At 49.6% G+C, this 140,576-nt stretch overlaps 4 protein-coding genes across 5 annotated transcripts; 1 reads left to right on the top strand and 3 right to left on the bottom strand.

Moving 5' to 3' along the window:
• Window positions 1-33,786: 33,786 nt before the first annotated feature.
• RIMS4 (regulating synaptic membrane exocytosis 4) lies at window positions 33,787-89,083 on the top strand. Its single transcript, XM_039728183.1, has 6 exons — window positions 33,787-34,079; window positions 64,774-64,915; window positions 78,350-78,462; window positions 79,089-79,190; window positions 79,441-79,580; window positions 81,449-89,083. Exons 1-6 carry the CDS (start codon window positions 33,983-33,985, stop codon window positions 81,665-81,667), a joined length of 813 nt encoding a protein of 270 aa, XP_039584117.1. The 5' UTR covers window positions 33,787-33,982; the 3' UTR covers window positions 81,668-89,083.
• Window positions 89,084-92,215: 3,132 nt separating this feature from the next.
• Window positions 92,216-96,947, bottom strand: KCNK15 (potassium two pore domain channel subfamily K member 15). The gene is made up of 2 exons (XM_039728142.1): window positions 96,609-96,947; window positions 92,216-93,144 (listed from the first exon to the last, which is right to left on the bottom strand). Exons 1-2 carry the CDS (start codon window positions 96,889-96,891, stop codon window positions 92,231-92,233), a joined length of 1,197 nt encoding a protein of 398 aa, XP_039584076.1. The 5' UTR covers window positions 96,892-96,947; the 3' UTR covers window positions 92,216-92,230.
• A 10,803-nt stretch (window positions 96,948-107,750) lies between these two features.
• On the bottom strand, window positions 107,751-111,055 carry LOC120511335 (P2Y purinoceptor 1-like). Its single transcript, XM_039728188.1, has one exon. It carries the CDS (start codon window positions 110,047-110,049, stop codon window positions 108,991-108,993), a length of 1,059 nt encoding a protein of 352 aa, XP_039584122.1. The 5' UTR covers window positions 110,050-111,055; the 3' UTR covers window positions 107,751-108,990.
• A 3,897-nt stretch (window positions 111,056-114,952) lies between these two features.
• On the bottom strand, window positions 114,953-119,919 carry CCN5 (cellular communication network factor 5). Of its 2 annotated transcripts, none has more exons than XM_039728191.1 (5): window positions 119,759-119,919; window positions 117,126-117,342; window positions 116,275-116,526; window positions 115,555-115,709; window positions 114,953-115,090 (listed from the first exon to the last, which is right to left on the bottom strand). In XM_039728191.1, exons 1-5 carry the CDS (start codon window positions 119,816-119,818, stop codon window positions 115,067-115,069), a joined length of 708 nt encoding a protein of 235 aa, XP_039584125.1. In that variant the 5' UTR covers window positions 119,819-119,919; the 3' UTR covers window positions 114,953-115,066. The 2 variants fall into 2 exon arrangements, with proteins under 2 accessions (XP_039584125.1, XP_039584124.1); XM_039728190.1 differs by having other exon boundaries at window positions 115,555-115,721; window positions 119,759-119,916.
• Between the last annotated feature and the right edge of the window lie 20,657 nt (window positions 119,920-140,576).

Raw genomic sequence — 140,576 nt, 5'->3', positions numbered from 1 at the left:
AGCGCTCGCAATCCTCCTCAGCCGGCGCTTTTGGAACATTCAACCTCCAGCACAGTATCCAGGCAGCACAGTTCCACACTGTGTAGTCACAGAGGTGAAGCATCACCCTCTGCTTTCACAGGGCTCCTGCAGCTGGGTCCCTGCTGGGCCAGAGGCCACCGAGACATATCTGTGTTCATGGTACAGATCATTCCTCCCTGAGCTCTTCCTGCCTGGGGCTTCCCAGCCCTGTGCCTGGTCTGCTGCAAGAGATAAGCAGGGCACCCTGCACTTCCTCCAGGGATGGTGAAGGCTGGAACCAGCACCAAACCTCAACTCTGGAACAGCTTGCACCAGCAAGTGGTTCCATGTGTCACCTTTCAGAGGAGGAAGTGCACATCACTGAAAGGATCTGAGACAGGACATACCAAACTGTGCAAGAGCAGCCTTTCCTCAAGGACAGGCTGGATCCATGAGTAAGCAAGCACAACAGAGAGACCAGCCTGCGTGGCTCTCCGGCAGAAAACGTCTTGCTGTGTGTTTTTCCAAAGAGCCACATTTCAGGTCGATAAGTGTGAGGAATAAATGGAATTTGGCTTTAGCAGCTGGTCGGCATTAGCTCTGTCACTGCCCTGGGGAGCACAGAGCAGCTGCCCTGAGGGAGTGCTCACACTGAGCTACAGCCTCACAGGGTAAACCAGGAGGGAGGAAATCACGGCATTTGCTCTGAAAGAGGAGACAGCTCCTGGCCCAGGCGGAGTCCCTTTGCTGGAGGAGTGGTTCTTTACAAGGACCACCTTGTAAATGGTTCTTACAAGGACCCTTTGAAGGGTGAAGCCTGGACACCTCAGGCTTCATCCTTCAAAGGAGGCTCTGCAGGCAGCCGGGGCTGTGAGGACACTTTGTTCCTGCTTTTTGCAACTGATTCACTACAGAATTTCCATCTCCAAACCACTTCTCCTGCGCTGAGTTAGTACTTAGCATCAAGAGCAGGTAAAAGGAGTGGAACAAGCTCTTTGACAAGGATGTCAGCTGCCAAACAGGGAGGGCTGGCTCTGCCCCTGTGCAGCAGCAGCGTCAGGAGCTGTTCCCAGCAGGTGGCACAAGAGCTGCTCCGGTCCCTGCTCTGGGCAGCCCCTACCTGCCCTCAGGTGTGCAGCTTCTGCTACAGGAAAAATGAACCTGAGATTGGTACTAAAATAAGTGCATAAAGCTTTGGTCAGAAATGCCGTGCTGACGAGTCGCTCCATTTTTGTGATTTTTTTTTGGTTTCGGTCATTTGTATTGAAAGTAGTAGGTCCCAGCTGCTGTGGGTACCAGAAGCAAACAGTTGATGGCACTGCATGATCGCTGTCCCTGCAGCTGATGTCTCCTGCAGCCTGACTGAGAGAAAAACGAGGGTTTCACTTCCGTGCTGTAGGAAAGACACTCACAAATGCAATTGCCACCTATTAAGTATATTTTATTTCTTGATTGTTCTGGTACTCATTTTCCCAAACTTCCGCTCTGTGTATGAGTGTAGCCTAATGTTTCAATTGTTCTAGAGCTGGATCTCACAGCTCACTAAATAGTGGATTAGGTGATGGATCCCACATGGAAGTGGTGTAGTGGTTTATGGCAGCCTTCACAACTGACCTGCTGGAGCTGACAGCTGGGATGTCCACCAGAAGTCTCAGCAGAATATTAAGAATTCCATCATTTGTCAATGCTGGTTGTGGCGTACTTTGAATTGCACATGATGGCCCTAAGAAAGGAGACTTGTAAAGAAGCAACAAGGAACATGAAAGAGCAAAATAGTATTTTTAAAATTAATATTTCTGCAATAGGAAATTTTAGAAAGCTCCGAGGGAAAAATCTCTGCAAAATGTCTTCTATTTTCTCTGTGCGTAAGCTGCTTGACATTAGAGACTACTGTGAGGAAGATAAAACTAGAATTAGGTTAGTTAGAACTAAAATTACAACTAAACTGGGCTCAGGCATAAACTTCTTGCATAGGATACAACTATTAATAAGTTTAATTAAAGCAACATTTAAAGCAAAGAGCAGCAGGTTTTCCTCATGGTCCCTGCCAACTAAATGCTAGACTAAATAATACTTTGTTTGGGCATCTTTCAGTCCTTCCTTCTGTCCAAGGAATGCAAGTGGTTTAGTGCAGCTTCTCTATTAAATGTGATTTGGACAAAAGTCAAATGGCTGTTTTAATTTGAAGGTGTTTAAAGGTCTGAAGGTGACTTTAGAGAACTCAGTTAAGAGCATAATTGCAAAGCAACTTACAAGAAGTAACTGTGGGAGCATGAAAATATAAATGACCTAAATAGTATAAAATAGTATGATGGGAAATGTGGTTGGAACAAATGTCTTGGATGGGATAGGAATTCAGCTCCAGGAATGCAATTTTGGCAGTAGTGCCCCAAACAGAGAATGCTATTTCTGGGGAAATGCAGTGAACTCTGGGTCATGAATTAAACTCAGGTAATTTATGTTCTGCTCATAAAAAGTGGCAGTGCAAAAAACCAAGCAGAAATGGAATGGAATATATTGCTGTAAATTTTGTAGCTGCTGGGACCTGGAGAGTCGTCGTGTACTTCTGATGCCAGGTAATGCCTAAGAAAAATTCAAGCCAAGGAACACATAGCAAACCTTCAAAGCTGCCAACTCAGTGACCCTAAGGAAATCCAGTTTCAAAGCAGCATTTGAAGAGAGGTTTGAAGAGGTGACTTCCCAAACCCTGAACTTTATTTATTAGCTGTTTCTGACAAGCTCTAAAGAAAGGCAAATATCTTCATATTTTGAAATTGCATTGCATGTGTTCATTTTCATAGGAAACTCTGATCTTTAGGAAATACCAATATTATTCCATTTCCCGATTTCTCATTCTTTTCTCTCTTGGTATTTAATACCAGTCTGCTGTATAGAACTTCCAAGCCAGTGTCTCTTCCAAGACTTGGCTGCCTGGGTCCCACAGAGCTCCAGCTTCCTCACAACCAGCTATCTTCCAGGTGCCTTTGAAGTGGGATTTCTGCTAGAAAAGCAGCTATGGGAGAAATAACCCTCCCTGTGGTAATGACAGGTAGGTCTGCGAAGGTTTTGATGTTTCACTCCTCAGCATGTGCAGATCAGCTGGAATTCTTTGTGGGGAGATGCAGCCAGACAAGAAAGCTCCCCTTGGCAGAGGGATGGTCCCTTTGGGATTTGATGAGATCAGCTTGGAGAAGTCCAGGCCCCTTATGGAAAACTGGGAGAAAAATCTCTTTAATTCACAGAGTGGTGGAGCTCCTTCTTTGGTATGATGCATAGGGGAGCCTGGCATGACGTTTTCTCTGGGTGTCTCTGGGGAAAGGCAGCTTCTCTCCCAGCAATATGTATCTGTTTCAGGCCATACTTCAAAGTCCAGCCTGGGTTTTTGGTGTTTGCTTTTCTCCTTTTAAACAGGAACTGTCCAAAGGGCTAAAAATCTGAAGTTTAAAGAACTATACAAGCTGCCTGGAGCTCCAAAGTGTTTCTTTATAATTAGTATAAATGCATTAAATATTTAACCTTCATCCTGTGAAAACCCTGACTTTTAAAAAAGAATTTACAGCACAGGGTGGAGTTTTATCTGCTCTCCTAAATAGGACAGAAATTTCCTTCTTTCCATTTCTGCCCCAAATCTCAAATTCCAGAGTGCAGTGAATCAATTGCAGAGGAGGAGATGACTGTTCATCCACCTCCCCATGCAATTGACTCTCAAAAACTTGATTTTTCTCAGACGAGTCAGGGTAAGAGTTCTGAAGCAGCACGACTCCAGCTGGATTCTTCATTCTGCCTTGTGGTTCAAGGTGTCTTTTTCTTAATAAGAACCTGCCACTAGACCGTTAATAGTTTAACAGTCCACAGCTTCCAAGGAAATGCTTGCCAGCAGTCAGAGCTGGAAAATAACTCAGAGAATGGCACAGGCCTGATAAAAGGATTAATAAATCATAGCCCTGAGAGCTGTGAGTTCAGTTTTGTCTGACACTGGCTCTAAGGATTATGTTGTGCATTCAGTGCTCTTAATTGCTTTTTCTCCCTGGAAGTTTGTGTGCAATCTATCTCTGGGATAGATTTGAGAGTTTTTCCAAACAAACTGAACTAGATTTCTTCCTAAATTATATTTAAACTCTGGTCTTTACAGTAGACACTTGTATTTGAGCTGTACTGAGGGGGCTGAAAAACAGAGAAGGAAAGGAGTGACACGTCTTCTCAGGCAAAAGTAGAATATTTTTGCAGAATAAAACTGCCAACCATTTCAACCTAGCTCTGCTATTCCACTTTTACTGGAATTGTTCCGTCTGTTTCTCTGAAAATGAAAGTCTGTTTCTACTCCTGCCACCTGCTATTTCCATATGAAAAAGCTGTTTGGTTATAATGAAGGTACCATTTCTCCCAAGGGCGAAGTAAGGACATTTCATCACACTGCTCTTCCTGAAATTTCACTAACCAGATTCAATATGTTACTAGATTTGATCTACTTTTCCAGAAAGCTTAAAGCCTTTAGGGAAACCTCAAGTTCTGTGTGAGTATTTACAAAACAAAATGTCATTTCCCTGCTGAACTGTAAGACAGTCTGATCTGGCAAAACAAAAAAGAGAATCCAAAACCAAGATTCACTTTAGCTTTGAGACTTACCCAGTGACAAGCTTTTGGAAATCACAACGATTTCAAAGCACAGAGCATATTTTATCCCAGGCAGAAACCAACAACAGTGTAAACACAAAGTTCCTTCATGCTGACCTTGATGTGAGCAGTGGGGGACAGTTGAGGTGGCCAGAATTTGGGTTCCTGAGCAGGTCAGCATTTAGCAGATTCATTTGTGTTTTTAAGAAGCTGTTTAAACTGTCCCTTGACTCCAGGGGTAACTCTCCAAATGAGTCACTTTTGATATCCACCTTTTAATGAACCCCTGGACATCATGAGCGTTGTTCTCCTGCTTTCCAGGAACAGAGCAAGAAAACAGTCTGAAGGCTGATACTGGGCCACCTGAGTTTCCTCAGCAGGATTCCTGGAAAAGAATCATGGAAAATTGATCCTGCTCTTAACATTTGTACGGCTGACTCAGTATCTAACCCATGACAGATTGTACTCTGGAGTACGTGACACCCAGGAGTTTATAACAAAATTAGTTTGATCTTGCAGGCCTGAATCCACTGCTGGAGATTCCCAAATGGCTGATAAAGGCTTTGGCAAGGGAAAGAGCAGGGGGCCTGCCCTGAGCCATTTGCTGCACTTTCAGTCTCAAGTCACCTTTTCAGAGCAGTGCAGACACAAACACGAATCAGAAAAGATTGCACAGTTACAAAGCTCTTTTCAGCACTGCATCCTTTTTTCCTGGTAGCCCTGGGATGAGATACACTCCTTGCTTTGTCCAGGGCTAATAGGTATCATCAGGGATGGAAAGGTACAGGCTGCAGTGAAGACTGAAGAGAAGGCATAGCTGAATTTTTTCTCAAATCCCCAGAAAGCCATCAACTGTCACTGGAGCTCTGGTCAGGATACTACAGCTCCTTGGAGACTATCCAGGCTTGTAAAAACACAGCAGGGCTCTTGCTGCTTCTTTGACTCCTTTAGGTTCCAGCCTAAGTTGAATCCTGAAGAAATAAGGATTTGGGCCCATAGCAGACTGAGGCTTTCTTGAAAATCCCAATTGACACTTCCCTATTAATATTACAGAAATGTCTGGTTTTTGCAAGTCATCTTTATTTCAGGCCTGATTCGTTTATCAAATACTCACAGATCAGCCAAAGGCCAGGGCAGTACATGGAAATGTTTTAACACGTTCACTCTTGGATTGCCAAAACATTATCCAATTATCTATGCTAATGCCAGCTGCTTGGAACATGGAAAGCCTTTAATACAGAAAAAACTGTGGTAAAGAAACAATGAAATGAGAGTAGCTGAAGATGTCTCCCCAGGCTGGGTGAGACAGAGGTGCAAAGGAATCATCACAAATGCACATCTAAACATTTTGCAACCATGAATATATCAAGGATGAAGTCTTTGTAGCCCCAGGAGTAGAGGCAGAGTGTGTCTTTTAGGTTTAAATCAGTTTTCTGACAGATTTCATGAAGGAAGCACCACAAAACTGCTGTAAGCCCTTAACACAAGTGCTACCAGCCACTAGATGTCCCAGAGCTGCACTCAAACTGCACCCATCAGCTGCAGACAGAGGGAGGGCACACTTGGCAGTGCAGGAGACAAGGTATAATTTAACAGACTAAATGATTTGTCTGGAATCAGCACATGTATGTCCTTCTTTAGGGCTTGTATTGTACCTCTGATGGTGCAAAGAAATAAGGGATCTGAACACATGGATCTGAGGAAGAGTTCCCAGATCCCAAAGCTGGTCTTGCTTCGTTTATTGTCGCCTTAAACAAGGGTACAGCAACGTTGCTACCAGTACAGGAAAGCAAAGAGGGATGGGAAAGCTGACACTTCAGTGTTAATAAGCACCTCAGAACAGCAATATGGGAGAGCAGAAGGCAAATATTTCTGATCTTGTCAAGCTGGTGTAACTGGGATCTGCACGTGCACATGAAGGTGCAATGTCAAGTTGCTTTTCTTTTCCTGTTCCTCATTTGTGGTTCAGCATCTTTGCTCAGCAAGCTGCAATGATGCAAGTTTCTATACACACATGCACTGTTCTGTGCCCACGTTTCTCCCTTCATTTCATTGCTTTGCTATAATATTCAGAAGTGTTGTGATTCTGCATTTGACCCAGGAGAAAGCTGTGAACAGCTCACTCTGAGGAAAAATCCAGAAAATGGCTCAAGCATGGCTTGTGCTCCTTCCACACAGAAGTGGTTTAGAAACATTCACCTTTTTGACATCCTGATGCCCATAGGGCCTCCTTCAGCCTATGTTTAACCTCCCTTCACCTCCACTTCTTGGCTAATTCTTCTCTCGGAACAATCTTTATGATGATCAGCCATATCTCGGTTTGTATGAAGCCTTCTGCAGCACTGGAGTGTTGTGTTAGGGCTCCCCTGTTTCTCTTCTCTGTGCTGCTTTGCAGCTCAATCCATCTGATACAGCCCAAGAAGAATAGCTCTGCCTGACATGCACAGCATACCCTGGCACTGCTCTGAACACACCCTTCACACATGGTTGGGATTTTGGGGTGCTCAGAAACTCTGGGAAAAATCCTCAAAGCCCACTGCTCTGCTTCCTGCTTGAAGTCATCTCCTATACATGATTTTTATCTCATTGTCAGGGAAAACAGAGACTGTGGTCCTGCAATGCTCCCAAATTTGCCTCTTTCCTATGGCACTCACTTGCCACACAATTGTTATTTCTTCTCTGTCAGAGCAGTAATTTAATAACACACGCCAGGATCCAGCCAGCATGTCCAATAAAGGAACAGAAGCAATTTAATGTGATTCACGATCAGGACTAATCATGACAGGACTAATTCTTTGGCATTCATTCCTCAGAGTAAAGAGTCAAGGAAAAAAGATATTCTTGATTAGATTCTAAGAAAGTAGAGGAGTCTACAACCTCTTCACAGGCAAAAAAGGAAGGGAAATGAATCCAGGACTTTTTTTTTTTTTGGTAAGTGACGCCCTGCCCTGCTGGATGAGGAGGGAGAAAGGATTGTGTCAGAGAACTGTGGTGCTGCCACTTGCCTCCTCTAAACCATTCCTGCCAGAGTGTAAAAAATTTCAGGAGACAAGGCTGGATGTGACAGTAAAAGGTTCTTGAGGTACTGTGGTATCTTGCTTGCTTCGCTTTGACACATCAACTACTAAGCAGGGTGAGATAGAAATGGAGTTTCGGATGCAGAAAGGTTGCATGGGGGCATCTGCTCTCCATTCTGGTGCAGAATGGTGGTGTCATTTGTGCTTGGCAGGTCCTGAGGATGAATGAGAGAGAACTAATGAGAACATCAGAAAGAAACCATTTATTAATGCTTCCTTTGCTAGGAAAATCCATTGTGTCAGTCTCCTGTTCCTTCTACCTTACTTTCAACCCAGTGACACTGGGTGACATTTTTAGCTTAGTCATTTTATCAAGGCTGTGAGACAAATCACTGCCCAGTGCGGGAAATGAGCTCAGCAACATTTATAGCAGTGAGGGGTCTCATGAAATCTTAATTTAATGACCTTTGAGTAAGAATAGAGGCAAATATACATCCCTGTCAGGCAACCACATCCTGGACTCAGTCAAATCCTGCCATCTACCTCTCTGGCTGTTCTGATCCTGTGCTGCAAACCAGCCCAGCTCTCACATGATCCTCTCCTTCAGTCTAATGGGAGTGCTCAGAGAGTTCACTTCTGCAGTCAAAGCTGCAGGCAAGAGGGTTAAAACCTTTTCCCAGGATGCAGCAGTGCTGGTGAAAGAGCTGTAGTCACCAGGACTGCCAGGCAGCTGATGGTTAATGCCATCTAAAGGCCGGCACGGAGGGAGCAGCAGAGGCTGCAGCCTTGCTCTTCTGGAGCCTGTCTGTGACCAGAGGAGCCACAATCAAGACCTGTTACAGCATTATCACATCACATTCATCTGACAAAGCTGTCATTTTGCACTTGGGGCCTGGGGAAGCCCCATGATGGGCAGGATGGCAGCCAAGCCTTGATCTATGCATGATGTGACACCCCTGTCACAGTGCCTAGGGACCTACTGTGGCATGTATGGCCCTGTGGTTAATGGCATTAACCTAGGCAATCCTTGTAAAGGATCAGGACAATGTCTGGGGAACTGCACCCCAAAAGCTCAGGATGACAAGTCCACAGTACAGCTGCACAGAGCTTGTGACCAGCAGGCAGCAAGACAAAGCACAGAGTGGGCTCCTGAGCAGGTGAGCTCAGACTGTCCAGGCTGTTACACTCCTCTGGCTGTCAGAGGACTGGTGTTATGGTCCTTCATAACACATCCCTCCAGTGCCTCTTTGTCTGCCCACTTCTCTTTCTGTGGCCAAGCCTCTGTGCTCTTCTCTTCACATATATCTAAATAAAGGAAGAAATCAGAAGAAACAGTGGAGCAGCAGTGATGCCACTACTCCCATGATCATCATTATTTGTCATATCTACCATCAGTTATGGTTTGTTTGTGCTGGGTTTTATCCAAAAGCATGGGAATAAGATATTCCTCACCAGAGGGAACACAGAGTGCAGCTTAGGATGTGATGCAACAGGTGGGGGTGTTTGAGGCTGGCAGGGACCATCGCTCCCTGTTTGGCTGTGTGGCAAATCTCTCTGGCCCTGGGCAGGAGGCAACCAGGGAGCCTCTCACCTGCAAGGAAGCAAAGAGAAAGCGTTTGGTGTCAGCTCGGCCCGGTGACAAGGACAGGAGCGCTCCTCAGAAGTGCAGGAGTGGCTTTGCCAGGAAGCTGAACTCCTGGGTGGTGGGACGCGGCTGTCAGGAAGCCCGGCCAAATGTCTCAGAGAGCCTGTGACGTGGCACTGCTTCGCCACCACACACACACCATCTGCCACCAGCCGTCCCCAAGCACAGCCTCAATGTGTGCCTGCTCTGCAAAGCAAGGCTGCAAATTAGCTCTGGGAGAAGGAGGCTGGTAGCAAATGCCACCCCACGCGGGCTCTGTAGTGATGTGGGGGCACTGCACGGTGTCCTGGCCACCAGTGCCTCCCATGGCTGAAGCCAAGGGCTGCTCAGTCTGCCCAGCTCACACAGCCACCATGTCCATGGGGCAAAACAGCTTCCTCGTCAGTGGCTTCCACACAAAAGTCTGAAGGAACTTCCCTAAAGAGAGAGAGAGGAGACAGCTCACAGTGACAGGCTGACTGTGCTGTATTGGGGTGGTGGAAAATGTGCATGTGCAGCCCCTTGCACCTTGGTTTGTTTGAGTAGATTTGGAGCCCAACTCCCCAGCCAGCACAGAGTCCATCAAACTGCTGATTCCTCTGCCAACCTCATTCCTCCTTTCCTTCTGCAGCTCAGACACCCCTGGTTTCCCCATGAGGTGCTGCAGGGCTGAGTCTGCCTTCCATCCACAGAAGGCCACGCAGTGCACACTGGTCCCTGCCATGGGTGCCCAAGGTAGGCTGAACTGGTGTTTGCTTTCCCTAGGGCCTGTCTCCCACATGTGGTCCTTTGCTTTCTTTACTGGTAAAAGTCTCCCTGAACTAGAAGAATTTGCCTTTTTAAGTGGAAACTATTATTGATGAGCACTAGGGTGTCACAGATTTTACTGTCCTCTACCCTCTCCCTTTCCTCTCTTAATTTTCTTGCTGTTGGAGACAGCCATCTGCTCTGCCTGCCCCAGGGCTCAGCCCTTGGGATTGTAATATCTCCAAGCAGTCCTGAGTACAGGAAAGCTATGAGCTGGTAGACTTTGTGAGGAAGCCTCATGGGAACAGAGTGAGAAAATAGCAGGCCCAGCCTAATCATCATCTTGGAGCACTCCCTTCACTTGGGGAGCTGGGACCGGCGGCAGAGAGAAGCTGCTCTGTGTAATCACTGCTGCACATGGAGCAAACCTGTGCCAGGCATCTTTCTTGGTTCCCAGGCTGCTTGGCACCTGTCTGCCACCCAGCTCAAATCCAGAAACTTTGCAAAGAAAAAAACGCCAATCTTCTGAACTGCTTAGTAGTGAGTTCCCTCCCAAGAAGGAAAATGTGGCTTTCAATGCAGCTCCTGTTCTCCAGGGGTTTGTGGTAATCAGCTGCAGCCTGACAGCACCGTGAGGACTCCAGCAAAGCCCAGATCTGTGACACAGTCAGCAGAGGCTGGACAGAAAGAGCTGGCACCTTAGGATTGTCCCTTGCCTGTCCTTCTGCAGACTGGGGCTGTGGTGCAGCTGCATGGAGCTGATAACCTGCTGCACTGCTTCATGGGCACATCACAGAGCTGGAGGGATTGACCCCCAGGACTCTTCATCAAAAGGGTGGAATACCAAGTCCAGCCTGGCCAGGAAAATCAATTCCTGCCTGCCCAAGGGCAGGGTGAGTTCAGCAGGCTGTGCAGTGGACAGCTAGCACTCTCAGAGTTGTTTCTTGGAGAATAGGGTTGAGCTCCACCATCCAGGGGGTTTTCCCTCCTCCCTCAGGAAACAGAACTGTGCTCCACTTTTTCCTCTAAGAACTTTCTTTTCTCCCTGCAGTCTTTAGTTAACGAGACTTCCCCGCTCCAGAAATTCTGAAAAAAAAAGTAAATTGTTGCCAACTTTCTTCAAGATTCCGTTACAAGGAGTCCAATAAAGCACAGGAATAGATCTGATTTGCTAGAAAGTAGGACTTTTTTCTCCCTAGAGCTTGTTCCTATTGCCACAGAGAAAGCTCCAACACGGTGATCCACCTGCACCTGGGAGTGTGGTAGGAACAAGCCCAGAGGCAGGTGGTGGATCCCGAGCTCAGCAGAGCTCCTGGAGTGCTGACGAAGGGCTCCATGCTGCTGCTCTGTCCATGATCACCTGCTGGGATTTCCAAGTTGGGCAGATGTACATGGACTCTGTCTCTCTGACCCTCCTGTCAGGTATTAGCTGTACGTGCTGGAGATTGCATCTGTAAAGGATTGCTGTAAACACAAAGGAAAGTTTATATCAAACAAGAAGAGGTGACGAGGAATGAGCCACAAAGAGCCTTCCAAAGAGGTGACAAGGAGTGAGCCACAAACAGCCTCCAAAGAGGGAGCTGGGTGTCTGGGAGTTTTCAGGTCCAGGCTGAGTGTTGTCCTACTGAAATGGAAATATGGAAAGTGCCACAGCTCCACACCTGTTCAGGTCACTGTGTCCAGCCCAGGAGGACCTAGAGCCCACCTGGACTCCCTGGGGAGAACATCTACATAATCCCATGTTTACAAAATGCCCACGTAGTCGTGGAGCTGGACACACTGGGATGAGTGCCTTTGCCAGGGAAATACACTCGCTCAGGGTGACAGGCTGCCTGCAGCCCTGCACGGGCCTGTAGGACAGGAAACCAAGGAGAACAAATATCCTCTTCAAATACTGGAAGACAGCGTGTAATTACCTGAGCTGGGAGCTGGCCAGGATTCCAGGAACCATAGAGCTGCCAGAGCAAAATATGAAAAACGTGAGGGAGTGACGGATGGGGGAGGTGGATACCAGAGAACCAGGCACAGGTTTTTACTCTCTTTAGGAAGAGTAAGCAGCATCTCTGCACTGTGCCCATTGCTGGGGCTTTGATCCAGCAAGGCTGGAGAGAGAGATGTGTGTGCCTGCTGCATCCTTCCTGCAGATCTGGGGATCTGCCCAGGGGATGCTCTGGCCCTGGTACCCCTTGTAGCATCCCTCACTGCTGTGTCCCAGCCACAGCCCCTCACACAGAGCCCTCAGCAGCTCCACAGGACTCTGCACTGGGCATGTTATACCCTGTGCCACACCCAAGGTGCAGCCACACCTGGGTGCCCCTGGAATGGGACATAAGCATTTCAGCCCAAAGCAGACCCAGAGACTGGTGAGGAAGATGCAGATGGGTTGGAGCAATGCATCACAAAACACTTTGGGACAGAGCAGGGAGTCACAGCCTTCAGCTGATGGCAGGAAACCCCTGTCACAGGCCTGTGCTGCTTGCAGAGACCAGTCCACAGTTCCCTCTGTAGAGAAGTGTCAGCCTCCACCATCCCTTCCTTCCCATCCACATCGCACATATCCCATCATCACACTTTTCAAGAACCATTTTTCTCCTTAATCACCAGCCCCAAGTTTCAAAGTTAATTGGGGCTGCTGAGGTATAAATAGATGCTGGACCAGATGGAAACTCTGTCGTGATTTATAGCTCACTGAGCCATCACATGTTCCACTTGTACTCTGAGCAAGGGCACCATTAATTATGACACTGCCCAGGCAGATCACAGGGGAGGTTACAACAACGATTTTCAAGCTGAGGTCTTAAATATAACCAGGTTGTGACGTTTTGCTGAGTGTGTGAGATGCAGACAGGACCTGCTTGTTGCAGTGGCACCTTTTCTAGAGCATTTCTCCACTGAGCCCCAGGGGAGCTCATGAAGCAGCTATTTTGGTGACTTGAATGGACAGAGCCAACATAGCCAGTCCTTTTCAGGGTCTTGTCTTTGTCCAGGCAAACTGCAAGAAAGCTGAGGGATATTTTCTAAGCCCTGGGAAGAGAGAACTGTGCAGTCCTGGCCTGAGGAAACAAAAAAAAAGGAAGGAGATGTGGGCATCCCAAGCTACAAGCTCTGAGTCCTTGGCTCCACAGCTCCATGGACCATCATGCCTCACCCCCAGGGGTTGCAGTCCAGGCTGATGAGAGCAGTGGAGAAGGGCATCTCCTCAGCAGCGTTTCCAGGGGGATGCAAGGATCAAAGGACTTGCTGGAGGTCATCTGGGAGGGTCTGCTGCTGCGCCAGGTCTCCTGAGTTTCAGGCCTCTTTTTATCACTGCCTCTTTCTCCTCCTTGTAGCCCACGCTTAAAACTTCTATTGAGCTATCCATTGTGAATTGGGATTTTGCTAATTACTGGAAGAAAGGGAAGCTCAGGGCAAAGGGGGTGACTAGTCCTGCCTTTCCCCAAACGCTTTCTGCCTCAGGAACACACTCCCCATCACTTGTGAAGCGCCCAGTTCAACAACAGTTTGCAGTTGTCCTGATTTTCCTGGGACTTGCTGCTCAGAGGTAAAATGAGAACACAAGCCACAGCCTTCTCTTGCTTTTCAAAAGTATTGACCTCTTGCATTCCCTGCACAGTGCAGCTTCAAAATACAGACATGTGTCACACCCTACTGCCAGATACAGAGAAATCTTTACAAAATCTTCCTTGGGAACTCTTTGCATGACAAACTGAATAAGATGTGCAATTACAGAGCCATGATTTAAGAACTTAAAACCCAGCTAAGCTCAATGGAAGGTATCAGACTTAAAAACAATACGTAGGGAGAATTTAATCTTGCAGGGACTGCAGTTATTTGAGGGGAGAGATTGTGTTTGGGATTAAGAGTCAAATTACTCCACAAGTTTTTATTAAACCTTTATATTTTCAGCTGTACCTTCTTACAGCTGTTTTGGGACAGGAGCTTGATTTTATGATGGGCATAAATCCCCCTGAAATAGTTTGGATTCTCTGAAACAAGCAAAACATGAACAAAATGGATTTGGACTTTATCTGGGCTGCTGACGATTTAGAGCCCACACACAAGCATTTCATTAAGGCATGCAATTTTCCAGAAAGCAAAAAGAGGTCTAAAAAAATATCTAATTTCCCTAGTGTTCCTAAAACCCTAAAGAAGCCTTGAGCACATACACACATCCCTCGCTGGGAGCCCTGCTGTTCTGCATGCCCACTCCTGCTGGGAAGTGCCTGTCTGAGCATCTCTGTTTTGAATGGATCCCAGCACTGACACACCACAGAGACATTCACTTGGGGAGCAACCTCCTGATTATCTCAGAGCTCCAGGCAGCACAGCCCAGCTCCCCTGGTGGGGGGGTGCTGGGTGGGATTGATGCACTAGACAGGACTGTCAGTGCCTGGATGGCCACAGCCCTGGCTGGACACATGGTGTGTATCAAATACAGGCAACCCCAGCGTTTGGGAATGATTGGCATCTGACTCCATTGATCCAGAATACTGAACAATTGCTTTATTACAACTATATCATATTACATTAATACTATATTATAATTATACTATATTAAAGAGATACTATACTATACAAAAGATACTGAAGAAAAACCCATGACTGTCTCCAGACAGTCAGGACACAGCTTGGACCAATTGGCCAAGGAAACAAAACAATCCTCAGCAGCATCCAATTCACAAATCACTTCAGGTAAACAATCTTCCTAACACATTCCACATGTGCAAAAACAACAGGAGCAGAGAATAGAGACAAGAATTGTTTTCTCTTCTCTGAGGTTTCAAGCTGCCTTTCCCAGAAAATGTCCTTGGGAAAAATTGTGCCTGTTTGCTCTCTGTGAAGACAGCTGTGGCTACAGATGTGGATTTATGGTGGTGGGGGACTGGTGGGGGCTCACACCTGTGACTGTATCCACAAATTTCCATCTTCCACCTGAAAAATTAATCCAAGCACACAGATATCATGCCCTGGTGTGCAGTGGATGTATCTGTGCAAGACAAATGTTGGTTTTGAGTGAGCATCATTGCTGCAGCAGAGAGGGCAGGAGCTGGGACAAATGCTTTTCCCCATTGATGTCTCTGATTCAAAGTGATTTTATTCAGCTGGCAGCCAACTCTTGGACTGGGAGCTGAGCTCAGAGCTGAATGGAGCTGGCTGTGCCCAGCTGCAGGGTGGCATCCCTCTCCAGCTGTGTGACAGGTAATGTCATGCTATCAAAGCATCCCTGCCTGCAAAAATACCTGGGAAAGAAAAAGCAAGTGTCTCTGGCCTGACGCAGGCAATGCTGGGCTGGAGGTCCCTGTGCAGCAGCTCCCTGCAGCTCATCCTTGGTGCCATCACCCAGCAGCAAGTGCTCTTCTTGCCAGGTGGTATTGAACAAACCCACTCCTGTCTCTGCCTCTCTGCAAGCGGGGTGACAAATGCAATGTGCTTTAAGGCCCTCTGTGGGAAATAACTCACTCCTGTTGCCAGACCTGAGCGTGTGAACATCATTTTATCTACAGGGAATGCAGGTCCATGCCAGGTGAACATGGGTATAGACCACATGTCATTAAATGAACCACAGAGGCCAGGAGCTGGGAGAAGGAAGGAGCAGTCTGAGACAGGAGCAAAATACTAAACACACACTGAGGTGTTTGGAGGTCAGATCCACGGCACCAGAAACCCTCTCTGCTGTGTCTCTGCAGCAGATCTGTGCCACCTCCCCACAGGCAGGGCTCCTGTGCAGGCTGCTGTGACCCTGCAGAGCCAGGCCCTGTCACAGCTGACATGGCAGGAGGAGGAATTCTCTGCTCCCTGTCCCCTCCTGCTGCCGTGCTGCTTTGCTCTTTCCAGCCCAGCTCAGCTGCTTTATTCCTGTGGGGATTCACACGGTGTCCGAAATTGTCTGAGTCTGGGCAATTCCAGTCAGGTCCCAAGGACCTTTTCACCTTTGCACTTTTCATTTGGAGAGGATGAGGCCAAGTGGGGCAGCATCGTGCACCAGGGTACCTGAGGTGGGTACCAGGGAGATGCACCTCTGAAAGCATCCCAGGTACATGGACGTGGGTACTAAATGTTATTTGAGGAACAGTGTGGTAGCACATTGCTGTGAAAGTGTCCTTGTCACCATGGCTGTGGTCACCTGCCACCACAGACTGATCCAGGCAAAGGCCCCTTTCTGTCCAACAGCTGTGCAAATGCTGGCTGCAGTCCCTGGCCTGCAGCATCCTCCCAGAGCAGTGCCATCCTCCCTGCCCATGCCCGCTTTTCTGCAGGCAGCAGAGAGGCAAAGGGCAGGGAAATATTCACCAGGTTCAGGGTGGCTTTGTACTGGGGAGAAGCCCTGTTCTCCCATCAGGATGAACACTTCTAATTTATGGTGCCAGAGGGAAGTAATTTGATGTTTTCTGGAGGCTGGTTCTCTATCTCTCTATCAGCTCTATCAGCCCTACCCTAACCCTCGTGGTTGAAGCCCTGGCTCTGTGGAGGCAGCTGACAGGAAGGGAACACCAGGGCCCTTCCTTCCAGCACCTTTGCCCAAGCAGCACCATCCCTGGTGCAGGGCTGCTTCCTCCTCCCCAAGCCACCCGCTCCTTCCCAGTGACCCTGGCTCACTCCCACTGCGGTTGCTGCCATTCTGGGTGATTAATTCACTGTGAGTAATTTTGGAGCAGATGATCTCATTCACGTGGTTCCTGCTATTTCTCTGGCAGAGTGGAGAGAAGGGGGAGAGGAGAGGAGAGGAGAGGAGAGGAACATGATGTCCATGGGAGTTGTCCCTCTGTACATGCTCAGGAAGCCCAGCACCAGTTTGATGACCACTTAGTGGTACAGTGCTACAGGCAGAGCAGAAGAAAATTTGCTGGCAAATTGGTTTCTCTCAATAGAGAGCACTTTGATCATTTAGTGAGATAGGAGCTCAATTATGGCTTTGTAACAAGGCCAGCATTTGGGGCAGCAAGTGGCTCCTGTGGCTGAGGAGCAGCCTGGCTTGCTGGGCTCCTGGGGGACTGGGGAAGGCCCTCAATGTGGGATGTGGCACTGGAAGTCTGGGCCCTTGGGGACTGCCAAGTTCTGCCCCTGCCAGGGGCTGGGGAAGCTTTGTGAGGAGCTGCAGGGGCTCGCTGCAGTCCCCAGTTACCAGTAGGAAAGCCCAGTGGATTTAGAAGCCTCCAACTGCCTGCTGAGAGAGTCAGAGATGTTAAAGAAGTCTGTGAGGTTGTGTTTGGAGGGACAGGACCTGCACTGAAGTGGCTGCTCCAGACTGGCAGCATGGGTGGTGGGAGAGCGAGGGCAGCAGCACTGCCCTGTCCCGTGATGCACCATGAGCAAACTGGAATGAACCCCATGAAATGGGATGAGATTAACAAAGCAGCTGAATTATTCTAAGCTAATAAAGTACCAACTCCAGATGGCTCCCACTAGGAATACTATTAAAGAGAAAAACTCAGGGTAAATTAGGAGATTTGAAGCTAAGGCTTTTCTTGTTCAAAAGATGCTCTGTGAGGTGGGCTACGTCCAGGGACAGAAATTTGGTGCTGTTTTTCAGCCCTGGAAAAAAAAGAGTATGTGCTCCTTTTCACTCAATTTCTGCTGTCTTTCCTTTGGAAACCATGCTTGTTGCCTCCTGGCAGTGCCAGGCTTGGAGCCATGGGGGCATTTTCCTGCCACACACATGCCCCAGCTGCCTGGGATCCATGTGCAGAATTATTTCCCATCCCCAGGAGTGGTGTGAGCCCCCAGCCATTTCTGTGTTGGCCTCCTCTCACTGTCTGATGGCATCCCACTCAAAGACTTTCTGCTAAGGGAGTGGAAAACATGAATTTGCTTCTGAATTTTGGTGCCTGAAATAAGCAGCAGCAGCAGCAGCCCTGTGCTGTGTTTGCTGTGGGAAGGGCTGGGCTGTATCCCTGCATGCAGAGGGGCTCAGCAGGAGGCTGCATTTAAGGTCCAGATCCAAACCACAGTGTGCCAAGGGCTGTTTATCCATCCCTCAGCCTGGGAAGTGGATGCAGAGGCAAGGAGTGGCTGCAGAGCTGGGGCAGGGAGTGGGGCAGTGCTTATCAGGGTTCAGAGCCCCGGGGACATCTGTGCCATGCAGAAAGGAGTGACAGCTTATGACATGGGCTTGGCACCAGCCAGAGCAGCTCAGGGCAGGGCAGGACCCAGTGGGTGCTTAGAGGTACAATATTTCCTGCCCACTGTGGTGTCTGGCTGAGGATGGACACTTAAAGCACATCCTTGTTCCAAGAGGGAGGAGAAGAAACCACAGCAGGGAGGGAAAGAGCTGGTTTTGCTCCATCCACAGTGCCTGGGGCAATAGATGGCTGATGTGTTTAGTTTCTGAATTACCCTGATGAGATGTATAAGCTTGTTATTTGTTTTAATTAATGAGAAGGAAACTGTTAGAATGCCAGAAAGTGTGAAGAGAGAGTGAGCAGAGAGGGGAGATGGGGACATTTGGAATGGAAGCATCCTATTAATATCTCTGCTGTTGAATGAAAGGTCATTAATGATCCAAAGAAAAATGAGCGTGGAGAGAAACAAGAGAACCAAATCCCTCTCTGCCTCCCATCACCCACGTTGTTAACAGAACATCTTCCAAGCCCTGCTGCAGTCCTGCTGCCCCTTGTTCTCTGCTTTTTTTAGTCTCTGCTGTCTTTAATCTGCCACCCTCCCCTTGGTGCTGGATGGGGTGGGAGGGTTTCAGGGAGGATGAGAGTTGGTGCCTCACAACACTGACACAAAGCTCCTCAAAACTGCACCCTTCTGCTGAGATCCACAGCAGTGTCTCCTGCCAAGACCTCACCTGGACACAGCAAGTCTTGATCTCTGCTGAAGGCATCGAAATACCGGCCTTGGAGTGATGTTTGACAGGCAGAGGTGCTGCAACAGGCAGAACAACCTTACTTGGTTTATTTCCCTAATTTTTTTCTGCTCTTTTCGAGGTTTCCATGACCAGTGTGTGTTCCCAGCTCTAGGCTGAAACTGTGCTTGCCCAGGAATTGGTTTGTCACGCCTGAGGTGGGAGCAAACACAGATTAGATTTAAGCTATTTGTTCAGTATCTCAGTTACGCAATTGGACATCACAGATTAGAGAAGGTGACCTCCTGTAGCACAGGGGGGATTTACCGAGATGTTTGAGCAAATATTACACTTCCTGGGATCCAGCACAGCTCAGGATAAAGGAGGAAAAGGTACTGGCTGGCTGCCTCCCTGCACAAGCATTTAAACCCCAGTGATCTCTGTCTTCCCTCAGAGCCTCAGGCTGGAGGACCCAGGATCTCCAAAGCAGGGCCAGCCCTGGTTCCTCCTGCAAGGAGGAAAAGGAGAACAGGAAAGAAAGATGAATGGAAGGAGAAGGGGGAAAATGAGCCTCTGTAGGGTCACAACTACCTGCTAAACATGACCAGCCCAGGAGATGCAGGATTTTGTTCCAGTCACCATCACCCTGAGACCCTCATGGCATTGGTAAATCCAGGGCTTGAGGCTCTTGCTTGCTGCAGGGAGGCTCCCAGGGGCAGGGCTGGTCCCAGGGCTGTGGCAGTGGGTGGGGAGCAGGCAGAGGAGAGGACACAGCTCTAGGGACCACGGGAAGGTTCATTTGCTCAAGAGGCCAGCAATGGACTAGCAATTTAAAATTTAAATCCGTGTGCTTAAAAAAGACCAGAAAGGAAAGGAGCCAGCCAGGATTGGTGGTTGCACTGCAAACTGTCAGTGTCTGTTTGTGAAAAGGCTTTTGACTGACAGCAAAGTTGTCAGAGGCATCTGACGTCAGATCTGCACAGCGAGGTGTCGAGGCATCGGAGGGCACAACTTGCCAAAGGCAACACAGCATCAGCTCCTCTGGGTAGCTCTGAGCTCTCCTCCTCCTCCTCCTGCTTTTCCTCCTGGGCTCGATTTTGGAGCAGACAAGCAGGCTGCCCCAGCACTGGTGTGTCTGCTGCCTGTGGAGCTCCCAGGTGGAGGAGGGATGGGAGATGCTCCCTGGATGCTGCATGGCTCTGGAGCCGTGGATGTTTGAGAAAATGACATCCTGGCACAGGCAGGGCAATGCCCAGTGCCACCTCCTTCTCCCTGAGCCCTGACCTCCATGGCTGGGACAGGCTCGGCTCAGGCTGCTCCTGGAAAGGGAGTGGGAAGGGGAGCTGGGATCTCACCCAGCACTGTGCCAGGACAGGTCTGCCTTGCACTTCCCACACCCCTCCCACTCGTCCAAACCTCACCCAGGGCTGTACCCAGCCAAGTGCTCCACAGCCCCTTCTCTGGCTTCAGAAACCTCCCGAACATGCCAAGCGCCAGAGTGTAACACTAACCCTGGGCCTGCCCCTCTCCCGGCCTGCTTCTGTGCCACCTCCCACACGACCTGGACAAAACCAGGGCTCTACCTGATCAAACCGGGCACACCAGATGGAGACCAAACCTGTTTCTGCATGCTTTGGCACTGAAAAAAACGCAGTATCTCTGGCCATGGCAAGAGCAGGGCAGAGCTGGGACAGAGGGGGAGGTTGGGGCGAAGGCAGCGCCGATGGCTCATGTTTGCTCTCTTGATGTGAGGTCCTGAAATGGAAATGATTCTCCAGGAGCATCTGTTCCTCAGGCAGGGGCTGTACCATTGCAGGGTCCTCCAGAGACACCACTGGCACGTTGTGCAGATAAATAAATCAATAAAAGCAGTGGCTACAGGAAGGGATTTGGCCTTCTTGTCTTGGAGACACCTGAGCCACCCAGGATAATCACCCTGTGGCCTTGGATGGGTGGTTTTCAGAGCCCTGAGGCACCTGCTTGCTGCTGAAGTGGTTTAGCCCATCTGTTTAATGCTGTGCTAGCTGCAAAACTGTTTCTCTGCTTTAGCTTTAAATGATGAATTGTTGCCTGAAAGATTATCCTGTGTTTATCTCTGTTCCAGTGACCCCTTTGCTGCCTCTCCTCCCCTCTGCTTGGGCGTTGCAGCAGCGAGGGCAGAAGGAGCAGGAGATGTGATCATTCCCAGCCCTGAGTACCAGGCTGCTGATCTTTCCTCTAAACCACCTCCATTTCCAGATAAAATTCTGCCTCTTGTCCAGTTCGTGGTTTCTCCAGAGCACACAGCAGGGCCTGGCACTCCTGAGACTGGAAAGGAGTGCCTGAAATGTGGAATAGCTGGGAGGAGAGAGGTGGGGAGGAGAAGGACCCTGTGTGGGCACTGCCTGTGTCACTGCAGCACCCCAAGGGCCAGCACCAAGGGCACCTCGTGGCCCAGCTCAGATGATTTCCTGTGTTCTCACAGAATTGTCTCTAGAGCAGGAATTTGTCAGCTTGATTTGCATTTTAGATTAATTCACTTAGAAAAATCCTTGGGCCATAACTCTCTTAGAAGGGCCAAATGTTTTCTCTCTGGAATCTGGCACAGCTTGGTGCTCTGTCAATGCAGGTGTGAAACTGTTAAATATCCAAAGCCAGCTGGGTCTCTGGCCCTAAACTGAAGGGACCAGCAACCCCAAGTCCCAAAACCACCTGGGAGGGCTCCCATTTCATTTGTGTGCTCTGAGAGCTGCAGCCTGAATTCCTCTCTATTTCCTGACAACTTGGACCAACTACTCAGGAACCAGGTTTTCATGCAAATAAATTCAGAGAGGAAATGGAGCCATTACAAAAAGGATTGAATCTCACTGAGGAAGCTTCGTGCAAGAATAAAGAAATGAATGACAGGATGGATTAGTCTTTAATTTGGTTAAAGTTGGGGTGGCAAATCTGCAGAAGGTCACAGTGACACTAAACAAGTGTCTCGTATTAAACCCAGCTCAAGTTTTCATGTCTTGGTAAAAGAGCTGGAGCATCTATAATTAGTAACAGGTTATTTTTGGCATCCCAACCTATTTTGTAGCTCCCAGGAGGACAAAACTGCTTCTCTTTGACTTTGCAAAGCCTGAATTTCTTTTTGTGTCGGCAGGATGCTGGGATCTGCATTTAAATTCTTCTGACACTGCCTTTCTTAACAAAAACTCACAGGTCCAGGCAATTCCTGCTCTTGCTTGCTTTGCTAGTCCAGTCTAGAGGAGGGCTGTGTTCAAAATAACAACACAAAAGCTGCATTGAGTGACCAGCTCTGAGGGGATTTGAAAGACATGTAGATGTGGTGTGTCTTGGGGTTAGTGGTGGTCTGGGCAGTGCTGGGTTAAACTGGGCTCAATGATTTTACAGGTCTCTTGCCACCTGACTGATTCTGTGATTCAATTAAAAGATGCCACAGCTCTAAAAAGCCTCAATCTTTAGTGGACACAGTGGTCCAAGAGGTTATTGCCTCCTCACAGGGCCACAGACATTTGCTCAAGGTTGCTTGGGAATCAGCAGCAGAGGCTGCTGCCAGAGCTGGGCCATCAGTGGTTGCTGGCCCCGTTATCAGCCAGGTTTCCATGACTCTCCCTCTTCCTCTGCTGTCCCTTCCTGTGCCCCAGCTGCACCCACACCATGCTCCCACTCTTCCTGAGGCTGTTTGCCAGATGGGTGCCAGATCTCCAGCTCTGCAGCACGCGGTCTGACATCTGCTCTGCCTTCCCTCCTGCTTCTCCCAAGTGGGGATAGCCAGAAAAATATTTAAGCCAGCACACACAGAACCATCAAAATCAAAGTACTTCACAAAATTTACTGCGATTCACTGGAATTTTGTTGTGAAACAAAACAAACAAACAAAAAATCTGGCAGAATCAAAACATCTTGTTTCAGTGTTTTCAGGAGAAAGAAAACCTTCCTGTTCTATTCTGAAAAGGCTTTTCACTGCTGAGATTGTTTCAGAAAATAGCTAAATCAAGCAGAAAGCAAATTAGAAAATCAAAGTCTCTTGGAGATGGATCCAATTTCCAGATTTTTCCCTAACTGGCAGCCAAGAGGAGCAGTGCCCCTTGGGCATCCCACAGGTGCTGGTACAGCCCTGCTCTCCTCTGGCTCTCTGGGTGTTCATGGAAGGGACAGGGAAGAGCAGGGATGTGACCCAGGGCTAAAACCTGGGAAAACCAGGCAAAATCAGGGAAACCATACTATTGGTGAGGAGCTTGTCCTCCTCTCATCAAGGACAAACCACCAGAATAAAGTCGTGCACTGATGAGAGACAAAGAGGACTCAAGATGTGACGTGAGCAGATGTCCTAGAGGTGTTCAGCCTGCTCCTGCCTCTGCCTGAGGAGGAACTGAGTGGATTTTCCATTGCACCAATGCACAAAACACCCACAGAACACAGGTGGGGACAGGAGTGTTCCCACACTGTTTGAGTCCTGTTCCAGCCAGGTGGGGACAACAGAGCTGGTGCTGCAGCCCCCTGCAGCCCCCAGCAGCCAGGGGATGGGAGCAGACCCTTCAGAGCTGGGGTGCAGCTCAGGCTGCTGCTGAAAAATCCATTATGGGAGAGCTTGCATGGAATTCAGGGCTCTGGCTTAACCCTGGTTTTCAATTATCCAAACACCTCATCTCTTCCTGTGTCAGTATTCCACATTCCCTTCAAATATTTGGATGTGTAGGCCCCTCTAACACTCGCTGGCACTATGGAAAGCAGCCTTGTTAGGAAGCAGAGCCCTGGCACAGGGAAGTTGGGCAGATGCCTGCAGAGCCATCAGCTGGAGATGGGAAAGTGTGTACAGGGGGGGAGCACTCCCTGCTGTCTGCCCAGGGCTCCACATTGCGTGCATTTTGCCTTGAAAAACAAAAATCAGCATCTGCTCCAATAAGTGATTTGCCCAGGGCAGCAATGCATCTGCTGGAGCAAGAGCACATCTGTGCTCAAGGTAAAAGTGGAGCAGTCAGTGGAGCTGGGGTGCTGGGAACAGGGCATCTCCTGGGGTTACACACCCAGGGTACAGCTCTGCAAGAGCTGACACACACAGGTTGAATTTGGCCCTCTGTTCAAGGAAAATGGAAGTGGATTCAAGCCCCTTGACCCCCCCAGTGAGCTGGCACTAATGCTGAGGAGTGTGTCATCAGCCCATTAGGAGCTTGGGCAGGTGCTGCTGGATAAACAAAATCCCCATCTCCTCTGGTGATATGAATTTTAGAGAGATAGGAGAGAAAGAAACTGTCAAGGTGTTTACAAGGTGTTTACAAAATTAAGAAAACAAAACAAAACTAAACCTGGACCTCCAGGGAATGGATTGTGCTGTCCCCCCAGTCCACTGGGGATCCAACGAGGAGCTGGAACAGTCTGTGCTGATGCATTATGAGCGGTGAATCCCCCCTGCCCATATTTCTACATCCCCCACAGTTTTACTGATATAAACTAAAAGCAATCTCAGACCTTGTAAGACAAGGTAGTTATCTCTACAGCCAGCCAGCAGCAGATTTATTGACCTCTAGGATGCATTCAAACCATATTTGCTTTCATACGACAAGTGTCCTGTTTTATTGAAGCAGCTTTTCAGCAGTCCTGAATCACTGCTGCAGCTCCATTTTGTCAGAGGCAAACTGAAGATGTTTTCCACTAGAGTCAAGGCAACTCAGCACAATATCTGTGTGAAATGGGGGACATCAAACCATTAATGATAAGAATTGAAGTAAAAAAGGGCAGATTTTTCAGGCAATGATGATAAACACTTCAATAGCTGAACTCTAAAGTGAGGGAGTCTTTTTGGCAGCAAAAGCAAAATATGGTAAACTGTTTTACAGTACTTTTACTAAGTGCTTGAATGAGTAGGACTAATATTTTGAAGATTGGAAGCAATCTGAATGAACTTGAAAATTTTTCCTTGTGAAAAGTGAGAAACGCAGCCTGAATTGCATTAGGAATGCTGGCAACCATGCTCTCAAACAGGCTGAAAAAAAAAGGTGAATGATTTGATAAGACTGCAAATGTAAAAAAGAGTTGAAATTAAATGTGAAGAGGGGAATAAAAACAAGACGGGTGAGATAAGAAATGGAGTGATATATTCCAGTACTTGGGGTGAAATATAGTGTCTGTAAAAACATGAAAACATTATCTGGATTTTCACTGGTACTACCAGTGTATCTTTATAGGCAGATGATAAGAAATATAATAACTCTGAGAGTACTAAAACAATCAATGTAAAAATATATTTCCAAGACATGCTTGTAGTGAATTTCATGGTGTGCTGCTTTAATTTTAAGCTTTCAGAAGATACACATTCTGCCCAGTACAGAATTCCCTACATTTCCTTCTATATTTCCTTCTATAGTTTTCTATACTTAGAGATTTAAGAGAGGAGTTACAACACTTGAAGGAGCAGTCTGTTGATGGCATATATGGATAAGGCATTTTGAAAGGTAGAGTACTTTTTTCACTTTTTTAAAATTTATTTTGGGGACTGTCAGAAGACAGAACCGAGTTGTGAAGCTAAATGTGAGCTTGCTGGTGATAACTACAACAGGTCATTAAGATCTCTGTTTATTTTCAAGCAGATGCAATGTTTTAGGGTATTATGATCAAACATGTGTTGTCACTTGGTTGATCAGCACTGGCCTTGCTTTCAGTTTGTAGTTCCACAGTTTGAGTCACAGCTTTGAACTATTTGTCTTGTGTAGTGTTCTATAGACAATCTGTTAGGGGCTTCTTATGTAACATTATTGCTCTCAAGTTCAGCAAAAAATGCTGCATCGTGAAGAATGTGCATAATGTATAACAAATTTAGCCCCTCTGCTAACTGCAGACAAGTGAATCTTCCTTTCTTTTGGGGACACAGCTATCACAGCGTGGAGGAAGGAGGGAGGAAAAAGGCAAGGAAACAAGAGAAAGGGTTAAAGCAGCTTCTGTGGCAGAGCCATAAACATGGAAACACATTTCACCAAGCTGTTGTTAGCATTCCAGATGAAGAAAAGGCATTTTCTCCCTTCTCCATTGGCTCCTAGTGCCTTGCCCAGCACTGTGGGGCACAAAAACCCTTTAGGCTGAGACCACTCCCAGCCCAGGTGCAGGCACAAGATGGAAACACATCTGAAATACCCTCAAGTGCTTGCAGGGATTTGTCCCCACAAGTTCCAGCTGTGCTGCACCTGCATCACCTCATTCCATAAATCTGCCAATGTCCATCCAATCCTGGAGCAAATCCATTTGTTACAACTTTTACAGGTACTAAAGCCCATCTGTAGGAAGCCTCACAGAGGATTATTTCTGTCCTCTTCGTATTAGAGACTCAGCAGACTCATTTAAAAGGGCTGTTTCACAAACTGGTTTCCTCCCAGGCTGAGAGCTGTGTGCAAAGGGGCTGCAGTCCAAAAGCCACTGACTCCAGCAGCATCCATGCCTTGGTGGGCCTCTCCTGCAGGGGAGCAGAGATGCTGAGATGAGGCAGGTGGCAGTGAGGAACGCTTTGTCCACATGATGATATGTTCTGGCAACTGAAGGACCCAAATCCTAACATTAAAACTAAATTAAATTACCATTCATTGGGCTGCTGAGAGGTCTCTGCTCTAAGGGACATTTATGGCAGGGATTGCAGCAAGATCAGCAGGTTGGGGGTGGTTCTCTCCCTCTGCTCTGCTGAGACCACACCTGCAGGGCTGCACCCTATCATGTCAAGGTGTCCCCAAACGGGTAATAATTAGCATAAAATCCATGATTCACAGAAGGCTGATCAATAATAATCTTTATTAAGAAACCCATTGCTCTTTTATAGACAGTTACAATACAGGTTGACCTAATTGGTCCTGAATCCAAACACCATCACCACTGGCTAATTAAGAAACCACCCTTTGGCAAACCAATCTCCATAACACATTCCACATGTTCACAATACCAGGTGCAGCGAGTGAAGATAAGAATTGTGTCTCATTCTTTTCTCTGATCTTCTCACAGCCGTTCCCAGCACAATTCCTGGGAAAATTCTGTTTCTCCCTGTGGCCAGAGAGCTGCTGCCACAGCATCCAGCTCTGGGACCACAACACAAGGACATGGAGCTGCTGGAGTGACACCAGAGAAGGTCCCAGAGATGCTCCAAGGGCTGGAGCCCCTTTGCTCTGGAGACAGCCTGGAGGAGAGAAGGCTCTGGGAGCCCTTAAGCCCCTTCCAGTGCCTAAAGGGGCTACAGAGCAGGAGAGGGGCTTTGGACAAGGATTTGCATGGATTGACAGGACAAGGAGAGATGGCTTCAAACAGCCAGAGGGCAGGATCAGACTAGATATTAGGAAGAAAGTCTTACCTGTGAGAGTGGTGAGGCCTTGGCACAAGTTCCCCAAAGAAGCTGTGGCTGCCCCACCGCTGGAAATGCCCAAGGCCAGGTTGGATGGGCCCCTGAGCAGCCGGGTCAAGTGGAAGGTGTCCTTGTGCATAGAAGGGGTTGGAACTAGGTGGTCTCCAGGCTGCCTCCCAACCCAAACTATTCTGTAATTTCATAAAACCCAAACAAACCAGCTCCCAGACAGCCTGAGCCCCAGCCGCACACTGGGCACAGAGCTCATGTGCCCTCATTTGCTGGGTTTCTCCCAATGGGATCTGAGCTGGTTTAGTGCTGGAGAGGCTGTCCAGGGCAGGGGCAGATCCCTGCTATGGAATCTTCCCAGAGTGGTTGGGAGGTGTTCAGCTCTGAGGGTTTCTGAATGCCAGGTGTGGCAGCAGCTCACGAATGCATTCTTAGCTAAAAAGCTAAATTCACAAACTCAGAATACCAGAAAGATGAAATGTCTGTGATGTTATGATTCTATTTTCTGTATTCCTTCCAAGAAATGCTGTAGCTACACAGGTAGCAGAACTTCCCAGTCTTGGCAATGAATATTGTTGCTACAACAGTATTTAAATATTTCCTCTACTTTCCTCTGTGCCTGTGTGAGTGCACAGGAGAATCAGATAGAGACACAGCCCTTCAAAAGTCAGTGAGAGAAGCAAGCCTGAGTCTCTCTAAGCCTGGCCTGGGATGGCTGCCATTCTATTAATATGTAATTTGGCTGGCTAGTTCTGAGCCATCTCAATTCTCCAGCCATCATTACTTTGCTTGGTTATCATTCATATATTTCTATGTGCTAGTTTGCTTGGAGGGAAGAGATTGGACACTTAGAGTGGATGAGTCTATATTTTTGGAATTGGAGCTAAATTACCCACCAGTTGAAGCATCATTGTGTTTTACAATAATTGCTGATTAAAATCCAAGTGCACTAAATTCCACCTGTCATTCCCAGCATTGCCTCTGCTGTGGCAATGCCAACACCACGAGCTGATATGAATGGAAGGACTGAAGGAAATGGTTTGTCTGCAGAATCCCATCCTTTCATTCTGCCACAATCTGCCACACTCCTCTCCCAAATCCTTGGGAAATTTGCCACAAAATGTCTGCTCTGTTGAATTCTTCACAGAATGGTTCAGGTTTCCAAAGCAGCCTCTGTGTTTTTACAGCCATACAGGACAGACACCCTCCTGCCTGAGCTGCACCCCTCTCTCATGTGTGCTCAGTCAGCCAGGTGCTTTAAAACACTGAAGGTCATGACTATTGGTGGAGTTTCCACATGGGCTTCTCTCTTTTTGGAGGAGCTAGATGGGCTGTTCGTGTACAGGAGCTCCTACTTAGTGCCTGTTTTTCTCCCAGCCATGGGACGTGCTCAAGTCCATTTCTTCAGATCTCTTGAACTTGCCTCTGGCTGCAAAACTATTTTGGACTGGCTAAACTCCCCAGTCCTTTCCTTCTCCTCTTGTGCCTCCCACACTTGTGCATTTTCAGCCTCCTTCTTGCTTTTGATCTTCCATTCTCTTTTTCCCAGATCTCAAGCTCTTCCTCACTGTGCCTAGCCATTTCTCAGCCTGGAGAGCTGGGGAATAGCACAGCCCCCGGGGAGATGGTTTGTTTATTATAAATCAGGGAAGTGGATAAGCAATACTTGCTCTTAACAGCACTTTCTACATGCAGGTGGTTCCTCTTCCTTTTCACATGTGAGTGAATATTGCAACAGACAATGTGTCTGCAAATCACCACTACCCTGCACTTCATCAGTCTGGGTCTGCATTTTAGTCATCAGAAGAGAATCAGCCTGATTTAACATACTTCTACTCATCTTGGCTGGCTGAACCAAAAAAAGCCTGACCCAAACCCCAGCACTGAGAAGGACACAGTGGAGCAGAAGATGGTCAGCTGAGTTATACCCCATGGGAGTGTCCAGCCCATCCACACGTCTGCTGTCAGGAGTTGGAAGTCACTGAATGGGCTGAACCCATGCAGTTTTAGAAGATACCAACAGTAAAAACAGAGCACAGCACGTGCTGTGAAGCCTTGAGTTCTCTTGACTCAGGAAAACCCTGGCTAGACAAATGTGAGAAGCAGCAGGGACCCAAGGCTGACGGCTCAGCCTCCCATTACTCATCCTTTGGGCTCTGTCTCACTAGTCATTTAGCACCTTTGTGGGCTTGTTTTTGATAGCTAGAGAGGGCGTGAGAGAGATGTGACTAAAACAACAGGATCTCTGCTTTTAGATGGGGTGTCAGGTTGAAGTAAGTGCAGAGCATTGTGAAAGGCTGCACACAGGTAGCAGCCTGGCTCGCTCTTTAGGGCATTATGTGCTTCAGCTGTGCACAAACCAGAGCACTCCTGGCCTGCCTGGATCCCAGCCAACAAAGGATGTTGTAAAAACCTGTCTGGTTTATAATTTAATTTTGCTAAGGTTAGAACATTGCTTCTATTACTGAAAAACAGAAAGTAGTTTTGAGATTATGGCAGGAAATCTACAGTCAGTTCCTAGCTCCAACAGAGATTTCCTTATGCAGTGTTGGGCAAGCCAACCAAAACTCACATGCTTTGTACCTTGAACTTGTATTAAAAAAAATTATACTTCCTTCTGTTCTTTGTCTTGGCTACCTGGACAGTGAGCACTTGGGGAAGAGAAAGGCTTTCCCTCTATATTTATACTGTGCCTGGTTCTTCAAGCCATCAGCCTGCAGTATTCCCTCTACAAACATAGCAAGAAAGACTAAATAAGTTAAAATGTGTATTGTTATGTACATGTACAGCAACCAAGCCCAGTGAAGCTGTGGTATTTGGTGCGTTGGGCACCTCTGAGCATCACCCTGCACTGATGCCATGCCATGGCACCACAGGCCCTTCTCTGGAGTTTAGTCCCTGGTTCTGGGTATCCATGTTCAGCACATCTCACCTCCTGCCCCCCAGCCTGCCCAGAGGACCAAGAGGAACTTCTAAGTGGAATCAATTGGAGCCCTGAAGAGCAGGGATGATCAAGTCTGTGTTTGTTTTTGGGTGCTGGAGATCATCGTGTGCTGCCAGCCATGAGCTGCCTGGCTCCAGCAGCAGCTTTGCTCAGCACAGGGAAAGGGCAGCATGAGACAGGGAGGAGTCCAACCCTCCTCACCCTTAGGAATGCTGTATTTACTCTGAGCAGATTTATGCACGAGATGTGTTTTCACTAGCAGGGCTTGTTTCTGTGCTGCATTTGAGCTCCCAGCATGTGGACTATTTTTTGAGCAAGCAGTGGGCAGAGAGAGCAGAAAGAGCAAACATACACAAATCAAAGAGTTTGGTTTTATTTCCAAACAGAACCATAGGGAGTACAAGAGGGAGAGGGCAGCATATCCTCTTTCTCCAGTATAAAAATGAACTTCCTAGGCTGACCTAGACACCTAAGAGTAAAGGCAAAAATATAAGCTACGTGACTAGTGGGAAGAGAAAGAGGCAGCAGGAAAAATCTATCAGAGCTTTCCATGGTTCAATCAGTCAGAGCCTGCTTCACTGGGGAAACAATCAATTAACCACTTCCACTGGGGCAGCCACAGACCTGCTGTTCTGGAGGTAGTAAATCTTTGAGTTTATTTGTTCTCGCCTGCACTCTCAGCTTATTTACAACATCACAGGAATCTTCCTCCTTGTTTATCCTCACTTCTGCAAGTCCCTCCCAAGGATCTGTCTGTCCATGTCAATCAATGAAGAAGAACTCTTAGAGATTAACAATTTCCAGCTTCATTGCAAATCCCTATTTCCCTTAAACAGGCAGCCAAAACAAACAGTTTCCTCCAGGCATCCGAGGGCATTACGCCTTTAATGGTCCATCCGATTTCCAGCTGTCAGTGCATTTTGTCTCACTTTAAGGCAGATGGTTTTGGTTTAGGAAGTTTTGGCCCAGCCAATAATCAAAGAGCCCTGCAGGACACATATTTGCCCTGGCCCTGAGGAGCAAAATGTAGCAGTCAAATGAGAAGCAGATGACACCAAAGCTAAGGGATGATGCTTAGAGCACTCAGCCCAAGCTGCTCTGTGGCAGATGGGAGAGGGAAGGACTCGGGCATGGCTGGTTCCACAAATATAGTAAAGAGGGAGGTAGAAGACAGCCTGGAAAAATGCACAAAAGGAGCATTTAGAGAGTGTGACCAAGTGGTGCTGAGTTGTGCAGGTGCAAGGGGTTCAGACTGTGTCTCTGGAGGAAGCTGGCAGATGGACGAGCATGGAGAAAGGTGCACAGAGGTGGGTGGGGATGATGATGGTCCTCCTCAGCACCTCAAAAGAAGGTCTCAAAGCACTAAAAACAGAAGGGTCTTCAATCCCAGTATGCTGGTGAAGAAAACAGAGTGTTGGAGACAGAGATTTGCTCTCCAAACCACAGGCCTGGGTCTGCCATCACTGTGCTTTCAAGATGCAGTGAAATGAGCAATTTAGATGGACACAGCATAAAGCTGAGATTAAGCTTCTATTCCCCATTTAATTTTTTTTTATTGCAGTCTTTAGATGAAAATAAAGCAGTTGTCAGCACTTTAGGTAACTTCCATGCTTGGCAACCTGGAAACAAATTTTGATTCACAGATGCCTCTTGCTCCTCTGATCAAATGTGCTGGCAGGACCGGTAGACAGGAGATGTCTTAACAGTTTTAATGCACCTAAATTTGTGCCTGTAGCTGCTGTTAATGCCTTGATTGGTGCTATTGAAATCTCTTCTTAAACATATGGTAATACATTCCTCACTGATTCCTTTGCCTTTCAAAACTCAGACCTGGAGATATCATTGTCTGTAATAAGTTCATTCTGTTCCTTCTGCTTTACTGCCTGCCTAGCCTAGCTTTGATGAAGTAATTCATATAACTCACTAACTTCAGAGCAAGTTTTGATTAGTTTTTGAATTAAATAACATATTTTCTTTTAGGAAGTCCTGCAAACTCATCTTGGCATCTGATATTCATATGACCTCTGCCATTCTGGATGCATCACCAGTAATGAAGAACCTGGATGTCAGGGCTGAGTGCACTAATTGGCCGTAATTGCCCCCAAAACCTTCATTTGGGCCTCACATTTACCCTCTCTGTCAGGAGCTCCATTTGACCTCCAAGCTGGGGGGCTTCTAGCTCTTGCCTGGGCTGTAGATGAGACTGTCTCAGACCTGTTCCTGAGCTTTCCATGGCTTTCCATGGGTGACTTTGGAGCTGGTGTGTTGCTAGGAGCCACTGCCATCACCTGCCATGGCAGGGGACTGTGCCTGCCCATAGTTTTGTCCCTGCCCTGTGTAGAGGCTGCTCCTGGCACCCCTTCCCTGGGAGCAGCTCCTGCTGCTTCTTGGCACTGGCAGCCACAAATACAATACAGATCTGGCAGGACTTTCTGTAGATAGAAAACTTTTAATGGATTGGTTTATAAACTGTTTGAGAATGTACAATACAGGCTGTTTAGCCACACTTTTCCCAAGGGAGATATTGCATTCAATGTGCATTTTTGGATCAGCACAAGCAGGCCTGCCATGTCTGTGGGACGACATTTAGTTATCAGGATGGGGGGACAGACCAAGTACAAGGAACCTCTTCCTTTGCTCCCTGAGGGAACAGCAACCTTTCTGTGCAGACCACATCACTAGTGCAAAACACTCTAATACCATCCCAGGGTTTTGTTGCACTGAACAAATAAGGCTAGACTGCGTTTCCTCCCCAAAGCAGGACTGGGAGATGCTGTGATGTCTCTGCCATAGGCAGCACCTGTGGACAGGTGCTCCACTTTATGGAGTGGCAGTCTTGAGCCACTCCATAAAGCTTGTCAGAAAAAAATGAGACTTGGGGAAGGATCATTCGCCCATTTCACAGAGCACAGCAGCTTCTATCCCACGGTGTGCTGCAGAATGGGCTCAATGCTGAGCCACCACAGGCACCAGCCTTCCTATTAATGTAACACACGAAGGAAAACCTCCCGGTTTGTGCTTTCTCCCTGGGAGCTTGTATACATTCAAATAGTGGCTTTTATATTTTGGGAAGGGGTTTTTTTTGCATGTCTAAAGAGAGGTACGTGGGAGAAGGCTGGGAGCGGGCTGCTCCTCCATTCACACCAGGGTCACTTATATCCCCTCTCTTTCGGAAGAAACCTTCATGGTTCTACTCCCGAAAGCTTCAAGGTTGTTTTCTGCCGTTCTCTCAGTGAGATCAAAGCCAGGACCATGCTCTTCCTCCTGCATCTCCTCCTCTGTCTATTTCACTTTCTCAGTGAATAAAGGAGAAATAAATAAACTTCTATTTCATAAATAAATAAATAAATAAATTTGTCCATTTCAGAAATAAATAAATTTCTGTTTCAGAAATAAATAAATTTATGTCTATTTCAGAAGTAAGTAAATAAGTAAATAAATAAATAAATCTCTGCCTATTTCAGAAGTAAATAAATAAATACATTTCTGCCCATTTCAGAAATAAATAAATTTCCGTCTATTTCAAAAAAAATAAAAAATTTCTGTCTATTTCACTTTCTCAGATCAACTCACGAGCAAACCCCACACCTGCGCTATCCCTATGCTAGGGATGCGAGGGCTCTTTTCCGGCCCGGGGCAGGCGATAACACCGCCGCGTCTCCCGGCACGGCTCGGGGCAGGTCAGAACACCGCCGTGTCCCCCCGGCCAGGGCAGGAAGGGCAGAACACCGCCGTGCTGCGCTCCGCTCCGCGCTCCCGCCTGCCTCGCCCGCCTCGCTTCGCCTCTCCTCTCCTCTCCCCGCCGCCTCAGCGCGGCCCCGCCGCCGCCAAGACGCCGCGGGCCGTGCTCCGAGTGAAGAATGGGGCGGCCAAGCTCGCCAAGCCGCCCGCGGCCGCGGGCGAGACCCCCGGCGGCGCCCCCGGACCCGGGCTCTTCATGGAGCGCTCGCAGAGCCGCCTCAGCCTCTCCGCCTCCTTCGAGGCCCTGGCCATCTACTTCCCCTGCATGAACAGCTTCGACGAGGAGGACGCGGGTACGGGGGGCCGGGGGCGGTGGTTCCCGGGGCTGTGTGTCCGTCCGTCCGTCCGTCCGCCGCGGGCGGTGTGGGCAGGCGGGGGTGGGGGTGAGGTGCCCGCGCCATCCCCGACCCCGCCGGGCTTTGGGGCTCGCGGTTCGTCCCGGCGGGGGTGCGGGGGGCTGGGGACTGCTGGCCGAGCGACGCGTGTGCCTGTGGAGGTTAAAACCGGGATCGTGTTCCAGCGGTGAAGCACGCTCCGGCTGCTGATCGATGGGGAGCACGGGCTATTTGCAAATGGAGCGGCTCACTCTCCATCCTCCTCGGTGAGGATGAAGGGCAGAGCTCAGGGAGAAGGCGTCCATCCTGCCGGGTGGTGTGTCCACTCCGATTTATACACCGTCAACTCTCGGGCTGATTGCTCCCAGGGGTTGTTAGCGCCGTACATCATGCTGCTTTTGGAAAGAAGAATAATGGGATTCCGTTTAAATGAGGGCAGAGTAAATCTCAAAACAAAAGCCTTTCAGAATGGATGCAGGGATTTTTTTTGCCGGCATCAGAAAGACCTTTCTGGCCTCAGACAGTTGATGGTAGTCATAAAATGAGACCAAGCTTAAAAAAGAGAGGCAGTGGTAAGAAAAGGTAGGAAGGGCATTGGGTTGAAGGGGCGAGGAAGGGTGGTGGGTGCTGGGGAAGGTGCTGGGAGTAGAGGGCAGCACAGCCGCTGCCTGGGTAGGGAGGGAGGGCGTGCGCCGGGCTGGATGGAGAGCGGTCAGAGAGCCCTCTGTCCATTCCCGGTGGCTCCCTGGTAATTGAGGGGTGTTTTTCCCAGAGCACACTGTACCAGAGACCGAGTCTTGTGAGTGGCAAATAATAAAAGTTGGTAACTAAAGCGTATTTCAACACCGACTGTCATGGTTGCATCCCTCAAAATGCCGGCGTGCTCCTTTGTCTAGTGGCTCATCCCAAGATGTGCAGATGCCAGCAGGAATACATCAGCCCGCCAGCTGCTACACCTGTAAGGATGTTGTTTTTAAAGGAGCTGACGTAAGAATCAATTCATCATCTGTGTGATTAACCTAGACTTGTCATCAGCATCATGCAGGGGTGGCAGGCAGAGGATTGTCTCCTCCAAGAGGTGTAGTTTTGAAAATTTTTGTCTAAAAATCTTGCTGATTATTTATTTGCACTTCAGATTTGGCTCAAATGCCGAGGAGCGTACAAGGCAATAACGGGAGCTTTGGGAAGTCTCAGCGCTGTTGCTTCAGGAATGATTGATAGTGAGACATGCTCAAGTATGAGAACCCAACACAATGCCTGGGACAGCATTTCCTTCCCTGGTGTCCAACCCCTCCTGCCCTGAGCAAGGTGATGGTTTAGGTGAATGCTTCCTCTTCCAGCGCTTAAAAAAATACGCTTTTGCACTGAATTGTATTTGTTCACACTTAGTGAATGTTCATGCATGAATGTTAATAAGCTGCTCTTAATACAACACAAGTACTTGTCTCTGAATTAAATAAATCCCCAATTAAGACCTCATTCTGCAGCAGCTCATGAGCAGATCCTGCCTGTGTGAGTTGTCTCGTTAGTGAAGCTGCTCAGGGTGGATTCAGTGTGATGGGGATGTTGCAGTGTTGCTCCTGTATTTCGTGCCTGTGAGTGTGTGTTCAGACATGTATGAGCAACCAGCCAGGAGGAACGTGTGCTGCTTTTTATTTTTGGTGTTAAAACTACGAGTGTATAATTTTCTCAAGCAAATAGATTACATGAAAGAGAAATTGTAAGAGAAATGCTGAAATTCTGCCAGATAAGATTCTATATTATTCATCACCATGCATGCTTCTGAAATTGTGAGAGATTCTGACCAGTTTGGGTTGCAGCATGATTTCTGTCAAAAAAACAGATCTTGATAGCTCATTCAGGGAGATGAATACTGCACTTGGCAAGATGTTCTCTATAGGAGGAGGCAGAAAAAAAATGAAATTGATCCCAGGGGCATTGACAAAGTAAACAATCCTATTTCAAACAGACACATCATCCATTTTGTCTGAAGCTGAGAACCACATCTTTAAGAGAATAGCCATCCTAGGGAAAAAGGAGAAGAGCTGATAAATGGCCAGGCTTAAGGGAAATGTGACATTTTCCTCTGAAAGGGGAAAACAGCCTAATCTCTTAAATCTACAAACAAGAAAAATTCTTGAGGTGTTTCATTTAAGTTGTTATGGGTGGGTTATATCAAAGGAGCCTAAAAGGAAATTTACAGATGTGCTGAGAGCCGTGGGCAGTGGTAACAATACCTCTGGCTTCCAGTATTTCACCCTTTTAGTCTGGAAAATGACTCTGCTTTTGCAAAATACAGAATATACTTTAACTTATACAATGTTTCCTTTTCTGCCATGGCTCTTTTGTTCTTCTTTGCTGTCTACCTTGTGGACATAAGATGAGAAGACTCTCCTCATCTTCCACAATTCCTTTGCCTGGCAGACCTGCGGTGTGTCTGGATGGGTTCTGAGCAGTGAACTGGGTGCAGATGATCTCTTCATGTGCAGAAGCAGGCAGCCAGGGGAGGCAGGAAAGCAACAGGGCTTGGAGCAAGAGACAGGATCACATTTGAGTGCTTCAGAGCATGAGGGTGATGGAGTTTTGGATATGTCATGTCCATGTGTCTCTCTGAAGAGGTGGATGTAGACTTCAGGGTTCCAATACCCTTTTCATTCCTCAGCTGCATCTACAAAAGAAGATGCTCTGAGCAGATGCAGAGCTTTTTTCGCCAGGAAGTTGCAGTGGAGCTTTGAAACAGCCAAAATGCACTCAGCGGATCAAGGACTCGGGGTTAATAACTCTTTTGATCTCAGCATGGTAATGTTGCTGGCCTTCCTGCTGGCTGAGTGCCACTGTCTTTGCTCCACTGAGGTCCCCACTGTCAGTGAAGTTTAAGGATTTTTAAGCTGCAGTTATTATCAGAATAATTGTTGGTTTAACTTATGCAAATATCTCTCCTACATTTCAGTTATGGAGCAGTAGAGTAAGAAGAGGTAAAAGTCAGTCATGCACTCTTTGTGGGCACATTTCTAGAATGTCTGTATCTAACACAAATCTTGTGAACACAGATCTGAGCTGTTCTGAGTATCTGCCATACGCTTGGTCTTGGCTGGAATCAGCTGTTTGGAGTGCTGATATTCCTTTGGGAAATGTCAGAGAGAGCCACACTGCTGAGGACTGAGCTGCTGAGTGGCAAGGGCATGTAGGTTAATAACAGGATCCATGATGACTGTGGGCACGTGCCTTGTAGGCAGGTTGTGGTGCAGCTCATAATGGAAGCTGAGGGAATGGTTGTATGAAATCCCTCTTTGACTGACAGTGGCCTTAGCACAGCCCTCCCCAGTTCAGGCTGAAGGTCATCCTTAAGGCTAATGGTGTGGAGGAAACCATCTTGTTCCTTGTGTGGAGCATGAAGTTTGGAAACGTGGCTAAAGCAGAGCAGAAAGTAAGGATTTTGTAGAGAGTACCAACAACTGACTTAGAGCTGCACATGCAGACCAAGCAGGCTTTGAGCAGGAGAGAGAAGCTGGTTTGAGGGGCTGGGGCAGTTGATGTGGCAGTGCTGAACCTGTTGGGAGCTGGGAAGTCAGAAGCAGTGCTCAGCTCTGGAGGGGTGACAGCTTCCAGATGAGGACCCCCGTGTACTGCAGAGAACAAGAACTACACCTAAAGAAAGACAGGTAGGTAAATGCAAAAAACCATATTTTTTTTGCATTTGGAAGGGATGGGGTTTCCTTTCTTTTGCCTAAACTTCAGGACCCAGCAGCAATTCTCTCTGTGTCTGGGTGTGTGCTCCAGCTGTGCTGTGGCCCAAGTGTGTGAGACATTGCAGTGCACCAGCTCCTTTCATCCTACACCCTGGTTTTCTTGGGAAGGACCTGCTTGCACTGGCAGAAGGCATCTGAGGCATGGCCTGACAGGGATGCAGATTTGGATGTGTGGAATTGTAGCCATGGGTCACACTGCACTTGCAGCTACCCTGGAATCCAGATCCAGCTTGAGCATCTGCACCGGGTTCCTTAGACACACATGTGTGAAGAGCAGGGCTGCTCTGGTCAGGAAGCAGGGGAAGGTGCAGAGCAGCTGTGAGGGACTGGTGAGTGTCCCCTCCCTGCTCGGGACCTCAGCACAGGGACTGTCCAGCTTGGCAGACCCCTGTCCTTGCTGCAAGACAGGAGAAGCAAATCGTGTCTCAGCCAGCTGGAACCAAGTGTCTGGCAGAGAGAAAATGGTTTCCAAAGTCAAAATGTCTCCTAGATACTGACAGTAAGCCTTCCTTGTGTCAGCTGCTCATTCAGAAAAGAGTTGAATTAGAGATAAAATTGAGCCAGGCTGCTGCTTTCACACATTATAAAGTACTGGCAGAGGCACTGTGTTACGATCAATTGCTTTGAAGAGAAACTATGTGAAATACTAATTTAATGGATTGATAAAAAACATTTAAACATTTGGGATGTAAGAAGGGGCTGTGGACATTTAGGTTAGTTTAGGATATTCTTTTGTTTGGGTTTTATGTATTGAACTTCCTCATAATTTTAAACATTGACCTACTCTATAATTTCAAACATTAAACGTTACAAAGCTATTAAATAGAGAGAGCCCCTATGTGTGTTTTCATGTTGCCATGGATATATCTCAGTTGCAGCACTGTATTGGGGTACATATGGTTTAAAAGAAAATTATGATTCAAGACTTAACTAGTCCATTTTTACCTTTTTTTTTTAATATAGGCCGAGTGCATTAAGTCCTTTTTGTGCTTACTTTGGTTTTGCTTCATCCAGAGTTAATTTTTGGAGCTCTGGAAGCCTCTAACCAGTTTTGTTAGTTGCTTGTAAGATAGGTAGCCATGCTCATGTGGCAGACATATAGGGAACAGGGGAAATTATTCATCCATCTGGAATGTTAGCTATTTTTTAATCAATCTTTTATAAATGAATGGACAGTTTATCCCTGCAGAGATAGCCCCTAGAGCTCACCTGGCCATGCATTACTCCAGGGATGCCACCTCTCTTGGTTGGTGCAGGAGGCAGAAAAATCCAGGACTTTTCCCTCTTCTTGCACAGTAAGGAGTGTATCTTTGACTGTAGGTTATCCTAGTGATTATAGGAAATTCCTCTCTCCCTGCTGGGCACATTCTAGCTCTAGATAAACATGTTTATTTCATAAATTGATTAAGTTGAAATAAAAAATACAGCAGTTCTGGAAGAGCTGCTGTCAAATCAGTCTTCCATCAGAGGAAAGTTTATGAAAGGGACCAGCAGCCTGGAAGAAGAGGCTGTGGACAAGACCTGCAGAGGCTGGTGATCCCAGTTATGAGTTAATCCAGATCCTAAATACAGCGACTGATTCTTACACCATGTCATGATTCTTACGTGATTCTTCCACCTGGTCAGGCAGAGCTGAGCAATCCTTGCTGTCCCTTAGCTGCCCTGAGCACTGGAGCAGCTTTCTGCTCTCGGGCCCTGCTGCTGCTGCACGTGTGATCAGGGGACCGCAGGTGCAGACAACAGGTTTGGTCTTTGGTGGCCATGGGAGACCGAGAATGAGTCAGCACCAGGAGCAAGCGATTCGAAACCTTGTCCTTGTTTGTGTTGCTCTTGGTGCTGTGGCTGCACGTGAGAGCAGTGGTCCTGGGCCAGGTTCTTGCTGTGCCTGTGGAAAGGCAAAGCAGAATGTCAGCGTCAGTCCCGGGGCGCTCGTGGTCTGTGGCAGAACCCGGCAGATGGGGACGGTGGGACAGATGGGCGAGCGCGGGGAAGGGTGACGTGGCCTCGGTCAGTGCTCGGCGTGCCAGGCTGCCTTCCTGGGCCACCAGCTGCTCCCCACTCCTGTCTCCCACGGGGCGTCCTGCAGAGTCCTGCAGCACCCCCCAGCCGGCAGCATCCGCCTGTGCCACGTTCAGAATTGTTAGAAATGCTGATGTAAGGTGGGAGGAAGGGCTGCCAGCTCAGGGATCTCAAGCACTGTGCCACAAAGTGCTGTGTAGAAGTTTCCTTGGAGGTCATCTGGGTGTGGGTTTACAGGGGAGAGGGATGTGGATGGGGTCATGGGCCATGATGGTGGCTCTGCTGTCCCCTGAGCTTTTGCAGCACGCACTTGAAGCCATGGAGAGCACAGCATTGTGTCTCCTTCCCTTGAAGGTGGCCTGATGTATTTCCAGGTATTCAGAGGATGATGCTGAGTTCCAGCCTGTGTGCAGGAGGGTGGGTTCTATGTGACCCCTGCCAGCGGCAGGAAAAGGATATTTCTTTCTCTTATAATGCTGTCAGCTGGTTTCCACATAGAAGAATCTGTCCCTGGAAAGCTTTCTGTCTAGGAGACACTGTTTTTTTATTGCTTCTATTTCATGTGCAGTTAATTCTAATGCAACATTTATTAATTCAAAAGCACTCTGTTCTCCAGGCAAAAAAAATTATCTTTGCTCTGTCAGATTCTTGCATCAGGACAAGTTGTGAAACGCTGTAACTACTTTGCTTCAACATTTCTGTTTGACAGAATGTGTGGATCTGCTTTGTGTAGGGAAGAATTAAGTTTGATTGGAGTAGTTGTTTTGAGGAATAATTTATCTCTGCAATTGTTTTCTGAAGCACTATTTGCTTATATTTGAAAGCTTTCAGTTAGATTAGAAATGTGAACAATTTAATTTAGGAAATGGTCTGTAAGTCGTCGATGGTTTTGGTGGGGCAGTGAGACCTGACTCACTCAAGACTCTCAGCCCTGCTGTCTCCTCCTCTCTCCCACAGACATCTGTTGAGAAGCACCATTAGCATATTTGAATAAGGATTTCTGCTCCTCTGCGGAAGTGTTCAACACATTTTGACTATCCCATCTATCCAAATGATGTTCCCTGGGGGCTTGGTTTTATTTTCTGGGAGGTTGCTGTACTGTATGGCAACACGTGTCGCTTCTGGGGTTCTGCAGCACAATGATCCATCAGCTGTGCCATTGCTGAAGTCATCTGCTGATGACACACAAATTAGGCACTCTGCTGTCCATCAAACCATGCCTTGAAATCTGCAGTTAAGTTTTCTCTTTGGCTTTGCTTTTGCACAACAGCACAATTGTAAAGGCTGAGTAGCCCTGATACAGCCTCACCACACAGGGGTACAGCAAGCTCTGTAGCCCTACCTTTTAGTCAGATCCAGCCACAGTTAAATCACTGAGATGGATAATGTGCCACCTTCATGCCATCAGGGTGTTCTGTCAGCTTTGTCCAAAACAGAGAGCACTCATACAGCCTTGCAGAAACCAGTCTAAAATGTCTGAGTGCTCAACAATTTGGAGAGTACACCATGTACAGAGGTAAATGGCACATTTTTCTCCAAGCTGTTTTATGACTAAGGGGAGCTTAAACTATTGTCTGTGTCCTTATTCTTGCAAATGTAGAGGTAGACGGGTCAGTTATATCTGTTTCCCAAGTAACTAATCTACTCCTGATCAGAAGGATAGTTTACCCTAAAATGTAGCTTAAATCTGAATAGAAATAGCAGATTGCTGTTGCATTGCTCCCAGCAACATGGCAAGCAATTGATCACTGCTCTTCAAAGCAACTCTTCACATCACAAAACTGTTCCTTCTTGTGCCAGTAATTCCAAGCCAGGAAATGGCTGTAATGATTGCCAGTGCTGCCTGGCACCCCTCTCCCTCCTTTTGCTGTTTGGGCCAAAGAAACCTGATGGATGGTTTTGTTTTCGTCAGGTGTTTTGTTTTTTGTTGGTCGTTGTTGTTGTTGGGTTTTGGTTTTTTTTTTGTTTTGTTTTTTATAAAGCAGTTTTCCAAATGTCCTGTTGGCCTTCTTGCTGTACTTGGGATTGTGCAGGAGGAGCAGTGTGGACAGTGCCCTGGTTGCTGTCTGGCCCCTTGCAGTGAGGAGTATCTGTTTCCCACACTTTGTATGCAGTATTCCTGTAAATACCCACTCTTGCTCCTGGCTAACACTCAGGGTATGATCCATGCTATTTTCTAGATCATTCCCAGCATGAGTGCTGTTGGCTACTCATTCCCTTTTCTGGCATTTGTATGTTAATTTTTTCAGTGCTCTGAAATTACTGGTTTTTACGTGTGCCTTTAGTGATTTTCTTTGTGTTGATTTGGAAGGTTGAGCTATTTTATCCCATGGATATTGGTCGGAAATCAATATCTGTTGTTCAGCGAGACCCGTGGTATTTGTGGGATTGGGAGGTGGGGTAAATGTCTGTAATAAGATGCTTTATCCCCTGGGCTCCAGGAATGCAATGTTTGTGGATGAATTTGGGAGTGGAAGAGATGCTCTGTCACTGAGGAACCATGGGCAAAATGCAGCATCCTTGAAAACCTTTGCTTTCAGAGTGGCCTGTGTTGTCTGTCAGGCACCTTCTCATCACTTCATTCTGTGATGCTCAGGTCAAGGGACTGCCAGGCTGTCCTTCACAGTTAGCAGCTGGAATGAGGAGAGGAGTGGTCCAGACTGTGCTAAACATTGGTGACATCTGATTTGAGAGGCTCCAGTGTCTCTGGCCAAGGAACACATGGTTGTGTCCCTCTCTGGAGCTGACCATCCTCTGGGGAGCAGCAGCTCAGCTCTTGGTGGGCTCAGACTTGCAGAATGACCCACCTTAGCAAGGAAGCAGCAGTGTCACCAAGGGACAGGAGTGTGGGGACAGGCTGCTCCTTCCTCAGCTCCCTGGGCAATATGGATGAGGCTGACAGTTTCCCAGTGGTGACAGTTTCCCAGTGGTGACAGTTTCCCAGTGGTGACAGTTTCCCAGTGGTGTGGGACTTTTGCCAGCTGCCCACCAGCAGTATGCATATTTACAGTTAGCAGGGAATGTATCCTGCCACGTGGATGGAAAACATGTTAATTGTGTTGCAGCCAAGATGTCTAAGAAGATTAAGATTTTTTTTTTTCTGTTGTAAATCCAGCTCCTTGTTTAGCACTTATCAACATCCTAGGAGGATTGTGTGGGTGGGTTTTTCTTTCTTTCTTTCTTTTATTTTTACTATGGACCTTTCTTTTCTTGTATTTTGTGCATGCTCCAGCGGAAAGTTAGGAAACCTTCACTCAAGATTGTAAGGTGGCTGCTTTATATCCACATTTGTGTTTTAATCAGATTGTCAGAAAAAAAGGAGGCTTTTCCTTTCTAATGCCTGTTGGATTTCCAGCTACTGTAGTTGATTAATTCCTGAAAGTATGACAACTCAGACCCAGTAACTCCCTGTCCCTGATGTTTGGGTTGTGCTGCTGTCCCTCTGCTGCAGCTCTGCTACCTCCTGTCCTGAGACCTCTCCAGCAGCCTGTGGGATTAGAGCAACTGCTCTGCACCACTTCTGCAGAGCCCTTCCACTTTTATAGCTGTTTGAATTAAATTCACAGTAAGGGTAGACAGTGCTCCAGACTAACTTCTGAAGCTTGTCAGTATTCTGCTTTCCCCCAGATCCCTCCAAACCAGAAGGAATTGCAGGAATTGCTGTCACAACCCACTATTGCATTTCAATGGTGAATTTGGTATGTTTGCCAAAAACCCAGGCATTTTTGTGTGGGTTGGTCCCCGTACATCTGCCTTTGTGGATCACATAGCCCACAGTACATCCCCTCCAGATACAGGATTTTTGTTGTAATGTAAGTAAAGAGGAAAGGCTTCAATCCATGTACCTTTGAATAAAACCAAGCATTCTGCCGTGAGCATAGTTTCTACAAGAGTCAGTGCTTGTTTTAAATATTAAATGTGCAAAGTTGGGCTTTTTCAAAATGCCTGTGAGTTTTGGTCTCTGGTATTTGTTGAATGTGAATGGGATTTGGGGCCGTGTCTGTTTCTGGCAGTTCAGATCACCCCGCAGCTCTGCGAGTGTGGGGCTGAGGTGCTGCCCTGGTTGTGCCAAGCCAGCTGGAGCAGAGGAGCAGAGCCTCCCTGGGACCCTGCAGTTCAAGAGGTTGAGCGTGGGTGGGGAGTGTTGAAGGCGCTGGTGTGGGAAGCAGGGCAGGCAGCGGCGAGAGCGCGTGCAGGCCAGCGCTCAGCCTGGCAGACAGCGCCTGTTAAATCAGGCTGATTTATGGAGCAGTTTCTGTTAAAAGCTTCCTCGTGCACTTTAGGAAGCGGAGCTGCCAGATTGGTCAAACTCCAATGCCCAGACAGTTTGAATTGGCTGCTGGCTGCAGTAAGGAGCGTGGCGAAACTCGAACAGCCGTTTCCTCCTGCCTTTGCAGGCTGCCACATCGCTGCTGCTGCTCGCCAAACAGACAGTGTCAAAATGTTACGTGGTATGAGGACATTTCCATGGCAACGTTAGCATCCCATGACACCCGTTCTCCTGCTGCGGTGTCAGCGCAGGCTGTCGTCGATGTACTTTCCTCCTCCATCTGGGCCCTTGGGGAGTGCTGTGGTACGGGATCATGTGGATTTCTTCAGTTGTGGGGCTGAGGGTGGAAGAGATGCTCTCACTGGCCTTTTGGGTGTCTTAAGTAAGGCAATGATTCCTTCTTTTAGCATAGCAACACTCTCATGTTCATGGTTGGGCTCGCAAGCACCTGGATTTGCGTTCTGCTGCGCTGAGGAAGCAGCTCTCCCTCCATCAGATGGGCGCAGCAGTAGCTGTGTCCTGCCTGGCATCAGAGCACCCACACTCCTGTCAGGCAGCTCTGAGATCCCTCATTTTGGACAGACACTCTGGTCTTGCTTTGGGACAGTTCTTTCAGCCCAGAGAAAGCCTGATGTCCATCTGCAGCCTGCTGGTCCTGCTCCTTCCTCCCCTTCCTCAGCAGGAGTCATCAGCTGCCCTGGGCACGGCTGGTTTTGGACAGCTGCCTCACACCTTTGGGTGGAGTTTCCTCCATGGCTACCTGGAGGTTTCATCATGTCTTGATCAATGTTTTGGACTTGCCTAAACATATTTTGATTTTTGTTGCTACCTCTGTGTCCCGCCAGGATTTTCAGTATTCCCCAAGGTTTATTTTCCCCTTGTCTTCCTATATTTCTGTATTTCTACCAGGTAATGTGTTCCAAAATTAGCATCATGCTTTTTTTCCACACATGTTTATTGGCTCTTTTCCCTTGACATAGAGAAAGCTGTTCTCAATATAAGCTAGAGCTTTGGCAAGAAATAACCAAGGTGGAGATGTTTCCTGTATGGCAGCCTGTAGACATTCCACCAGTGCCTGTTTCTGACTTCTGCTTGGTATTTTATTAGAGCAGGAGAGAGATCTGGGGTTAGTTATTGTGCATGTGAGGATTCTGCATATGGCAAGGTCGAAGAGATGTTTAATTAAGGATTTGCCTACCCAGTATGTACAGGCTGTGGATGTGCAATTCAGGGAATGTGGGTACACAACAAAGCTGTTTTTCACACAATGGTGCTACAGCACAAAGGGATCACAAATGATAAAACCCAGAGATTGTGATCTTCACATCTGGTCTGAAGGGTCTGAGAGGGTAAATGTGAGGTGTGAGAAATTACCTGTTGAGGCTAGGGGAAGGAACAGAACTTGATTTTTCAATCATTTCTGTTTGTCCAGACCCACTTCTGAACTGTTTCACAACAATAATTCTCAGCTCTCCTGTCTTGCCCAGTGCTCTGTGTTGAGTCGTGCCAGAGTCCCAAGTTAATCATTCTGTAAACTTGTTTTTCATCTGTTTCCACTGAATTCCTGGCATCTGCCTAGTAACAGGAGTAGGTCTGTTCCTGTGACCTGGCTGCTCAGTCTCTGCAGAAACACTTTTACTGCTCCTGCACAGGAGACACTGCTATGTCCTAAACTCAGTTTTTCCCAAGACCTAATCCAAGCCAAGCCTCTAAACCTGGCATCGTGTGGGCCCTATTTCAATTTTTTCTATTTCTGTCTCAGTACTGCCTGGCTTACCTACTAAAACACTCTATGAAATATTGCATGGTTGGTTGAGGCAAAATCTGGCTTGTTGCTCTAGGAATAATACCAGGCAAATTATCCACAGTCCATTTTATTTGGTGAATTCAACTGTTTTCACAGCCTGTTCACTGCAGCTGTCTGCTGCAGAAAGGCAGCAGGCTTGTTGGATACAGTGACTGTAGAAATCGGGAAGTCTTATTTCACGCTGTAATTTTGTTTAATTTCCTGAAATCTGGAAAGCTGTATATTTTCTAAAACATCATTGCTCTGGAGCTCTAAGGCTGGGTTTCCAAAGATTGCCCATACAGGGTGCTACCTGCATGAAAATGTTGGTGAGAGACTTGAATCCTGAAGCAGGGACAACATGATGGTCTGAAAATGCTTCACTGAGCAAAATATTAATAACTTCACAAGCTTGTGCCAGTTTTGTTAAGAATGTGCTTTTATATACAAGCTGACCAAGACAGGAGTGGTCTGTGAATGTCAGTTATGCAGATTAAAGCAGCATTTGGCATCTGATACTCAGTTAATACTCAGTTAATGGTTTGAAAACTGGATTTTGCCTGCTTTAATGCTAAACTACTATGTCAGGAAAGATTATCAGCCTGTTATTTCAGTTTATAAAGAGGGAATAAAAAAGCTTAACTTCTTGATACAAGTACATCTTGGAGGGTTTAGACATCATAAAAGGTTTGGTGACCTGTTGTTTTAACCTCTTACAGTCATCAAATTTGAGAGGAAATTGCAGTCCAAAGTGAACATTTTAAAACCTGCTGATCTGAGTGGTCTAAGAGTCAACCTGTTTTTTCCTCTTGACATTCCTCTCCTTAGTTCTTTAGACCTGTAGTTGTTCAGTCCACTAAGGCTGCAGTGCAGAAAGGGGGGAAAGAGCTGCAGAACTAGGACAGACTTGGAGTATATTTAACAATGTTCTATTTCGATGTGACAACAGCTATCGAACACCTACAAGATTGCAAACTGTGATTCACTCGGAAGCTGATATAACTGATGTCACGTTGTATTAATAGCTACAGAATTGTAGCTGCTTTTAGCAGTGAGATTCATTAACAGCCTCTACAAACACTCTTGACAATCAGTTGAAAACCTGAAAATATTAGGTGTATGTAAAAATGGATTATGCCATAAAGGAACCTCCCTGTGCTGCCAAATGTGTTTACAGCAAGTTCTTGGGGGTGTTGTGCATAATGATTCCTCTTCATCACTTTTGGTAGGTCTTAGTGATAGCAAAAGGTGTTTGAGGACTAATCCACACTCTAAATTAACTAGGAGCTGCTGATCTAATGGGTTGCATGATGTGAGTGTATTTGGGGATTATGGTGTCCATGGCATTTTTTTTGGCACGTGGAAGCTGCACAACCTTCCTGCATAGTGCTGATGATGTCTTGGAAGGTATTTGTTCCTTCACCTGTTTTAGCTGCACATTTTGGCTTCAGTGGGTGTGGCAAACCATGCCTGGACAGAACCATGCGAGGAGTGCCAAGTGCAGGGAGTTCTGCTCCCCTCTGAGCCTTGCCTGCTTTCCTTGCTGTGGGCTGATAGCCGTGTCTGAGGAGAGGGGTGTGGAAGAGAAGGAAATGTTCAGTTCTGCCTATCCTTGAAGAGGCTGAATTAGTAGCTAACAATGATGGTATATAATGGTCCTCTCCAGCCTCTGTTAGCTCTCCTCTGGGCTGTATGAGTTGGCTGCTCTTCCAGGCTCTTCATAAACTCATCTCTTCGTTACACACATGTGGTTTTAAGCTTTGCATCCCCTGCATGACAGGTTGGGACATGGATGTGGAAGTGAAATGAAGACTGAGATTCAAGAGAGGAAGTGTTCAGGGTGACATTTGCTCTGTGTCAAGTTGTGTAGTCAAGCTTGTCACTGGAAGTGAATGTGTGGACGTGTAAAGCTGGGCTGACATTTCCAGTGCTCTGGGTGTTCCTGGGAGTTGTTCCATCATGATGGGCCACCTACTTCCCTCAGTTCCTTCTTTCCCATATATCACAGTACTTCCCTTCCTTTTGGCCATGAATAATTCCCTTTCCTTTAAGTTTTCAGGTGATGTCTGCTCTGTCTTATTCATCTGTCATCAGGTTTTGGCTTCTCTCATTTGGATGTGACCTTACTTTTGGTGGCCTGTGACTCTTAGGCTGTTGTGTGCTGACTTCTGGAGATGGATTCTTCTGAGACTGGTAGGAAAGGTTGGCTCAGGACACAGCAAAATTGCAAATAACAGTACTTTGAAAGCAGTACTGTCTGCCAAGGAAGCAAAGCTCCATATTTTGAGAAGATTGAAACCCTAAGCCCTTTTTTTCCTGTTTCATTGTTCATTTTTACAAGATTGAAAATCTTGGTTTTGAGTACGTTGTTAAATGGTCATTTGCCCTTCCTCCCTGGAGTTACAGGCGGCTGTCCAGATAATTAAGTACAATTGATCATCTTCCAGTAACACTGTTTATATTTTAAATATCTCAATAGCAAAGGATTCATTGGGCACATAAAACAGCAAGTGATCAAACCACGTCTGGCTCAACATGTCTGTTGAAACAGCCTATGACAGTTAAGGAGTGTAATTAACAAGACACATAGAATGGGATTGAAAAAAGATGTGAAAATAAGCAGAAGGATTTGAAAAGGATTAAGAATGTTAATGACAAACCAGTAGTTAAATGGTGCATGATTAATGACTGTAGAAGTAAAAGGTTGACTAAATATTGTGACTCTGTAATGGCTGCCCCAAAGTAATAGAAAAATACTCTGCTCAAAAGAACCCAGACCTGGATTTATATTGACACATGTGCTGACTCTGGATTTAGTCCTGTTTCTGAGATTGGTTTAGGTGAGCATCCCCTGAGATGCCTTTTGTGGTTGACTTGATGACCTGAGATTCCTTTTCCATCTTTAATATTGATGATCAGGACCAAGATATCACCACCCCACTGAAATGCTGAATCCTCTTCTGAGCTGGACTGGCATTTTGCAGTGTGTCAGTCAAGCTGTTCTCAGGAAAATCAGGCTCTGTGTTCAGTAGCTCCCAGCTTACACAGTTTAGTTCTGTCTCTGAGCACTAAGTAGCTTTGATTTCAATAATTCATCTCCCTCCAACGGCTTTATTGTCACTTGATTTATTAATGAGTTAGCTTAAATACTGTCCTAGTGCTTTCTCACAGCTAGGTGAAACCAAGGGTTGTGCTAAGCACGGATTGTGTGAAAAACACAGCATTTCCCTGCAGCTGGCCCCTGAGGGGCAGCGTGGTTAGACTGGATGTGCAAGAGCTGGAACTTCACACTATAACCTTGTTTTCAGTAGCCCTTCCCAGCACTCATTCTCTCTTGTTGTAGAAGAACTTCAGATCATGCTTTCTTTTTTCTAGGAGTGGATTGTGATGGTTAATTAGATAATGTTTGTAGAGCAGTGTACAAAACCTGCCAAGGGTCACTGTCCTCCCTGGTATTATTAGAGCTGGAGGAAGACTGCCAGAAGGTATTGATTACTTGGTAAAAATAAACCCTTCAAACTTCTTTGGGTTTTTCATTGCTGCTTTTTATCTCAGCATCCTGCAAACATTTCAGAGGGTGGATTTGTTTGCCAGAAGATCAAAACAAAATGTTGACAACTACTGGTGCCAATTTGTAGCCTCCCATGTGGGCGGCATCAGAGGATTTTGTGCAGTGCTCTGGAAAGTCTTTCGAGGCTCTGAATCCCCTTGGATCCTGGAACTGCTGTTTGAGCAAAGCTTCCAAGTGTCCAGGTGGGATAGCACATCGAGTACAGAGCACACGAGGATCTTTTGGGGGTTGTGAAACTGTATTGTGTATAGAAGCTTGTATAAACCTCCTGAAGCTGACATTTTGATTTGTTTAGTGAAGTCTGTCAATTAATTGAGTAAAGCTGAGTCTTTCAAGGTGCAGTGGGTGCTGTTGAGAGCGCTGTGTCTGGCTGGTGGGAAGGGCTCAGTGCCCTCTGTGTTTTCTAGTTCATCTCTCAGCCATGGTTTACACTTCTCACACACCTCACCATGGAAAACAAAATGTCACACTTTGAATTCATTAAGCAGCTGTGACTGTTGAAAGGGAAAGCTGTTCCATATGACAGTAAAATACGGGGAAAAGTCATGTATCTGTAGCAGAAAATACATGGGAAAGACAAATATTGTGTAATGTTCAGAAGGGCCAAGTCATGCTTCATAAAGGGAAATTTCTAAGGAGAATGGATACAACAGGAGGACAATTCAATCAGGAATATGGATTGTGTTATAGAAGGAGGATGTATAGTCATTCATGGATCCAGAGGAATAGAATTCACTAGTGACTTCAAATCAAGTGTGGCCTTGTGGTTTCTCTGATGAAAATACGCAGTTGGAGCAGAAGCAAAATGTTACATCCTTCTCCAAAACAGGCCAAGGACAAAGCACAGATCTCCAAACATCTGCAAGTGTTCTGACCTAAAAATTGCTTCAGCAGGGAGACTAAACCAGGCTTTGGTGGAGACTGCAAAGTGCTTTCTGTGCATGTGTCAGACTCGCAAATGGGTTCACTTTGATTATCACAAGTCCCCTTCGTGTTCGTTCTGAGCCATTAAGCTTCTTTGAATGAATATTTGGCTGAATGAGAAGTTTTTAAGTGGACTGTCATCCAGCAATCTTAAGAACTGACTTGTCACGGGGCAAAGGGCATGTCTTGTCAAAGCTGACCACTGGTGCTTGAAGGTCCAGTGCTGGCCTGGCCTGCCAAGCTGCTTCCTCAGGCACAGGGCACCTGCTGGGGCTGCACTGACCACTGATACTTTGGTAATCTTGAACAGGTACCAGCTGCTTTTCTTTTAAAACTCAGCACAATTCATGAGCAAAGGAAGGGCAAAAACCATCCGCAGATGCTGTAAACTCGCTCTCTCCATGCTAGTTGCTCAGATTTGTTCCAGAACTAACTGAGATGTGAGCAAGTCTTCCAGCTGCCTGCTGGAAGCATGCATATGAGTGAAAAGGGTTAAAAAAAAAAGGCAGATGACAGAATTAACATCTAGCTGTTTAGGTACGTGGCTGGTGAAAGGGAAGAATGGTGCTAGTGCTGAGAAGTGGCAGAGAGGTTTCTGTTATTGAGATTTCTGTTATTTCAATATGTCACAACCCATCAGTAACTGAAAGATGGAGAAACAGCTGTGGGAAATGGGACAGTAAATACCTGCCAGCACAATTTTAATGCTCTTTCAGTTGAGCTGTTTAAGTGTAGTTGCCTGTTTGAGGAAACCACTGAATGTAGATTTTAATGCTTTTGCTGCTCGGTAGGTTCTCATGTGGGCGTTGCAAAATCATCCCTGATGGACCAGACACATGTGGAGTGAGACATGAGCATGGGAGGGGAGTGGCAGACACTCTACAGGTGGGACAGGGCATGCACAGACCATGCAGGGCACTCAGTTTGCAGGAACTATAGAGGAGGAGAACCTGGAAGCAGCTTAGGAAATGGATGGGAAGCTGCTGCAGTCTGAGGATGTGATCTCACTTCTCTGTTGTGGCAGAAGGAAAGGAGTAAGATCTTTGTCTGTCAAGGTATCTGGAGAAAGTCAGGGACATGGCAAGGCTTCTTAGGATGCTCCTTCAGGATGCTGGCCCACCTTCCACTGGTTCATGGCTTAGGGACTTTCTCTGCTCTTGAATTTTTTCCTCATTGATTTAATCCAATTTCTTTTTGACCCCTCATAAATATCCATGAGCACCCCAAAGTCCTACAGTGAGGAGATACCCAGCAGTGCCACTGCCCCTGTTGCCTCATGAGGATGTCTGCTGAAGTTGGCATGGTGAGCTCTTGGCTGTGGGTTGCCACAGAGCTGTGGCAGGGCAGACCCTAATTATAGCACATTATGCTGGTTTAATGACAGTAATAGAAAGTCAATTTATAGGCAAGAGCAAATTGCCTTTTTATATGGGGAGGAGGATAATTCCTCCCATGTGTTGCATTATTAAATTTGTAATCTTCATTTCTAATGCTTTTCAAAAGTGAATATTAACAGAATCTAAAATGCAGCTCATAAATTTATGAGCTGCATTTTTTTCCCCAAACTCTTCAAGTTCTATAATTTGTCTTAAAAGGTGAACTTCAGCAAGGTTAGGGTTTTTTTTCTTTCTTTGCTTAACTTAATAAATGAAAATCCCTTACTTGCTGCCTACCTCTGGACAAGCTTAAAGGCTCCAAAGATACTGCATTTTAAATAGCAGTAATGGATATCTATTTTCATTCTTGCTGAGTGGAAAGTTCTGAATTCAGGCTTATTCCCTGGTGATGAAAGACACTGGAGAGAAAAAAAAAATGACACGTTTTCATATGTCATTTGCTAGCAAGGAGGCTGTTATGATGCTCTTTTTTGTTGCCAGGGAAACAGAGCCCTGAACTCCTGTCTCTGCAGGAGGAGGAGGAAAGGATGTTATTTCACTCCTGAGCTCGATTTGTAATTGTGACTTGTGATCAGAGGCTGTGAATGGGTTGGGACTGAGGGTCTCACCTTCAGGCTCATTTTCAAAATTGTGTGTCCTACCTCCTTCTGTGTGTTTCCCTGTTGAAATGAGTGTGAAGGGTGGGGCCTGGTGGGGTGGGGCACAGGTCGCTGGCACAGTTACTGCACAGTGGAGTGAAACAGAGTGCTCGGAGCCCAGGTGGTGATGGAAGGGGATTGTACTTCTCTGACCTTGCCAGTAACGTCTTGAGAAATCCCAAGGCTTCCTTATGTCCGCCCAGTTGTTAAATCTGAGAACAGAAGCATGAAAGCTGCCTGCAGGTATCAGAAGGGAGGAAGGGACAGTGATGCAGGTGCTTTGTAAGCACGGTGTCCTCTCCTGACCTTTTCCATTATTGAGCAGTCGTTGCCTGCACATTTTATAAAGAGATTCCCATCAAACTTTTTTTTTTGTGGTTACATTAAAACTGTTTTTTTCACTCACACGCTGCCCTTCAATCCGTATTTGATCTCGCTGAACTGTCAGTGTTGCCTGCAAGGCTGATGCTGGCTGTATCACAATTGCTTCTTCATCTGTTCTCTTTTCTGCTCTCCTAGTAGAGAGAGATTAGCAGGCACTCTAAAGCATTTTGTTCATCCTTGCTCCTTCTATAAAATTTGTTCAGAAATATTTGGCACAGATCATGGGATTTTGGTGAACTTTCTGCCAGGTACATGTCGTGGGGTAGCCATGCTGCAGACAGGCATTGCTTCTCAGGATGCTGTGCTGGTGTGTGGCTGTTGTTCACTGTGTGTGATTAATGCAAATTCCATTCAATGTGATATTGAACACTGCTGTGCCTCTTCTTCGCTAGGGACTGATTCTTACTACATCTAGTTGCTGATAATTGAGAAAACGAGATTTTGGTATTGCTCCTAAAGTGTATTAATCTCCTGTATTAATTAATCTGTATTAATCTGATGAGTTTTTGCTTCCATCCTCAGTAATCTACATCCAGGCATGATATTTTGGTTGGTTTCCCACATTCTGCAGTATCTTTCAGCAGAGATGAACACATCATGTTTGTTTTCCAGCTCTGGCCAAAAGGCTTTTTCTCCTCTGTTGAAAGCTCAATACTCTGCATAGACAAACAGTGAACTGAATTTCCCAAAGGACTTCAGATAATCTGGGATGTTTTTCTGAGTGCTGCTTTTGTGCATGCAGCAAGCAGATGTAGGAGGCAGTTATGTGTCTGCCATGTTCGTCTGTGGGAGAGTGTGTCACTCGGATGAGAGCTTGCATGTGTCTCTTCAGGGTTTGGGCTGTGAAAATTTTGCTGGAATATTTTTTCTTAAGTGTCTGCTAGTTAAATTCCAGCGCCTCTGTTTTTGGTATTGGATGGTGTTTTCCATGTGTGACGGCCTGACTTGTCCCCATTTGAAGATATCTGTGATGTGTGATTGGCAGGGCTGTTTGCAGTGATACAAACTCACTTTGATTTCTTAGTCACCATGAATGACTTAGCAGCGTAAGGAACCGTGGCTCCTGTCCTGCTTCTGGGCATTGAAGCCTGACCTTCCCTTCCAGCTGTCATGAGATATCTGCAGTGAAATTACTGCAGTCATGAAGGGCTGGGTGCTCTTCTTTCACTCCACCCAAGCAGAACCCAGCACTTGATCCAGAACCTTGATCCTGAAAGGGATCTGTGTGAGAGAAGCACTGAATGCAGTGGATCCATTTGCAGGCTTTTGGGAAATGCATCACTCTCTGAGCTCTCCCTTCAGCACCACAGGTGTGCTGTAAACAGAGGGTTTGTACAGTTCTTGGTACCATTAGGGAAGAAAAGGCTTCCCTTCAGTGCACATGTGGTGGGCTGTGGTACTTGCCTGGCACAACAGACACTCCATAGCCATGGACCTGTCACAGGATGTCCCCGTGTGAGTCAAAGCAATATGCAGAATTAAAGGGGAAGAACATACTGGCTTGCTCCTCTAGCATTTGCTACAGGTATTCCATGAAGGCACCTTTGGTGAAGCCTGACACAGGTAGTTGTAGCATGTCTGGAGTTAGGAACTCAATGCCTGAAATTGTTTAACTTCTCTGGAAACCAGACCATTGGCTCTCCCCTCTCTGCTTCCATAGTGGATCAAATAATTGCTTCCAAATGGACACAAGTTATTAAGCAGTGTGTATAATTAAAGTTTCACTCCTTGTGAATTTGAGCATTCATTTCCTTAAGGAAAATATGATGAAGTAATTATAACCCAAGCTAAACACAAATCAAACGCTGTTCTAAACGCAATTCTGCACGAGGATTCTAGTTTATGAATGACTCCAGGGTTCTGTGTGGCTTTGTGCCTGTTAAGGAAATGGGGCTGTGTTTTTAATTGTATTTATAACGAGTGAACAAAAGGTTGCATGACTCATGCATTCTGCCAAGACTGTTGCTCTCTGCGCTCACACACACGTGGTCTTGACAAAGCTGCTCGCTCCTAAAAGAGCATCAGTGGGACAGAAGAAAAGGGAAGAAATCTCATTAATAAATATGGCCTTGTCAACTGCTTCCTCTGAATTTTGTCTGTCAAAACTAAACTTTACCTGCTGTGTAGTACCTGCGATTTTGAGGGAGGCAAGTATTTCTTCAATGCTTAAGCTGCTGTCTTGACTCTCTTCCCATCATTACTGTGTAGCAGACACTTTCTAGTTTCAGCTTAATTTGGGGGAGATGCCCAAGATGTGCAGACTCTAAAAATGCTGGAAAAGATGGCTCTGGGTAGAGAGAGAGAGAGACATAAGCTAGTGCCCCTGGGAGAAAAGGCCTGATACCTAATCTCAGTTTAAAATTCACCTTGTGGATGGAAGCAGACTGCTGGAATTGAGCATCTGGTGGGACAGAAAGGTGTCAGCACCTCTGGGAGGTTTTGGTGCCTTCAGGAGGCTCATGACCTGAGTCCTGTTCTGCAGCAGGGAAGCACAGCTTGCAAACAGGCTGCTCAAGTTACTCTGCTTCCCAAAAGTGAAGGGGTAGATACTGGGCTCTGCCAGGAGGGGACCGAGTTGATCATCAGGCTGGGAAGGGCACAGCAGCCTCATGCAAAATTTCCTGGCTCAGTGAAGTGTAGGCAGGGCAGCTCTTTCATCTCGTGCCATCTTTCTCTACTATGGCTCTTTCTAGTAGCTTTATTTTTGTGAATTCACCTCATTTTTGTGATCCTTTTCTAAATCAAGAGGTTTTCTACAGCTCAGGCTCATTCATATTTCAGAACCTGGACTCAAGCAACATCCTCAGTTATTAATAGTGTGAGATAGATGACAGAATTAGGACATCAGGGTGCTCTGGTTCAACTCTCTTGTAATTAAGCAGAGAACCTCACCTGGCCTTCACAACTTGTGTTGGTCAGCTGGAGGACTTCCAGCCACGGGGACATAAATTAGCTCAACCTCTAATTCTCCTCGTGAATTAACAAGAAGAAAGCCCTGAGATGGTGCCGGCACACTAACCAGCCACTCATGTTTCTGCTTTGATGTTTTCCTGATACCCACATCTTGATAGCTGGCAATGTTCCAAGAGTTTGGAGCTGAGAACATGGGGAGCACTGCTGGTTGATGTTTCTATGTAGGACACTTCCCTCAGCTTTCTAGGGAGTAAATATTACAATGTAGTAGTTGAAATAAATCAATTAAATTAATTGCCTGTGCCAAATGTACATGTTCTCTGAGCCCATCAGCTAATTTTCCTTGACTTGGTACATACTTGGACTGCAGATCCCCTGGGGCTCCCACATGGGCTGATGTCAGAGGGGAGTTTAACTCTTGGTGAGGCTTAAAACCCAAAATGCAAGAAGTGGAAGGATTGAATCCCCCAGTTTCATGCAGTGAGAGTGTTGTGTGTGTGTATCTGTGGTTTATTGGACTCTAATATCATAGTAAGATTACATTTTGAAGTCATCACCCCTTGCCCAAGCACAAAAGCAGCAGATGAAGAAGGGCCTGGGCTGTGGGATGTCTGTCCCAGACCACTGGTGCAGCATCAGCAGTTCTGTGCTTGTCTTTCCCTGGAGACCTGGGCAGGGCAGTGTTCAGGTTTCATTGCTAGGTTGCTGCAGAAATATCAGAGCAGTGAATTTTCTGGGTGGCTATGGATATTTCATTTAATCAGACTCTACTGCAAAGCCTGGCAGATTGGGGGAAGAGAAGGGGGCAGTGTGTTCCATTTTCTTATAAAAATAAAAATGCAAAAGCATCCATCAGATGAAGCTATTTGGATTCTGCTGCTGCAAACAAAACAGAGACATGGAAAGAATTCTGAAGAGCTGGGTCTAGCTGCAAAGTGGTTCCCATGAAATACTCTGAAAGAACCAAACATTTTTGTTAGTGTTATGGTACTGCAGCTTTTTTATAGTGAAAAGTGAAACAATTTTTATGGTAGTCAAAAACTCCATTTGAAAGTCATTGACAGTGGAACATATGTGTTTACCTTTTTGGCTGTTGGCTTTCTCACTTTTGACAGGGAAGGAAAAAATATCCAAAGGATTTTCCTGGCTACGTGTTTGTTGCAGAACTTTTTCTTTAGACACTTTTAAATGAAAATTTTGGCCATTAAATTTTTCTATATAGATGAATTATCAAAAAGGTCAAAATTTAAAATAGCATCATGGGAACTATTTGGTTTTAACCTCAAAAGGAGGAGAAAAAATATGTTTAATATATGAAAATGGAGCTCTTGAAGAAAGAAAGAAAAATTCATGCTCTACCCATGCCCCAGACAAGCTACAAGAGATGATAACATCTGCTGGGGTGGAGACCTAACTACAGGCACAGTTGGATTTAAACCAAACTGCAGCTCAGACCAGCATGGAGGAAAAAATGCTGCTTTAAGTGTCTGAGGAGTTGGGGTTTGGGCTGGGTTGTGGGGGAACTAGGGAAGGCAGCCTCAGGCTGGTCTTGAAAATAACCCTGTGAAGGATTTTCGGTTGTCTTCTAATGGTGCTTGTGGTCTTTGATCATATTTACACTGGATGTCAGCAAAGCAAGCCTTCCACTGCTGTGTGGAACACCCTTTTGAAGGATTTTTGTCATCTCCTAACGGGGGAAGAGCAGGAGCCTCTGGTTCAGGGGGAGTTGGTTTGACATCCCCACCTCGAGCGTGGGTGGCAGCGCTGCCTCTTGGTGTGGGTGAGGACAGGCCACTCTGAGCTCTAGGATGAGAGAAAGCTTTTCTGTGCTAAAATATCCTCGTGGATCAGGAGCAGTGGGATGTATTGGGATTGTGCTGCAATGCAAATTTGGAGGTGTCTTATTGGCATCTCCAGAGGTTTCTCTGCATTCAGCTGGAGTCCGTAGCTGTAACAGCAAGCAAATAGTTGCTAATTTTACTGTTTTCCTGGCTCTCACAAGAAGAGTTGATTGAACTTTCCTAACGCTGTGAATATACCTAACAGATTAGAATTAACATGCTGAATTCTTTTTTCCATCCCATAATGATTCTGTGCTTAATTGGGAAAGAAAAGGTGTGATTTTGTTGGTGTCTGAAACTAGGACAAGGGGAACGAAGCGTACAGCCTGATTAGTGCCCCTGCTTATCCCCAGCCATTTTCTGTCATTCTGGTGGATTACTCAGGCTGTGATGATAGCCTGGCATGTTCTGGAGCACAGTACAAACTGCCTCTCTTTAGGTGCTCATAATTCACACTCCATTAGGATGTTGATGTAGGGAATGCTTGGCAGGATGTCAGGGCTTGCCAGGCATGATGAGATTGAGTTCATCTTGTTAAACTGCATTCTGAAGTGACAATCCAGCATTTATATATATATATATTTTTTTTTTTCCCTCAGCAGAAGCAGCCCCTTAGGAGAGCATCAGGGCTTGCTCTGAACAGATACCCCTGTGCTGCCCACCCTGGCAGCCAGCAGCTCAGTGTGTGCCAGGCTGTCACAGGTGTTGGGTATTCATGCAAGGCGGTGGGAAGGCTTCTCTTTCTCTCCTTTGAAGCTGAACAATGGAATTTTTATTCATCTCAGAACTGATTCATGGCACACAAGCCTTAGTATGTGTCACAGGGAGTCAGCATCTGACTAAACAGAAGAGTTTCTTTTTTTTTTAACAATTCAGGAGCAACAATGCGGTGACAAAGTTTCAAGTGGAGAAGTTAATGTGCTTTCTCAGAGTAGCTGAAAATAGGTAGGAGGTGAAATGGTCAGTGCTTTAGCAGTCTCATGGGCAGTGGAGCTGAGACTCCCACTGCTGCATTTTGCCCACAGACATCCCAAAGACCAGTTGCTGGACTTGGAGACGTTCCTCACCTCAGCAGGTGATATTATCCAGATGGGTGCTTGATGTTTTCCCTTCATTTTCAACCCCAAACTGCTTCTTCTTTTCTCAGGGACAGATCTTCATGGGGAAGAGAGCTAGAAAGAAACTCTCAGGGTCAAAGCCAAAGAGTGAAGTTAGTGGCTGCATAAAATGAAAGGGCTTGTGAGCCTGTGTTTGAGCCAAGGGTAGAGCAGGCAGATTCAGCATGAACTGAAAGGAGATAGCTCCAGGGAAATCTCCTCTGCAGGCAGTGGGGTCCTGTCCTGGCTCTGCTTTCTACCTGATCTGCAGCGTGCTCTGAAGGCTTCCTTGACTCTGCCAGATGGGTTTTTCTGTGGTCCCTTGCTGGAGCTGTCAGTCCTTCATGCTTCATCAGCGCAGGTTTGTATTTTGGAGCAAAGCAGGCAGTTCATGTGCTGAGGAACCCAGGTGTGAATCCAGGGAGCAGAGTCTGCCCAGGCTGATGCCCCGCAGCATGTTTGGATGGGAATTGTTCCATACTGCTGCACTTGGGTAAGAAAAGCAGTGGCGGTGCAGTCTGTTTGCTCAAGCTTGGACTAACTTTCTTGGAAAATACAAATTGTTGTATTTTCCAGAACTTTGCAATAGGAACAAATGAAAGTAAGCATCCAAGTGATTTTTCTTCCTGATTTTCCCCCGGCACCTCAAGCTGAAGTTTGGGAAGGGATAGTAGCTACTCACGCTGTTTTGCCATACCCTGGGTGTCTTGGGTGGCCCGTGTTGGTGCTGTGTGTCCGTGTGCTTTGGGTGCCTCTGTGCTTGGAAGTGGTTGGGTAATTTAGGAGCCAGGCTGAGTTGAAAGCCAGTCAATGCCTAATCTCAGGGCTAAATCAATACCAATTAATTCTAAAGTACAGGAGGGTCTGTAGCACATGCATCATGCTGGGTTCTTTTTGTGATGGTAGCAAGCTTCGATGGAGGAGAAAATTGAAAACAAAGTGGAAAACAGAAAGATTGTAACAAGTACCTGGGTGGAGGAAAAGGAAGTGACAAGAGAGTAGACATTTTAGGGATAACAGTGAGAGACACTTCTGTCTTTCAGAAGTGCCATCAATAAACATCAATTGTAGAGTAATTCTGTATAGGAGTAATAATTATATAATCATGACCTTGTGATGATTATTGCAGGACTCACATAGATTTTTCAAGACTTGCTGGTCTCTGAGCATGAAGAGCCCTGTCAGCAGCAGAGAGGAAGAGCTTCAAAGAGTTGTGTGTGGGAGTGATGTAGAAGAGGACATGAGAAGTGGTTACTCTTTCCTTGGGGGAGAGAAGGGAGCAGCACCGCTCTTATCTTTCCCACCCCATAATTTCAGGCAAATCCAGTTCTTGGTGGCAGCTCTTCCACAGGAGTGGCACCATCCTCGAGAAGAGGATGCCTCTTGGTTGGCAGCTGAAAGTTTAGTTAAAGGAGCTCTCCAGAGGGTGCTCTGCTCTGCACAGGGCACCTCACGGTCACCTTGCTCCTCCTCATTTGTTACTGGGCTGCCTGGAAGGAACTTCTGGTTGGCTGGTCTGAAATCTCTCAAAGATGAGGGGAAACATGATAATGAGATCTAATTAATAATGAATAAAATGATGGGATATAATTAATATCAATCAAGAAGAATGTAGGGAAAATGGGTCTTGTGAGAAATTTTTTTTCTGCCAAGTTTTAGAAGACATAGCTACTGGGTAAATGCGTTAACTATGTTAGGGTTTTGTCCTAGAACAACATGGCTCTAGAAATGTGATTGTGATAAATGGATTAAAACCTTGCTTCACATATCAAAAAGCAGTTGTCAAGGAAAAGCCTCAAAGGTAGGGGGCTCTCTTGAAGGCCTGGTGATGCTCAGTGTTTTCGTTTGATTTGGAGCAAGCATGAGTTTAAACCTCACTGAATTCACAGTGGGTGTGGACATTAGAAAGAGAATAAATTGTATTGAGGGTGGGAGAGTTCTATAAAGCTGTCTGGAGTTTTGCTTGCTTTCTCTTCAAATAAAATTGGTTTTCTTACAAATCTATTATAATGTTCTGCAAGGTTGTACCAGTAGGACAGGAAGGGACTGCACAGCCTCCAGGTGAGGTGTGATGTGACCTGGAGCTTACTGTGGTCTTGGGAGGTGCCAGCAGAAGTAGAGAAGATCAGAGTACAAGCTGACTTTTACCTCTGTATGCGTTTCTGCACTAAAATGAAGACTTCAGTTCTGTTCTCAAAAGGGTGTTTAAAACCTGGGGAGGTTGTTATAAAGATTCAAGGCCAGGAGAAAAAAAAATGCCAAAGCATGAGAGACATAGAGTTCTCAGTCTGTTTAACTTGTCAAAATAAGATTGAGAGATAACTCATCTGCACTGCAGAAAAGTCTGTATAGTGAGAACACAAAGCAGCTCTTGGGGTGGAGAAGGACACTAAAAAAACCTGATGTGTGAAAGCTGAAACCAGGCAAGCTTAAGCCACATCTCTAAATGTCAGGTGGTAAAATAAACTGTGCAGGCAAACAGCAGATTCTTAATCTCTCGATATTCTTCAAACACAGAGTGGATAGTGCTTTAGAAGATATTCTTTAGCCAAACATAAATTGTTTGGCTGAACAGAGCAAAATCCAAGCACCTGTCAACACTGAGAACTTGGCAGAGTGACTCCTGGGCCTTTCTGGTTGTTGGCATCAGTGAGGTGCTGTGTATCTTCATCCTGAATATTTGACCAAAAATTTTCTTCTTCTCAAGGTCATCCTGAACTAAAATCCTTTCTTAGTGAGGTGTTGCACTGCAGGCTTGACTGACTGCTTAACCTCTGTTGTTTGCTGCTTAATTGGAAGAAGTGCAGGGACTAAATCTGGTGACACTGCAGAAAATGTCGATACTGCTCTTACTTGTTTCAGATACCACTGACAAATTAAGACAAATGGTTTTGCCAGGCAACACCCACATCGATGCATATCATTTACCTTCTGTTTGGCAAAGGTGTTGAAACACAAAGATTTCAGGAAGGGCAGGAGGCACAGCCTGTGCCATGCTCCACACGGACCAGAGAAGGTTGATGGTAGCTGGCTGTTGCTTGTGAGATATTTTTGGCTCACACATGAAAAGTGCAGTGTCATCCGTATTTATTTCCTTTCCAGATGTGCTATCCCTGATCTGTCCTCCTCTCCCAGCTGATGGGGATGGATAGTTTAGGAACCTGTACCTCCTTTCTGATGGCATCTCTGGTGCATGTGGTGATCTTTACCCGGTTTCAGTCATGCCTCTGGCTGCTGTGGTTTGGGAGCTTGCCTTTTTGACAAAACAAATTATTCCCCTTCAGTTCAAAGGAAACATCCAGCAAAAAGAGACTGTAGGGGGAGAAAGGTTTCTCCAACCTTTCTTCAGAATAATGAGAGATCATTTGTAAGATGCAGGAGTTGCTGTGCATCTCTGTCTGGAAGAAGAGGGAGGAACAAAGGACTTTGTCCTTTATTCCCATTGTCTTGTTTTACAGATTCTTTATTAAACTTCTGCCATTTTTTCCTTTCCTTTTTTGTCTTTGTAATTTTTCCTTTTTAATTTTTTTAAATCTGCTAAAGCAATCAGTGCTACTAGAAAATGACCCACCCAGCAGTAGAGAGCTGTGCATGTGGAGCTCTACAGGTGAACTTGCCCTGTGCCAGCTAAATCTCTGGTAGAGTGCCCTGGTGCTCCCACAGCACTGCCTTTCCTTGCCTTTGGGCCCTTCTGCTTTATTTCCCTGGCTTTCAATCAGGAGATGGTTGATAGAATAGAGCAAGCACCTTGTGTTGCTCCAAGCCCTTGCTCTGTCCCAAACCTCTCGTTTGTTGCCAGCTGTGGATGAATAATCTTTTAATTTTGGGTGTCTCTAGGCACATCTCATTAGACTGGGGAAAGAAGAGATTTTTTTAAGCAGGTATTGCATGGCTGGGCAATGGGGCATTTTTAATTTGCTTCCTGCATTTATGTAATTTGGTGCTTTGACTCTGGCTGCCAGCAGAGCTCTTGTGAGGAGTAACCTCAAAGGGCAGGAGGATGAGTGCTCTGAGTGCACCTATGAAGGGAGGATGGGCACTGGTGCATGTGGGTGACTCAGAGATTGTTTGTGGAGGTGGATGCAAGACAAATGAAATGGACCATCAGGTCTGCCCGCATGGCTGTGGGATGTGCCCTCAGAGGAACCTGCAAACCCCATCAGAGGCTCCAGTGAGCTGCACAAGGCTAAGGAAGGTGCATGAAAGGGAGCTGCTCTGCACTGGCTGGGAGAACAAGCATGGCCATTGCACAAAGCTTCGCTTCTGTTGATGCCCATATTGATATTCCTGCCTGAAGGTTTGGGTTTTGAAAGCACACGAGAAATATGTTTTACATTTTTGTGACTTCCTGATTTATACAATATGCTTCATGCATTGCTCTAGGCACACAAACAGTACAAATTGTAGTTAATGTTAACCCAGAATGTGCAAATTCGATCCCCTTAGCTCACAGGGACATGTGTACACAGGCTGCACCATATGTGGGGACAGCAGCTGGTACAGAGCCCTGGGGCCAGCACGTTTACCCAGCTGGAAACCTCATGATAGTAGAGGAAAAGGTACTTTACAGCTGTATTGATAGGAGAATTTTTGTCTTTGCATTTCCATGTAGATATAATGGAGAAGTGAGATAGAAAGCGTTTCTGATATCTTACAGAATTTTTTTTCCACAGTCCCTCTTCCCACCAAGATCTGAAGAAAAGTATTTTAGGTCAAGCAGCCTGCTACAAATAACAGTGTATTTTAGGCAGGTTATTACAGATACCCTCTTATTTCTGAAGTAGTTCAGAAAGTGATTCACCAGAAGTTCCACCTGAATATGAAGAAGAACTTCCTCACTGTGTGGGTGCACTAGGACAGGTTGCCCAGAAAGTTGTGGAGTCTCCCTCACTGGAGATATTCAAGAAGCATCTTGATGCAATCCTGTGCAGTGTGCTCTAGGATGACCCTGTTCCAGCAGGGAGGGTGCATCAGATGACCCACTGTGGTCCTTTCCAACCTTACCCATCCTGTGATTCTTTGAAAGATTTGCTTTCTTTGATATTTGGCAATCCTGAGTTCTTCAGACTCAATAGCTGGGTCATTTCTCTTCTGGAGGTGGTGCTCAAAAAAGTTGGAAGGTTTCTGAGAGCACTGTGGGTTGGAGCTTTGCTGCCTGAATCCAGGGTAATGACTGGGCATCTTTAGAGGATTTAGATAATTTTGCTTTGTTCAGAAAACTTGTAGCAGATGTGTTTCAGGATGAGTGCTCTATGTGGGATGAAATCTGGAGCTTCCTAACACCAGCTACAGCAATTAATAGTAATGGTATTCATTACATATTCATTACATAACATGGTTTGTTCTGAGAAACAGACTGCTTGAGATGGAGGATGAAAATAGCAGCTGTTAATTTCAGAGGGCTGAGCCTCTGAAGACTGCACCCAGGAGGAACCAGAACCTACTTAATTCCCTCTGTGCTGTGGCTGAGGGCGTCTGTCAAGGGGAATAGTCCTCTCCAGGGTTTTCCACTGCTGGTGCCTTTCTGCTGCCACCAGGGAACGTTTTGGTTGTGCCCAACTATTCCCCTGTGGCAGGTCTGGGAGGGCTCCTGCTTTGGCAGCACCTCAGGTGCTACCTGGCCTTTTCCTCCCCTCTGCTCACTCAGTGCCCACCAGCACCTGCCACTCCTGGTGCTGTTCCACACAACCTGAGGGAGCAACATGGCATTTGGGAAAGGCTTGGAGGCATCAGCTGTGCCCGTGGTTGCTGCTGCTGTGTTCCCTGGCTGGGTAGCTCTGGGTGTAGCCAGCTGCTGTGGCTGCCCTCTCATGGGATAATTAATTGGTTGGAGCAGGTAGGGAGGGTGTGCCTGCTGTGGGTATCTGCCAGGCACGGTGGAGCAGTGACTGTGTTCCAGAGGTGACTTGGGAGCTGCTGATGGAGCAGGGCTGGATAAGGGAAATGTGTATGACAGATGCCAGGCTTGTCTTCCAGAAGACCTCCTCTGCTTCTGCTTGGCTCTGTCAGTGCAGAAGGCTCAGGGAATAGAGGCTGACTGCCTTTCTCCCCCTGTGTTCCTAGATGGTGACGGTCGGAGACTGAAAGGAGCCATCCAGAGGAGCACAGAGACTGGCCTGGCTGTGGAAATGCCCAGCAGGACCGTGCGCCAAGCCAGCCACGAGTCCATCGAGGACAGCATGAACAGCTACGGATCAGAGGGAAAGTAAGTCACTGGGTAATCACTCAGGGATGCACTGTCCCTGTACCTATTAATTTTCCTCTGGCATGATGGACGATGTGTTTTTCTGAGTTGCCTGTGCTGCAGGTGTACTGCCCATCCAATTAGAGCAGATCTCTCTGTCTGCATACCTGGCACATATTCCACTGTTTATATACTTATTTTAGTGTCCTATTACTCTGAGCTGAAGCAGATACCCATTACTTTTAACCACTTTGCCTTTGGATGAGTAATTCAGGGTCAATAGCAGAGGCTCATTACTGCTCATAAATTATAAGCCAGGAGTTTTTAATGTTGCACAATAGTTATCCATTTCCCCTGTTTCAGAACAGCCCTTTGGTTTGGGGCAGGCAGAAGTTTCAAGGTGCTGAAAAGGGTGAAAGCAATAAAATACATGATAGCGTAGCAAAACAAAATATGTATTTTGGAGCCTGTGTGTACCTTGTAAAAAACTTAATTTTGTTTCATCTGAGTTACAGTGTCCTAAAAATGTGTTTTAGAGATTTTTGACTCCAAGAGAAGTTATAACACACTTGCATTTAAACTTTATACCAGAGCGCAAAGCAGAGGATATTTAGGCCAGAACTTTGGGACCTGACTTGTCTTTAATTCTGGTTTTTGTATTTCCATTACTTGAAGCCATATATGGAAATTTAATTATTTTACTAAGATGACTGTTCTTGGGAATCTTTGGAAGCAAAAAACCCAAGAAGAAGGCAGTACATACCATGCAATTTTGTGCTTTCTAGGTGTGTGACTAAAATGTTTCCATACCTAAAAGGTGTCATGTTCAAGCCAAGGACTACACTTGGCATCACTCTGTATGCTCTCTCGAGTCCTGTGTGATATTCCAAGTACACTGTACAGCTGAAATGCTGATAGTCCAAAGGCACTCTCAATTAATGTGATTCTGGTGTTAAATAAGTAACAAGCTGTAAATTAAGGGAGACTTTCTTTAGCTTTAGAAGTAGGCTAATCCTGGAAAGGCATCATAGATCTGTGCTGAAGGTTCAAAATAGTAATGAGGCACAGACTGCGATAGCAATCTTGTCACTCCAAAGCTGTGATGTACCTTATCTCTTCTGTGAGCTGCTGTCTCCAGGGAAATATTCCTGCTACACCAGCACAGTCCTGTGGCTTGGAGTTCTGCCTCCACTACGAGATGCAGAGGATTAGTGATTAAGTTCATTCCCTGGGCAATGAGGAGCATGAAACTGCGTTCATGCAGAGCAAAATTCTTTCTGTTTCATATTTACATAGCTTCTCCTCCTGGGAAGGGGTGTAGTTCCCTGGATGGTCTGTGTCCTCCCACTGCTTACCTCAGCTGCTTTGTTGGGCTTTCGTGGAGGGGGAGAATTTCTGCCAACAAAATCCTGCACCTCTACAAGTGCTGTCTCACCCTGAAGGCAGGTGACAGGTAGCTATCAGCTGGACAGAAAAAGGAAAAGCTGTCTTGCAATGCAATTGTCTTTATTAGAACAAGCCTAACGTTTGGTATTCCAGCCTTGAACGCTGCCAGACCATCCTTGCCAGCGCCTCGGCCAGGGATGGGGTGCTTTCTTCTCTTCTCTGAAAAGTGTGATTAAGTGGTTCCTGGATGCTTTGTTCCTGGGTGGGATAATTAATCTCTTCTGGGAGCCCGGTGGGAATTGCAGCTATCTGTCTGAGCCACAAGTGATAAGCAAACAGGACTGAGAGTACAAAGAGCTAAGAGGGCTCAATTCTCTTGAAACATGGTGGGAGGGGAGCTTCTCTGCTTTCTTTTCCTGCAGCAAAGAATGGAATTGTTTGGGGAATAGCTTTGAGGAACAGAAATGTGTTCTCCTAAATCAGATTTCTCTTGACCTCTCTCGTTTGCTGTAGCTGTCTTCCCAGGGAGCAGAATGAAGATTCATATGTCTCTGTTAGCTGTGGCAAGTTGATTTTCTTTCTAATAAAAGCTGGGCTTGTGTCTGGTGCAGATTCTCCCAGGTCAGAGAGTTTTCAGCAGTGACTGTCAAACCCCTGGTTTTCAGCAAGGCAATGCTGTTCTAGTTCTTTCCACCCGTGCATTCCTTTGGGGTGTCCACGCCTGGAAAAAGATGGATTCACAACCTCTCAACTCCCATGTGTTCTTATAATCCTTATCAATTTAAGGACTAAGAGGACAACTTCCATAGGTAGCGTGCTGAAGTGATCAAATATTTGGTGAAATTTTGCTGCAGCAGGCCTAAATACCTGCCCTCAGCCATACAAACTGCTTATAGAAAGTGTTGCTCACTGACTGCTTTTTCATGGTTGTTGCAGGGAGCTGCTCAGTGCAAGGTATCACAGTTAAAGAATATTTTGAACTGAAGCAGCATGATCAATGCTGCTTTCACGTGAGCACCAGAGTGCATAAAATCCAGATTTTTTTTCATGGAGAGGCTTATTATGTAGGGGTATACCTCTGAGGTATGTTAGGCCTTCTTTAGAATGCTCCCTTTACCTGAAGATGAAGTATACTGGAGACTGCCTGGGCTAGATGCTGCATCTCCTGGAATTAAAGCTCATACAGCATGCCAGGAAAAGCTGACACTGTCACCACACTGCTTCATGTAAATTTTTGCCAGACAAGAAGTCTTCCAACTTTCTTATCCAGATTTTCTATTGCACCGTGGTTGTGCACTAGTGTAGGAAATTAATGTAATAAAACTCAATGTGAGACTTTCTAGAAGGAGAGTGGATATTTACACTGAACAAAGCTGTTTTCAGTTGTTCCCATGTCCAGGTTTCATTCCCTCACGCTCTCACCACCCCATGTGGGCACCAAGCCTCATCAGTCCAGGTGCTGGAGCCAGGCTGGGTTGTGTGCTGCAGGGAGGACATGGGGCACCATCTGTCAGGCCCTCGCTGTGTCTGCTGCGTTGTTCTTCACAACAGTCTGCCTCTTAGACTGTGTTTTTCTTACACTTTCTAGGACTTACCTGCTATTTTGGAGTGATCTTTCACCTCAGGATCTTACTCTTTTTCATCTCTGTAGATCTCAAGCAGCACTGCCACCTTTTTGTTCCCTTTTTTGGGAGATCTTTATGGCTACAGTCTGCCATCAAACAGGGTGTGAAGTGCTGTGTTCTCTAACCTTGTTGTCTGTTCTTCTCCTGTCACTTGAGAACAGATCTGATGCAGCCAGGTTGGTTGTGCTTTCACATACACAGATGTTTTCATTCATAATTCATCCGGAACAATCTCAGCACTGGTTACAAATCCTACAGCAGTGAATATTTTCTTCTATGCGTATTCTTAAAGATTCACTTGAGAAAACAGTTGCCCACTGTAGTAAGTGCCTGTGGGGTAGTCTCAGGACACCAGGATTGCTGCAAGGATACAATTCCGAATATAGGAATAACTCACAAACAGCCCTGTGAGATTCAGCAGAATCTCAGCTCCATCCTGGCTCTTGCACCATCTACATCTTGTTTTGGCTGGGTTTTGCTGCAGCTGCACGAGACCATGTACAGCATTCAAAAAGCAGTAGATTCTGGACTTGCATGTAACTTGTTCCTGCCAAGCACTTTTCTTCCTGAAAATGGAGCAGAAAGATAAAAATGGACCTGGAACAAAAGCCTGCTAGCTGCCATAGTGCCTAGTGAGTGGTACTCATAGAGTTTTTGTTCTTGCTGGCTACTGCTGAGATGATTAAGTTCTGGAGAGATCAGGTGATTTTTACCTTAGAAAAGCACAGCAGGTGGCGACTAACAAAGACTTGGAGGATTGTTCTCGTATTATCTGAGATGAGTGTGCAGGTCCAACAAGGAAGATCTTGTTTGCCATCTCACCTCTCTTCTCCTTGGTGAGGGCAGTGCTGCCTGAGCTCTGCCCTGTTGCAGGACACAGCCTGGCACAAGTGCCACCTGCAAGGGCATCTGGCACCTTTTGGCTTCCTTCTGGCTCTGGTACCAGCTCTCCTGCTGGGCTGGTGTGAGCCAGCACTGGGACTTAGGCTGGGGGAGCTGCCTGCCCTTCTCTGCTTCACTGCAGAACAATAATTAACAGGAAGCAGGAGAAAATGCTGGCCTGGGTTGTGACCACATGGCCACATGAAAATTCCCTTCCCTTCACCAGAAATTATCCATCAACTTTCAAGAATGACCAAAAGACTTGATTCCTGAATGCCTCATTCAGGAGATTCACGTTGCAGCTATTCCCTGAATGTTTGACTTCCAAAGCCAGGAGACTTCTAGACTCTTTTATAACAGATTATCTTCAGGACTCTTTTTATCCAAGTCCTTAAAAAAAATGTAATGAAACATGTTAATATCAGTTCAGGCTGTAAGAAATCGGCATCTTTTGAGATAGAAACTAGGAAAGGCATGGAGATTATTTCTGCAATATATCAAGAAATTTCTTAGCTTGTTCAGCAACAGCATATCCTTTTGTGCAGGCAAAGCTTGACCAGCACAGCATGGAAAGGATGTGACCTTGAGAGCTGCAGTTACAGCAGGAAATACAGTGAATCCCACCTTCAGCAACCTCTTGGGAACAGACAGAATTGCTCACTGAAGACAGGTAGCTGTCTTTTATTCAGTGCATCTGAGATGACTAGTGATTGCTAAAAATGGAGCTAGCCTGGCAAGGTGGGGAAGGGAGTGGGGGAGATCTTTGTACAGAATTCAGTGCCTAGTTTTTATAGCTCTGTTTCAGTGGCAGAATTCATAGAGCAGAAGGAGCGGGATACGCGAGCGGAGTACAATGTGTTACAGCACATAAGACAGCACGTCACAGTGCTAAAAATGCTGCAGAAAGTGGAGTGGCCCAGAGAGAAACAGGGCTTGTTGAGAGGCAGATTGGAGATCCTGCCTGGCAGAGGAGAGGTGTGCAGTTGGTGGGGTTAGGGTGGGTTTGGGTCCTGCAGGGATAGATTCTCATGGAAAACCTTCCCAGCCAAAGTGAAGGCTCCTGCAGCGTTCACATCGACTTTGACAGGTTAAGGGGCTGTGTGCCCAGTCCCTGGACAGGGTGGCTAGATGCATATTCCTTGTGCACACCATAAATATTTGAAAGATGGGGTAATGGCCATTGGCAAGTTCTGCTTTCCTCCTTAGCTGATAGATTCTGCTTGGCTCCTGCCCGGGAGATGCGATTTAAAAGACGTTAACATGCAATATGGATGAGTGTGATTGTTACACAGAGCATTACTGCTCCCTGAAATTGGAGTTCTGATGGGGTTTTTTTAATGCTCAAATAAAATAAGTGTCAAATATGTTATCAGTCTCAGAGGAGACTTCCCTCTTCCCATTTCTTCTGGCTGAAGGAATCTGTTGCAGTCCCCGTTTTTTAAAGATAGAGCTGCAGAGTTTAGCTCCATGTTAGATGTAGATGTGTGGTGTATCTGTTAGTTCAGCTGTGCAAGTCAAACCACTGAGATACATATATTAGCCAAAGTCAAACCATGAGATACATGGCTGTGTTTAGGCAACTTGCTTGTAATTGCAAGTCTGTGCCATGAGAGGATTTAAAAAAGGAGGCTTTTTTATTTACAAGAACAGAACAATAATTTCTGAACCCTGGACCCAGACACATCCCATGCACATACCAGACACGGTGGAGCAGCTTTTTAAGAATGTATCACCTCTGGAGAATTGAGATGATGGCAAATAGGTGTTAGTGTGGATAGTGTAAATGAATCCATGAAAAGAACAAGGCAAAATGTCACCTTCTGAAAATAGCTGTTGTCTGGGTGTGCCAGGGGGTGGCTGTGTTGAAGCTGTCTGGCCTCACCACCTCGCTGAGCCCACGGCAGTGGAGCAGTGGAGTTCCGTGGGAGTCAAGGTGTGCAGCTTGTGAAACAGAGAGACAGGAATGGGGATTTGGTCCAGGGGGAGGACACAAAATTCTCTTCTCCTAAGAGAGCCCCTGGACAAAAGGGTGTTACACCCAGCCTGTGAGGGGAGATGAATGCCTCGCTCTGTATTTCTTCTGCACAGACACAGCAGCAAGTGTGTGGCCATTACACATCAGTACAATCAAGACCAGTCTCAAAGTCTTTTAAGACTTCTAAAAAAGTGTGATATCTAGAGGAAAAGAAAGGAATATGTGGTCTGTTTTTCAAACTAATAATTCACAAAGGATGTTCGGGACTGATGTGTAAAGAGGAAAACCTGGGAAAATATTTGGAAGGAAAAAGTAAAATAATGCACAGGAATAAACTCTCTGGGAAAGATTTAAGAACAGGTTAGAAAAGCAGCTGTCCTGGATGGTGTAAATAAGGCTGCTCTGGCCTTGGGACAGACTAGCTGACCTGTGGAGATGCATTCTGACCATATTTCCTGTGAGTATTACAAGATTTTGACAAGCTGATTCTGCAAACGCTCTCAGCAGCATAATGGGATACCTGGCATACAGAGTCCCAGAAGCAATTTAAAAATAGATTCAGAAAAGAGGTCGGACAAACTCTGCACGGACAGGAAAAGAAATTAATGATACATTTTCCCTAAATGTGCCTGCCTTTGCACACTCTGCATGCTAATCTGTAGCCACCAGCGGGCGGGAGTGCGGAGGGGACTGAGCAGAGCCACATATGCTGTGTGAGAGGGATCAGCACAGCTGCTCTGCATTTTCTTCACAGCATTTTGCATTGAAATCACTGCTGTCCATCTAGGCATTCAAATCCCGATCAGTTTACAAGCAAACTCTGAAAAGCTGGTTCTCCATCCAGTCATATATAAGGAGCAGCTGCTTGCCACGAGCATGATTTGCCCACAGAGGGCAAGGACACTGATCTTTGCAAGGTGTAGGTCAGGAAATGCTGCTACCCTGAAAGAGCAGAGAAGCAAGCAGCTGGCAAGGAGCCTTTAAGCCACTCTTAAATTACTCTATAGAGGACAGATTTCATACAGCCTGACCTACAGCATGCAGCACAAGAACACAGTCTTCAGAGGCTGCACAGATTTCGTAAATAATCAGGATTAGGAATGTTGTGTTTAAAAGAACAAGGTCTGGGCAGTTTCAGCCCCAGTTTGAGAACACAGCTTCTAATATCCATAGACTGTATAATATGCTGAGTTGGAAGGCACCCACAAGGATCCTCAAGTCCAGCTCCTGACCCTGCACAGACACCCCAACAATCCCACCCTGTGCCTGAGAGCGGTGTCCAAACGCTTCTAGAACTCAGACAGGCTGTGAGCACTGCCCTGGGGAGCCTGTTCCAGTGCCCAACCACCCTCTGGGTGAAAATCCTGTTTTTAATATCCAGCCTAACCTCCCCTGGCTCAGCTTTATACCTCGTTTCCTCAGGATGTGTCCCTGGTCATGACAGTGAAGAGATCAGTACCTGCCCCTCTGCTTCCTCTCATGAGGATGCTGAAGACCACAATGAGGTCTCACCTCAGTCTCCTCCAGAATGAACAAACCATTTTACCTCCAGTGTTCCTTCCCCTCCAGTCCCATCACATCCTCATGGCCTCCTTTGAGCTCTCTCTAATACCTCAATGTATTTTTTATATTGTGGTGCCAAAACTGCCCCCAGGACTTGAGGTGAGGCTGCACCAGTGCAGAGCAGGGCAGGACAATCCCCTCCCTTGCTGGCAATGCTGTGTCTGATGCCCAGGACAGGATTGGCCCTCCTGGCTGCCAGGGCACTGCTGATCATGTTCAACTTGCCACCAACCAGGACCCCAGGTCCCTTTCCACAGTGCTGCTCTCCAGCCTCTCGTTCCCCAGTCTGTACCCACCACCGGTCTCATTCTGCATGTAAGCATGTCACAAAAAGGCAGGAAGGGTTTAGGGCTGTGCCATAGAGCCGGGCTGGAGGTTGGTACCTGCTGTGCGCGGCACCGCGGGAGCTGCGGCGCTGCCGCGGGCTCGTGTCTCCCTCTCGCGGCTGCCGCTGCCTCCGTGTGTCCCTGGGTGTGTCCCTGCTGTCCCTGGGTGTGTCCCTGCTGTCCCTGCCTCCCTGCTGTCGCTGGGTGTGTCCCTGCTGTCCCTGGGTGTGTCCCCATTGTCCCTGGGTGTGTCCCCACTGTCCCTGGGTGTGTCCCCGCTGTCCTTAGGTGTGTCCCTGCTGTCCCTGCCTCCCTGCTGTCCCTGGGTGTGTCCCCGCTGTCACTGGGTGTGTCCCTGCCTCCCTGCTGTCCCTGGGTGTGTCCCCGCTCTCGCTGGGCGTGTCCCTGCTGTCACTAGGTGTGTCCCCGCTGTCACTAGGTGTGTCCCCGCTGTCACTAGGCGTGTCCCCGCTCTTGCTGGGTGTGTCCCTGCTGTCACTAGGCGTGTCCCCGCTCTCGCTGGGCGTGTCCCCGCTGTCACTAGGTGTGTCCCTGCTGTCACTAAGTGTGTCCCCACTCTCGCTGGGTGTGTCCCCATTGCCGTGCCTGCTGGTTCGTGTGCTGGGGACAGTTCGGGCGCAGCAGTGGCTGTCTGATGCTGAACTGGGGTTTGCAGCCTGTGCTGAGCCTTGGTGGGAACTGGTGCCTGTGCAGCCAGGGTTAATGTTCGTGCAGGTTTCTGCTGCGTTGGTGGGCTCACAGATCCCAGGATCAATGGCACCCAGTGTCATCTTTCTCTGTCCCTGCTCTGCCTCCTTGCCTGTAGCTAAAGAGCATGGTCTGAGCATCCTCCAGCAAAATGTCCTTCATTTGTCCTTGACACACTGGAGGCATCGCTGACCTCCCTGTGCTCTCCCTCTGCCTTCTGGCCAATAGCAGCATTGCATTCAACTTACAACCAATTCCACAGCAAACCCGTAATCTCTAACTCCGTTAAAATCATTCCCATTTGGCTGTGGCAAAGCAGAGCCTGTAAATCATGATTAGCGAAAGCAAAGGGCCAGAGAAGAGATAATTAATTTCGCTTTGCTGTTCAAAGGCTGCGCTGCCCGCGCTCAGTGGAGGATTTGTGCCCTTTAGACAAAAGGCTGACAAGTGTCACCTGTTAATCTTCTCTGTGTGCAGCTCTTTGCAGCGTGAGATGGTCCTGTCACAGGGCCCTGCTGGCTCTGGCAGCTGCTATTTGCAAGTCAGCTGCAAAGCGCTCCCCCTTTATTCCTCTGGCTATTTTTAGCATTTCTCTTTAGATGCAATAAAAAAAGACATCTTCTATCGGTGATAACCAGGTTGTAGTGATTGTTCCCCTTCAGGGACAGACGTGTTGGGCAATGGGAGGGGAAGGGCTTTCCAGGATGGCTGCAGTGTGTGTGAAACATCTGCTGGCTGTCACCCAGGATGGAGACACCACTGTCACCTGGGCAGATCCCTTCAGGAGCTGCTTTCTGGATCAAGGGCAGGTCAGAACAGCTTGATATATGCAAAGGGTGGGTAGGAAAAGTATGCTGAGCCTGCAGCATGTTCCAGAGTGGCAGGGAAGGGCTCTTGGGAGCATCAAGGCTGCATTAAAGAGTCAAAAGAAGTCACAGTGCTCCCTGGAGCTGCTTTAACTGCAGGAAGAACGAATGAATGGGGAGAGCCTGTCCCAACAATCTCACCGTACATGTCCCCCTCACCTCACCATCCCAGCTCCTCTCTGAGTGTTTGACAGACAGCTCACCAAGCTGAGTTTGAGCTTCTGAAATTTAGTCTATTCTGCTAAATGTTTCCTGCTGTTTTTAATCCACATTTGTACTAAATTTCTGCCGTTTTATTTTCCCTCTTCCCTCAAGGGAGAAGCAGTAGCTTTCTTGGAGATAGCTTATGATTTTTCCAGACAGAAATTGTTTCCATTCCAGGGTTATTGGCAATACCCAAATATATGTCCAGGAATTGGTCAAAGCCAAGATTTAGAGCTGCTGCTTCTAGTGTCTAATAAAGCAGGACTGCAAAAGGTCAGGCCTCTGTGCAACGTAGCAGCCAGTTCTACCAGCTAATGGCATAATCTATTATAGAAGTAATTCCTATGTCTTCCCTTCCCAGTCAAATGTAACAGTGGGGAACATTAACTGTCTAATTTAATACTGAGTTTCTTATAGTGCTAGTAAACCCATTAACTAGGGCTGTTATCCAGACTGATGGAGTCTTGACCTTGGCCTGTGTTTGTAAGTGAGCTTTGCCGTTCCCCTTGGGATCAGCAGCTCCATTCAAGCAGCAGCTCCCCTGCCCTCCTTGCAAGGCTCTGTGCTGGTGGCCCAGCCTGGGTGTCCCTGCAGCAGTGTCCTGCCCTCTCGCTGTAGTTTGCACTGCAGAGCATTCATTATTTCAAGGTCATCCAGAGCTCTCTGACTTCTGAATTTATGGGGGATAGCAGCAAGCAGCCTTTGCTTTGCTGTATGCATTTCCAGTTGCCATTGGTTCACCTTTACCCCAACAGTCCTTGTTCTTGTGCTTTTTAACACTGTCCTTCATACTCTCCTGCTTTTTTCCTCTATATCATCGATGCAGGCTGCAGCATCAGCTGCTCTGTTAGCAGGTGCTTTTGCTTTCTCCTGAGCTGCCCCAGCTGCTGGGCAGAGCCTTTGCTAGCAGCATTCATAGTTAGCATCACATAACAGCTTGGAAGGGACTTTAAGTATCATCTGGTTCCAGCCCTGCTGCCATGGGCAGGGACACCTCCTGCTAGACCAGGGGAGGGGTGGGCTGGGTGAGAGCACAGCTGCCTTCTCTCCACACTGGTGTAGTGCAGAGCTGTACTTGGCATCAGCCTTTGGTGTGATTCTCTCCCTGGCAGGTAAAAGAAGCGGTTTATTGAGTTGTTTTGAGTCTTCAGGGGTTTCTCTCCTTTGCTGTCCTGTGGGGTTTCTGTGGGTGGTGTTCTCCCATCTTTGTGTGTCCTGCAGTAACATGGCTGGACTTCCCCCTAGAGAGGAATTGCTCCAAGACCTGGTTCTGGGTGTGCTGTGAACTCTCATAGCCCTCAGCTTCACTCAGTCCTGGGCTTCCCCTCCTCTGTCCTGGTCCTCAGCATCTTGCTAATTAGCCCAAGCATCTGTTCTGAGCACAGCAGTGAACATTTCCCTGAACAGCTATGAGTTGTCTTGCCAGATTGTTATTTACGTGCTGGTTCAGGTCACACACTCCCCAGGGCAGGAGTGAGACCCGAGTTTGGCCCATTTGTCTTCCATGAGTTGAAGAGAATAAAGAAAACATTTACCTTCTGGCTGATGGTCCATTCATCTCCTGCTGAATCTTACGTCTTTGTCTGTCAGATCTCCTTTTTCCTGCACTATTTTGAGTTCTCTAGGCACTAGTTTTCATCCTTTTTTGACTCTCTGTATGCAGCCCAAAATGCCTGAGGCAGCAGGGTCACGGAGTCTCTCTGGTCCTCATGTGCACCAGGACTCACTTCTTCCCTCCTTGTATGGGCAAATCACGAGCCTGATAAAGCCTGTCTGGCTCTGGCTCCCTCTTCCTCTGCTTCCCCCATCCCACATCCCTGCAGATTTTCCAGCCCTGGGGCTCTCTCTCTGTGTGCACAGTTTATCCTGGGGAGCCAGGCCACAAATCCAGCAACTCTGCCCTGGTCCCAGGGACAGCTGCCACGCTGGGGCTGACAGATGCCAGGGTGGTGGGGCAGGAATTGTGTGCCCACAGGGAGCAGAGTGTGGCCCTGGACATTGGGGATGCACCTTGTGCTGGTAAGGAGTTGGTGACACAGGAAACTGAGAAAAATGTTAAGCCTTCTCTGCCATGAATGCCAAATAAATGCTGCTGTTTCTTTTTTTTGTTGCACCTCAAAATATCACCCAGAGTGTTGGTGCAAACAGTGGATGCAGGGTGAAAAAACACTGAACCGAGGAAAATACACCCAAACAAGCCTGGCACACAGGATGCTGAGACTCCTCATCCCTTTGCACAAAGGTGACATTCATAAAGAGCTCAAGGGCAGGTTTTTCCGTGCTGATGGCTCAGCAGCTGTCCCTGTGTAGCAGCAATAACCAGGTTTCTCCAAGAGCCAGGTCAGCATAGAAGGGAGGTGCAGAGTTCTGTGGAAAAGTTGGGCCATTTAATGCAGTGCCCTTCACAGGGAGCTAAGCCACCCCATGAACCCATGCTAGTGACATGTCCTCTTCAGTCCCCACATGTGGTGAGCTGCTGAGGTGTGTGTGTGCTGGCATCCTCCTTCCCTGTCAGAATAAATAAATATTCCCATGGGGCTGAGAGCAGGTCTGCAAATAGCTATTGAGAGCTGAAATCCCAACCTGAAATTAACACACTGCTGGTTGAATGGGGTTGGAAAAGAATTTCTTTTCTTTTTAATGTCTTTTAAATGTAACTGGCTAGCAGGGGGCATGGCAAGGTCTTTGTGGCTGACTCAGCTGTGTGAGAGCCTGCGGTGCCCAGCCCACCCCGCAGGCAGGGCTCCTCTCTGCCGTCACTTGTACCCAACGTGCAGCCTCCTCACAGCGTCCTTTGTGAGAAAAGGCTTTGGGGAACGGGGGCTGCATCATTTCGTGGTTAATTGCCCCCCTTGAAGGAAGTTAGGAGAAGTGGAGGAGGTTTGTAATTGTGCCTGACTTTGGCACGCAGCAGGCAGAGAGCAGCGCCCGGCACGGCAGCGTGGGTATCCCAGCACAGAGCTCCTGACGTGTCTCAGCAGCTGTGTCATGGCTTGGCAGATGCCTGTAGGACAAATGTAGGTGTCAAATGCTGGCCTCAAGCCTCCTCCTTACCATTTGCAGCAAGTTCTTCTACAACCTCCAAAACAGCTGCGTAAATCAGGGTACAACCGGGTGAATCTTCATTTGTGTCAATGTACCACAGAGTTTGACTCTTGTGTTGCTACACACATGTCCCAGTGCAGTGACCAGCACCTGTAGCTTGCCATGGGCCATCCTCAGTGCCTGGTGATGAGATTTGGAGGCTCTATCCTCCCAACAGCTTTTGTTTTGCTGTGGTGGCTGTGGCAGAGATGCTGCTGCTGTCTGAGGATGTTGTCCTATTAGCCTTGCCACCCACATTCAGATCCTCTTTGTGGCTAGTCATGGAAGCAGATATGAAAACCACAGTGTGGGCAGGGTGGAGGCTTCTGGTGTTGAGCAGGAGGAAATGGGACCTCTTATCAAACAGGAGATGTATTGCTCAGTGTGGGTGATAAATGGATAGGGAATTGAGTCCCAAGGGGATTGATGCTCATCTCACTTTTAACTACTGCTCTAGATGGATTATTTTCTCTTTAGAAAAGAGGATTGGGAAGGGATGGCTATCAAGAGACATCCTATAAACTATTCTAGGAATCTGTTACCTGAAGAGGTGACAGCCACATATGAGCCTGAGATAGCAGAGATTTTCTTTAGAGACAGTTACAGCTAAACAAATATTGACCAGCTGGTAACTGCTGCCATTATTGGGGTTGTTTGGAGGAGGAAAGAGATTTTAAATGGATTCCATGTAACTAAACTGTGTAGAAACCATTGAGTTTTGCTCAAAAAAAGGCTTCTGTAGATGTCATTCATTTCAAAGATATATCTGGTTCTTTAGTTACTGAGTTGCTTTAAAATGCAGATTAACCACTAGCCAAAATAATTCTCTTTTGCAGCTTGAATTTCAGTGGAGTCCATCTGGCATCTGCTGGGCAGTTTAGTGACTTCCTGGGGAGCATGGGCCCTGCACAGTTTGTTGGCCGCCAGACCTTGGCCACCACCTCGATGGGTAAGGAGCACAAAGGAGTTGGGTGGCTTTAATGAGTTTGAACAGACAGCTCCTACGAGCCACCTAATAATGTGTCCAGCATCTGCTGATCTAACACTGTCCTGCTCCATTTCTCTGTTAAATCAAGTGAGCTTGGCTGAAAGGTTTTGCTGACTGCAGCAAGTGTGGCATTAGGAGGAGAGCAGCAGCTTTATCCTTTTCTCTCTCAGCTCTGAAAGGCATAGACTAAGTAAAATGCAGCTAAAATCCTGAAAATGCATCTTGTGGGGTTTTTCTTTCTCTAAGGCCCATCAGGCTCTTTGTTATGGTCCAGCATGACTGCATTTTCCAGAGCAGCCTGCAGTCCTTGGTTCTTCCATTTGGGAGAGATGAGAAGCTTGCTGCCACAAAGAGTAGGAGACTGAGCCACCAAAGCCATTTTAGAGGGCTCCCAGTAAAATTTGCTTTTGAAAATGTGGCCTGTAATCACTGTGGAGCTGCCCCAGAGTAATGCAGGAGGAAATCAGGCACATCCAGTTTGTTGCAGCTTGTGCAGGAGGGATATAAAGATTGTTTTTAAAAAAAATTTATAACCCAAGGATGTATTATTTTTAAAGTCTTCTATATATTTTGACATTTTGGTTTAGGGGACGTGGAAATTGGCTTGCAAGAGCGAAATGGGCAGCTTGAAGTGGATATCATTCAGGCTCGAGGACTGACACCAAAACCAGGCTCCAAAACACTGCCAGGTAGGATGCTTTGATCTCCTGAAGCACTTCCCTGAGTCCCAGCCTCCCACAGTGCTTGTGAACAGGGAAAACTTGAATTTTTGCTTGGCAGGACCAAGCAGCCTGTGTGTGGTACTGAAAACAAGGCTGCCTGGACAAATCTTTTCCCTTCTGTAACTGCCTTCTTTAGAAACACCTAAGACATGGCACACTGTCTTTTCTAAAGTGACCATGAAGATTTCTTCATATTTGACCATGTTCTTTGTTCCAGCTGCTTACATCAAAGCTTACCTGCTAGAGAATGGCGTGTGCATTGCGAAAAAGAAGACAAAAGTGGCTCGCAAGTCGTTAGACCCTTTGTACAATCAGGTGTTGCTGTTTGCTGAGAGTCCCCAGGGCAAAGTATTACAGGTAAGATGAGCAAGTCTCAGGTCTGCCCCTCTCTCTCTCTTCCACCTCTCATGGAAGATACTAAGTCCTGTCATGCTGGTTAATTAACATAGACAAGAAAAAGCCAATGCACTCAATCTGGACTTAACAAAGGGAAAGGAATTCCTCTTTCTTCATACTCAGGCTGATGGTTGTTTGACACCTTGCCAGGTACCATGAGTGCCTACCAGGAGAGGGTTGATTTTTACATTTTTTAATTATTTTTTCCCCACCCAGTTAGGAGATAGGTGGTACCTATAGGTGCTAAAATGATCTAGCAGCATGGGTTGCCTTCCATGTTTATACACATTCAGGGCACTCTGCTTTGCCATCACCCAATTACCTATCTCACCTTTTTCTACCTCTTTTCTGTTACTGCCATGTGTTTTCTGCCATACTCATATTTTCAACTCTGTACCTATGTTTCCAGAGCAAAGAGTGACTTGCATTGTTAAATCATACAAAAATAATTTCCATCCAATAAAGCCTGGCTAAAATCTATTTGTAGTACTAATGTAATCAATCCATGAATTTCTGTTCTTTACCTCCACTGGTGTCTAAATTGCCAGCTAACCTGCTGGACCCTTTTCTTCAGTGGCTTCTACCTCATTTACCTTGATTAGCAGCATTTTCCCCTGATGCAACAAAACTGCACATTCATGACTGAAATGGAGTGGGACCTGGCTTGGTCTGCTCTTGCCTTGCGTGGCTTTCCTTACCTGCTGCCCTGCTGCCAGGAAAGGCAATAAATTGAGGAGCTTGGCTTTTTTGCTAATGGACATGTCACCAAACCCACTTTGTGCAGTGGCTTGCTCCATCTCCTGCTGGCCCAGAGTGTAAATTTTTGGGTTTTGATTGACATTCATTGTCTCTCCTGCCTCATTTTACAGAAAACTGTAGTGTTGTGTTTGTTAGGAGCCTAGGGAAAGAAGCTGTCAGGATTAGCCAGAGATCACTAATTGTCATAACCCATCCTGCTCATCCTCTCCTCTCCAGAGCACAGACTCACTCTGCAGTCAGTCGTCACCTTTGTCTTGAGCCACCCAGGGCCACCTGGCCACGTGCAGACCTCCAGCATGCCTAAGCCCATGACCCTCACTGCATTTGTTCTTCCACCCACTGGTCTCCATCATGTTGTAAGTGTGACTCAGCTTTCCCTGCTCCTCTGCCAGCTCTTTCATTGCCCTTCCTCTGTGTCTGTGAGCCATTCTCAGCCCTCTGTGCTGCTTGCCCTGCGTTGTCACTCACGCATGCCCCTCATGTCGTGTCCCTGGCTCCTGCCCTTCCTCCAGGTGAGTGGCCATGCCTCATCTCCATCTGCCCCATGGCATGAGATCTGTGTGCAGAAGTTAAAACATGCTCTTCTTCTCAGTCTGTTGGCTTTTGGCCCAAGTTGTTTCCCACCTTTTTTTGGTTGGTTTATTTTTCCAGATCAGGAGCTGCTCCTACCCTTCTCCCCCAGGCCACCTTTTGGTGCCCAAAGCCTGTTGTTATATGCCAGGACCAGATTTTACCTGCAGGTGTTGGACTGCAGCCCTGAGGATACTTGGTGGAGATGCTGCCCCTGCCCAGCAGAATGGTGTCTTATCCACAGGCACATTCACCTCTGTTCCATGGGGGGGAAAAAAAATCTGATAACATTAGGATTTGTAAACATGTGCTTAAAATAAAAAAGTAATATCATCAGGCAGAACTTCACATCACCTGTTGATAGAGTAAATATTTCTGGTCTTCTCAGAGTGTAGCAAAGCTCCAGAAAGTTGAATGAGTAGAAGGATTGGTCAGACTTGTGCTTCCCAAGGAAGTGTGGAAGTTGGAGGATTAACTGTGCTCCCCCTTCTTGCCCTAAGGTGATAGTCTGGGGAAACTATGGACGCATGGAGCGCAAGCACTTCATGGGAGTCGCCAGGGTTCTCCTGGAAGAACTGGATTTGTCAACTTTAGCAATCGGCTGGTACAAGCTCTTCCCAACTTCCTCCATGGTAGATCCCACCACAGGCCCGCTCCTGCGTCAGTCCTCACAGCTTTCCCTGGAGAGCACAGTGGGACCCTGCTGTGACAGGTCTTAGTGAGTAAGGAAGGGGGAACTGCTTTTGTTTTTTAAACATGCTGTCAAGGTTTTGTTTGCTGGAACTCTGACCTCAAGCGCAATGCATGTTCAATCAGTTCTTGTGGAGCTGGAAGAGGAGGATAACCCAGTGACCTTAGACAGAAGACGAGGGGGAGGGCACTGTGCCCTCTCCGTCCGAGGAGGAGGTGCCATGGGGCATGAGTCCTAGTTGTCAAATTAGACATACACCTCTTGTTTCACTTCTCTCGCTGTCATTCTTGGACCCTTGTTTCAGATCAATATTAACCCTGGAAAGTTGCAGCATTCGAAAGAATTTGGGGGAGCAAGGAATTAATTTCTCTTAGCTGTGCGTGTTAGAAATTTCTAATATGGATTCTTTCACAAGAAAGTACCTGAAAAATTTAGAGGTCATCATCTGGCCTAAAAAGAGCAGGAACGGAAAGTTTAAGAGGAAGCATTAGGTCTTTTTATAATGTCTTTCTTTCTGAGAGGAAGAAGAAGAAAAAAACCTGCAACTCTTTCTTTAGAATCAGTTCCCTGTCACTGAGTCATGTTAGCTGTAACACTGTCGTTGCTGTGTTTTCAAACTGTGCCAAATTACCAGCAAGTGTCTTTACTGCATTACGTGTCTAACACTGCTGATGAAGCATACTTGGTGGGAGAACAAGTAGCGCCTACTTAGAGCAGACAGTTTAAACAGAGTTCGAGTTTAGCGGGCTAATTAACCACAGTTTTGCTCAGAAAAAAACCCCAAAACACTACAAGTGGGAGCTGAACATCACACTTGCAGCTTGAGGTGTTTTGTATTGTCAGATAAGACATTCTGCAATTTGCTGACTCCCTCACTTGTTATTGTGCATCCTTCAGTCATGATGTCTTCTATCTCCTGCTTTTTCCCTTCATCTCCTTGGTACTGGTACATATCTGCTGGAGATGCTGCCCTTCCTTCCCAGACCTGAAACAGGGCTGTTGTATTCTGCCATGGGAGAGGAAATGGGGGGTTCTGGGGGTGCAGAAGAAAGAAATCTCAGTTTGCCATCTGACAAGAAGGTGCTGGAGAGCCCATAACCTTCCCTGTGGAGAGAGGGGAGCTTTAGGCAGTCTTGGCATTGTCAAGTGTCCTGCAAGAGGAGGTGTGGTCCCCAAAGTACAGAGAGGTAGTGAGTGAGGCATGTGATGACACAGTGGCCACAGCACATGTGTTCTGCTCATTAAATGAGTAAAGCACATCTGCTGAGCTGGGGCAGCTGCTGCCAGCAGAGCCATGTGCTGGAGGAAGTGCTCTGGATCCTTCAGACAGTTAAATTATCCAGAATCACGGAGAATCTCCAAAGATTTTCTGTTGATAGCTCTGTTTTGGCTAGGTTTTGTCTTAGTTCCTAAATGAGGATTTGATGACTGCTGTCCCAGAATAAACTTTTAGAGATGTTTTACTTTGTGATTTAAAAGTGAAGGTTCCATGTCCCATGTAGGAATGAGCAGATTCTTGGCCTGTCATAGAGAAATACTGAGCATTTATTTCTGCATGTGGACCTCAGCTTTTTTAGAGTAAAAGCATGAGTGTTGAGTGGATGGTAAAAGCAGTTACTTTTGGTCCTAGCTTGTCTATGGCATTTTAAATTATTTTGAGATAAATTACAGGATAGATGCAAAAATTATATAGGCCTTACAATAATCTGTAAAAAATTATATAATATAAAGGAGAGGGAAGGAGGACAAGGGACATAGAATGACTAATTTTTTGAGTCTTCAGTGGCAAAAGCCTCAACATTTCAGATAAATCTCTTAATTTCCTTGATCAAATATGTCTCTGGCCTCTCACTAATTATTTTTTCTATTGTATTAGTCAATTTCTATGTATTAGCTGAAGAAAGTTTGTTGCATGCTGGTCAAACTATGTTGTGGCGCTCTCTCTTTTATTTTTATTTTTAAAAAAAGAAGCACATTTACTGTAATTCAAGTCAGCATCTTTTCCTCTTGGTATGTAGTGAGTACTAGGCAATATTGTACAATATGTGTATGAACTAGAATAGATTAGGTAGATTTAGTGGTTTGTAGCACTGGATCTTTTAATAACTATGACTTTAAAAGGACTGTGGGGAGCTCCAGGTACATGCCAGACCTGGCAACAAGGCTTCTGTCTTAAGTAATGCTGAAAACTTTGTATTGGTACTTGGTTTGGACATCACCTACCAGTAAGAGCTAAGTTAATCCTGAGTTTCCTGTGCCCAGTAAGACAAATGCAGCATTTTTTGCAGTTTTAATGGCGAGTAGGAAACTATACATGCCAAAAATATTTCCCCAGAAAACTTTGTTTAACGACTGTCTGTCGAAAAGCTCAGTTCCTGTGTGCCTGGCAGATGCAGCTTGTCTCTGTTTCCTGCCCTTTTAGAGCTCTGCAGGCTCAGTGATGATCAGTTCAGTTACCACAGGACTCCTTAACACCGAGGACTATCTTCCGTCTGGTTTTAATCATGCTGAAGGGTCACTGTCAGGGTGAAATAAAGAAGTTACGGTTCTAGTTGTGTTATTTTTGTTAACATCTCCAGTTCTGTAGTTTGGAGGCAGTTTCACAGTCTGCTCTGTCCGATTTTCTTCTGCATTTTTGCGTGGTTGATCGTGGTCCAGTGCTTCTCGCTTTTGTTTTACTCACTCCAAGTCCTGTTTCTCCCCAGTAAGTGAACACTGCAGTCCCTGGCTGCCAAGCACAGCACAGTCACATGGACTGGCAAGTGCAGGTGACTTTCCTTCACAAAGCAGACTCACAGACCCTTCTGCAAGTGCCCACGGGACACAGAGTGAGGCTGGGGGAGTTGCATGGTACCCTACAGTTCAAATTCTTGCCTCACTCATACGCATGATTCCTGCACTGGCTGTGGTGTACTGCAGCCAGAAAAGAGCTCTGCTGGTTGCCCGTTGATTTAAGACTCCCAGTGTAGCATCCAAGATAGGTCTCAGGCTTGGAATAGCCTATTTTTATAAAGCCTAAGCCACTTCGCCCCAAAAAATTTGGCTGGCCAGTTTCTGTCTAAGGTGATGTGATGTGAGAGTTGGGATTACCAGTGTGGTCGTGTATAAAGCAGCATTTATGTGATGAGCAGCTGAAAACTGAACTTTTGTCCCCTTTGCAATTCCTGGCTGAGTCTTTTCCAGTGCCTGAGTCTTGCTGTTGGTTACAGTCAGGGAGGGAGAGAGGAAGAGCAGGAGACTTAAATAAAAGAAAAAGAAGGTGTCATGGTATTTTTGATTGGTGAATGATTATGAGGGATGAGACTGAGGAGAGATAAATACCTGCCCAACTCAGGGTTGATTCTCTGTTCCTTGTGCATGAACTGCTACATTGTAAAGGTAAAGGGAGCATTGCTGGCCAAAAAACCCATGGAGAGCCAATCCCTAAATGATACCTGCATTATGGAAAACAAAGAAATCTTGATGCTGAGAGCAGAATGATCTCTCCCCAGTGGGAATCCCCTGCACACAGGGAGAGCAACCTCGCACGTGGCTTTGTCCTCTTTGTGCTCTAAGCAAAAGGCAGCCATGACCATGATCCTGGTTTGTTCAGGAAAAAAAAAAAAGTGATATTTTCCCAGTCTCCTGGTGTTTCTTTCCCTTTGCCCCAACACAGCTGGGATGGCCAAGGCCCTCTGCAATTCAATCCATGGGTCCTCATCCTGCAGCTGGAGCCTCCCTTTGCACTGCAGGCACTGTGGGCAGGGTAAGGGATTTCTTGGCCATGGATTGTTTCAAAGGACATTGCAGAATTATTTTCTTTGAGTGAAAATATGTATTTATTGTTCCTAGCTACCGGATCCTTTATCATTGTACTGTTCTAAATTTGCAGGTCTTCTGGAGTATGAATATCACAAGTTCCTATAAAGGAGCTGTTTTTAAGATGTTGAGGCAGTTAACAGAATCTCAACCTAAGCATGTTTAGTAATGTTTAGACAGCAAGACAACTTTTTTATGAAACTCATTTTAAGTTAGTTTATTACATGCTGTTGGTAATATTTTAAAACAGGGAAAATATTTTTCTTTAAAGACAAAATGATATGTATGTTTTTTAACAGGTAACATAATTTAGTGTTTTCAAAAATGTTTGATGTTCTTGGTATGAAGTTTACTCATTCTTTTGATTTCTATGTTCCTTGTTATATTTTATCAACTTTTTTCCAAAAGAAAAGAGGCATATGTAAATAAACACCAGAAAAGAGTCCTATAAGAAATTCTGTTCAAACTGGCCATAAAAATATTAGTAAATATTTGTTATTGTTCATTAACTCTCAGCTACTTTGTTGAAAGAATAGATGTTGTATTTTCAAGATGAGAACTACTTAGCTAGTTTTGTCATAATCCTGTACTCTGTATAAAAATCTTTTTATAAACAAAGTCTAATAGGCTACCAAGCAATAATATATTCCATTGGGTGTGCACAGATTGTGACTTGCAGGCTGTAGTACATATTGTTGATACAGTTTCTAATTGTCTTCAATCTGAACAACATCACTTTTGAAAAAGGTCCATATTAACTTTGATTGTAAAAAACAGAGACTGGGCTGTTGCCTTGTGAGATATATTCATTCTATAGACTTCTCTGTGAGTGTCTGTGCCCATCAACATGACATCTCTCTTAGGTGAAGAAAGAAACAGCTGTAGGTGACTTCATACTACAGAGGTAAAAAATAGTTTCAGTATAAACTTCATGACTGTTTCAATCTCCTGTTTTTCTTAGGCTATCTAGTATTTGTAACTTGACGAGAATGGTTCCCACTGCCATTGTAGCCCTGATAAAGCAAAAAAAGCCTTTGCACTCTGGGGCCACTTGAGTTCTGCCTGACAGCTGCCTATTTTCCTGGAGATACTGGGGCAGGCTAAAGGGAGGGGTTTTTTCAGAGCAGCAGATTGGGCTGCTCTTCTTTAAAGGCTCTGTGGGTTATTTTGTCCATTTCATAGGTGGTATTTGTCCATTTTGTTACAAAATTCCACCCAAGGCAGAGAGGTTGCACCTTTGCAGGGGATCACGGGGGACCAAGGTGTAAAACAGGCACAGGCTGTTCTGTGCCTTGCTTCAGAAATTTGCTAGTGCTGGGCTCTCTGATTTTTCCAAAGTGGCAGGATCAGGATACTGGATTTTAAGTCAGCTCCATCAGTGATGTAGTGATAGAATAAAAGAGCTTCAAAACAGCATCCCAGTCCATTGCCTGTGGATTCCTCCCAGAATTTCCCACTGGACAAGTGCCCATGTTGTTCTCAAGGCTGCTGGCTGTGCAGGCAGCAGGTCCCAGTGGTGCTGGGAACCCCAAGGAATGCTGGAAGAATTCCTGGTTTTTGTGAAATGCTTCGAGGAGAGAGAGAGAGGTGTGAATGCAAGTGCCATCAGTAGAGGAGTCCAGGGCTTATTGTGACCTGGAGGGAGCATCTAAAATGAAATTGCAGCTGCCAGATTTGAGCCAAGCATTTGGAAAAGAGGATGATCGGTGAAAAGAGAATGATCAGTGAAAGGATTTTGTGTTTACCCCAGTGCACACCTGCCCAGGTGTGTGTCTGTGAGCACAGTTGTTCCACGGGGAGTTTGCAAGTGATTAGGTGTTCTCAGAATGTGGCTTCAGCTCTCACTGCCAGACTCCTCTGCTCAGTGGCCACGTCCCAGGCAGCCTCACGTCCATCCCCAGCTGCTCACCCACCACAGCAGCACCACACTCCAGCTCTTCCCACAGAACAGGCCCCCTCTGCCCTCCCTTCCCCCTGGTAGCTGCTTTGATCCTGGTGGAGGAGAGGAACTGGGAAGAGTTTCTTTGTAGCATTTGGTTCTCTGCACTTCAGTGGCTGAAATTGAAGGACCTTGCACCAGCCCTTCCCAGAGCACCAGCAAACAGAGGTGATGACCAAGGACTTTCCCTTTGTGACTTTGCAGTATCTAAAATGGCAGCCAAAGCAGTCCAGCCTGGCCAGGTCCATGGACAGCCTTGGCGTTTACTCTGGGCACGTTAGGTGGGCTGAGCCCCCTGTGTAGGGCAGGGAAGGGCTGTGTCTGGCAGAGAGGCCATGTGGGCACACACTGTGCCCAGGCAGCTCTGAGCTCCACTCACTGAGCCATGGTGGGAGCAGGACCAACCAAGAGAATGACTGAGGCACACCTTGCTGAAGCCATCCCACAAGCTTTGCAGGAGCTGATTTTTGTAGTTGCTTGGGCACCAAATGTTAGGATATCTGCCCATGGGGACTCCAGGTCCCACTAAATACCAGCCTGGAGCTTCAAATCCTTCAGCAGTTTTTTCTTTGGGGCTGTTGCTTCTGACCCAGTGCTGAACACTGGCCTCTTCTTTGGTGGTTCTGTCTTCTTGACCTGGAGCTGGTTTTGGCTTTGGAACCATGGAAAGTGAGGTTTGGAGGCTGAATCTTAAGGTGTGTTCCCCTAGCCTCACCACACTGGGATTGTTTTCCTCCTGCTCCCTGCACGGTGAAAGGGCATCCTGGGGATGCAGTGCCTCCCCTGAGACCCCCTCACGCAGCACTGCCATGGCCTGCCACCCACCAGGGATGCCCGTGTCCTGCCAACGTTTTGTAGCAGTCCCATGTTCAAACTGCTTCCTTTGCCATCCTTGGAAGGAGCCAGGGTCTTCTGCAGGGGCTGGGCAGCCCGGGCAGGCGGGATGTGCCATCACTGACAGCCAGGGGAAAGCACGGGAGCTCCCAGAGAGCTTTCCACTGCCTTCCCTTTGCTTTCCCCAGCACCCTCTGCTCCCTCCATGGGTCCCCACTTCCCTGTGGACACGAGGCCTTATTCCAGCCCGAGGGGACTGAGGCTGCCCACGGCATCTCTGTGCACTGAGCATCCATCCCCGCTGCCTGCCGGGAGCCCCGGGCGCTGTGCAGAGCTGGCCTCTGCTGGGGATGGGGCACCCAGCCCATCCCTGCCCCCTCCCTGCTCCCCACTGCCAGGGCCTGGCCACTCTAGGGAAATCTGCTTTCACAGGTTAAACCTTTTTACTTCATCAATTGCTCCACAAAACCCAGTAACTTTGCAGGCACACTACAACACTCCTCTTGTTTTTCCCTAGGAGTGGGGGCAGCTGAGATCTGCTCTTTTTGGCCTCTGTAACCCTCTCCAAAACTTTCTGGAGGTTTTTAACATCATTTGGTGAGATGTGATCTCTGTGGAGCCAGAGGGAACACAGGCAATGGAGCTGGGCAGCCTGCTTGCCCAGGTGGCGAGTGGCTGGCGAGGTGCCTGGGCTGCCTTGGGTGGAAGGTGGGACACCGGCCACTCGTCTGTAGTCAGGAGAGGATTCTGCTATACTTTTTTCCTGTCTGTAGGTTTTATTCAGACAATATGTAATGAATAAGTGATTTACAATTCAGTGTTAAGCTAATGAAAACGTTGATAATGGTGATAATAAAACCTTTTTTTTTCCTATGGTGTGTTGGAGGTTTTCTGTGGAGTGTCTCTGTTGTCACCACCATTATCTTCAACTTAGGATTTCAGCTGGACCTTGTGCGTGGGGTGAATGAGAGCAGCTCAGCCTGGTGTGTCTCAGGTTCCATGGAAGGGCTGTCACTCCAGCTCCCTCAATCAGCCCCAGCTTCAAACCTGCATTTCCCTGAGCCACTTCTGGATGTAATTTGGCTGTGGGCATCTCCAGGCACAGCTTAGCCCCCACTTGTGCTCTGCTCACCACCCCAGTCTGCTGGTTTCTTTCCAAGACCCTTCACGGTCAGCCCTGGCCATTCAAGGGTGATTTTGAAACCCTGGAGGTGAAGACTACTGGCAGAAAAAAAACCACCCCTGGCCCAGGCTGTTGGGAACATCCAGTGTGGGTGCAGGGTAGCCTGGGTACCCCAGAGAAGGAGACCCTCAGATGTTACTGGGTGTGCAGCTGCTGCCTGGATGATCTGGAGCTGTGAGCCCTTGGGTGGGAAACGTGTGGGGGATCCTGCTGGAGGGGTCTGTGGGAGGAGGTGCTGGTGCTGAGAATGGGCACCATTCTCTGGGGAGCTACTGCAAGGCCTTTTCCCGTGGGAATGAGGGATCACAAAGTCATAGTTCACTAAGAATTTCTTAAAAGGTGTTTGTCATGCCTCCAAATCCCTCTGCAGGTCATCAGGGTGAGACCAAGGGGCAGCTTCCCACCTGCCCCAGCTGCAGTCTGGGGAGCAGTGATGAGGAGGAGGAGGAGGAGGGTTTCTCTAGAGTGTCAGGGGGCAGCCCAGCATCTCCCACCCTCAGACCACCACCAGTTTCCCATGCAGGAGGGGGCTCAGGCTGTCAGTGAGCAGCCAAGCAGTGCTGCCTGGAAGCTCAGGCCACATGGAAGCAGCAGCTACAGGCAGCTGCTGTCACCTCACCACCAGCACTGCCCTCCAGGGTGAGGAGGTCACACCGCCAGCCCTGCTGCCTCTGCTGGGCTGTGCCTTTGCATGGCTGCATGGTGGGCTCTGGGACACGGCCACAAAGCCACTGAGCTTGGGCAGTGCCCTGCTGAAGCCAGAGGAGAGTGCAAGGCTGGCTCAGCCTCTGGGCTCAGGTTTTCTCCTGCTTCCAGCTCCACCAGGGGTGGATCTCACCAGAGCAATACCATGACGTGACTTGAGCAGGAATCAAGGACCTGCTTGCCTCCACAACGATGGATGAAGGTGAGAGGTGCAGCTCCATCTTGGCCACTGGGAGGATGTCCAAGGCTCAACGTGGAAGGAGGGACAGATTTCCATCTGCTCAGTTCTGATGGCAGAGGGCAGCACAAGAGCCAAACCCTGGGTTGAAATCCGTGGGGAGGGTGGGGGAGATGGGACATGGCAACAAAGGGGCTGAGCTGGTGGGATCAGCGTGAAGTGACACACTGAGGAGCTGAGAAGCCAATGAAAGCCTCATTTTTAAGCCTGTTTTCCACACTCACAGCTTGCTTTGTTCCCCCCTCCTCCCCCTTCCCCTGTAAACCAAGGCTCACCCAGCTGGTGCAGGTCTGGGCTCAGACTCTGGGTGTGAGGCAGCTGCTGGATCTCCCAGCCCCTGGGATGTCACCCACCCCAAAGGGCCTGGGAGCACCCAGGTGAAGGTGTCACAAACCAGCCCCTGTGGCAGCCCAGCAGCACCTGCATCCTCCTCTCTGCCTGAGCACCCACAGGGAGCCAGCCTGGGGTTTGGGGTTTGGACACATCCCTTTGCTCGTCCCTGTGACAAATAATCAACCACCACCTGATGGATTCACCTTTTATTAAGCTGCCACCCAGAACAAAAGGAGGAGAGAGCAAAGCCTGCCCTGAGACCTTCACAATGCTGGCAACTCTGCATGCCTTCCCCTCCAGGAAAAGGGGCTATTTCTCCACAAAAACCCCCTCAGAGGGTATTTTAAATAGAACTGAGAGTTAAAATGTCCATTATTGGAGAAAAAAAAAATCAGTAGAGCTCCTGCCACTGTCAGAGCCCTGCTTTCATGCAGATGAGACAGGATGGACAAAGGCCACGCTGGGGTCACCAGCTGGAAAGAGCTGCCCAGGCGTGGCTGTGCAGGTACCACATCCCACAGGGGGATGAACGTGGAGATGGGACCACCCCCACCTCAGATAACCCCAGCAGCAACAAGCACAAACCCTTGGGCTCACAGGGACTGGGAGGAGGTGAGGAGCCAGCACAGCTGCTGGGCTGCCAGCTGGAGGAAAGGTGGGGAAGGAAGGGGTGATTTTAGCTAAGAAAAAAAAAATCTGCTTAGGACCAAGCTGTTTGCAGGTGTCTGCAGTTCAGGAGGCTGGGGGCTGCCTTTAGTACAGTCTGGGCTCAGCACAGAGGAGAGCTGGAGCTGGGCTGGGCTGGGGGAGTTGAGCTTCCCCTGGGAATGGGGCACAGTGTCCCTCCAGCCATTTCAGCCAGGAGAACCTACCCGTGGTGGGCAGGTAAAAGAGACAAGGTGTGCTGGTGGGCAAGTGGGGAGTGCATGGGCCTCCAGCTTCCAAAAGCACTGAGCAGCCACAGGCCTGAGCTCAGACCCAGAGGGCTGCTCACAGGAGATGAAGTTCCTCCATGAAGCTGTCCCCTTGTCCTGAGCTCCAGGACTGCAGCCCATTCCCTCCTGCCCACCCACCAGCTGCAAACCTAATGTGTGGCACTGACTTACCTGCACCTGGTGCCAGGGGACAACTTAGTAGTCCCCAGCCTTGCAAGTCTTGCTCACACACATTTTACTTTTGACACTCAGCAAATGCAGCCCAGCCCATGGAGCAAGAGTCATGTGCTGGCAGCAGCCACAGCCAAGGCTCAGCAGGGTGGGAGGGCAGCAGGGCAGCCTTTGGGGAGCAGGGAGGTGGGAGAGCAAACCTGCAGCTCACTGGGCTTCACATCGGGGTGGGAGGGGGAGGCTCTTGCCAGTCCCAAATGTTTGAACCTACTTGGGAGGAAAAAGCAAAGAAAAACTAGTGATGTCACTCGGTGCCTGCAAAAAAGGAATCATTATTTCCCAACAGGGTTTAGAGGCTCCTGCTGGGGGCAGGGAGGGGAACAGAAGAAGTGAGTAAGAAGAACCTGACATCTCTGTTCTAGGCTCGAGCTCCGAGTACGGCTCGGCACGTGCTCCTAGATGGATTTCCTCCGCAGCCGGGGGTGCTGCCGGCAGCGAGGGCTGCTGGAAGACAAAGTGCTCCCCGGGGAAGAGCCGGTCTGACCCCGCGTGCTCAGGGACACCTCGTCAATTTTGTAGGAAATGGAGTTGTAATACACGGGGTTGGTGTGGCAGCTCAGGGTCTCGGGGTGGGAGGGCGCCGGGCTGCCACACACCTGGGGTCTGTAGCACAGGCACGTGCAGAAGGACGGCACCTCGGCCGCCGACACGGCCGACTGGCGCCGCTGCCTCTCCGCGTCCTCCTGCACCAGCGGGATCAGGTTCATCTGGCTCGTCCTGTCCTCCACAGGGAGAAAAATGGCATTGCTGCTGCGGCTGTCCTCTTTGGGCTTGAGGTGGATGTTGTTGCGGGCTCTCCTCAGCGAGGCTCGCTCTTCGGCGTCGCGCCGCTCGTCCTCCGAGTTCATGGTCAGGAACCGCAGCACCACCAGGTTGAGGAAGGCGCCGATGACAGTCAGGCCCACCAGGATGTACATGAAGCTGAAAGCCACGTACGGGGGCTTCTTCTGCAAAGCCTCGTTCTTCTGCAGAGCCACAAAGTCTCCAAAGCCAATAGTGGTCAAGGTTATGAAGCAGTAGTAATAGGCATGGAAGAAAGTCCAGCCCTCGAAATAAGAGAAGGCTGCGGCGCCGATGCACAGGGTGCCCATGCAGGACAGAAAGCCCACCAGGACCATGTTCTCCATGGAGACATGGGTTGTCCTCATGCCCAGACACTTCTTGATCTTCTTGAGCAGGAGCCTCACGACGGTGTTCATGCGCTCCCCCAGGCTCTGGAACATGACCAGCGTCAGGGGGATGCCCAGGATGGCGTAGAACATGCAGAAGACTTTGCCAGCGTCTGTGCCGGGAGCAGCGTGCCCATAACCTGTGAAGGACACCGGGAAGAGGAAAGGTGGTGTCAGACCCTCACTGGGTTTCCAGTAAGGCTGCCCTGTGACCAAGAGGAGCAGTAGAAAAATGGAGAGAAGAATGGAAAATGACTCAATAACAGATCTGTAGGCAATGCTAACAGGGCCATGGGATGCCCATCCTTTGGTATGATGGCACATTCATGTAGGCAGAACCTCATTTGACCTCTAAAGAGAGAAGCTACCCTCCTGATAGCCCCCAGTGTCACAGAGGTCATGAGAAGGCCTAGAGCTGGGCTGGGGTCTGCAAGTCTCCTGCAGCTCACGAATAATCCAGAGGCCAGGCTGCTGTGCCAGTGCCAGGTGTGCAGGGTAACCTGAACCCCACGGCGAGGGGGAACAGAGGCTCTGCAGGATGCTGAGACCAGCAGCATCAGATCACCCTGTGGGGAGGAACACACCCATCCACAACTGCTCTTGCAGGGGCATTGCCACCTCCCCTGTCACCTGCTCCTCCTCCTCCTCCCAAGCCATCCAGTGTCACATGCACATTTCAGTCTCATCTCTAGGAGCATTTGCTGTGTGGCCTGTTGGACAGGAGCCAGAGCGACCCTGCAGCCCTGTGCTATAGGGACACTCCCCACAGGAGCAGCTAAGTCTGGAAGGACTTCTGCAGACCCACTCCAGACTTACTCCAGTGTCACTAACACTCAGACCTAAAGCACCACTGGCCTGCTGGTGAGGAGGGGCTGTGTTGGTTTAGATGCAGGGTAGGGAGCATTTGTGTCACCACAGCTGTGTCAGCCCTTTTCCTGGGGACAAGGAGCTCCAGGACAACAAGGCTCTCCTTGAAAGCCTTCTGAGATTTAATTTCTCCACCTTGGCCCAAGTTTCAGAGCTGTGACTCAAGGACACACACCATTACACTGTGAGGCACAGTGAGGTATTCACTGCAACCTTCCGGGCTCCCGCGATTCCGTGCCCACCTCAATTACAGCAGCTTAGCAGAAATTGGTGGCCCCTGACCTCAGAGGACGAGTAACAAAATCAGTGCAAGGGAGTCACGTGGCGTGGGGAGTAACAGCATCCAAAGGCATCCAAAGGCATCTGAGCCTTTCTTTTGAGTTGCTTCTACAAGAAACTACCAGGGCCTGAAACTTCCCTTCTGAAAGTGCCTGCAGAACAGTGCCAGCTCCTTCTTGTGCTGCTGCCAGGCCTTTCACAAACAGCTATTTGTATTTTCACTTTCTGCATGATTTTGTGTGACTTTTGCATGGAGAACATGGGGGAAAACACCCTCTTGTTACCCCACAGTCTTATTTGAAGTGGTGACTTGGCTTCACCTCAGTCCTTGCTGCCCATGGATTTCCAGGATACCTGGGGAAGGTGCTGCACCCACTGATGGAAGGACCAGAGGAGGATAACCATGTTATCCTGGGCTCCTGAGCACACCTCCTGCTGCAGGAAACTCCTGCGTGGGACAGGGCTGAGGGGCTGAGGGCAGCATTGTCCTTCACCATGCTGTGCTCAGAGCTGCCAGCTGGCAGAAAGGGACCAGCTTCTAATTGCTCTTTCTGTTCACAAATTCACACAACAAAAAATAATGGATTTAATGCCTGCATGCCACATTTCATGAAATAGAGAGCAAACAGGAGACTGCAGTGGCAAAACCTCCCAGTCAGATCCAAGCTTAATAACTGAGTGCAATCACCAGGTCCCAGGCTACGAGATAATACAATGACAGCAATGAGGATGTAAAGATAATGATCCACAAGAGCAGTAAGTGGAAAAACAATTGTTATACTCTGAGAGACTGTTGAAGGAGTGTTTGACTGATGGTTTTGAAATGACAAAGGGAATTAGAAAGAGTAAACACAGCTACAATAACATTAAAACTGGTATTTGGAGCACAGCCCAATATAAAGAGATCTAACATGTCAGTGTTTGAGAAATACGGCACCTGGGCTGAAATTATTTATCACACAGGGTGTGTGATAAGCACAGCCATTGTTTGTCACAGCCAACAGGAAAATCATGTAAATGAAGCTATAACCTGTCAGGTGATGATGGGGATTTTTGCTGAAGCTGTTCATCTTTCCCTCCTGCTGTGGTCTGACCTGAACCATGCCCTGAGCCCACCGTGGTTTGCTGACCATGTGTGTTCCCAGCACAAACCCCACACTGCATCCCATGGGAGCACATGGAGAGCCCAGGCAAGGCCTGCAAGATACCTGTCCCTCTTCCACCTCTTGGTCTCTGGTAACACAGTGCAGCTGATCCCACCGACCCTTGTCCTGAGGGATGATGCTACCAGAGGTATTTCCACCATCCCAAGCCCTTTAGGAAGGCTGAAGTCCTGTCCTGAAGAACAGGAGGAGCCTGCTGGCTGTGCCAGGGCAGGATTTAGCCTCAGGATTCCTGCCTCCAAAACACATCTGCTGACTGAAATTCCAGCACAAGCGGGAAGGCTGAAGTCCTGCCCTGAAGAACAGGAGGTGGCTGCTGGCTGTGCCAGGCAGGATTCAGCCTCAGGATTCCTGCCTCCAAAACACATCTGCTGACTGAAATTCCAGCACAAGCAGTGGCACAAGCACAGGATCCCTGTCTACCCCCACAGGATGCCAAGGGTGCATGAATTAATCTAAGTGGATTCATTAAACAATGCTCAACTCCCATGTGGCTAATCTCACCTAAATTAAGACAACCCTCATTCAATTTAGTTTCATTCTCTTGCAAAATTGAAGCGGACAAACCACTGCACTGGGCTCTAGTATGGATAAGTGATTCAATCACTCCCCTCCAAGCTGACACCCATGTCTCTGCAGCTTTCTGTGCAGGCAGGCAGCGGGCAGTGGCTCGTGGCTCTCTTGGCTCCATGAAGCAGATCTCACACAGCCAAACACCCAGAGTTTTGGGCCAGCAAAGAAGCCAACAATTCTTGCCCAGCTCTTCCCCCAGCTCACTGGCTGGAGCCAGCACAGGGGACAGACACAGGCCCTACCTCTGCCCTCCCACACCGCTGCCAACTTTGGCAGCTTCCTGCTCCAGAGGTTCCCGCAGGAGCCCCACAAGCTGCTGCCTCTCTGGGACAATGTCCATGCTTGCGGCCCCAGCTATAACAGCACCCCCAGCACAGGGTGGCCCCAGCCTGCCCGTGGGTCACCTCGCCCCCTCCAGGCACTGGGGTCCCACAGGGTCAGCTAGCAGGTAGCCTGAAGAGATGTCCCAGCCTTGCAAGGGTGACACCTGCCTCTGTCCTGCGGGCACCCCCCAGACCGCCCTGGAGCTCCCGGGGGTACTGGAGGTGTGGGGCTGGAGAAGGATGGGGCGCAGGGACGTGGAGCGACATGGGGTGCAGGGGCGTGGGGATGGAGGGACATGTGAGGCAGCGATGGAGGGACACGGGGTGCAGAGGTTCGGGGATGGAGGGATGGAGGGATGGAGGGATGCCGGGCGCGCCGGCCGGGCTGCCCGCACTCACCGATGGTGGTGATGACCGTGATGGCGAAGTAGAAGGAGCCGGCGAACTTCCACTGGCGACCGGCGCGGTGCGGCTCGGCCTGCAGCACCAGGCGCTCCAGCTCCCGGTAATCGTCGGCGGAGAAGCGGTACTTCCTCCGCAGCTCCCCGCGCTTCTGCTCCAGCAGCCGCTTGCGGCCGCTCTCCGCCTCCGACTCCAGCGCATCGAAGACCGCGGCGCCCACCAGCAGGTAGGAGAAGATGCAGAGGATGAGCGCGGCCGTGCGCAGGTTCTGCCGCTTCATGGCGAGGGGCGGCCGCCGCGCTCAGCCCGGGCTCCGCATGGCCCCGCCGCCGCCGCCCCCCGCCCACCGAGCCCGGGTCCCGCTCAGGGCCTCCTGCTTGCCCTAGGCATGGGTTCCTGATGCCCCGGGCACCGGCTGCTGCTGCCCCGGGCACAGATTCCTGCTGCCCCGGGCACAGGTTCCTGCCTGCCCCCGGCACTAGCTCTTGCGGGCTCCAGGCACCGGCTCCTGCTGCCCCGGGCACCGGCAGCTGCGGGCTCCAGCTCGCAGCACACCTAGGCTGGCTCCGGTGTGCCCCGAGCCCTCCCAGCCTGGCAGCCCCGGGCAGCGCCCGGCTCCAGGTGAGCCCTAGCGAGGCCGCGGTTCATTCTCGTGCCAGTGACAGCAGTAACATCCCCGCTCCCCGAAGCTGCCCCTGGATGCTCCCAGGCTGGAGGAGTTTCTTGTGCCTACACCCTCTTTGCCTGCCCTCCCAAAAGCAAGGTTCTTTGGGGCTGGGCGGCTGTCCCGAAGTACCCTGTGGTATCATCCCTGTGGTATCATCCCTGTGGTATCATCCCTGTGGTACCAGCCCTGCACGGGCAGCCCTGACTCCTGCTGCTCTGCCCTGCTCTGGGCCCTTCACACCCATGGCACTGAGGAACGCTGAGGTGTTACCTGTGTAACCCATTTGTGTTACCTGTGCAGTCTATCTGTGTTATCTATGTTCCCAGTGTTATCTATCTGTGTTATCTGTCTGTGTTACCTGTGTTATCTATCTGTGTTATCTGTATTGTCTGTGTTATCTGCCTGCTTTATCTGTGTCATCCTTTTCTCAGCTGGTTACCAGAGCAGAGTCTGGCCTGTTGTGTCCAGCGCTGTTTTAAGAGAGCAGAAAGGAAGAAAAACAGATTCAGTGTTTCTGCTGCTTTCTTTGGCACACTGGTGAGAGGCTGCAGGCACAGGGGATGTGGGGCCTGCCCACCCTGTGCTGGTGTGGGGGGCAGTGAGCTCAGCCTCTCTGCACTGATGTGCTGTGGACAGCCCAGGTCAGCCCCAAGGAGCAGGGAAATTAGCTGTGGTAGCAGGCAGAGCCCACAAATTGAAGACCCTGTTTCTCATTCCTGGTTACCATAGCTTTTATGTAACTCCTATACTTCACTTTTAAAAATAGAAAGATACTTCTGAGTTGTGTGTTGCAGGCGATAGTATCTCTTTCAGGAAAATAAACTCTTCTTTGGCTGGGAATAAAACACACAAGTGAAAAAACAACGGGGCTTACATCCCTCTTCATCCATCTTGCTTCTCTCTCTGGAGAGGAGATGCTTTGGGATTTAATTGCACCAATGAAGGTTTGAACTGGACATAAGAAAAACTTTTTAACCATGAAGACAGTGAAACACTGGAACAGACTGTTGGGGGAGATTGTGGCACCCTGTCACTTGAGGAGTTTAAAAATAAGATAAGCAGATGTCTGGGTGTCTGCTGAAACTGCTCTGGGTGCAGTGGGTGCTCTCCTGAAGGAGGGGGTGACTCAGTGCTCTCCTAGAGCCCCTTCCATCCCTGTCCTCAGCATTCCCATGGCCAGCAAAGGGACACGGTGGCCTTTCCTACTGTAATTGTGAACTCTTTTTCACCCTGGCCACTTGCCACTTCCCTCCTCCTTGCTGAGCCTCCGTGCCAGCACCATTAGTGAAAGTTGTTATTGGAGAAAAAATAGACTCCGGCATCCATCAGGATCAGCACAAGCTGTCAGCGTGCTGCTCGACATCGCAGGGCTTGCAGCCTCCTAAATCATGGGGCAGAGCCTCTGCTGCAGGAATGTGTCTGCTTTGTGTTCTCCGTGGTGTGCCTGCAGCCCTGCTCACAGGGTTGCTGTCAAACCTCCAGCCCCAGACACGTGTGGGGGCCTCCTGCTCATGAAGATGCACTTCACCTGGTGCTGGTAATTTTTTCCACTGGTCAGCAAAGACTTCCCACCTTGCAGCCAGGAGCCAGAGCTGCTCACTGAGCTTCTGTTGCTTCCATTACAGAGGAAGATCTTGTAATGATTGCATCTCTGGGTGCCTGTCACACATCTTTTAGGAGGCGTTCTGGGGTCTGCAGTGCCTTGCAGGTCAAATTCTGGGGTCCCTGGGTGATATTTGGACAAAATTTGGATTTGAAGCTGATGCTGTAGCCTGTTATTGAAAGGCAGCTCCTCTGTGAAGATGTTGGGCCAACATGCCATTGTAGGCTGCAGCATGGAAACCCCTGGGAGGTGCTCTCCACTGGGTGGGTGACAACAGGCACAAGGTGCTTGCCCAGTTCCTTTAGGAGCAGCATCAATCTCAGCGGATCACCAACTAAATCCTGCAGTTTGTTTCCAAACCTGTGTTTCCAATCCTGCAGTTTGTTTCCAAACCTGCATTTGAGAGCCAGCAGTGCTCGGGCAGAGGTGGTACAGCATGGCTTTCCCAAGGTGCTGCCTACACAGGGAGGGGTCTGTGGTGGCATTTCCCCCTCTGTGGGGCTGGGAACACTGGGGACAGGAGGAGCATCTCTGCTGCCACAGTATGAGCAGTTCTCAGTGCTCCCTTCTGCTAGCCCTGCCCTCCTTGTGGCTGGTGGTGGGCTAACCTTGGCTACTTCAAGGTCTCCTGACCCAAGAAGAAATCTTTACCTTGCATTGTCTTGGGAGATGGGTCTTCCATCAGCATGGCCTTTCCCTGCTGCCCTGGAAGTCATAGAGATTGGGATGTCACTGATTTCTCTTTTTGGGGCTTGCTTTCACCTCTTGCAGGTCAGAGGCCCCTGTAGAATAAATGCTGCTCAGCAGCAGAAAGGGTAGCAGGATCCATCTCCTAACGAGAACCCCCCATTAACAAGCCAGGACAGTGTCTGGAGTGGGACTGGAGGCTTCAAAATTCAGGCTGGATTCAGCCTGCTCTGCCTCTCACTGCTCACACACTGCTTTCTCCTGCCTGCAGGGATCACAGGGATGAGTGACACCAAACTGTGTCAGATGGCTGCTGTGGAGGGCCATCCTGTCCTGTTCTCCTGAGACTCAGGAAAGTTTCACACTTTCCTGCTGGGAAACCAGAAGTTCAGCCTTTGTGCTTCCCTGGACTTTGTTCTGCTTGAGGAAGGTCAAGCTGGAGCCGTGGGTTCAGGGCAGGCAAGATAATGTACTTTATCATTGATTTTCAGTGAGAAGTTGCATTATGAGATTAAATGTCTCATTTTTATTGCATGGGGAGGCAAAGAAAAGCAGGAGCACTGAAAATAAAGCCTAAGTCCAAGTGCTGTGTTTGTGTGGGGAGGTGCTTGTGACTGGGAGTGAACGTGCCTTTTTCCAATCCTTTGGAGGTGAACTTTGAGAAGCTGCTTCCTCTGAGGCTGGTAAACAAAGTCAAACCTCATCTGTGTTTAAACCAGTGCCTAATTAGTGTGTCTAATTGGCCCACATCTACTAATTCCACGCTGGCAGGGAGTTTATTAAAAAGCTTTTCTAGTTCTAATGGATTGAAATAAGCAAAGCTGCTTAGCAGTCTCAGACGAAAAGCACTATACAGGGACCAGTTGTGTGGGTCTGCTTGAGTCAATCCCAAATCCCACCAGGTGTCAGCCCCTTCCCTGGCTGCAGCTGCAAGGTGCTCCAGCTCTGTGAGGGCTTGGGGAGCATCCTGATGTACTCTGCTTCTTTTGGTTATTTTTAAACACCAAATTGATGGTTTTGTTTGCTTTAGTGAAAGCATCAGCTATTCTAGCTTTAATGCCATTAATACTTAGATTATAGATAGCCTGGCAAAGCCACAGGATGTTTCTAAAGCAATGGATTAGTTAATTTCCAAAAAGTGTGAGGTATCAGGGTATGAATAACAACCAGCTGCAGCTGCTCAGATGATGTCCTTAAGCCACAGAGGGACTGGCAGCACCGTGAGCTGGGCACAGGGAGAGATCCTTCCTCTCTGCATGCAGGGCCATGGCAATGCCTTCCTCTGCACACACAGCACCCCTGATTGGATCCAGGCTGGATCCAGTGTTTGCTTCTGTCCCATGACTCCACAAATTATCCTGTAAAACATCCTCCTGCGCACTGGAGCTGCCTCAGAGCTGTCCTTTGGTCACACTCAGAGTTACTGCAGGCTCAGGAACCTCACGGCTTTCCCTGGGCTCTGAGAATTCCTGCTGCCTCCTTCCTGGGCCCTTTGTAGCTTGGATGGCTGCAGGCACTTTGCTCTGCATCGTGATGTGGAAGGTCAGCAAGAGAACTAAAGAAGCATTGGATATAAACTGGTTGTAAATGCAGATTGCCTCCGCGTGGTCTCCCATGGATGTGATTCCAGGTTTCCAACCCCAGAGCAGCTGGACACAGTTCCACCTGTGACTGTCTTCAACCACCTTACCCAGTACCAGCCATGCTAAAGCTTGTTATGCCACCTCCTAAAAGCCCAGAACTCATTGGGAAGCCTTTCCCAACTGCCCTTCCTGCCCAAAAAGGGTTTTTTGAGGGGACACACAGCCCCATCCTCCCACCCCACTCCCCCCAGCAGCCTCATCTGCCAGTGGTTGTACACAAAGCAGACCTGGGCTGGAAATGCTGACAGTACTCCTGAGAGTTTATGGTCACAAACTCTATTTTCAGCCTAATAAGTTTTTTATATGCTTGGAAAGCTGTCAGTTGAACATCAGCCAGGCACAAAGTACCTGCCATAAAGTGTCTGGACCACAACCAAATGGGAAAGGTGCTGCTCTGCTTTAGCAAGTTCTTCATCTTGGATGCTTTAGTTGGTTCATTTATTATGTTTGAGGATCTTGGCTTTAATTATAAAATAATAAGATAAAATCATAATGCCTCTACTTAAAAATCTGTGGAAATATTTGCTGAGAGCCTGTTAAATCAAAGCTCTCTGGATTGGGTTTTGGGGCTGGCAGGCTCTGTGGTGCTGCTGCTGCTGGTGCCAGAGTGGGCTGGCCAGGAGACGCTGGGATGAAGGAGAGAGGCTTTGGGAGTGTGTCTGGAGAAGGGTCCTGCTTCTGGGCGAGGTGAGTGTGGCACTGAGCAGCCGTGGCCCCCAGCACAGCCCCAACACGGGAACATGGCCCCAGGGAGAGCAGGGCCTGAGCCCTGGGCCTGCCTCTGCTCCCACCGCCGTGCTATAAATGACTGCCCTGCATCCCAGCCCGTGGGACTGCCAGGGAGGTCAGGGGTGGTGGGGGACAAAGGGTCTGGGAAGGAATTACAAATATGCGAGGCTCTTTTGGAGGCTTCCCGCTGACAGCTTTGACCCTGTCCTGGGAGGCATGGCAGCACGGCAGTGCAGGGATTGGAAAGGTCCTGGGCTGCTGCAGGGATCCTGTGGGACACCGCAGGGAAGGCTGGGCTCTGCCATGCTGGGTGCCATGCAGTGAGCACTGGGTGCCTCAGAGCAGAGGTGTCTGCCCGCAGGGTGGGTGTGCTCAGTGGGACCCCATCACCCCATGGCAGCGCCCTTCCCCACCGGGGGCTGGTGGGGCAGGAGCAGTGCCTGAGCCCGCCTGGATGTGCTTCAGGCGGGGCCGGAGGTGGGTCGGTGCCGCGGGGCTGAGCCTGCTCCAGGCCGGGGCCAGGGCCTGGGCCGGGGCTGGAGCACTGAGCCGGGGCCGGGGCCAGGGTCTGGGGCTGGAGCACTGAGCCAGGGCCGGGGTGCTGAGTCTGGGCCACGGTGCTGAGCCGGGGCCGGGGCCTGGGTCGCTGGGCCTGGGCCGGAGCCGGGGCTCTGAGTCGGGGCCTAGGCCGGGGCACTGCCGCAGTCCCGGCTGCGGCCCCCGGAGCTCCGCTTCCCGGGCCGACAGTTTACAGCAAATGGCTCCTTTCGATACTAAAAATAACCCGCTGGAAAACAAATCTGCCCCATGGCTTCAACCGGAGAAAAGTGCATTTATTAGTAAAACTCAAGACGTCCTTTCCTGTTTTTCTCTGAAGAACCGGTGCTGAGAGGTTGATTGAGTTTCCCAGCCAGGCACCGGCTTATTTCAGTGCAGGGTTTGATTCCTCCAAGACTCATTTTTCTTCCCCTGATAGCGATGCTCCATGGCTGGTCCCACACTCCACTGGCCAGAACAGCTCTGGGTTTGGGGCCACAAGCGATTTGCCAGCCAAGGGAGCTGTAAATGCCCTTTGAAAGTGTTCCTGCTGCCCATGCCTGAGAGCACAGCAGGTTCCCAGTGGGGAATGAACAGAACAAAATGAAATATCTGTTTTCCCTTGCTGCATAAGCACCGTTTTAGGGACTTGTTTTTTCCTCCACCTTAAAACTGCAGATTTTACGAAGTCTTGTTTATATACAAAGAGTTTCCAGCTGTTTCTCTCCAGGCTTTTCTCTGGAAGGACTAATTGAGGAGAAAAGACAGATCCTCTGTGAACTACAAATGCAAAAATGTCCCTGTATTTGCTTGGTCCAGCTGCTTGTCCCCTGCTCCAGCCCTGGCCCTGCAGGCCCTTTCTTTCCAGCCATGCTCAGGGACTGTGTGGTGTCCCTGGGACACAGCACAGGAATCACAGCTGTTCCAGGCACTGGGACACAGATCTGCCATGAATCTGTTAGAGGGAATTAAATTAACAATAAGCTTTTTTGGAGGCAGGCAAACCACCAGAGATAAATGGAGAAATAAACCAGAAATTTCTCTGTGATCTGAAACATTTAACTGACTTTTAGGTCCTTTGTGTAAGTGTCTCTTGAGGCAGGAGCTGAGGCGCTGAGCAGTGACAGGAGGTGATGCTCTGGCATCTCCACACAGGCTCAGGGCAGGGCCATTTGGGGGTTTCTGGCTTGAGAGCGACGAGTGAACAGCCCTCTTTGTGGAGGCAACGAGAACATCCCCCAGGCTGGGATTGGCAGGTGTGGCTGTAATCCCTGTGCTACACCTTTGGGAGAGGATGAGTCTGCTGCTTTGCCCATGAGCCACCCTCTGCTTCTACATGCCCTGCTGGAAAGAAAAATAAAGTTTCAGCTTGTGCAGCCCCTCTGCCTCACTGTGGCCCTTGTGCTGCTGCCCTGGGGCACCCTGCCAGAGCTTTTCCCACATCCCAGCTCAGTGCAGTGGCTGCAGGGATGGATCTGTTGTTTCAGCTTTTGCACAGTTAAGTTTCTTTCCTCCAAGAGCCCTCAGGAAGCTGCAGCATTTGCTGATGGGTAGTGCAGACCTGCTGGGCTCTTGGACAGCCCCAGGCTCATGGATGAGCTGCATCCAAAGGATCTGCATCCCCATCTCCTCTGGGCTCTCAGCATGGCACTGCGTGGCCAGCACTACACACTTTCCAAGGGGGGTTTGTGCCTCCAAACCAAGGAACATTTAATTCAGTGACAATTCCTGTCTCTTGGCAAACCCACCAGTGAACCTGCCCCTGAGCTCTCCTCACTGCCAGCAGCTCCCCATTGCCGTGGGACTGTCTGCACTGGAGACACGGAGCTTCTGCAGGGTGGGCTGTGCTGGTCAGAGCACACTGGGAGCTGTGGTGGGTGGCTCTCCCCACCTCTGCTCCTCCACAGTGAGCAAAGGCAGCCAGGACAGAGTTAATCTGTCTCCTGTCCTTGGATGTCCTGAGCACAGCACAGAGGCAGCATCTCCAAGGAGGAGCTGTGGTGCCTTTGGAAAGCCTGGGAGCTCTCTGATGCTCCTTAGGGTAAACTTTTTGCCCATAAGCCCAAACAAGCAGAAGAATTTCACGCTGGCTGGGCTGTGCGTTGGCACGAAGGGCTCTTCAGGGAGCCAGATCGGATCTGAGTGTTTCCTGCTCATGACAGAGCGGAGGTGTTGGGCAAAATTCAAATGATAGCTTCCTCCCAGGATGCTGAGGAGGCAGCACAGGTCGTGGTGCACTGAGCATCTCCCGGGGCTTTCTCACTGCCCCGCTCCTGTGCTGGCGCCTGCCTCGAGCAGCGATCCGGGCCAAGCAGCTCTTCCTGCAGGGGGATATTTAAAGGAACGGCGTAAAAAATGGCACAACTCTTTTAAACCTGTGCTCGGCGAGTCCTCCAGGACAAACGGGAGCCCGCAGGGTGCAGCCGCAGTCGCTGTGCAGCGCACATGCAGATGCTGCGGGCTGGGAGCTGCCCGGCGCTGCTCGCCTCCCGCTGCCCCGGTCCCACACCAGCATCACCTATTTATAACTGTGTGCACTGCAGGAGTGCTGCTGGACTGATGGCTTCACACAGGCACGCTAAGTGTTGTTCTATTTCTGTGATTTGCTCTCTTCTGCACAAGCTGTTGGTCCCTCGGATGCCAAAGCACTCCGTGTAGTATAGACAAAGACTCAGCTTTTTCTCTTTTATTAAAATACTCACCAACAGCACCCCAGTGGCAGGTATATTTACCATTTTCCCCAGCTCACCTGGATAATTGCATCTACTATTCCATCCCAGTCTGATCGATACCCTTGGTAAATAAGATAACCTGTCAGGTCTGTTGTCACTGCAGCCAAAGGTACTTTAGCAATGAAATTGTTTTGCTGGAGAAATAAATGGCTCTCACAGAATCTGAGGATGCTGTGACCTTTCATTAGTGACCTGAGTGACTCATCCCTTTTTGTGTGCACACTGCAGCCTCCCACCACACTGTAAAAGGTGCTCCACCAAAGTCTTACTGCTGGGTGCCTGGAGCAATGGGGAGCCAAATCCTGTGGGAGCCTCCTGCTCTGGTTGCTTCTCGTCCGTCTCCAAACATCACCTGGCCTGAGGGCTCTCACGTTGTGGCCATGGCCTGCTTGCCCCGTGCACCATCCCAGTGCCACAGTGATGTCCCCAGCACCCCCAGCCCTGTGTGCAGCAGCTCCTGCTCCCCTGGGCTGTGGAAATCTCTGACACAAAGGCATGAGCCACGTTCTCAGCACAGGGCAGCCAACCCACACTTGTTCAGTAGTAAGGGCTCCACTGGCCACACCAACACCCCTGAACTGAGTCAGAGCCAGATTTTAGCTAATGTGTGCAAAAGGAAATGAAGAATTAATCAGAGCTGAGTTCTATGCATTTAGATGTTGCTGATAGCAATATTTTCTTCTTGTAGAGTGTTTTGCATGCCAAAAAACCCCCCAGTTCTGCATTTTGGAGGAAAAAAGTGGTTGTACATCTGTGCATCTGTACGTGTGCCTGTTATTTCTGCCTGACTGGCTTCCCTGGGCTGTCAGCTCAAAAGTTCTCTGTAACATAACAAACCTTGACTGCGTTTGCAACATATCCTCAACCAAGAGCAGTTTATTTAATGAAGCAAGAAACGCTGCCAAATTTCTAAGCTTGATCCTGATCCCATTAGTGTCAGGAGCAGAAGTCCCACCATGTTTGATTTATTGGTTGAGTCTAATCTTGATAAAGGAGCTAAAAATCTGCTTTCAGCTTGATTTTGCAGACAAAACCATTGCGCCATGCTGCTGCACCAGAGAGGCTGTGGAAAAGCAGAGTGTCCAGGTGGGATTCCTTTCACTTGCTTTTAGACATCTTCAGAGTCTGGCAACAGACAGCCAAGGGAGGGAAAGGGGAATGTTCAGCTGGCCATAAGGCAGGAGCCCAAAAGGGGTGATGATTCAGGAGATAACCATGGCACAGCTTCTCCAGTGACACCAGCCCCTTCCTGCAGCAGCAAATGCTTGTGTGTGGCCTTGCCAATGTCTGGCAGAGAGCTGGGAGAAGGGAAAGGAGGATTATGATAGCTCCCTGCCTATTTACTCACTCCCAAAACTCTCCCCATGCCGCAGGTGGGACTGGGACAGGCTGGCTGCTGCCCTGGTTGCTCCAGGCACAATCCCAGCCTCTGGTTCCAGGGGATAAGGAGCCCTGGGAGGTTTGGAGTGGGGAGCTGTGCCCACACGTTTTGAGCAGGATCCCTGCAGTGACCACACTGGAAGGATGGCAGTTTTGTTGCTCCATCACCAGCTGTGAAGAGGCTCATGTGCCAGGGGTTAAACCTTAATTACACACACACCTAATAAAGGGAAAGAGCTCATTCTCCCCAGTTCACTTGGGAAGCAGCACTGTCTGAAATTCAAGGGGACTGTGAAGTTATAGATTAAAAAATTAAAATCTCACCCCACATATCTCAGATATCAGCCCAAAACACAGATCCTTACTGACTTGCTGCTTTGACAGATACAGAACACAGAAAAATGTGCAGATTTATGCCTGCAACTCTCCCTGGTGCTCAGAGATGCTTCTTAGGACAGAGATCTTTAAATCATTATTAAAAGTGAAGGGAGAGGGCACTGGAGAAGACAAGAAGATACATCTGGGCACAAGGATGCAGGGGTGAGAGCAGAGTTGCAGAGTTTGCAGCACTCCCTCCCCAGATGTGGTGATGCTTTACTTCAGCCAATCCTGCCCAAAGGGGGCAGTGCCAGGGTGTCACAGCTCCTGTGGGCTGTGGGAGCCAAGGCTGGTTCTCTGGGGAGCTGTAGCACCTTAGGCAGGATCCATGTGTGAAGATGGAAGAGCTGGACAGCTTTCAGAGGCGTGGGTGTTTGTTGAGGAAAGGAGAAGAGTTCAGAGCTCTGGAGAAGCCCAGATCTGGAGCACACATGCAAGGAGCAGGGACCAGGTCTGATCCTAATGTCTCAATCTTCCTCCTACAGAGAGAGAAGATCTCACTGGTGAATTTATGCTTTATCTTTGGTTTTCCTCTGGAAGAGGTGGGAACTAGACACTTGAGGCTCTGCTGCACCCCTGACTGGTGCTGAGCAGACTCCTCAGTGTGTGCCTGTCACAGATCACTCTCCGCTGGCTGCCTGCAGTCTCCCAGCAGTTTTCTGTCTGCAGAGCACTGGGAAGATCAGCAGCACTCCCTGAGCAGGCAGGCCCCTGCTCCAACCCGCAGGCCAGCTGGCTCCCAGGCTCCCATAAAGCTTTAAAAGAAGCCAGACAACTCACCGGTGAAAGCATGAGGTGTTTATTTGCACTGCAGATATATAACTGCACTGAAAGCCAGCTGTGCTCCCTCCTCTGCCCAGCTAAGGTGGGTCTGTGTGAGGAACAGCTGACAGAGATAAATGTCAGGAAAGGAGCACAACATCCGTCCCTGGGCCAGTAATTTCCCAGAAAGGGCTGATTTTAACTCACAGTCCGCTTCCTTAAGCTGGGCTCCCAAAGCTGCTGTTGCTGCAAATCACATTATTGAATTAAAGTGTTTGAGCTGTTTGTGGTGGGTAACAGCAAGATGAAAAATGAAAATACTGCTTGGCAGCATCTGCTTAAAAGCAGAGATCTGTCACCCCTGGTGATGACAGATCTCACCATCACATCCTGCCTTCACAAGCCTTCATATCAGTGCTGCTTCTCTTTTTATTTGCAATCTGATTTTTACAAGTCATATCTAATGCCCTTGCAAGGCCGGATGCAAGATGCAAGCACCCACCTGAAGATTTGCAAACTCTCTTGGCATTTTCCTCCTGAAAGCAGGAGTTCAGGCTACTGCAGTCATTCACCTTCCAAAAGAAAACCCCAACCAATAGCCTCCAAAAACTTTAAAATGCCATTTCTCAGTTTTGCTATGTGCTTTTCCAAAAGAGAGGGAGTAATGCCAAAAATGTCTTTTCTTCTGCAAAGGAGGTGGGTAGTAGAGGATCCCACAGATCCCGAAACAGCTCAATCACCAAGTAACTGGCACAGCTTAGTAATGTACTTAAAACCTGATTTTTAAATGAATATTTCCATTTCCAAAGCTCTTCCTCCACTGCAAAAATTTGCCCTCTCAGTTGTTCTGCAATGCAGGATCTCTCCTTAGGTGAAAGAGGGAATGCTGTTTCAAACCAAGTACAGTAGAGTAGAGGATGCAGTGGAGGGACAAGGTGTCCTGCCTGCCATCCCTCAGCCACAGAGGAGCTGGGAAGCACAGCGGTGTTAACCAGCTCAGCCTGCTGCAGGGAAATGCTTTGGACTGCAGCAAACGTGATCATCTCTTTCCATAAGCAAAAATGGTTGGGGTCAGTAGTTTTGCTTTTGCAATCTGGTCCCAGTTTTCTCTCCGATGCTGACGGTCCTGCCTGTCCCTTGTGTGCACAAAGCCTGTGAAGCTGCTGTCACCATCTCTGCAAAGCGGGTGTCAAGGTGGGGGCTGCCCCCAGGGAGGGGCCAAGCACAAGCTGATGTGGCAGAAGCAGGGGTGTCAGGTACCTCAGAGCTCATTAGAAGCCTCCCCCTTACAAATAATGTCGTTCCTCTTCTTCTCAGCTGCCTGGCAAGAGGTTTTGCTCCGGAAGGGTGGCCTCAGACACTGTCTGGCACTTTGGCGGATGGTCCTCACTCGTGACCTCCAGTCTTTGCTGGTGACCACATAGAGCAGGGGGTTGAGGGCACTGTTGAGGCTGGCCAGGCCCCGAGTCACCTGGTAGGAAACATAGATGTCCTTTGAAGCCTGTGTGCAGGACCTTTGTGGCCGCCAGCGAAAAAACAAGTTGAGGTTTCTGAAGATGTGGTAGGGGAGGAAGCAGATAGAAAAGAGAACCATGACGAGAATCACCAGCCCGATGCTTCTCCTCCTGAGGCTGGGGTCCACGCTGTCATTCCTGCACAGCACAAACACCACGTGGCAGTAGCACCCGATGATGATGAGGAACGGGATGACAAACCCAGTCACGGTGACAGCAAAGGTGTAGGGCAGGTAAACGTGCACGTGCTCCTGTCCTGTCGTGTCGTGGCACTGCGTCCTGTTGCCATCTGCCTTGCTGAAGGCAAGGTCGGGAGCTATCTGTGCGACGACCCAGACCCAGACTGCCACGCTGAGCCACACGGAGGAGGCTGCACCCTGGCACCTGCCCCGCGCCTTCAGCGGGTGCACGATGCCCAGGTAGCGGTGGATGCTGATGCAGGTGAGGAAGCCGATGCTGGCGTAGAGGTTGAGGTGGAAGAGGCTGCGGGTGAGGCGGCACCAGGGCTGCCCGAAGATCCACACTCTGCCTTGGCGGTAGTAGCTGACGAGGAAGGGCAGTGTGCTGACATAGATCAGGTCAGCCAGCCCCAGGTTGCCCACCAGCAGGCTGAGGGGCTGGCGGGCACCCTCGCGGGGCCCCGTGCAGAGGTGCCACAGCCCCAGCCCGTTCCCCAGCAGCCCCAGGGGGATCACGGTCAGGTACACGGCGGGCAGGAAGCGCTGGGCGAAGGCGGAATCCACGGGGCAGGGAGCCCGAGGCACGGTGCCATTGCCGGGCCAGGCGGAGAGAGCGTCCGCAGCCATCGGGCGCTCGGGGCGGCAGCCCCGCTCCCAGGCAGCCCCGCTCGGCAGCTGCGCGTCCTCCGGCACGGGCTGCGGCTCCCCCGCTCCTGCTGAGCCCGGCCTGGCACTTGAGGGTGCCGGACTGTCCCCGGGACACGCGAAGGATGTGCCGACAGAGCCTCAGCGGAGCGGCTTCCGTCCCTCCCCCGGCGCCTCCCCCCGCCCGCTCGGAGCCGGGCGCGGGGTCACGGAGCCCCCCGGCTGGTTTGGGTGCTGGGGGTGCCTGGAGGGGGCAGGAGGCTGAGGGGAGGCAGAGGGATGCCTGAGGAGGGGAGCCAAGGCTTGCAGCCTGTTTGTGTTCTGTCCCACTCGCCGTCAGGAGAAACCTCCCGGTTTTCCACACCGGGGGCTGGACGCCTGCCCCCCATGAGCCGCCCTCCCTGCCATTCCTGACAGCCCTTATCCTGGCTGCAGCGCTCGGGAATACCGGGAGCAGAGGTAAGGAGGACACTGGCAGTGCTCCGTGGGGCTCATGCTGCCACGGCCGGTGCTGCAGGCAGTGCCCGCGGGCAGAGATGTACCAGGCTGTCTGCCCCCAGCACGGGCAGAGTGAGCGGGCTCAGGGGCTGCCCCCTCCCTACAGCTGCTCCTGCTGCTAGTTCTGTCTCCCTCCTCAAGCACAAAACCCTTTCCCGGTTCCTCCTTCGAGCGCTGCAGACCGTGCAGGGAGGAGGTGAGATGGGCTGTGAGGCAGGAGACACCCAGATCCCGTGAGACTGGGGCAAGAGCTGAAAGAGGCGACCCCAAAGCAGACCCCGAGGAAGGGCAGCCCGGATCGCAATGCTGAGCAATAAACGGGGCCAGAAGTCATCCCTGGGATCTGCAGGCGCGGAAGTTAACGGGGAAACAATCAGCAGGGAGAGGGTTTACCCTGATAAGCCATTTCCCGTAGGTAAACGACCTTGGGGGAACGGCTTGAGGCGCAAGGCTAGGCTCTGGAAAGACCGCGTCCGCTTGCTTTCCGGGAATTGAGCCGGGCAGGGGTGGGAGGAGGCTGGTATCTCATCAGCCAGAGAGGAGGAGGAGGAGGGAGGGTGAGTCCTGCCCAGCCATCCCGAGTGCGAGCCCATCCCTCCCGGGAGCGGCCGAGCATCTCTGCCGCACCAGGGCAGCTCGGGGACACGGTGGGCAAGCGCAAGATGGGGTGGGGGCCAGCGGCCTGCTGAGGGTACTGTGTGTCTGTTGACTTCAGAAAGTGCTCGCTGGAGCAGATAAGCGATGGAAAACATTGTGTGTTATTTCCTGCCTGTACAATAAAATCTCACCACCACGGGTGTGCCGCCGAAAAGGTGAAGTGTGGAAGGTGTTTCCGTGCAATGAAGAAATGGTTTTTCTGCGGTTTGCAGAGGCTCTGGTGGGTCTGTGCCGCTGGAGTTACAGCAGCAGGGGGGTCCATGGGGGTTCACCCCTCAGGGCATCCTGCCCCCCTCCTGCCCCCTTCGCCTCTGTGCACTTCAGCTGCTCCTGCATCCTGGGCTTGGGGTGGCACTTGCACAGCAACTTTATGGAGGTGTGGAAGGGCAGCGAGAGGAGAGGAGCAGTTCCCTTTGCCCCAGAGCATCAGCCTTTGGGGAAACTGAGGCAGAGACAGCAGCTGGCTGGGACGACTTCTGTGATCATGGGAAGGGTCATGAGCTGCTCTCAGCAATGAAGGCAAAGCTTTCCCTGTCCCGAGAACGAAAGCTTGGAGCTGGTGCCTGCTGCAGTGGGAAGAGAGGAGCAGGGCAGGGCACTGCCCATGAATGGCTGGAGCCCCATGCCCTCCACATCTCCTGTTCCCTGGACCCTTTGGAAGCACAATCACAGAGCTTTTCTCTTGTGCCTCCTGTGTGTTTTAGGTGTTCACTTGACCCGTGGTTTCACTCACAGTACAGGTGCTGCTGCCAGCTCTGCCCAAACATCCTGCATGAGGACGCTCCCCTCTGCCCCTGGCTCTGGCAGGCAACAGCAGTGCTGATCTCAGGATGAGAACACAGGGCCAAGACAGCTCCTGCAAACACATAACCTGAATAACGTATTTCCAGGAAAAGTAAAAAACCCATTTGATCTGCTTGATGATTTTTTTTCTTTTCCAGTTGAGCACTGCATTCCTGTGCTCAGTTTCTGAAAATGTTTCACTTTAACAAGGGGCTCATCCAGCCCTCTCTCACCCAGCTCTATGCATTTAAAAATCATCAATCATGAGAATGGCTTGGAAAAGCAATTCTGATGCATGTTGTTTACTCATCCAGCAGGACAGTCTTCCTTCAGCTGCTGCGTGTGCTTGCACAGAAATGAGCTGTGATCTGCTGCTCATCACTGGCTCGGGAGTGTGGCTGGCACATCCCAGCCTGTGTGCAGATGTTGCCTTGTGCCTTGAGGACAGGAGTAAATTTTCTTTCAATTTGGGGATTTTTATCTTTCCACGTTACCTGTGGATGGGGTGGAACATTCCTCTGTTGCCCCACATGAGCAGGCAAAGCCAGGACCCTGCGTCAGAGCCTCAAATAACCACGTTTCCAGGGTAGCAGGGCTTCAGAGGGAAATATTGTGAGACTAGCAATCAAACTGCAAGGGTTGATTTCCCTGTATTCATAGGGAAAAATGACTCTGATTTATTTGGAATCATTAATTCATTATTTAGATGCTTAGTGAATCAGGGAGACATTCTGCAGTGGAAAAAAAAAAGATAATTATAGCAGAGGTGTGTTGAGTCATTTGTTTGAGATGAGAATTGCAGGTTGCTGCCTAAAAAGTGACCTTCTGATTTTTACCATCACCCAGAGGTGGCTAGGCAGGATCTGGGAGTGTGTGACAGCCCTGGCAGCTCACCCAGCCTTGGTGGCCGAGTCCAAACATGCTTGAACAAGAACTGGCTTACAACCAGGATTTTCAGTACCCACAACATGTTTTATCTATGTCAGTTGAGGAATGTGGTAGTTTTGAAGTCTACATGAGCTTTAGGCCACCACTTGTTCGGCATGGCCACCAGAGAACTGAAAAAGCCAACCAAAGCTGTTTGTTCTGAGATTTGCTGCCTGCTGGAGGTTCACCATGCGCCCCATATCAAACAGAATTAATGATTTGTATTCAGGCTGAGCACCAGATGAGTGCAGTAAATAATTCTCTTTGTAGGCAATGTTTTACTGCAAGAGCAGTGAGGTTTCTTTTTTTTCTTTCTCTCTCTCTTTTTTTTTTTTTTTACCCCCAAGAGGTGGCTGAACTGCATCCTTGACTTTCATTTTCTTTTCAGCTCTTGCAGGGCCTGAGGGAGTGAGTGAGTTGCCTTGGCCCTGCTGCCTTTCTGCTGCTGCGGGGAGGCTTTTCTTTGGGCTGGAGAGAGGAGCTGCCGTGCCATTCATCCTTTTGCCCCTTCACCCCAGACCTGCCCCGGTCAGGAGCACAGGCAGCTGATGGTGGCTGCACCATGCTGGGGAAATCCCAGCCCAGGGGAACTGGAGGAAGCGTGGGCCTGGCAGTAGGAGGGATGAGCTACAGGGGAGTTTGGGTATTGGTTTTTGGGAGCTGAGAAGAGGCTGTGCCTGTGGCTGCAGATGCAGCAGCAGTGCCATGCCCTGCCCTGCTCTCCTGCAGCCCAGCACTGGAGACCTGGGCACTGCTATGGCCAGGGCTGGTGCCATCAGCAGAGCTTGTGGCTGGGTGAGAGTGAAAGGTTTAACCCAGGATATGATAAATTGTAATAATGTGTCCAGTGCTTTGATTCACACCTTTTTTCTTTTTCCTCCTCTTACTCTAAGCAGCCTGAACTGAGGTGCCTCCAAGCTGCCCCACCCTGTGCCAGGACTTTCCTGCACCCACCGAGCTGGCCCTGAGCAGCAGGGCTGGGCTCGCCCTGCACAGACAAGCTCCACACCTGGATGAGCACATCTTTATTTTTGGTTCCAGAAATACCCATCTAAGAAGTCCATCTCTCACCTGGACACGCCACCCCAACCGCTGCTCCTTCCACTGCCCTTCCCGCGGCGGATCGCGCGTTCCCTCTGCACATTTGTGCGAGGCCGTTAGAGGGCATTTGGGTTTCATTTTCCATCACCCACAAGGACTTTTTACTGGGAGAAAGCACAGCCAGAGCAGCCGAGCAGCTCTCCTGCGCCGGCTCCTGCACGGCTGGAGCAGCTCCAGCCCGTCGGGAGACGGCCCCGACGCATCTTTGCGATTTGTTTTCCCTTTTCCCTGCTTTTCCCTCGGCCCCGGAATGTGCTTGGATGGCAGGCGGGGAATGTCTGGTGCTGCGGGGCGGAGGATCCGCTGTCTGAGCTCCTCGCTTGCCGGAGCCCTGCCAAACCACCAGCGCTTTGGAGGGGAGGAGGCCCGGCAGAGCGGGAAGGCTCGTGTTTATTCTGGAGGGACGAGGGGAAGGTGAGTTAGAGCTGCCATCAGGAGCACCCTGCCCGTGCCCGGGAAGGCAGGGTGGGTACCATGGGCTGGCTGAGCTCCTGCATGGTTGAGCAGCTCAGCCTGGCGTGGCAGTGACTCGTGGGGTGCAGCTTGATGAGCTGCTCCCTCCCTGGGGAACCAGGGCATGAGGGTTTCCTCCAAGAATTTTGGTTTCCAGGTGCTGGAGATGCCCTCTCTTGAAGTCCCTGCAAAGCAGAACTGCATGATGTAGTAAAGAAGCAGCATCATCTCTTCAGAAGCCCCACTGGTCCAGAAAAGGACCAATTCCTGGTTTCTTGGGTGGGTTTATGCTTGGAGCAGGATTTCCCCATTTCCCATTTCATTCAGCCTAAGGAACTCGGAATGCTGCCCAGTAACCCTGCCTGGGGCAGCGGGGTGTACAGAGGAGGCAGGTGATGGGTGACACGAGGATCTTGTTCTCTGCTTCCAGCCTCCTTTGCAGCCAAAGTCCATCATTTCCTCTCTGCTGTCCCAGTGGAAACACCCTCCATCTTCAGCGTAACCACAGTGCCATGGGTTTGTGCCAGACTCTTTGCCGGGATGAGGCGTTGGCTCCAGGGTGAATCCGGGGTGGGCACAGCTACAAACGACCTCCTCTTCCCATCTGGAAAGGCAGAATGCAGATCAGTGGGGAGATGGAGAGGGGTGGTGGTGTGTCCCCCGCAGCTGGGGAGCACGTAGCATGGCAGTGCAGGGGGAAAGAAGTGGGCAGAAAGTGCCAAGAGCACTGTGTCCACACTGGGGCTGTGCCAGGCTAGTAAAGGGGTGGCAGAAGCACCTCCCGGCTGTGCCCAGGGAGCCAGGCAGGAGCTGCAAATCCATCTCTGGCCATAGGGGCAGGCCGGGCTCACCTGCGTGGGATCCACAGTGCTCTTGGATTCAGACATCCAGACACCCCAAAATGATGGTCTGCACTTTGTTTGCCAAGCAACGTTTCGGCAGATGGTTCGTGTGTCCCTGAGACACGGTCAGCTCATGGCAACACCACAGGCAGGTGTTGCTGGCACTTTACTTCCCCTCTCAGCCCCCCGTGCGCCCGGAGGCAGCGGCTGCCCCGGCCCCACTCACCGCCGGGCAGGGTCTGGCCGCGCACAGCCGCCTCTGGGTCTCCAGGCGGCACAGGCGGTTCTGGTTGGACACGCGGCTGGCGAAGCCCAGGCCGCAGGTGGCCGAGCAGGGGCTCCACTCCGTGCCCCACGGCGGGCAGGGCGGGCGCAGCGGCACTGCCCCGGCGGCTGCAAGAAAGGACGGGGAAAGGATGGTTGGAGGTGTTGCGGTTCATATGGGGGGCACCCCGGGGAGTCCTCTAGGCTGTGAGTTCACCGGGAGCAGCAGGAACACAAGGAGACTCCACACGGCTCTGAGGGTGCTGCTTAGATGAGGGTTTATTGGGGGTCCCACCCCCGGGAGCAGCATGGTTAATGAGGGGGAAGGGGAGAGAGGGAAGAGCTAGGAAGAAAAAGACCAAGAGAGAGTCTTGTCTTCCTCACACAGCTTAAGAGGGACATTCAAAGCGGGCACGGAATGAGATTTGGGCCAATGGGATTACAAATACATGATCCTTCAGGGGAGGATCACAGCTTGGAATAAACCGTACATTTTCGAGGGGTCAGACAGTGCACACCATTTAACTAAAATGCGACACCACAGGAGGCAGGTGCTGTGCTCCCTGTGGTGCTGCAGGCATCGCCCTGCGTGCAGAGAAACGTGTGAGGTGTCTCCTGCTGATGTTTCACAGCCATCCCAGACTTGTGTGAGCCCTCTCCCTGGAGCTGCTCCGCATCTTACCTGCCCTGGCATCCCGGGGGAGGTGCTGGTCCTGGGCGTCACAGATCCACTCCGGGCAGCACTTCCCGGGCATCTCCACGCGCCGGGGGAAGGGGCAGTCCGGGGTGGGCAGCCGCACATCCTCCTGGCACAGCGGGATGCAGGTGAAGCCCCCGTCCAAGCAATGGCACTGGATTTTGCAGCTGGGCTGGAAAACCTCCCCGTCTCGGTAGACCCGGCCGTTCACCTCGCAGCCCTCCTCATCGTCTTCAACTGCAAGGGACAGCCCGTTAGGGACAGAGGGACAGAGATGGGGATGGCAGGGGCAGTGCTGGGGGTAACTGTGGGGCTGGACAAAGGGATTGAGGTGAGGGGACCACAGAATTGACCGAGTGGTGTGCAGGGCAGACATGGGTGTGCAGCAGCATGTTCATCACTCAGTCTCCTCCCCTTCCCTGTCTTCTCTCCTCAGCTCTCTGTTTTTTCAAAGCTCACAAGCTGTGAGAACCCCCTTGCCCTTTGGCTCTGACCCTGCCTTCAGGATTTCCAGGCTAGGAAAATTTTCTCTGAGATTTCTCTGCAGGACCCCCAGGCTCCAGCCTTGGCTGGGTGACTGCAGCACCCCTGGGACCCCCTGTCCATTCTCACTGAAACCACCCTGAATTCTCAGTCAGAAGGCAGCACAAGAGCTGGCAGGAGATGGGGCACAGCCCCATGGCCAAGCTTGTGCACCATCCTCAGGAAAGCTGCTCTCCTGGCCTCAACCTCTCCCCTGGTGGTGCTGCGGGATGCCTGAAGCCATGTGAGGTCATGGCTGAGCTGGGCTGGAGTGTGGGGGTATCCCCGGGGAAAGTGGGAGCCCCTGTGCTCACAGTTGCAGGTGCCTCCCATCCCTGCAGACGCTGAGCTGTAGTCACAGACGAGGCCCTGGCTCTGGTCACAGACGTGCAGGAAGTCGCAGGGCTCTCCCAGGCGCCGGGCACAGATCTTGCAGCAGCCACACCCATCCAGGACCAGCGGGGACCCGCGGGGGCAGCGGGGTGGCACCCAGGGGCAGTAGCATGGTCTCCGGCACAGCTGGGCACAAACCTGTGGAGGCAGAGCTGAATCCATGCAGGTGGTTTTTGGCTAGCAGCTGCTTTGTCACTGGGACAGCCAGGTGACTTTGTCACTGGGACAGCCAGGTGACTTTGTCTCAACCATGGGGGCAGATTTTTGGTGGAAGGAGGCTCCAAATCCATGGGAATATCTCAATCATCCTGGAAAGCTACTGTCCCCTTTGAAGGGCACCTATGGAAAACCATGGAGAATCAAGGATGCTCAGAGGCTCAGAACTCTGAAAGATAGGGACTTTAATGTGCCACTACTCTGAACACACAGGATGGGGCTACAAGGTGAGTATCCCAGGCAGTGGTGGTTATTTAATGAGGTCAGCAGCCCCAAACAGCCCAGTGGGAGAGAGGAAGGGAGGGAGGCAAAGCAGCCCATCCCATGCCTGCCCCCAAGGCTGTGCCCAGCCCAGGGCAGGGGGCTTTGCAGGGACAGAATTCACGTGGTGAGTGCACAGCACCTCACTCCTTACAGTCTTAAGAGCTGTCATTCATGCCAAGAAACACGACATTGCATCAGCAGTGGGGATCTGAGGCCAGGCAGAGCTCACTGCATTCCTCACTGGTCCAGCTGCATCCTCTGCTTGTCCCTGGCTGCAGCATCCTCACCTGGCCTGGCCCACTGGGCAAGGAGCCCAGAGACAGGCACGTTTTCAAGGACTGGGAGCTCTTTTCCCTCGTGGCTAGACTGAATAATCACTTTGGCAGGGCTGTGCACTGCAGTGCTTTGCCTGCTCAGCCAATTGTCTGCCAGGGAGGTGCCCAGAGGAGTTCACCTGGGCAGGAGGATTTTGTACCCTTGGGTCACCCTGCTTGCCCCAACAGCTCTTTCAGGCAGCTCTTGAGCTCCCATCATGTCACAGGTGACAGAGCTGTTGCATACAGAGCCACGAGAGCTGGCTCTGCAGTTTGGAAGAGAATCCTTTGCCAGTGCTGGCCTGACAGTGATGTGAGCCCCCGGCAGCCCTGCTGCTCAGCACCAGGCACACGCTGATGGATGCAGGGCCAGCGTGTGCAGCACAGCAAACCTGCAACCAAACCCTTCATCCCTGCCCTGGTCCAGTCCTCGTGTGACTGCTGAGTCTGCCAGGAGAGCACTGGGCTCAGCCAGACCATGTAGGTTTTAGATACCATTTTTCTTTTTCTTTCAGTTTCTCCCAGTGGTATCAGGTCTGACATGAGTCAGACAGAGAGGGTAGCTCCTGGTGCTCTATCTGCTCCCCGTTTGCAGCAGTTCAGATGCTTTTCATGGGGCTATGGGAGTGTCAGTGCCAATAATTGGAGTTAAATATACCCAAAATGGATTGGGTAATCTGGGTCTTGCTCTAGTTCTGCCAGTGAGCAGCGTTATTAATGTGGCAGGACCGAGGGACTGGCTGTGGTGGCCAGGTTTGGGCTGGCAGCACGATGGTCCTTGGTGATTCTCCAGGCACTCATGAGCACCTGGGGCAAGAATCATTACTCTGTTACAGCTCACCCAGGCAGCCAAGGGCATTTTTCATCTTTCAGGAGGTTGTTATTACAAATCGATGTTTTAGAAAGATTAGCTGAGCCATAAATCCATTTCTCCCTGCTCCTTGTAATTTACTTGTCTTTAGATGACAATGTGGCTTCTGTCAGAGATCTGAACTCTGGGAAGAGAGTCAAGTAGGCACAACGTGGCCACGACATCCCTGCTTGGGGATTCAAGCAGCAATTAGAACTTGGAGCTGAGATGCCCCAAATTCTTCAACATTCCTGTTCTCTGCACAGGCAAATATTTTCACACAGAGTCCAAGAGAAAAAAAAAATAATAAAACCTCTGCAACAACCCAAATCCCACTGGAGGCAGTGGCTTGGCATGAGCATTCCAAGGAGTGGGGAGAGCTGAGTAACGCCAGGGCCGGTGCTCGTGGCTTGGCCCCTGCCTCGGGAGCCTGGGCGGGGATGGAGGAGCCCGGAGGAGCCCGGAGGAGCCCGGAGGAGCCTGGAGGAGCCCGGAGGAGCCTGGAGGAGCCGCTGCCGCCCAGCTGTGGTCGCTGGCCGGCGGGGCCCGAGCGCAGCCCGGCGCGGAGCGCGCAGCGCCGGGAGCGCGCAGCGCATTGCTGGCATTGCTGGCATTGCGGGCATTGCGGGCATTCCTGGCATTGCTGGCATTGCTGGCATTGCGGGCATTGCTGGCATTGCGGGCATTGCTGGCATTGCGGGCATTGCGGGCATTGCTGGCATTGCTGGCATTGCGGGCATTGCTGCGCGCTCCTCGGACCCTGCTCCTTCATCCCCAACACCTCTCCGAGCACAGCTCTGCCCCTGCATCACACCAGGCTCGTGGTGACACGCCAGTCCCTCCTGCTCCCCGCTTTGCCAGAACCGGCTGCTGCACGGCTGAAGCTGCCCCAGTGCCCCGTCTGCCTTACCTTGGAGAGGATGCAGAGCAGGGAGAGGAAGAGGAGCTGCTTCTCCAGCTGGAGCCTCATGCTGCTCTGCCCTGTGCCACTTCAGCACATCACCCCCCAGGCAGTTTGGAGGCAGTGTTCGCAGGTTTTAAAGCCCAGAGCAGGTCCTGCTGGTGTTTATACTCTCCCTGCTCTGATGTCACTCACAGGCTCCAATATAAACATGAGTAAGTTTGGACAAGCCTCAAGATTTTCTTTTTTTTTCCTTTCTTTTTTTTTTTCCAGCCCACATTCCAGCTGCCATTTCCACTCTTCTCAAGGTGAGAATGTGCCGTCCACCAGGACAAGGAGTGAAGGGAAGGGATGCTGTGCTGTCCCTGGGGAGCAGGGCAGAGAGGCTGGGGAACAAGGCTGTGAGGTGATCCAGCTCTCTTCCCCTAGCCTGGGAGGGAAGCTTCATGCCCTATCCTGTGATCAAAGTCTGCCCAGGCAGAGCTGGTACCTTCCTCCTGGGATTTGAAGGGATTGGCAGGAGTGTCCCTGCTGCTGCTGTGGGACAATGCTGTGACCAGGCAGCAACAGGGCATCCCCCCCTCTATTTAATGCTGCACCCAGTGCAGGGCAGGCTGTGCAAGAGGGGTCACCCAAAGGAGCTGGAAATGGATTTGCTGTGGTGGTGCTGCTGCCACATCATCCCCATCCTGAGAGGGACTGGGGAGGCTGTGGGGTGGTTGGATGCACATCATGTTGCATTATCTTGGGTAGCTGATGCAGAGAGGGCTGCACTCTGACCCCGCTGATTTCAAGCCCTGAAAACACAAATTCAGCCCCTGAAGTATTATGATCATCTTAATCAATTGTGAGAATTAAAAATCCAAGTTTGGGCATGAAAAGCAGGTGCTCAGCCATTGCCTCCCAATGCTTCCTCAGTCTGCCCTGTGCAAGCTTTTCTCTTGTCCCCTGTGACTGAGGGTCTGAGGTTGGCTCTTAGAAAAGACAAACCCAAACTCCTCAAGACCTGCACTAGACAGAGCCACTTCCCTATATTCCCATTCCCCAGATCTTATCACAAAATTTGAGAGGACAATTTGTGAGCCCAGAGCTCAGAGGAGAGGCCTGAGCAGAAGGATGCAGGATGTCCTGCAGCTCTCCTGGCTCCTCTCCTGCACCCCTGCCCCTTCCTGCAGGACGTGTTCAGGGCTGCTGCTGCTGTGCTGTCCAAGGGATGGTCCTGGTGGCTGTGCACAGACTGTCCCTTCCTGCAGGACGTGTTCTGGGGCCAGGGCTGCTGCTGTGCTGTCCAAGGGATGGTCCTGGTGGCTGTGCACAGATTGCCTGCAGCACCCAGGCATGAGAACTGCTGCCAGATGTCAGGTGTGTGATGGACAACACACAGGAGCTGCTGGCTGCTGCAAGCAGACACCAGAACCACACAGCTAAGGGTGCTGCCCCATCTCTCCCTCTGGCCTTTTCCCCTCTGTTTTGCTTTTGTGAAACAGGTTCTCAGTTACCTGAGCAGCAATCCTGAGCTCAGCTCCACGCTTTCCAGAGCCTGGAAGCCAGGGCACAGAGCAGGGTGGGCACAGGCCAGCAGGGAGGAGGGCAGGCTGAGCTCCCACATTACCACCCCAAATCTCAGCTGTGGCTGTGCTTCATTAGCTGCAGCCAGGCTGTTAACGAGGGAGCACCAGGACACTTTCCAAAGGCTGCTGTCACTTATGCAGTGCTGCAGCCTCTGCTCTGCATGGTGGAGCCCCAGCACCACCCAGGCCCAGCCTGGAGGTCAGGGGTCTGCTCTGGCAGCCCTGCCCCTGGCAGGGGAGGCAAGAGGAGGGCACATTGCTCTGAGCTCACTGGCAGGGGGTGGCTCAGCACCCACTGAGAGGTGCTCACAAGCCCGAGGGTTTGGTACCTGAGGCTGCAGACACCTCTCGTGTTCCACTTTCTCCTCCACAGCCGGTGCCCACCCGCTGGCTACAGCTCAGCCAAACATCCTGGGAGTGGCTTGGGAGAGCCAAAGTACCGACCCAGCCCTGCCACATGGGGACAGCCCAATTCATTATTCCACCTTGTGTTTATTAGGGATTCCTGATGAATGGCCTTGAGTTCATTCCCCAGTTAGAAATCAAGTGACAGTGCTGGTAACAGAAATAAAAACCTCTCATTTCCCCAATGAGGCACCCTTGGAGCAGCTGACAGAGCTGTGTGTGAGGTCTCAGGGGGCAGCAGGGCACCCCTGGGGAGGCTGAGGCTCAGGGCTGCCCAGGGGAGCCAGCTGGACATTAAACCCCTGTCACCTGATGTGTCCTGGCTACAGGGTCAGCTCCTTTCTCTACTCTTTCCTCAGCTCTGAGCAAGGGGGGGACCTTGCTTCCCCCCACCCCTGATGGCACTGAGATTTAGATGTAGTGAGGTGACATCACTGCGATGGTTTGATATCACCTGGAAGCTGTCAGGGCTCAGGCAATGACAGAGAGCCTGAGCCAAGCCTGAGCCAAACCAACACCCCCAAGTCAAGCAGTCAGATGGGGCCAAACCCAGCATCCCGTGCCTGGCAAGCTGCCCACACTTCTGATGGCATTGGCAACCCTCACTGGCACCTGGCTGGGTTTTGGTGGTGCCCAGTGGAGCTGGCTGGAGGGGTACCCATGAAGTCTCCCATGATCTGCCTTCCCAGAGAGGATTCTCCATGGGTGACTTGGGCTTTAGCTTCCCTTCTCCCAGCTCTGGGTCCCACGTCCCCACCCAGGTCACTGTGCAGGGGCTGCAGGCAGCGCCTGGCACAGGAATTCAGCCCCTGCAAATGTTTTGATGTGCAAAGCTGCACCAGAACAGCACATCAGCAGCTCATTTTATAAATGCTGTTATAGCCCTTCCCCTCTGGAGCACGTAACCTGTAAGTGTTCTGTACCATACGTGTGAGTTCAGAGCTAGTAATTAAGTCCATATGTCACTCCACAGTTTCCATGGTATTATTGTCAGGTTTTTTGGGGGGTAGAATTTTTTAATTTTTTTTTTTTGTGGTTGGTTGTGCAAGAAAATAGTTGATACAGGGATCTGACTACATCTCCTTTGAGTTAGCCGCTGGCAAGCTTTGCTGTTTCTATAGAAATGAAGGAACTGCCCCAGTGAATTTACATTTTAGAGAGCTGAGTTCTTCACGTGTTTGCTGCTCTAACGTGCCATCGTGAATAACACAGAAAAGCTCTCATTTGCACACCCTGCTCAGCTGAAATTGCATCCATCTGGGATGGATATTGAGCACATTCTCCCTTCATGCCATTCCTTAGCTGGAGACTCCCCTGCTTTCCTCTACGTCATGTGCCAAGCACCCTCCCTGGAGCTGGGGAGCCAGAGCAGGGTCTGCATGTCCATCTGTGGCAGGGAGCAGTGAGGCTGCCCTGGGTCCTGGCTGTGAAAATGTGGGTGAGCCCAGCTCCATGGCTTAGTGGGGAGAGCATTCCCTTTGCTCCTGGGCACTCCTGGCCCAAATCCCCTCTGCAGAGGAGCAGGGCTGCCCGTGGAGGGGAAAGCTGGACAGACATCCAGCTTGGAAAAACCAAGAGCCCTGAGCTGAAATGGAGATGCCTCAGGTCTCCTTCAGCTGTTGGACACTTCGGGGTGGCTGCTGGATGTTTTTCATGAGACTTCTGGAAAACACCATGGCTTTGGGAAATTTTGAAATATCTCTGCTTTTGGCAAGATGGGAGAATTGTTTCCTACCCAGGATGAATCTGGCTCCAGTTTCAAACAGCAAGAGCAGAGAGAGAGGTGGTGATGGCTATTTCCACCCCTGTCTGGGCATTTTTATTCCCTCTGGTTCTCACACCTTAACTGCACAGCAGAGCCAGGCTGAGAGGACCAGGGATGGGCCAGGCAGTCTTTTACCTTGAGGTCACTGCTTCCACCCCGGGCCCGGGATGCAGGGACTGAAAGTATTTACCAGCTGGTGCCTGGCCAAGTGACTTGTGAGAAAAGAATTCAGGGCTGCAGTCCAGGTTCTGATGGTCAGGCAACTGCATCAGGAGCCTTGGCTACATCTGGGACAGCTGAGCCCTCCAAGCTCCCAGCCACGGTGGCAAGGCCAGCAGGGCACTGCCCCTGCCAAGGGACAGACAGGAACTGGCTGGTGGTGGGAGCACTGGATCCTTCACCATTTCCCAGGCGTTTTTAGGTAGGTTTCACTAAAAAGAAGCACTGATAAATGGGGCTTGGGGCTGGTTCTTCTCTCAAAGTCTGACATTGCCAAGAGGAAGGAGCTGAGTGATGACATGAGGAGCAAATGGACTATCACAACCAAGAAAAGCTTGGCTTAGCCAAAACTATAGTGAGAGCTCATCCTTCAGACTGAGGGGCTTCTCATTAGCACAGCACAGCCTTGCATCAGCTGTTGTGGAGGGACAACAGAGAAAGATCAAACCCTGGGCAATACTTCTGTAAGATTTCTTTTTCCTGCAGTCCAGACAAGAACAATTCATAATTGTCCCACTAAGTTAAACATTCAGATAACTCAAAGAATAAGACTTTTGTAAAACAAAGCTTGGAAACTTCAGCCAGATGAGGTTTTCTATTGTTATCTGGAAAACAGTGTCAGAAATCATCACATATTCAATATTGTGATCCTCTGGGACTTAACTTTTTTTATTGAGTATCAAACATAATCAAACATAAACTTATTTTAAAAATATCATGAAAGTTTTATCTTTCAGACAAGATATAATCCCCAGATCCTGACCTTGTGTGGTTACTGACAGACCCTCTGTATTTTCCATGGAGCTGGATGGCTCGCTCGTGTTTCCTGATCAAATTGCTCATTCTTTTTGGCTATCTCGATTTTTCTCGTGGTTTCAGCTAAAATAGATGTTGTTTTTTCTTCAGTTCTTGTCTTGTTCGAGGGTGCTGCATGTTCTCACACAGCTGCCATGTCCCCTGCAGCATCAGAGGGGCTGCAAAGGGAGGCACCCAGGCATGGGCAGGCAGTGATGCTTGCAGGTGTCCCCAAACTCACCTTGTAATTGTGCCAGCTTGCTTTAGGAGGGGTTTGGGGATGGCTGTGTGCCCTCCCAGCCCTGCTTCCTGTGCCTCAGGATGCAAGCACTGCATGCAAGAGGCAGCTGGTGCTGTGCCTGGGAGGTGTGTGGTGCTGGAGCAGCTCTGGGTGACACAGGCTGTGTCTGTTCCCAAATGTCCCAGCCCTTCACATCCCCAGGGCTGCAGCAGGAGCAGCTCAGGGTGCTGGTGACCCCAGGCTGCTGGGACAAGCCAGTGCTGGGGAGGGAGCAGTGACCTGGGGCAAAGACAGCCCTCTTCATCTGGCACATCCCCAGTGGGTGCTCTGCAAACCCCTGGCCGTGGCTGGGACCTTCCCAAAGGCAGGGAAGGGGGCATTCCTCAGTGTCCTTGAGGACTGGAAGGAGCCTGGCTCCTGCAGGGGCTTTCAGCATAGACCGTGGGCACATTGGGAAGCTGGGCTGGGGGAATGAGGAGCTGCCAGCTCACCCTTCACACCCAGCACCTGAAAACCCCACACGAGTGGTCACCACCCAAGCCAGCTGGCAGGGGGACCTGCTGCTTCTCCCAGGACTCATGCCAAAGGATTTGCAGGTGAATCTCACTTCCAAATTCCACCCCAGGGAACAAAGCAATGGCTGGGCTTGCTCTCCATCTTCTGAGCAAGACTGGAAAAGCTGAAGCAAGGGATGCCTCCATGTGCCAAGGAATCCCAGGCCCCCAGCCCTTCCCCATGCCCCCTCCTGATGCCAGAGACATCTGGAGACATTTCCCAAACATGAGCTTCACATAAACCACCTCCTCCTGTCCCCTTCCCCAGCCAAATCAACAAAGACACGACGGAAACCTTTAGGCTGTGTGTGGGATCCAGCTGAGACAAACAAACCCTGGGTCTCACTGTGGTCATGGAAGCAGCGATGTCGCCTGGAAAGAATGTACCAGGGAGAAAGGAGCAGAGGGGAGAGCAGAGGGGCTGGGCAGCAGCTCAAATATGACTCAAAATCATGGGAAATTATTTCTGATTAATGTAATTACTCCGGCTCCAGCCCTGATCAATATGAGGAGCTAAAATGCTCATAAACCGGCCGAGAATGTGAAGTATGCAGAATGATTTGGAAAAGGTGTTTGGCTGGGTGTTCTCTCCCTGCCTGTTGGGCTGCCCAGGGCAGGGTGACCTGGTTCTGTGAGGGGTGGGAGCTAATTGCAAGCTGGTGGCCCCCAAATGAGAATCCCCTCAAATGAGAATCCCCCCAAATGAGAATCCCCCCAAAGGAACGGGGAGGGGACGGCCCCATCCAGGCCCTGAGCCCAAATAAAAGCAACCAGCCTGCTTGGCTGGCCTTCTCCTGTGCTCTGACCACAAAGCAACAGCCAGGATTGGCCTTTTAGAGGCTTTTGGTGCCCCCACAGTGTGGGGAGGCTCTGGTGGGCTGGCACCCAGCACAGCCCAGGCAAGGGCTCTGTGTGGGCACTGAGGAGAACTGCAGGAGTGTGGGGACACAGCTGGACAGGACAGTGTCCTCAGACCTCCTACTGCCTGAGCTGTGCCAGGTTTAGTGTCAGTCTGCACGGGAGAGGGCTGTGCCTGAGGGAGCTGCACCCGCAGGAGGAGCGGCCTGGGACATCCCCAGAGACCAAGGCCAGGTTAGACCGGGCTTTGAGAAACTTTGCCTGGTGAAAGATGTCCCTGGCCATGGCAGGGGACTGGGAACTGGATGGTCTCTGAGATCCCTTTCATCTGAAGCCATCCTGTGACTCAGAGTGCCCTGCAGCAGGTCTCCATGGATGGGCTGTGGCCGTATGAAGGTGGAAGGAACATCCCCCCTGAAAGCAAGCTGAGCCTGGGGGAAAGGGGCCCTGGGGCACGGGGGTCTCCCATGAACTGGTGGCTTCTCTGACATGGGGGGGAAAGGGAAGAATGGCTGTAACAATTTCATTTTTGTCCTGCTGCTCCCCAGGAAGATGGGCTGGGCTGGACTGGGAATTGCAAGGCACTCCTCCTGTACTTTCAAATCAAGACCCTTTGGGGTGGGTTTCCACCTGCTGCAGGGTCTTGGGGAGAGAAATAGAGAAAGGGGGTGTTTGACTTCTGTGGCTGTCTGTACCTGGCTATCCAAGGCAGGTGATGGCAGCCTGGCTGTGGCTGGGCTTGTCCCAGGAGCTGCTCCCAGCCACTTTGGAGTCAGCCAGAGCCCCAGAGGAGCATCTTACAAGGCAGCTCCTCTCGTGAGCCAAGCTCCAGGAAGGAAAATGTAGCCTGGAACTGCTGTCACAGAATGTTTTGAGGTGATTTTGCTGCTGTCCATGCTGTCCATGATACTTTTCCAGCATTATCTCCATGTTGTTCCAGGGGCAGAGAGCTCCCTCAGCCACATGGAGAAACACTGGTCTGTGGTTTTGCTGCAAACCACATTAGCACAGCGTGGCTGGGGTTAGGAGAGCCCTTTCCCCAGCATTTGGCTGCCCTCTCTCCCCACTGTCAGGAGCTGACCGCATTCAAATCCCGGTTTTCCTCGCATTCCGTGGTCCTGCTGAGCTGTGGTCTGCCACCTGTGCACCCTGCTGGCCTGCCACCCAGAAATGCTGCTCTGGATCACCCGTGGGAGGATCAAACACAAACATTTGGCAGCTACAGTCCTGACTGTGAGGCAGGGCCCAGGGCTGTCAGAGCAAAGGAAAATCCTGCGAGCTGTGCAAGAGAGGCGTGGACAAGGGACAAGTGCAGGGGCTCTTATTGGAAAAGCAATGTGACCCAAAATCTGGGAGAAATGATGCACCTGACTCCATTGATACCAGAAGGCTAATTAATTACTTTATTATGCTATATCATTCTATATATATTACACTACATCTAAACCAAAACTGCACAAGCACTCAACTCAACCAAATCTCGTGACTGTCTCCTGACTGACAGGACACAGCTTGCAGAGATTGGTCAAGAAAACAAAACACACCAGAATCCAATTACCAATTCCTTTCAGGTAAACAATCTTCCACAATGCATTTCACTTGTGCATAACAAGAGGAGCAGCAATTGAGATATAAATTGTTTTTTCTTTCTCTGAGGTTCCTTGCTGCGATTCCCAGAAAATATCCTTGGGAAGGTGTGCCTTGCCTTTCTCTGTGAAGAGAAATGTGGCCACAGGTTCTGACTCCAGGGGACACCAGCCACTCTCTGTGTGCAGCCCCAGCTCTGAGATCTCGCTTTGCTGCTGCCACAGCTCACCCCAGACTCGTGGTGCAGCTTGTGCAGGGCAGTCCCTTCTCCAGCAGCTGGGTGCAGGGATGCTCTGCTCAGCCCAGGGTCCCTGCAGTGAAACAGAGCTGTGCCTCCAGCCTTGGCTGCTGCAGCCTCCCTCTGTAAGCCCGACCTTGCAGTGCTGCTGTGCCTTCCCCTGCCTTACACCAACCCAAGCTGCCTTCGAGGCAGCTCGAAGGTCCTGCATGGTCACACAGCTCCTGCTTGGAGCTGGACACATCCTCCACGGCCTGATTGTCCTCCTTGTCCCCATGCAGGACCACAGGCACCTGCTTTGAGCCAGATGTCATCTCCCAGGACTCGTCTGCAGGGTGAGCAGCCCAGCCTTGCTCCTCCTGCCTCTGAACCCTGGCCCCTGGAAACATCTGCAAGGAAATAGCTGAAGGTGTTGAAAGGGGAGGCAGGAAACGCTCGGAATATTTTTTTCCTAAATATAATGACACTAATGTTGTTTGCAGTGCTAAAAATAGAAATGAAGAGAACCTGCCTTTTTCCTGTTTGCTTTCAGCTCTCACTTTCCTGCCTGTCTCTGCATTCTGGGGATCTGCATGAAAATAAACCCAAGAAAGATCTCAGAAATGTGCAAAGCAAAGCCAGACGAGTTTGGCCTTGGCTCCAGTTTCCCCAGTTGGGGCCATGCTCCTCTGTGGAGCGTGGGGAGCCTCAGGCTGTGCACTCCCCACCTCCAGCCACTGGCCCTGCAGGCTCTGCCTGGCTGTGGTGGGACCAGCACTGACCCCACTGCTGTGGAACTGGCCACTCTCACTGGAGTGTGGCCACCTCCTGCAGCCTGTGTCCTGGCTCTGGTCACTCTCCTGGCTTTCCCAAGTGCACCAGTGGGCTCTGAGCAGCACTGCTGCTCTTCCTCCCATGGCTGACAGAGCTGTGCTCCTACCACACCTGGGCAAAATCTCCCTGCTCCCACCTCTTCTGCTGGAGATGTTTCTCCAAATGCCTGTGGCACATCCCTGCAGCATGCACTGCATGTACCCATTCCCAGGTCTCCCTCCCAGCCTCCTTCAACTGGGAGGATTTCCCTGCCAGTCTCTCACCAGCTCATTACAGAGCAATGGTCATCACTGAATTCAGAGGCTGATGGATTCAAATTCAGCTTTGAGCCAGACCAGGATTCCCAGAACCTGCAGGATCAGGTGTGGGAGCCAAATCCCAGTCCTGAGCACAGCAAACTGGCCAGAATTTCACAGTGTCTGAAGAGCAACGTGCCTTTAATCTGGGAGGTGATACCACACCCCGGGTCAGCACGGCTGCCTGGTGGCTGCAGGTGTTCAGATGGAAAGCTCAGCACTCATTTTTCAGCAGAGCAACGCAGGGAATGCGTGTCTTGGATGGAGGCTGCTGCCTGATTTATTACAGACTCGGCTCGAGGTGCCTCAGGAGAGTGAGCCCTGGCAGAGGATGAGAGGCAGGCGTGTGCAGGGCTGGATTGCAGCACACACAATGCTGCCTTGTAGTACGGCTGCCTGGAATGCTCCGGAGAGCCGGGAGCGGGAGGATGAATGAGTGCTCTGGCCTGGTTTACATTCCCCTGCCATCCCCAGCTTCTTTCTCAAGCTGGTGAATGGGGAGGGTGGGCAGCACTGGGCTTTTGGTCTGCCTTGGAAATCCACGAGGCAGCCAAGCACTGGCTCGGAGTGCTGCTGGCACTGTCCTGGCCACATGAGCACGCTGACAGTGCCAGAGGACTGGCTCCACCATGTCCAGGTGTCACCCCTTGTGCAGCCAAAGGCTGACTTTTGCAAGGAATGTTTTGTTCACCACGTGGCAGCTTGCAGGGTTGAGCTCAGGTTGTTCTTAGCTGGAAATCAGGTGTTTAAAATGTCACTGGGCTATTGTGAGTCACTGTCTGGGCCACTTTTGTGTCAAAGAGCCAGTTCTCCTGTATGCCACTGTCAAGTCTATGCTTGAACCTGGCATAATGTGATTTTAAAAACAACCAGAAGCTTCTCCATGTTTCCCTCCCCTCCCCTAGCTGCTTTCCTGGCCCTGGCACATTTCTGGCCCCTGGTAGTCCACACGGTTTGCAGTTTTTCAGCTGCCTCTCCCCGACCAGGCATGTGTGAAGCTGCCAGTGCCCAGTCTCTGCTGGCAGTGAGTGCTCAGGTTTTCCAGCAGTGTTGTGCCAGCACTATCCAAAGGGACCATTCATTCACAGAGCGTGACAGTGATGGGCTTCACTGGGGGCTTCCTGACTGTGCTTTTGGGGCCCACTTGAGCACCAAACCTGTGGTAGGACTGGGATTCTGACCCCATTGGTGCAATCTGTCGTGGTGTTAACTGGGGCTGGACACAGGGTGGACACTGGGGACTGACAGCCCACCCCATGAGCTCCTGCCCTGCTTGATGCATCTGTCTGGCAGTCCCTGTGTAATGCACAGTGGGGTGATTGCCTGGATTTACAGATGGGATCTCTACCACAGGGATTGCCCAGGTGTTCCTCTGGTCCTGCTGCTGGCCTGCAAGATGTCCCATCCACCCCCTCCCACCTTTGGTGTGAACTGGGAATGACACAAAGCCTCGGCATCTGAGGAGGAGAAAGCAGCCCTTGGGAAGGATTTAGCCATAACCTGAGTGTTCAGGTGCTTGGCTTCTTCACCTGGCCAGGCTGAGCAGACAAACTGAGGGTTCCCAGCGTGGAGGGCAGGGGACAGGGCCCGTGGTCTGCCTGTGGTGAGGTGGGTGATGGTGGTACCACAGCCCTGGTTCCACAGCCCCATCTCCCAGTCCCGATCCCACAGCCCCAGTGCCTTATTCACAGTCCTGCAGCCCCAATCCCTTATCCCAAATCCCTTATCCCTGGTGTCTCAGCCCCAATCCCTCAGCCCTGGTCCAGCAGCACCGATCCCCAATCCCTTATCCCAATCCTTTATCCCAATCCCTTACCTTGATCCCTTATCCCAGTCCTTTACCCTGATCCTTTATCCCCAGTCCCTTATCCCCAGTCCCTTATCCCAGTCCCTTACCCCCTGTCCCTTACCCCAACCCCTTATCCCGGTTCCTTATCCCCAGACCCTTACCCCGGTCCCCTTACCCCAGTCCCTTATCCCGATCCCTTAACCCGATCCCTTATCCCAGTCCCTTATCCCGATCCCTTATCCCGGTCCCGATATCCCTCAGCCCCAATCCCTCAGCCCCGATCCCACAGCCCCAGTGCCTTATTCACAGTCCTGCAGCCCCAATCCCTTATCCCAAATCCCTTATCCCTGGTGTCTCAGCCCCAATCCCTCAGCCCTGGTCCAGCAGCACCGATCCCCAATCCCTTATCCCAATCCTTTATCCCAATCCCTTACCTTGATCCCTTATCCCAGTCCTTTACCCTGATCCTTTATCCCCAGTCCCTTACCCCCAGTCCCTTATCCCAGTCCCTTACCCCCTGTCCCTTACCCCAACCCCTTATCCCGGTTCCTTATCCCCAGACCCTTACCCCGGTCCCCTTACCCCAGTCCCTTATCCCGATCCCTTAACCCGATCCCTTATCCCAGTCCCTTATCCCGATCCCTTATCCCGGTCCCGATCCCCCTCTCCCTGTCCCCGGTCCCCGGTCCCCGCAGCGCACGGGCTCTGCCTCCCTCTCGCGGCCGCAGTGCTCGGCTCTCCGGGAGCTGCGGGAATTCACGCCTTGCCCCGGGCTCCCCGCGCCCCTCGCTGTTATCCCAATCCCTTACCTTGATCCCTTATCCCAGTCCTTTATCCCCAGTCCCTTATCCCAGTCCCTTACCCCCTGTCCCTTACCCCAACCCCTTATCTCGGTTCCTTATCCCCAGTCCCTTAACCCGATCCTTTATCCCGATCCCTTATCCCAGTCCCTTATCCCGGTCCCGCTCCCCCTCTCCCGATCCCCGTCCCGGTCCCCGCAGCGCACGGGCTCTGCCTCCCTCTCGCGGCCGCAGTGCTCGGCTCTCCGGGAGCTGCGGGAATTCACGCCTTGCCCCGGGCTCCCCGCGCCCCTCGCTGCGCTCATCCCAGCCGGGCTCATCCCGGCCGGGCTCATCCCAGCCGGGCTCAGCTCATCCCAGCCTGGCTCATCCCGGCCGGGCTCATCCCGGCCGGGCTCATCCCAGCCGGCTTCATCCCAGCCGGAGCCGGCGGCGCTGGAGGTGTGAGCGGGGCCAGAACCGCCCCTGGATATTCACCTCTTGCTTTTAAGCAAATCCTTTCTGCTGCCCATGGGGAAAAAACTCTTCCTAGGCAGTCTTGCATCACACCTGGTTGGAAACGAAGCCAACCTCACTGGAGTCAGTAGCCTAAAAGTTGAAGCTGTTTGATTCCCAATAATCTGTTTTCAGTTCTCCTGCCCCTGAAGTCAAGAACTGAACAAAACAAAAGGTCCAGGGGATCCTATAGAATATTAATTGGGTCAGGGCCCTGGATTAGATGAATTCAAACACCTCATGCTCATGACAATTCCAGCTCAAAACACTGAAGACTCGTTCCTTTTCAAGCATGTTTTGCTGAAGCAGAGGCTGTGAAAGGTGCCAGGCAGAGCTCCAGTACAGCCCAGCAGCACCAGTCCTGCCAGGAGCCAGCTCTGGGCAGATATGTGGGAACACCTGGTTATTCCCCTTCTCCCTCTGTTGCTTCTCCCCTTCCCCTGCCTTTCTCTGCCTGCAGCAGCTCCTGGTGTTGATGTTTCTGGTGGCGCTCAGCAAGCCCTGTCTGAGGAATCAACAACTCATATGAGTGCTCAGTTTGGGATCCTCAGTTCGGGATCAGCCAGACCCCCACTGGCATTTCAGGATGAGTGATCTGGACATCCTAGGATGGCATTTTTGACTTGGGATCAGGGAGGACAATTTAAATTACATTTCTGCTCTTCATATCCTAAATCTGGGCAGGAGAACAGCTCCTGTACCAAAACCACCATGGCAGGGTGGAGCAGGGATGGACCAATGCCAGGACCAAACCCTGCTGTCTGCCAGGTTTAAGGGCTCTGCAGGGTCAGGGTGATAGAAGAGTGGGGACAATCCCCCCAGCTTTGCTTTGCTTTGCAGGATGTGACCTGCAAATGTCAGAGCTCTGAAAACACTCATGGGCCTTGTAGCCCTGGCCAGCCTCACCTGCCCCATGCCCATGGGCCCAGGAGCTGCATTTAAGCTCAGTTTAAAGAGAGCTTCAGACTCTTCCTGGCTGTGCTGGGGTAATGCTGGGCTCCAGTACAACCACAGTGATGCCTGGCCTTGGGTCCTTTTGTCCTGACTTCCACCTGTTGGTTGTTTTCCTGGCTCAGTGTCCTCCCTGCACACTGCTCTGCACCTGCTGCTGCTCCTGGACCTGATCCCAGCCCTGAGGGTCAGACTGACTTCCTGGCTAGGCCTAGGACCTGCCCCATCACCGTGATGTTGCTTCATTATCTGTGCTCTTGGTGGGACCTGGCTGCCACCTCTGGCTCTGTGCTGCTCCCTTTTCTGGCCCAACATCTGGGTTTGGGCACAGCCACGAAGACCTGGCCAGCCTGGGCTGGAGATGAAGCTCTGGGACAATGCTGGACTCTTTAGCCCTGGTGTGTGAGTGCTGCTGAGAAGATCAGGGGCTCCCTTCAGCTCTGGCACTGCTGTGGTACAGCCTGAGCAGGGTGGCTTGGCAGAGCCTGTGTCCATGGAATAACCCAGTGTTAAATCCCTGCTGTGCTGGGGGTTTGAGGGGATGGATGCCCTCCTTTCCCCAGCTCTGAGGGACTCCACAGAGAGCACCTCCCCACGTGTGAGCTGCATCTCCTGCATCCTGGCAGCAGCTGAGCAGCCCTGCTGCCAGCCCTCTCCCCTAGCCCCACCCAAAATGAGTGTGTGAAGGGCTGAGAGCTCAGCTGAAATCCATGAGGAAGCACAAAGCCCATCCTGTGGATCCCTGCGTGTGTGGGAATCCACAACCCAACAAACCAGGCTCCAGAAGGTGCTGTCTGGGCACCCTGTGGGGAGGTGAGAGGTGCCATTTGGCTCAGCTGGAAGCTCCCGAATTCCCCTGGGCAGGGGATGTGCTGTGCTTTTAGCTGGGGAGAGGTGGGGTTCCCTGCTGTGGCAGCAGCCTGGGCTGAGGCTGTGATATTAGAGACAGTCTGAGGGGGGCAATGTTATGCTGATCATTTCTGTTTCCTGGTGCTCCATCCCATCTGAGCTGTCTCTAAGAAGGTCACATTTGTAAAAAGCATTTTCCCTTTCTTTTTCCGTGTGCCATTCCAGAGAGGATGGTGCTGACCCGTGGCACCACAGTCCTGAGCAACGCTGTCCTCAGCTCCTCTCTGTCCTTCGGTGGCCCGGGTGGCAGCGTCTGGCCGTGTGCTGATAATCTAATTACCTGCTTACCCTGAGGGCTGGAGAGCAGCTCAGCCCTCCAAGTGCGACACGTGCTGTTCAACCCCGGCATCAGAGTCTCCTCTGGGGACAGAGCAGCTTCTCCTGCTGGTCACGGCTGCTGGGAGTGCACGCAGCACCCTGGCCTGAGGTTTCCTTTGGGATCCCTGTCACTCTGCCCAGTGACTCTGCAGCTCCTAGGCATGGTGTGACATCTGATCTAGCTCCTTCGCTGGATGTAGCTGTGAGTTGCCTGTGAGGATGGAGACCTGCTCATCGTTCAGCTCTGGACAATGTGGGGAAGAGCTCAGGGGAACTGTGGGTTTGGGGCTGTGGAGCCTTGCATATGTGAAAAACTGCAAGAGCCTTGGCTCCCCTGGGCCTGCCCTGCAGAGATAAAATCAGAGGTGTCAGCCCCTGTGTCTCTTGGTCCTCATTCAAAAAGTGGACTTGAATAGAGACATGTGTTCCCTGGCCACAGCTGGGCTTGTGCTCAGCCTGGGAGCTGCATCTGTACTGTTCAGTGACCCTCTGCAGGAGCAGAGTGTCCTGCTCCCGCTGGGATTCCCTGGAGAGAAGTGCTGCAGGAAGGGGTGTGGGGGGAATGTGTTCTGGATGGGGCCTGGAAGGCTTCCCTCCACCCCTCCCTAAAGGTCCCAGAGCAATAGGCTGTGCTGTGAGCTCAGGGACGGGCACAGAAGGGCTCTTCCAGCTCTGTGGAAGAGGGCAGGAAGGTCAGAGTGGGGCACTGGGGTCATGTTCCAACCCCAGCTTGGACACAGCAGTGCTGCTCCTGTGGAGGTTTTGATCTGCAGGTGAGCTGAACCTTTAGAGCTGGTGCTAAAAACCCTCAGGAGGAGCTTGTTGTGCCAGACTGGGGTGAATCTGGGTGCAAAGCTTGTCTCTGTCGGTGTGTGGTGCTTACAGGGAGGGCAGCAATCTCAGCAAACAGGGTGGCAGAGCTGCGTTGCTGAGTCACGGCTCTGCTACACCCAGCTGTGATCAGGATGTGTTTGTTCTTTTAAGGAACACAAAAGAGGAAGGTGCCCCCACGTCCTGATTGCTGGAAATCAGACTGAGCTGCACTGAGACCTGCCCAGCGTGGTGGGGAAAGCCACTGGGACATGCTGGAACACGCCTGGCTCACGTGCTGCTCTGGTCTCTGGGCTTCTCTTTGTGAAACCTGGGCTCAGGACAGGGAGGGACTGCTGTGCCCCTGGGCTGGAGCTCCACGGTGTGCAGGCACCACAAGGTCCCCCCGTCCTGCATGGTGGGGTCTCTGGGCACTGACCCAGGCAGGGGGGAACCAGGCAGGTTCAGTAATTCCCAGCAGCAAAGCCTTTCCCCAGTGAACCTCCCACCATCCCACTGTAAATAAGGTGGTTCCAATGTTGCAAGCAGCAGCAGGTTCAGTAATTCCCAGCAGCAAAGCCTTTCCCCAGTACCTGAGGGATCATCCATCGTGGTGAAGGTGATGGGTGCACTTGGCCACGGGCTGCCTTGTACCCACCCACCCCCTTATCTCCTGTCTCCTCAGGATGATCTTGGCATAAAATTATGTTGGTCTGTCCTTGGCAGAGATCACATCCTGGTGAGGTTTCTGTCTTAGCTGCTGTGGCTGGTCCAGCTTTCTCTCAGCTCCTCTTGACAGCAGTGGCACAGGAGGAACGGGGCCACATCTTTCCACAGGGTGGAGGTGGCTCCTTGTCTTTACCCACAGGGTTGAGATTCCTTGTCTTTACCCACAAGAGAAATCCAAGGGCAGCCAGAGCCCAAGAGCCCAGGAGGAGCTGAGCTATCTGGCAAGGTGAACCCTGCTTCCATTTGTGATGATAATGGCCTTGTTCTCGAAGTTGAACCCTGGATTTGAGCAGCGACAAAGGCTGGCAAAGCAGGTAGAGCAGAGGGCAGGGTGCCCCAGCTCTGCACTGCAGGGACTGTGTGCTCCTCTCACCTGGGACCCAAACTGGTGTGTGAGAGTGGGGCTGCCTTTATCCTTAGACATCCCACAGCTTCCAGGGTGGGCCTGGGAGGCATTTCAAAATCTGAAACACAGACCACTGCTCTTTCCCACAGCCCAAAGCACTGGCTGTGTTTCTCTGCCTTCTCTCTGCTTTCTCACTTTCAAAGCTGTCTATATACCAGCCCTGGGGGGTACATTCTTGTCCAGTGGGATCTGGAGAAGCCCAGCTCCCCCATAGCTCATTTCAGGTTGCCTTATTGTCCAGGAGATGCTCAGAATAGGTTGAAATACACAATGCTGGGTGCAAACTGTCCCTCTGTGTGACAGCCCTAATCTGGTTATGGGATCAGTGCAGCAGGCTTGCAGCAGCCCACGTGGCCCTGCCAGTGGCTGCATCCTGGGCTGTGCCCATGCTGGGCATGTCATCAGCTGGGTGTGAATTTCTGTGCTGCTCAAAAATACCCCAAGATGGGAAAATGCAAAGTGTTTAACCCTCATCTGTTCCCTGGGTGTGTCTCAGGGGGTTTCTGCTGCAGAGGTTCTTTCTGTTCTCAGCTTGGTGTTGTTTTGGGAGTGTGAGGGCTGTGGTTTCCCTGTGAGCAGTGCCAGACAGGAGCCCCCCAGAGGGATCTGCCCCATGGTGCCTCTGAGGAGTCATCAGCCCCCCGAGGAGCTGTTTGGTGACCCTCTCTGTTTTCTCTGACACTCTTGGCCCTGCAGTTGCAATATCCTTAGGAAAAGCCCAGCAGCCACTCCCTGCTGATGGGAGAATGTCTGCCTGAGGCCAGGGGTAGTGCAGGACCTGCTTCTGCTTCTGGAGGCCAGTGTTGTGTCTGCTTCCAGCTCCTTTGAGAGCAGAGGGGAGATGAAGTCCCATTGGGGAGCAGGGTGGATCTCAGCGGGGTTTTTGCCCTTCCCATTGACCACAGAGTCCCATGATCCCCAGCAGGAGCCCAATGGGACACAGCTGAGTTCCCACCAGTGACTCCAGTGACGGATCACCCTGGGGCAGAGGTTCTCCCTGCCCTGCAGGGAAGCTGCAGAAATTAAATGGGAATTGCTGGGGTAACTTAAGGCTTTGTTTTCAAAAATAAAAATTCTGCAGAAGCAATGGATGTTTGGGCTGAGAATGCCTTATCTGGAAAAGTTGACCAATACAGCATTATGTCTTATTTATATATGGCACTGGCATTTATACTGATAGAATTAATAAATCTAAACACATTTTCTTCCATTAGCCCCTTAGAATGGGCTTTAGTGAGATACTGGTATCTGGTAAAAAAAAAAAACCAAACCAACAAAAATCCAAAACAAAAACCAACCCAACAAACCAAAAAAAAATCCCAAACCAAAATAGGAAAGTGCCTTTTTTAAGATCCAAGCCCAGCATAAACACACTTCTTATTATTTTTGGAAAGCTGCTTGCAGGTGTCAGCAGCCCTGACACACAGCTGGTATTAACTTCTGGGGGCAAGAGAAAGGCAGCAGGTTTAAATATAGCTCCTGGGAAATAAGCATTGGAATAACTTCCAAGATCAGTTTTACCCCTACTTTGCTGCATGGAATTTTTCCCTAAAAATACAAAATATAAACATTTAACCTCAGAGACCAGACACATGTGCAGAGGAGCAGTTGCTTTCCTCCAGGATGGCCCCAGAGCATCCTTGTGCTTGTCCAGACAGGGCCCTCTTTGTGCCTTTCTGGTTTCCAAAGTGGGAATTCACCATTAAAAGACAGATTTGTTCTTCTTGAGCCTTCTGGCTGCAGAGAGATGTGTGATGTGTGCTCTCATAGGGAAACACAGATTTAATACCAACAGCCCAGCAGCTACTGCAAACACCCAATTAAGCCAGAGGTAAAGATGGATAAAGTGGATCAGGGTCAGGTCAATTAAAATCAGCCCAAGCCGTGTTTCTAAGGCTCTGCAACACACTTGTGTCCAATGAATGCACTGTGCTGACACTCCTGGAAAGAGCTGAGTCTGCAGCACACGTGTATTTGCTAAGCAGGAAAAAACCCAGGAAAAAACCCATCAAAAACCCCTTACTGCACCATTCCCAGTTGATGGGGCCAGTTCAGCTCCATTTGCCTCTTTCTGACCTTTGCTATCACCTCTCCTCCCAGCAGAAAATTACCCACAGGCTATTTTTTATTACCTTGTAATTTCCTCTAATCTCAAATAAATGCTTTAATTGACCTCTGTCCTCCCAGTGTACATGGCACAGCGAGCAGGGCTGTGCCCCAAAAGATCCTTGTAAAGCACTGTCTATTCTCACCAGGGCCATTTATTGTATTTATTTATTGCTGTAATTGCTTTGAACCAGAATCAGACGTCAAATATGTGATGCTGTAAGTTGTTATCTAGGCAAAATAGATGTTTTTCAGGTGGCTGATAAAAAAAGCCCATGATATGCAAGGTGAAATGGTCCATGTGAGCCAGAGCTCTCCTTGCCCAGAGGCAGGTTCACACACAGTGCCTAATTTGTACCCTGCCTGGACCCTTTTGTTTGTGCCCAAACCATCTGTGCACACCTAGAGAGGGGAGGGCTGTGTTTTCCAAATTCAGCATGTTCAAAGCTTTGGGAGCTTAAAACAATTTTAAAATATATGCTGTTTATTCCTTGTTTTCCATAAGCCCGTTCAGTGCTGCTCCACCCCACAGCTCCTGAGTGGTGCTGGCCCCACACTTGGCAGCAGCCAATGATTACTTTCCCCTGCCAGTCACTGTTTTGTAAAGAACATTTTTGCCTGTTAGCTATGAGTAATGTGCTTTGTCTCACAGCATGGATGCAGTCAGGGCATCCCTGAAAGGTTGTATTTAATAAAAGAGAACATGGTGATGAACCTTCCACATCAGCCAAGCCCTGGGCTGTTCCCACAGGCTCCAGTGCAGTGCACCAGCCCAAATAACCTTGGGATTTGAGCTGAAAATACTGTTTTCTCAATGCCTGCTTGGCTTTGGGGCAGAAATTCCATCACTGCTCTCATGGCAAAGCTGGGGAGGAGTGACAAGGGAGGCTGGTGACATTTCCCTGTGGAGCAGCGGGCCTGTGGCTTCTCCTGCACTCACTGAGCAGTGCCAGCACCAGCCTGCAGCTTTCAGGGCTGCCTGTTGTCACCTGGCTGTGACAGCACAGGGCTGGAGGAGCACCCAGCCTTCCCCATCCCCACAAGCAGAGCTCTGTGTCGCTAATCCCCTGCTGCCAGCTCCCACAAACAGTGTCCATCTGGAGTAAACACAGCTGGGGAAGGACATGAGGAAACTTTATTTTGCAACCATTTGTGGTAGTGTTCACAACCACAGCCCCAAGTGCTTTCTGTGCTTACGCAGCAGAGCAAGTAACAATAGTATTTTTCATTGATATAGTGGGTTTTGTCTCCAAGGCTCCCTGCAGACCTGGCCTGTGGTCTGGGGATGGCCTCACCTGGGCAGGTGAGCTCCTGCCATGAAGAACTAAACTGTGGTCCTTGTCTCTGCAGTGATTTTGGAAATACCAGCTGCCTGCTCAGTGCCTTCTGGGAGTCTTAGATCTCCTCTCACCCAGGGCTGCACATGGGCCCCAGGGGTGTTCCCAAACTAGGGAAGGTTCCATTTGGCAAATTTACCTTTAGCTGGATGGAGACACTAGGTCTGGAGTGACTGGAACTCTGCTCTCCCCAGGATCAGAGAATCCATGCAGAGAGGAGCAGGCAGAACTACTCTGAAAGTCTCTTTTTCTGGAGATGCTCAAAAACAATCTGGACACAACCCTGTTCAACCTACTCTAGGTGAAACTGTATTAGGAGGGGGCTGGACTGAATGATCTCCAGAGGTTCCCAACTTTTCTGTGATTCTGTGGCTTTCTGCCTCACTATTTTCAAAAATTGGGCTGCCGTGCATCACCCACAGGAGAGGAAAGCAGGAGGCAGAGGAGCAGCATAAAACATGGCCAGGTCACTGAAAACAAGAAATGGAAAGCTAAGTGTGAGTTTTCCAGGAGCTGCAAGTAGATGTGGTGGATCAAAAGCCATCAGACAAAATAAAGTGAGTCACTAAGCAGCAGGTTTGAGAGCAGGAAAGGTTAAAACAAACATTGTTGAATTGGCTTAAGACTGAAATCAAAGCTGGAGACTGCTTTCCTGTTCTTTGGGCAGAGCTATCATTTTTTCCAGTTCCACTTACTGCCACTGTTACATTGGAGGGGCAGGTCCACCCAGACACCCAGCTCCAGAAGGAAACTCGACCGGGATTGCAGGAAGGGTGGGTTTAGCTTAAACGTGAGGGAGAAATCCTTCTCTGTACAGAGAATGGTGAGGGTGGCA

Source organism: Passer montanus, unplaced genomic scaffold (genome assembly GCF_014805655.1).
Source record: "Passer montanus isolate IOZ18808 unplaced genomic scaffold, ASM1480565v1 scaffold64, whole genome shotgun sequence".
In the NCBI taxonomy this organism is placed as follows: Eukaryota; Metazoa; Chordata; class Aves; order Passeriformes; family Passeridae; genus Passer; species Passer montanus.
This window is presented reverse-complemented; position numbering and strand designations above follow the sequence as displayed.

Coding starts and splice junctions, on each gene's coding strand:
- KCNK15 (XM_039728142.1), bottom strand. CDS start 96,891: ATGAAGCGGCAGAACCTGCGCACGGCCGCGCTCATCCTCTGCATCTTC. Junction 93,145..96,608: donor CACGGTCATCACCACCATCG/GTGAGTGCGGGC, acceptor TGTCCTTCACAG/GTTATGGGCACGCTGCTCCC.
- CCN5 (XM_039728190.1), bottom strand. CDS start 119,818: ATGAGGCTCCAGCTGGAGAAGCAGCTCCTCTTCCTCTCCCTGCTCTGC. Junction 116,527..117,125: donor GATGGGAGGCACCTGCAACT/GTGAGCACAGGG, acceptor TGTCCCTTGCAG/TTGAAGACGATGAGGAGGGC. Junction 115,722..116,274: donor CCCCCGGGATGCCAGGGCAG/GTAAGATGCGGA, acceptor CCTTTCTTGCAG/CCGCCGGGGCAGTGCCGCTG.
- LOC120511335 (XM_039728188.1), bottom strand. CDS start 110,049: ATGGCTGCGGACGCTCTCTCCGCCTGGCCCGGCAATGGCACCGTGCCT.
- RIMS4 (XM_039728183.1), top strand. CDS start 33,983: ATGGAGCGCTCGCAGAGCCGCCTCAGCCTCTCCGCCTCCTTCGAGGCC. Junction 34,080..64,773: donor CTTCGACGAGGAGGACGCGG/GTACGGGGGGCC, acceptor CTGTGTTCCTAG/ATGGTGACGGTCGGAGACTG. Junction 78,463..79,088: donor CTTGGCCACCACCTCGATGG/GTAAGGAGCACA, acceptor ATTTTGGTTTAG/GGGACGTGGAAATTGGCTTG.